This window comes from Triturus cristatus, chromosome 2_2, assembly GCF_964204655.1.
Source record: "Triturus cristatus chromosome 2_2, aTriCri1.1, whole genome shotgun sequence".
NCBI lineage: Eukaryota > Metazoa > Chordata > Amphibia > Caudata > Salamandridae > Triturus > Triturus cristatus.
The window spans coordinates 395,934,929-396,079,107 of NC_140582.1; positions in this window are offsets into that span (position 1 = coordinate 395,934,929).

A 144,179-nucleotide genomic window follows, 5' to 3' on the forward strand; every position below is an offset into this window, starting at 1 on the left:
ATCTGCATCAAGTCAATGGGACTGGCAGTAAAAGTGTCTGTACAGTCATGCACATATAGCTTACCCTTCAGACGGTTAACATGCTATGTTGTGTGTTATGGTATCTCACATCAAATTCCATGTGGCATGGCCCTGGGCTTCATGATGTTAGTGGGCTGGCTCAGTCAGTGTAGGTCATGACCAGGGTTAAGGAGAGTCAGCAGATGACCACAAAAGTGCATATTCATGCTTTATTAGGGCTTAGCATGTGACATTTATGCATGTAGTGTCAACAAAATGTGTATCAACCATACAGATATCCTAAAGCTTCCAGTCACAATCTGTTTCTACATCTATTGCATCCATACAGGTCAACGCCCATCAGAAGAAAGCCGTTTGGTGAGTCATCGCCCAGAAGTTGTGGGCCCTGGGGGTCTTCAACAAGTGTAGGATTTATTGCAGGAAGAGGTGGGGAACCTGGGGCAATGGGCCCTGAAGAACAAGGAGGTTCAGCTGGGGAAGTTCTCCCAACATGAAAGGGCACATGCCGGACCTGACCCTCCTAATGTTAATTTGAGAACTTTGTTTGTTACAGGCATGCCTTTCCCAAACAATATTGGTGGTGGCCCATGTCCCACACAATCAAGATGGGTCAATGTTTAAGTAAGTACTGGTAATACAGTGGAATGAGTGTGCAGACATCACTGGTGCCATCAGCATAAGTGCCTACATGTTGACCAATGTACATTTTCCAGTTGATGGGTCATCTGCAATAGTCTTTCAAAACACTCATTCACTGACTGGTGATATTCATAAGCGAGTAAAATGTCAAACTGTAGAGATCATATGTGAGTGTCTACACTCATCCTTAGAAGGCAATCTGAGTTTGCAATACCAAGGAGTGCTGTGATGTGCCATCCCATTGGGACTCGAGTGATCCCACATCTTCATGTCATAGATATTTAGGGATATCCAAAAACGTTCAAAGGTGTATAGCCTTGTAGGTATACAATTAATGAATGGCGTTATCACCTGTATCAAGCAGGATTAGGGATATTCATATGGCTATATGAAGTTTTGTGCTGTGTGAATCCTGAGTATCTATCTCCGAAATGTTTGGACCTCAATGTTTATTAATCAACTTTATATGCTACATCTGATACATAGCTAAACTACTTTTATACAGCATTCATTAGACTTTTCCGGTAGTGCAAAAATGATGTAATTTGGAGTCCAAAGTCTCATCAATGTACAATGAGCCTATACATGTGACATGATGTCTGACACAACACTAATTGATGGCGCATAGGTGTTCAACTTGACCTTCATGAAATCATGATGTATTATGAGTAATAGTTAGATTTATTTGACTCTGGGCCTTGTGTGAGCATTGAGTACATATCACAATTGGATCCATCCTATTTGGTTACATCATCTTACAATGGTATACTAAAAGTGCCAAAGTATGCAAGGTGATCAACTATCCTAGTATGGTCATAAGGATGCAGTGTGGACAATTCCATCAGTGCATTTGAGTCTGTCTGGGGTTATGACATAACTGCAACCATTCAGATTATGTGGCATGCATGCATGCATGTGCTCATGTTAAATTTGAAGCCTATAGAGTGAACCATGAAGCTGGTGTGATATGTGCACTTCTTCAATCTTTTCAGTTGATTTGTGATGGTCAGGTGTGAAAACGCAGTTGCAATAAACCCATGTTACATGTCATTTCAGATACATCCAGGGCAAGCGAAGGGGCCCACGTCGTTGGGGACACAGCTGGTCCCAGTAGTTACTGAAGTGATATCTCATATACAGAGGGATCCAGTGACCAGAAGAGTGTGGGGAGTGCCACGGAAGACAGCAGCTCAAGTTCATCATCAGAATCGTATTCTGGTGGACACTCTGGAGTAGTGGTGGACCCGCATGATTAGTACCAACTTTATCCTTGTTCACCACTCCCAGTTCCATCTCCACCTTCTCTGATGTCCCCCAACCAGTAGTCCGGTCCCACTCCCCTAAGAGGGGAGCAGTCTGCTTCGCACTAGGCACCTCAGTCACTGCCCCAGTTACCCCTGCTGCCCTGAGTGAGGAGACTATTGACCTCCAGAGGACCATCTCTGTGGGTCAGAATGAAGTCCTGAATACCACTCAGGGGTAAGTCAGCCAGCTGGCACAGATGGTGGCCTACCTGCAAGGCATTCACACTGCAATCTCTGGCCTGCAGAGGTCTTTTTGGGCCCGGGCCTCCTCCCTCACAGCAGTCTTCCACCCATCCCAACCTTCTATCCCACCTCCTACCCCTTCCCTATCCAAATTCCCTATTCACATTTCTGCCCCAAGCACACAAACACATAAGCAAGCACACACTTCATCAGACACAAGCACCACACACAAATACAAAACATACAAAAAACACAAATATGCAAGCTCTCAGCAGACACACACCCACCTCACCACCCATAAACCCGGTATATCCCGGACACCACAGAAACAGGTACAGATACCTCTACACCCACATGCAGATCCCTGGATACCATGCCAACAGGCACAGACCCTTCCACACACACATGCAGACCCCCGGATACCACACAAGCAAGCACAGACTCCTCCACACCCACATGCATACTCCCACACACCACACAAACAGACACACATTCCTCTACACCCACTTACATACCCCCTGATACCACACCAACAGATACAGACACCTCCACAACCACATGCATATCCCCATACACCACATCAATAGGCACAGACCCCTCCACAGCCACAACCATCCACCCAGACACCACACCAACAGGAGAACAGACCCCACAACACACAGCACGTCCATAGCACACACAGGGGAAATAACGCAAATGCTCACAGTCACCCACACAACAAACACCGACACAACACACAATTCCGACAGCACATACAGCTCACTCTTCCACTCCCTCTACCTCCCAAACCCTATTTAATCCATAATATTCTACTCATTTTCCCTGTGATGATGTATTGTTTGCCCTTAACCCTGTGAAATCCAAGCCACCCCTCACAAAGTCCCAAAACCTCACCCAAAACCCAACCGATCCCTTCCACATCCCACTCCATCCCTGAGAACCTGGATCCCTACCCAACTATACACAGCGCAAAAATCTACAAGGCAAAAAAAACATCCAAAGTCCAAACCTTCACTTCCACGTTCCAATCCACCCCTGAGAATTCGGATCCCAACCCAACTACACCCACCCAAAAAGCCATAGGAAAAACCCCCAAAGATCAACCCAACCCTTCCACATTCCACTCCACCCCTGAGATACTGGATCCCCACTAAACTGAATCCAGCCCTAAACCATTAAAGCAACAAGAGAACACCTCCCAACATGTAACCCCCCCCTTCCCTAAACCCCTTTCTGAGGAGGTTCCCTGGCAGTGTCAGTAAGGGCATGTTTGGTGTCACAGCATTGTGCTGTGGCACATGGATCCACAATGGACTGGCCACTGGCCTTTGTTTTACATCCTATTGTGACATACTGTCATTAAAATCTTTTCATAGTTTGGAAGACTTTGGTCTTGCCATTACCTTTCTAACAATTTGCTATTGTATTGTTAGTGATGTGTGTCTACAGTTGTTTTTGTTTCATCCTTGAATGCTGATCCAGTTGAAGTGGTTAGTATGATGTGACCTTGGACCCATTGCTGGAGTTACACAGGGCAAGGGGAAAAGTTGGATGGATGTCTATATGGGAAGATATTCAAATGGGACAGACATTGCATTTGGTGACATGATGTAATATGGTATTTTAGCTTGGCCTAGACACTGTCAACATCATATAGGTTACACTTCTCCCTATGATGCAGTTTGGATATGTGTTTCATGTGTTGAAGTTAGAAATGTGTTTATCCACATATTCTCATACCTTTGTAGAGGTTTGTATGGACATGTGTGCATTTCACTGTGTGTACCTTACACCTAATTTAGCTAGATGTGTGACTAATGCTGTTAGTGCTGTATTTACTTTCATGATTTTCACATTCCTATTACCTACACATGCATGGCACTTTGTTATACTATTGGTTGTCCCAGATATAGTTCAATTCACAGGTACTGTGCATATTGAGCTTTTCAGGTGTGTATAAAATGTACTATGCCCCAGGTCCCCAGACTTTCAGGGTTCCCCCCTGATAGAGGCATACCTATTCTGCAAAGGGTGTTTCCATTGTACCCTTAGAATACTTCTCACACTGCTTGTTTGTAATCCCATTTACTGACATTGCCTTTTCATGTGAGTGATGGGTGAAAGTTGAATAGAGAGTTGTAGCAGAGAAGGTGTGTTCCAGTTTAATGACACATCCATGCAGATATATCTTTGACATCAAAACAGAGCCTAGGATGTGTGCAATGAGAGTGTGTCACAGAGATTGTTAGGTGTGATATTGATGAGACGGTGCTGATGTGTGACACAATTTAATGCACACATCACTGTCCCTGATAATGAGTTATAAACATGTCTATTTGTGTACAGTATGCCTGTGCAGTATCATTGATTTGGCCAAGGTGGGCATCATCCAGATGTATTTGGGATATAAATGTAAAACAATTCCAAATGGGGTCCCAGAATATATGTTTGACCAAGGGACCCCAACACCCTTGACTGTTACATGGAAGTGCATTGTTTTGCTGAGGAGTCAATGTAAAACAGATAGGTGCCAATTCCGATCCGGTAAAAACCGGGTACGAACCGTCGGACGGAGCCCTATCTCCGTCCGACTCGTACCCGGTGCCAAATCCATCCGAAAATGCAAGTACGATTCGCACGGAAACACCATTTCCGTACGAATCGAACAAAACACCGACCGAACAGAAACTAAACACAATTCCGATCCTGAAAGGCGCCGACCTGACGTCGGTACGCATCCAGCCTACGTTTCACGAACCAGGAAGTACGATTCGAACCGACGTCATCCCGCACGGAAAATATTTACCGGCTGCCAAAAACTGCCGGGAAATCAGGACGACACACGCAAGGAGCAGCTGGACGCAACGAACAGACATGGACCCGAACCTACGTGCCATCCCTGCCCTCCTAGCAGTCCACCTGGCGTACAGGAACCGACGCAGACGCCGCAGAAGGTCAGCACAACAACCAGGGGCAAAGGGGGGGGGCAGGGGCAGGACACACAACACCAACACATGGTACCAAATCACACATGGCCTGGACATACCTGACCATCAGGGCCTGGTCACTTCCAGGGGTTGGGGGCGAGGCCAGCAACGCAAGCGTCCGCCACAACGGAAGTGGATGGTCACACGAACCGGTACGTACCCTACCCAGGCCGCAAGAGCGTGGGTACGGAACGTACCACGCGTCCCCCTACGTCACACCAACAATGGCGGTACGGCCCGTACCCACGTCAGAAAGGCCTTGGTACGGCTCGTACCAGCATTGCTGGGGTCATGTAGGGGTACGCGTGGTACGACCCGTAGCCACGCCCCCAAGGCCTGTGTACGGTGCGGACCCCACGGCACCGCAACAATGGGGGGACGCACCGTACCCACCCACCAAAGGCATGGGTACGGCCCGTACCCAGGCACGCAGAGCGTGGGTAGGGGTATGTACGGACCGTACCCCCACCCATGGAAGTACGGCCCGTACCCCCACCCGTGCATGTACGCCCCGAACCCCCACCCGTGTATGTACGCACCGAACCACCACCCGTGTATGTACGCACCCAACCCCCACCCGTGTATGTACGCCCCGAACCCCCACCCGTGTATGTACGCACCCAACCCCCACCCGTGTATGTACGCCCCGAACCCCCACCCGTGTATGTACGCACCCAACCCCCACCCGTGTATGTACGCCCCGAACCCCCACCCCAGCAGTGTATGTACGCCCCAAACCCCCACCCGTGTATGTACGCACCGAACCCCCACCCCAGCAGTGTATGTACGCCCCGAACCACCTCCCGTGTATGTACGCCCCGAACCCCCACCCATGTATGTACGCCCCGAACCCCCACCCGTGTATGTACGCATCAAACACCCACCCGTGTATGTACGCCCCGAACCCCCACCCGTGTATGTACGCACCCAACACCCACCCCAGCAGTGTATGTACGCCCCGAACGACCACCCGTGTTTGTACGCCCCGAACCCCCACCCGTGTATGTACGCCCCGAACCCCCACCTGTGTATGTACGCACCAAACACCCACCCGTGTATGTACGCCCCGAACCCCCACCCGTGTATGTACGCACCCAACCCCCACCCCAGCAGTGTATGTACGCCCCGAACCACCACCCGTGTATGTACGCCCCGAACCCCCACCCGTGTATGTACGCCCCGAACCCCCACCCGTGTATGTACGCACCAAACACCCACCCGTGTATGTACGCCCCGAACCCCCACCCGTGTATGTACGCACCCAACCCCCACCCCAGCAGTGTATGTACGCCCCGAACCCCCACCCGTGTATGTACGCCCCAAACCCCCACCCGTGTATGTACGCACCGAACCCCCACCCGTGTATGTACGCACCGAACCTGCAATAAGAATGGTGTGTGCCAAACACCCCCAGCAGTGCCCAGACATAGGAGGGGTGGGTGCAGAGTCCTCCCAGTAGTGCCCAGAGACAGGAGGGGTGGGTGCCTAACACTCCCAGCAGTGCCCAGACACAGGAGGGGTGGGTGCAGAGTCCTCCCAGCAGTGCCCAGAGACAGGAGGGGTGGGTGCAGAGTCCTCCCAGTAGTGCCCAGACACAGGAGGGGTGGGTGCAGAGTCCTCCCAGCAGTGCCCAGAGACAGGAGGGGTGGGTGCCGAGTCCTCCCAGCAGTGCCCAGACACAGGAGGGGTGTGTGCAGAGTCCTCCCAGCAGTGCCCAGACGCAGGAGGGGTGGGTGCAGAGTCCTCCCAGCAGTGCCCAGACATAGGAGGGGTGGGTGCAGAGTCCTCCCAGCAGTGCACAGAGACAGGAGGGGTGGGTGCCTAACACTCCCAGCAGTGCCCAGACACAGGAGGGGTGGGTGCAGAGTCCTCCCAGCAGTGCCCAGAGACAGGAGGGGTGGGTGCAGAGTCCTCCCAGCAGTGCCCAGACACAGGAGGGGTGGGTGCAGAGTCCTCCCAGCAGTGCCCAGAGACAGGAGGGGTGGGTGCAGAGTCCTCCCAGCAGTGCCCAGACACAGGAGGGGTGTGTGCAGAGTCCTCCCAGCAGTGCCCAGACGCAGGAGGGGTGGGTGCAGAGTCCTCCCAGCAGTGCCCAGACATAGGAGGGGTGGGTGCAGAGTCCTCCCAGCAGTGCCCAGAGACAGGAGGGGTGGGTGCCTAACACTCCCAGCAGTGCCCAGACACAGGAGGGGTGGGTGCAGAGTCCTCCCAGCAGTGCCCAGAGACAGGAGGGGTGGGTGCAGAGTCCTCCCAGCAGTGCCCAGTGATAGGAGGGGTGGGTGCAGAGTCCTCCCAGCAGTGCCCAGACATAGGAGGGGTGGGTGCCAATCACTCCCAGCAGTGCCCAGACATGGGAGGGGTGGGTGCAGAGTCCTCCCAGCAGTGCCCAGACACAGGAGGGGTGGGCGCAGAGTCCTCCCAGCAGTGCCCAGAGACAGGAGGGGTGGGTGCAGAGTCCTCCCAGCAGTGCCCAGACACAGGAGGGGCGTGTGCAGAGTCCTCCCAGCAGTGGCCAGACATAGGAGGGGTGGGTGCAGAGTCCTCCCAGCAGTGCCCAGACATAGGACAAGATACCCCATCAACAAGTTCAGTGACCAACAAGGGTGATACCCCAGATGCAGGCGGAGCCATCGCTGAGCCAGCATGGCTATATTGAACGGCAACCCTCACACATCCAGGAAATGTAGACACAGCACAGCACAGCATTTGGGAGACACCCTGCAGGGAAAATGGCCTGCTCCACAGAGGATGGAACACACCTTGGGACAATGTCACCATACAGTGAGAGCAAACATGACCAAATACCATTGGCAGAGACCTCTGTGATGGCACGCAGATGGCAGGGTACACCCCATGAGCAGCACACTCCAACATTTCACAGACCCCTAACACATTATCACCACCCCAACTCAGGGAGCACCAGCACCAACAGCAAGTCCAGGAAAGCATCAGTGTGCAAAACCAAAAGAAAATGCTTTATTCAGCAGGAAAATATCTCTGAGAAAATGTCCACTATGTACAAGGGCCATGGGCCAGGCCAGCAGCAAAGTCCGGGGGGGGTACACATTGGGACGTGTGTCCCCTAGCTTGCCTGCACAGTTCACAAGTCCATTTCATCCACAGAAGAGGGGGCATCAGGGGGGAGGGTGGAAACAGGCACCGCAGGGACAGGAGGGGAAAGGGTAGGTGTTGTGGGTGCAGGGAGGGATGATTCTGCCACAGGGGGGGTGCCAGCGCCAAAGGTGGAGGACAGAATGGCGCTGCACACATCGGCAAGTTCCCCCAGCGACTCCCCCGCACCCAATCCAACCACAGGCCCCAAGGAGGGGGGGGGGCAAAGGGATGGGTCGCAGCGCCACTGGGGAAGGGTGTGGACAGGGTGGGGGACACAACTCCCCTGGCCGGGTCCCGCCTCCACCGCTTGCGGGGTGGTGTCATCCTGGGGCTGGGGGGCACACTCGCAGTGGATGATGCTGTCACCGACTGTTGGCCAGGAGAGCTAAGGGGAGTGGATTTGGAGGGAGTGGGTTGTGTGGACTGCGGACTCCCACTGTGGCTGCGTGTTCTACGTTTCCCCCCCGACCCAGTGGGTGTGCCTTCCTCACCTTGTGTGTGCGTGACAGGAGGTGTGCGCTTCGACTTCCCTGGTGGTGTGGTGCCTGTGTCTGTTGGGGTGCGTGCACGCTGACGTCTGGATGTGCGTGGGACAGGCACGGGAGTGGGAATTGTGGATGGGGCAGGGGTAGGGGGGGTAGGCAGCGCTGCAGGAGATCCAGTCCTGCAGTCAGTGTGGAGTCTATGGACCTCAGCAACTGCCGTTGGTCAGACTGCGCAGCCGACATGCCCTCCATGTATGCCTCCATCTGGGTCAGCACCTGGGTGTGGGCATGGAGGACATTTAGCATCGCAGTCTGACCAACCTGCAACTGCCTCAGGATGTCCACAGACTCCGCACTCACCGCAGCACTGGTGACAGGGGCAGGGGGTGCGGTGCCTGGCAGGAAGGAGACATGTGGGGACCGAGCACGGAGGGAAGAACCACGAGCATGTGGGAGGCCGGTGATGGAACCTGAGGTGGCGGGGGGATGTGGAGGGCTGCCATCAGCTGGGGGGGCAGACTCCGCCACCTCTTGGAGCTCAGCCTCGGACCCGTCTGCGTCATAGTCTGTGTTGGCAGTCGACAGGTCCTCTGCCTCACTCCCTTCGGCAGGACAGCACTGCTGGCACTGGTGCTCAATCCCTCCTCCCGGTCCGTGCTAGTGTCTCCTTCCGTGTCCCCCGGCGATGCTGTGGGCAAGGTGAAGAGACAGGAGATAATCAGACACCTGTACACATATGTCACATGAGTCAAATATACATAGGTCACATTGCATAGCCTGAAAAGCAACAGGAGTAACACCTACAAAACAATGTACACATGTAGGCCATGGAACACACAGTTTTTCGACCCACCATGCCACTGAGACACAATGGAGAGCATGACACAACAGCAAATCACTGCACCTGAAATTTTACAGAGGAGCCAGCCTCTGGGGACAAATGTGCACAGCACCTGCACCACACTGCGTCGTCAAAAAGGGATGAGCATGAATCATATCCATTTACTCTTGCCGCATGCTGCAAAGGCAATACATGAAACCAGGCCAAACATGACTGGGTCACTGCACCTTGAGCGTATGTCCAGTCAAACATCACACACAGGCTAAACCCAGCAAGGAGGATGAAGCTTCTGACATGTAGGCCTTGTACGCACAAACCACCCACACCTGAGACAATCTCATTGAGACGGAGAAAGTATGTACACCTCTTACTCTGGGATGAAAACACATGGCCTCCACTAATTAATGACTGTACACACACAGCCCCTGGTGGGCATGTCCACACATCATTGACAGGCAAACATCATCAGATTGTCTCAACAACACACACAGGTAATGCCCACTGTGAGTATGCACAAGCAAAATGGGTCCCCCTGTACAGTGGACACATGTAGCAACCTGTAGGTCCTAACAGTTGAGCCCAGGGTACAATGCCACCCTACCCAACCCATGGCGAAGACACAGTGAATGGCCATATTGTTGGATGACGCACATGATACCTAGGAAGAGGTGCCCCAGGGCACAGTAGTGCCCACACTCCTCCATGGTCCAGGATGTACATGACTGCAAATTAAGCAACCGTCCCTGCACTTAGCAGGCCTCCCACTCAGGCACATCATGTCAGAGGGCACACAATTGGACATGCATGTTGGAAGGCTGTACATTTTGGAGACACACCCCTATGTCGTGATTCACAATCAGTGCCAAGTGACATGGACACCACATTGACTGAAATTGGCCATGGCACACGCAAGGTCCCCATACCTGTGGCACATCACCCCCACACATGATGCTGATAGCATAGGGCACCTGCATGAACTGCCTGCCCAAATAACCTTGTGCAAGAGTGGCTACAGACAGACCCGGGAACACATGGCAAGGAGGGGAAGGGAGGGAGTGAGAACAGCACTGTGCTACTTTGTGGAGAAGTTGACGCACTGCACAATCAAACCCTGGCAGTGTATCCATGCAACTGCACACTTACATTGGCTGGGGACACACAACTGACACACATGTACCTACCCCCTTCCTGCTGCTGCTTCTCCTGTAGGCGCCTGTCCATATCGGGGAAGACCACCGCCAGCACACGCTTCTGGATGTGGGTCAGACGACGGCGCCCACGGTTCTTACGGCTCACAGGTGAGTCCCCCAGCAGGACCCGTGCAATCCTCCTCGTCCAGCACCGGATGTCCTGCCAGTGTTTCCTCACCTGAGACAGGCTCCGCCTCCGACCCTCTGTACCCCTCACGGCACTGACGGCTTCACTCCAGATCTCCCCCTTGGCAATGGCGCCTACCTGTGAGGATGCAAAAGTGAGAATACATTAATCCACATGAGCAGAAACACAGAGACACACATATAGAACAATCCTCATTATGAACAGGCCATGGTATGCATGCAACTAATTGCACCTTTGTCATAGGGACATTATCCACTGTGGAAGGCCAAATGCACTACGTGCCATTGAAAGTACACGGGTGGCATAAGGGGTACCACACACTCACTGACCAGGGATCACACTGTGCCTCACAGGCTACACCAGGATTATGTACAGCACCTCACAGCAGTCACCTGCCCCAGCACACTGATGCTACCTCAGCAGAGTACACAGACACACACAGGTACAGGACAATCACATGGCATTGCCAACTGCGGGTACACACCTCACTCTGCCCATGTGCCAGTAGACGGGGGTGTCACAGGTGTGGGGCTGGCTCAGCACGGCATGCACATAGCACTGCTCCCTGCTCACATCGGATGGCCAGGCTATATCCATCACTCATGCTGCTTGTGTGCAACACTCCCCATATGCACTCACCCACATGACAGGGGACTTACACACACACCAATGTGCAGGGGACGAACACGGCCTTTGGACACTCACAGCACAGGTACACTGACCAAACACACATCCATGGGTACTGACACCTGTCACACTGGGGGGAACACAGGATCACATCAGGACTGTGGAAACAACATCCCCAGGAGGAGTATGCAGGCAGAATGTGGCATGCACCTTGCATTCATTGTCACAGTAGGCACTATGCAAGTGAGGAGTGCACACAGGAAACACAGCATGCTCTGCATGGGTGACATGAGGCCTTCCACACCCTGGGACCCACTCCAAACAACAGTGCATGTCTGTCACACATGGATACAATGGCAGAAGTCACTGGCACACAAAAGGGGCACAGTCTAAGCTAGTGGAGTCTGCACTCACCTGAACCCCTGGTCGACCATACAGGCTCTGGAACTGTGGGAGGATCACATCTATCAGGGCAAGGTTCTCCTCCTGGGTGAATGGCTGTGACCTCTCCACAGTCCTGGACATGGTGCCAGAGGAATCACTATCAGCAGCAGTGGTCATGGATGAATGGATGTGCAGGCAAGTGCTCTCTCATGGGACCTGGCTGCCTTATATATGCCTGGCTGGCCTGTTCATGTACAGGAGTACAGATTGATTGGTCAGTCACATTTGCATCCTAGGTTTCATCCAATCCCTTCAAACCTACCCCAGTGTGTGCCTTTGCATGGTTTCAGTTTTGATGATGATGTCAAGTCAACATCCACATTGCAACAATGTAGATTCTTTCAAACTGACTTCTGCTGGGCACCTGGTGCTCAAATTCAAAAATCTAACTCAGTCTCCATGGCAACCATCATGCATTTAGGCCCTTATACTTGTCCCTCATGTGTCCCCTAAGTGTTTTCATACATATACACACAGGTACGGTGCGTTCCACGCCCTAGGGCACCCCACAAGCAGTGATACGGACCGTACACGTGCTTGTACGGTCCGGATCACAATATGGGCGCTGGCGTATGCATACGCCACAGTAGTACGAACTGTACAAGCGCTTGTACGGTCCGGATCACAATATGGGCGCTGGCGTATGCGTACGCCACAGTAGTACGAACTGTACACGCGCTTGTACGGTCCGGATCACAATATGGGCGCTGGCGTATGCGTACGCCACAGTAGTACGAACTGTACACGCGCTTGTACGGTCCGGATCACAATATGGGCGCTGGCGTATGCGTACGCCACAGTAGTACGAACTGTACACGCGCTTGTACGGTCCGTACTACTGTGGCGTACGCATACGCCAGCGCCCATATTGTGATCCGGACCGTACAAGCGCGTGTACAGTTCGTACTACTGTGGCGTACGCATACGCCAGCGCCCATATTGTGATCCGGACCGTACAAGCGCGTGTACAGTTCGTACTACTGTGGCGTACGCATACGCCAGCGCCCATATTGTGATCCGGACCGTACAAGCGCGTGTACAGTTCGTACTACTGTGGCGTACGCATACGCCAGCGGCAATATTGGCCCAGGGACCCTATACACGCACTCAGAGCGTATGTACGGTGCGTTTCACACCTGTCAGTGGTGACAGGCGGCACACAGACAGGAATGGAGCGGTCAGATTTTGCCAAGGGTGGACACCAATGCATTGTCTGTGCAATACCACATGTGTGTGACACAGGTGTGTCAGGATGTGATGTGGCACTTAACCCCTGAGGTGTGGGCAAAGCACATGTACGATGAGCTGTGTACACATGTCGTGTGTGATGGTGCGCATTGTACCACACATCCCCTGCTCTCCTTTGACATGTGTGCATGTCGTACACACTAGTGGAGCCATGAGTCACTTGCATGTCCCAGTCACGGACACCCGCACCTGTCCCCTGATGCCAGGTACACGGAATATTACACATGACATGTGTATGGCTGCGTTGCACGCTGCAACCATGTCATGTGTGTGGCATGTGTTTCCATGATTTTGCTGTAGGTGTGTGGTCCAATGCATCAGCAGTTGTTGCTGCCAACATGTGTCTGTGTGTAGATGGCCATGGCACACTGTTCCGCACACCAGCCCACATATGTGATTTGCCATGAGGTGTGTATGTATGCAACTACACGGAGTATCAACACAAGTACATATCCACATGCTCTCTATGTATGTTCTGTCTCGACATGTACTCCTCCAAGGCAATGTGTGTGGCCTGTCCTATTCCTATGACATGTGACCAGTGCATATCGCATCCAACAACCTGTCTGTACCATACGCATACTACTTCTGCACATGTGTGGATGTCTGTGAATCCTGTGATGCGTGTGCATGTTCACTTACACTGGCCCACAGCTAGTCTCATGCCATGTCATCGTGATCTTGCCCCACTCCGTTAGTGGCTGTCCCTTGGTAGGAGTGTCACCTGACTGGCGTACGTGTCCAGGAAATGTGGCACAGACCTGACTCAGAATGTGGCATATGTGTATTGGCTGTGTAACATGTGCTCAGTGCATTGACAATGTCGTTGTACAGTGCTCACTCTTCGGTGTTCCTTCCATTTCACTGCAGGGCTCCGCCTCTCCCTCGACGTATGCCAGACATGGCTGCCCTGCATGAACGGGACTGTATACGCCGCTACAGATTCAGCCAACGGTTGATTGATGAGTTGACTGGCCGGCTGGAAGCACAACTCCTCCCGCGCCACAGGTATCCCAGTGCACTGACACCCAAGTTGAAGGTGATGGCAGCCCTACATTTCCTTGCCACGGGTACGTTCCAACATACCATTGCTGATGTCGGGGGCATGTCCCAGACGATGTTCAGCCGTGTTCTGCATGATTTCTTAGAGGCCATGTTGGTTCACCTGGATGAGTACATTAAATTCCCAATTCGTGAGCAGTTGACAGATGTCAAGCGTGAGTTCTATGCCCTGGGAGGGATGCCCCATGTCATTGGGTCCATAGATGGGACACATGTTGCGTTGGTACCACCACAGGCACAGGAGGTGGTGTATAGGAATCGCAAACATTATCACTCCATTAATACCCTTGTGGTGTGTCTGTCCAACATGGTGATTTCACATGTCTGTGTTCGCTTTCCAGGATCAGCACACGATGCCTTCATCATGAGGCGTAGCAGGCTGCCTGAAATGATGCTGCAGCTGCGGAACGAGCGAGCATGTATTGTTGGTGGGTAGACTCTGGCAGTTCAGTGTTTGGCGTCATCTTCCAATCTCACTGCCTGTGCTGACACACTTCTGTCCATGATGTTTCCTTGTAGGGGACGCTGGCTATCCCAACATGCCATGGCTGATGACGCCTGTCCGCAACCCCAGCACGGCTGCCGAGCACCGCTACAACAACGCACATGGGCGGACCAGGAGAGTCATTGAGAGGACGTTTGGACTTCTGAAGAGCCGATTCCGGTGCCTCCACAAGACCGGCGGAGCACTCCCATATGCCCCGGTGAAGGTGTGCAAGATCATCATCGTCTGCTGCATGCTGCACAACATGGCAGTGGAGGAAGCTGTTCCACTCATACTGGATCAAGATGACCAGGACCATCCACCCGTGGAGGATGAAGGCCTTGGTGACGGGGCAAGTGATGTGGAGGAGGAGGAGGCTGTGGAGGACATGTGGAGTCGGCTCATACGCAACTTCTTTGCTTAGTGGTGAGTTCCAGTGTCTGAGTGTGCACGCATTGGGCCGTGTGTGGCATGTGTTGCAATGTGTGTGTCCATCTGCATGTCTGCCAAGTGAGTCAGTGGTGTGTATTGAAGTGTCACTCGAGTGATGGCGCAATGGAAGGATGTTGTCTGAGGGTCATCATTGTCACCTGTCATGTTGACAACATGATACGTGTTGAGTACATGCTTGTGGATGTGCTCCTTTGGGCTGACTCCTTGTGTGTCTCTCTTCCACAGGTCCATGGGCATGCTGTCTGCTGGTGGCATTGTTGTGCTCCTGCTACTCCTCATGAACACAGCAACATGTGCTGATTCTGCGTCACATGCACGGGCAAGTTTTGAAATCTCCTTAGGGTAAGGGATGCCTCACGGCGTTTTGGGTGTGTGAATTGTTTGTAGTCTGTGTGCACTTCTCCGGTTCATGTGTGTTCCATTTGCATACATGTGGATCCTACATGGGGAACATGACATGGGGCAGGCTTCACCTGGAGCCATGGTCAGACTTGGTGACTGTCATGTGTCAGGGGATTGGGGATTGTGATGAGGCCATCAATGTGTGTAACACTGGCCTCGGAAACATACAGGTTGCACCGGGTTGACATGGTGTGTGATTGCCCCATCAGGGCCTCAATGGTGTATAGCAGCCTCTCCGTGGCAGCAGGGGGTGTTTAGCTGTTATCCGTCACTTGTGTGCCAGTTCAATGGAATACCAGCATCTGTGTTGCAATGGGGGGCGCCAGTGTTGCTCCCACATGTTCATCCACATGACCTGTGTATGTGTTGACAGAGTATCATTGTCATTCCAACACACATGACTAATAAATTTGTCCCTCTGTCTCCAAGGTGCCTCTTCCCTGTCAATGGTGGCCTGTTGCCACTGTGCGTGCGGCATGTCTGGCATAGTTTTCAGAGGTGGTGCATATGTGTCTATGTGTAGAGTGACAAGATGCTAGCGGTTTGTCAGGGAGTGGAAACTGTATTATGCACAAGATGCACAGTTCCATCCACCTCAAGGCAAGAGAGACCATCCCCCAGGGCAACTACAACATCCGTGTCGAATCCTACCCTGCAGTCTACGGACATGTGCCTTACGACTCCCATGATACTTGTCCATATCCGGAGTGCATCTGCACAGCTCTGCTACTGCATCGGGCAACCAGGCCACATCAACGTCCAAACGGGATGGGGGGAATGATTCACAGCCAGCTGCAGGATGACCTTCTCGATCCACGCCCACACTCATGATGCAGCCCACAACCCCAACACAACCATGTGGCACTGTGATCCAAAACTGCATTCTGGCATCTCCATGCATCCAACCTTGGCCTAGCCACCATTCTCAACATCCGCCTGACGCAAGCATGCAGGACATGGTAGGGACACATGTCTAGACATACCTGGGAGCGGCAAGCCAGGTCACTCCACATGATCCCTGACCTCTGCGCATGACTGTTGCTCCCCTGAATGTGTCTGTAGCCACAGTTGTGCGGGAACCACTCAGCTGGTTGGGCCCAGCACAGGTGAGTATGGTACTCCATGTCTGTATCAGATGATACATTGGGACCCATGTGTGTCCTGGGCAAGACTGCGACCCCACGGTTTGGATGGTTGGAGTTAATTCTGAGATCAGGCATGCTTTGACTTTACGACACACACATGTATTGTAATAATGCAGAATCACGGCATCATCTTGTAAGTGTGATTAATTTATTTGTGGTGGGGTACGGGTTTGTGGGGATGACAAGAGGTGCACAGCGGGAGTGTAGAATCCAAAGTTCACTGGGGGAGTTGGTATCCTTGCCGTAGCAAAATGTCAGAGTCCATGCCACAGTCTTCGTCAACATAGGTCAGACAGTGACCAGCAAGTCCATGTGGCAGAGAATGTCATGTGCTGCTATTGGGCCAGAGGGCCAGGTGCCAGGCCAGGTGACCTGGGAGATGGTGATGTTCTGCTGACTCTCACAGTCTTTTTCGTGGACGACCCACCTTCCTGTGGGGACCCTCGGAAGCAGGCCGTGACGATGTCTGTGACGCTCCGTTGGATGAATCCTCCTCCTCCTGATCCCTCCCTGTGTCTGGTAATGGCCTTCGCCTGGTGCCACAGGGAGGGTTGCCCATGTTGTCGGCAATCCGACGGAGTACACCGGTCATTTGGGTTTGCATTGCCACGAGCTCAGCCTGTCTATCCTCCATCCTTCCTTGGTGTTGCAGTTGACAGGCATGTTGCTGGGCCTGCAGGGTCTTCATCTCCTGGAGGGTCCCCTTGATGTCATTGAGGGTGGACGCAATCTGGTCCATGCCCCTGGTGTCACGCCGGTATGTATCCAGGATGTTGCTGACCTGGGACACTACCGGGTCCTGAGCTGCCTGGTCAGGTTCGCGCCTCCGCCGTCCTCCACTCCCGCCACCCCTGCCCACGTGCACCTGGCCTGCCGTTGTGGGCGCATCGGGTCTCCGGGACCCCTGAGGGATGGCATCTGAGTTGCCGCCTGCCTCCTCCTGGGTGCCCGGAGGACCGTGTCCCTCCTGGGCAGACTGGCTGGGTGGTCGTGTGCGGGCAGGGCTCCTGGACATCTCCTGGGATGTGGCAGGAATGGGGGTGGTGGTTGGCACAGTTGTACCTGACGCAGGTGCTGCAGGTGGTTGGACACCAGAGGGGCCAGGTTGGTCTTGGTCATCCACGGAGTGGTGAGAGTCATCGCTGGCGGTGGGGTCCTCATCCCGCGGAGCCTGGTCCTGTGAGACTTCCCCCCCAGTGTTGGGGGGTGATCGTCGACGTTGACCTGTGTGTGAGAGAGACAATGTTAACAGTGTTACATGTGGCATCCATGTTTCATGCATTTCTGATTTGGCACTCTTCCTCTGGGTTGTTGGATCTGTCTTGCATTCCTCTCACAGTGCACTTGTGCATGGGTATGTCCCTTGGCCACAGCTGTCAGGGCTTTACGCATGTGTGACACAATCTTAGTTGATGCATCTATTTGGGTACACAGTCAGCAGTGTGGTGTGCGGGCATAGCGAGCCATGCAGAGGCGCCTTACGTGTTGCACTGTACGTGGCCAAATGGTGTTTTGCCAAGGCAATTTGATGTTGCAGGTAGGTGACTGAAGCATTTGTGACAGGGTTCTTACCGACACAGTGGGTGGGTATACTGGGTGTGTGGTTAGGTCTGTGCCTGCAGCACGGATGGACTCATGCACAGATTGACACATGGACCGGTCTTCATCTACGGTAGGGGGGGTTTGAGGCACTGCCAGACCTTGTCTGCATGCACACAGTCCACCGGCTGACGAGTGGACATGGCCACACCACCCAAGGGTGATTTAGTCTCCCTGTGTCTCCCTTCCTCCCTCCCTCTGTCACCCTCCTCCCTCTGTCGGTCTCCCTCTGTCACCCTACTCCCTCCCTCTGTCTGTCTCCCTGTGTCCCCCTCTGTCTCCTTCCCTCTCATTCCCCCTCTCCCTCCCTCTATTTGTCACCCTCTGTCACCTCAGGCCAGCTTCCTGGGCACACACAGTTTGCCTGTCTTTGAATGGCCATTGGCTTGTTCATGTGAGTTAGTTCCTGTTCTCCGGGCACCCATTGGGCAGTGTGTCTGAGTGTAGGCTGCTGCTGTGGCGGTGTGTGCTGAGACTCTATCAGAGCGATGCATCTTCATTGTCTGCTGTTATGTGCAAATTGTGCCTTCAGACCCATGTCATCCTGCATGGCAGCCACCATTTGCAGGCAAGACAGTACTGTGTGGGTACACACAGTTTGTATGGCTGTGCCCTGGGCCATATGGGCTGAGGGCATTGTTGTGTGCTTGTGAGTTGCTCAATGTTAGTTTTGATGCCCCCACTCCCAGCATCGACCACATCCTGTGTTGTGTTGGTGTTTTGTGTGGCCTGTGACTTGGCATGGCCCTGATTGATGCATGGGGCATGGAGGCGCTAGTGGCATGTGTGTGTTTGTGGAGTGTTGTTGTGTCCGGTGGTGGCTTGGGGGGGTGGCATGCATGATTGATTGTGTATGGCATCCCCCCCATGTGAGGTGAGTTGTTTGTGTACTCACCAGGGTCTGGGAGTCCTGGCAGTCCGTGTAGTCCCTCCACCGCCAGCGTGGACATCACCTTCTCCTCCCAGGGATGGTATTGTACCGGTCTGGGGGGCGGCCCTCCTCCAGTTATGTTCCCCTGGTTGTGATTGTCAGTCATCTTCCTCTTGACCGTCCTCCGCAGATCGTACCACCTGGATTGGCACTCGTGCCTGGTCCTTCTGGTGGTCCTAACAGCATTCACAGAATCGACAATCCTCTGCCACATGGCCGTTTTTTCGGATATGCTGGTCTGTCTGACCAATGTCCCAAAGAGCTGTGGCTCGACTCTGAGGATTTCGTCGACAAGGATCTCCAGCTCCTCCTTTGTGAACTTTGGATTCTTGGTGGTGGACATGGTGTGGGGTGTGGGTGTGGATGGTTGTGGGGGTGTGGGTGTGGATGGTTGTGGGGGTGTGGGTGTGGATGGTTGTGGGTGTGTGGGTGTGGTAGTGGAGGTGTGTGTGTGAATGTGATGAGGGGGTGTTTGTGTAGGTGGTTGTGTGAAGGTATGCAAGTGTGAGGTTCAAGTATGGTGGTGTGGGTCGTCTGTGGGCTCTGGCAGCAGTGGGTCTGTTGCAAAGGCTCATGGTTTGTGTGTGTGGTCCATTTTTATTGGTCCATTTGTGGGTGTGGCTGTGTTTGAAATTTGTGTGGGTGTGTTATGAGGAGTGATTGAGTTTTGGGACTCTGTTTGGCAGTTTGGCAGTTGCAGGTCAGTGTATGTGATGTTTGTGGGGTTGTTGGGCATGTTTGGTGGTGTGGTGACACTCTAATTGACTCTCCTTGTGTAAATATGGTTTGTCCTGGTTCAGTACGTGTGTTTTTGGCGTCAGTACGGTCCGTACATGCACTGGTGGGGGTACGGTCCGTACATTCCCTGGTGGGGTGTGGGTACGGCCGTACATACACGGGTGGTGGTTTGGTGCGTACATACAGTGCTGGGGTGGGGGTTTGGTGCGTACATACACGGGTGGGGGTTCGGTGCGTACATACACGGGTGGGGGTTCGGTGCGTACATACAGTGCTGGGGTGGGGTTTCGGTGCGTACATACACGGGTGGGGGTTCGGTGCATACATACACGGCTGGGGGGGGTGTTCGGTGCGTACATACACTGCTGGGGTGGGGGTTCGGTGCGTAGATACACTGCTGGGGTGGGGGTTCGGTGCGTACATACACTGCTGGGGTGGGGGTTCGGTGCGTAGATACACTGCTGGGGTGGTGGTTCGGTGCGTACATACACGGGTGGGGGGGGTTCGGTGCGTACATACACTGCTGGGGTGGGGGTTCGGTGCGTAGATACACGGGTGGGGGTTCGGTCCGTTCATACACGGGTGGGGGTTCGGTGCGTACATACACGGGTGGGGGTTCGGGGGCGTACATACACGGGTGGGGGTTCGGGGCGTACATGCACTGCTGGGGTGGGGGTTCGGTGCGTAGATACACTGCTGGGGTGGGGGTTCGGTGCGTACATACACTGCTGGGGTGGGGGTTCGGTGCGTAGATACACGGGTGGGGGTTCGGTGCGTAGATACACTGCTGGGGTGGGGGTTCGGGGTGTACATGCACTGCTGGGGTGGGGATTCGGTGCGTACATACACGGGTGGGGGTTTGGTCCGTTCATACACGGGTGGGGGTTCGGTGCGTACATACACGGGTGGGGGTTCGGTCCGTTCATACACGGGTGGGGGTTCGGTGCGTACATACACGGGTGGGGGTTCGGGGGCGTACATACACGGGTGGGGGTTCGGGGCGTACATGCACTGCTGGGGTGGGGATTCGGTGCGTACATACACGGGTGGGGGTTCGGTCCGTTCATACACGGGTGGGGGTTCGGTGCGTACATACACGGGTGGGGGTTCGGTCCGTTCATACACGGGTGGGGGTTCGGTGCGTAAATACACGGGTGGGGGTTCGGGGGCGTACATACACGGGTGGGGGTTCGGGGCGTACATGCACTGCTGGGGTGGGGATTCGGTGCGTACATACACGGGTGGGGGTTCGGTCCGTTCATACACGGGTGGGGGTTCGGTGCGTACATACACGGGTAGGGGTTCGGTGCGTACATACACGGGTGGGGGTTCGGGGGCATACATACACGGGTGGGGGTTCGGGGCGTACATGCACTGCTGGGGTGGGGATTCGGTGCGTACATACACGGGTGGGGGTTCGGTCCGTTCATACACGGGTGGGGGTTCGGTGCGTACATACACGGGTGGGGGTTCGGTCCGTTCATACACGGGTGGGGGTTCGGTGCGTACATACACGGGTGGGGGTTCGGGGGCGTACATACACGGGTGGGGGTTCGGGGCGTACATGCACTGCTGGGGTGGGGATTCGGTGTGTACATACACGGGTGGGGGTTCGGTCCGTTCATACACGGGTGGGGGTTCGGTGCGTACATACACGGGTGGGGGTTCGGTCCGTTCATACACGGGTGGGGGTTCGGTGCGTACATACACGGGTGGGGGTTCGGGGGCGTACATACACGGGTGGGGGTTTGGTGCGTACATACACGGGTGAGGGTTCGGGGGCGTACATACACGGGTGGGGGTTCAGGGCGTACATGCACTGCTGGGGTGGGGATTCGGTGCGTACATACACGGGTGGGGGTTCGGTCCATTCATACACGGGTGGGGGTTCGGTGCGTACATACACGGGTGGGGGTTCGGTCCGTTCATACACGGGTGGGGGTTCGGTGCGTACATACACGGGTGGGGGTTCGGGGGCGTACATACACGGGTGGGGGTTTGGTGCGTACATACACGGGTGGGGGTTCGGGGCGTACATACGCGGGCGGGGGGGTGGTGGGGTGTTCGGCGCGTATGCGGGCACATGTCTCCATGGTTGCTATGGGAGTTCGGTTCGGACGGTGTTTTTTGCGTACGGTTGTGAAATGGGGAGGACGGGAGGGATCGTACTTGCGCTGTCGGACTTTATTTTTCCGCAGGGTGGGTTTTTCGACCGGGGACGTGTCGGTGACTTTTCCCGACCCGAGGACGTGTGGGGAAATCTTCCCAATGCGATTCGTATGGACTTTTTTCCGTTCGAATCGTACTTGACAGTTTGTACGCTACTTTGACGATTCGGACGGAAAAAAATCCGGATACGAGTCGGACGGGGAATTTTTTTACCGGATCGGAATTGGCACCATAGTAGTATGACTTACCGTCGGTTTTGTCCATGACAGTGTGGGTTTTGGACATCATCAAGCAGGCACAGCAGCAGCAGGATATATACGATTGACTACATGGCAGCACAGGATGTGTAGAGGTGAATAGGGGTGGATTTTGGCGTTTTATCACTCCTTTTCCATCTGCTTACTTGTGGTGGTTGGACTGCCACTGTCATGCCTCTGTAAGGCAACTCAGAATTAGGCCGGCAGATACACTGGCAGTCTTTGCCTCCAACAGTCTCACTGGCCTATTCCACTGCCACCCCAGTCGGATTTGCCTGGCAGTGGCAGCAGGACCATGGCGATCTTTCATCTAAATAACTGCATTTCTTGTAGTATGGCGGCCGAACCACTAGTGGCACAGCGGTCAATCTGAAGCTGACGACACAGCAGTTTTGGGATCACCAAACTCCTATTCAGGCCCATAGATCTGATTGTTTGAGATGTCTCCAAATGTTTTGATTAAAGTGACAGTAACTGCCTTGAATGGCTGTGTGTGGGTACAGTTTAAGTTTTGTTTGTATCATGGCTTGTTCAGGGTTGATTATTATTTTTTGTGGGGAGTAGTTTGCACACAGTCACATAGCCACTCACAAAATATATGTTAAAAATACTATTACTCATCATCAGTAGTACACAATGTATATTAATTTAACTTTTGTGGTACCTTGCTGAATATGTTTAACACTCATAAACTTTTAGAAAATACTGACAACCACTAAATTATGTCATCAGTGATGTCATATAAGATGTCATGAGTGATGTCACTGACCATGTCATGAGTGATGTAATATGTGAGGTCATAAACAGTACATTGCGGTGGGCATAAGTTATAGTTAGCTCAGTTAACTATACGCACTGATTTTCAATGGTTTTGTACAAGTAAAATCTGGGCCTAACTATACCAACCCTGTTTTTTCATTGAATTTCTAGGGTTTTTTCAAATTCTATTTCCTAACTATAATGACCCTGTAACCTTTGGCTTTTTCAGTGACTTTCTAAGGTTTTTAAAATGTTATTTCCTAACTGTAGCCTGTAACCTTTGAGAGTGTGTGTGTGAGTGGCTGTATAGGTCAGTGAGTGTGTGTGTGAGTGGCTGTATGGGTCTGTGAGTGGTTTTAAGGGTATGAGTGGCTATATGGGTCTGTGAGTGGGTGTGAGAGTGACTGTATGAGTCTGTCAGTGGCTGTATGGATCAGTGACTGGGTGTGTAAGTGCTGTAGTGATGTGTAAGTGGGTGTGTGAGTGGTTTTCTTGGTATGTGAGTGGCTGTAGGGGTCTGTGAGTTGTATCCTACTAAGGTGGATGGGGCAGGGCCAAACAGACTATGCCTTCAGTTGATTTTTCACTTTTGAATACTCATAGTCATTTAAAAGAACCATGGACTGTGCTCTCACCAAGAGCAGCTAAGAAAGAACCCACTAATCACAGTCACTACAGATTGTGCTCCGATAGATCAATGATGGATTCACCCATTGCTGCCAAGGCTTCAGATTGCTATGTGACATTTTTATAATTTCAGTTAATTATGAGTGACATTTCAACAACTATAAACAACACTTTCTCATGATCAAGATCAAGCAATGAAGATGAGGAAAACATACGAATATCAGAAATTACACTGAATTGAGCGACAAGAAATTCATTGCTGCCAAGTTTCAGATTGACATTTCCATAGTTTCAGTGTACAGAAGAGTGACATTCTACAACCAAATGTGTGACACTTCGAGTGACACTGTCTTAAGAATAACACCAAGCAATGAAGTCCATGTAACCAAACACATATTAAAAATCCCCCTTTTTTGAGTAACAGGAAGCTCTTAAAAAGCTATGACCTGTGCCACTGTCTGCTGACCAGCCCACAAACACCCTGCATGATGCTGCTCACTTGCTGCTCCGTGTACTGGCACCCACTTTCACCAAAGGAGAGAGAATTTGCTGCATGCAGTGTGTGTGAGGACTTATTAGATTCTAAGTTGCGATGCCACCTGAGTTATTACATAAATTGTTTTGCATATGCAATAAAATGGAATATTATTTCCTACACTGGTCAAGTTTCGAAACCATAAAAGGAAGGCTATTAGCTTACTGACACCAGTTTATGTCTGGATGAAAGGAGTAGACTCCAGTGGTAACATCCTGTACCACACCAGCACTGCACACTTGAGCACAGTGACAGACAGGCCTGCCATCATTAAAATGATAAATATCCCTGAACAAAACACTGTCCAATGTAGGGATTGCTACGTTAGGCATGCAGCACTGAAGGTTTGTGTTCCTCAATAGGTAAACAAGTAAATAATTCATAACAAATGTTTTAGGCACCTCCACGCTATTACACTTCTTTATTGCAGCCTAATATGGTTACATTAATGCACATGCTGCTTATATTAGACCATGAAATCAGTAAAGAGTTTGTTGATAGAAAGGGTGTGACTCACCTGACCCCTGCCAGTTTACAAGTGCCTGGGGAGTGTGTCTTGAAAGCTAGGTGCTTTGCCAACTTGATTTGTCGTAAGCTGCAACACATCTTGAGGCAGCAGGTGGAAGTTCAAGGCTGTCTTACTCTAGCCCTTTGCATTACTTTTTGCCTGCTTGGCAGCCTCGTACAGCAGACATAGACAAGACAAATCACACTCAATCACTTAGAGTTTAGCAGCCGAATCCGTGCCATACAATCCAGCAGCACACATGTGTCTCAGAGAGGCCGGGTGGGAGTGTGAGAGGCAGCACAATTGTTTTTGTGACACAGAACTGAAACAATGTATCTCACTGTGCCAGGTCACCATAACAGCGAGTGTCCCAGCACCGCCGCAGGCTAAATTGCTTCACAGCAGAGTGACAGTACCCAGATTAAGCGCTGCGAGTGAGGCTACTTATTAAAGTGCCCCATGATCCCCAAGCCATGTCATGTCCACATGCTCTCCTCCTTGGAGCTTCCAGCGCCCTGCCACTTTGCACCACCTGCGTGCAGGACTCGGGAGTCAGATGCTTATCTGTGTCACTCACTGTCCAGGAAACCCTGGCCATGGCTCTTCTGGGTGCCCCAGCCCTCCCTGTCTGCTCCTGATATGATTGACGCTCTCTCACAGTCACAGTCAGATTAGCGCCATGCAAGCAGTGACCGTATCAAGTAACCATCTGCTGCTTCAGACACCCAGAGTGACTGCGCATTTGAATACTCACAGTCTTTCAAAGGGAGGACCATGGGATCTTCTCTCACCAGGAAAGGCCAAGGAAGAACCCAAGCATCACAGCCACAATGATGCATTCACCTTCACCTAGGATTTCAGATTGCTTTTCAATGTGGACCTGCTGAGAAAACACACTTGTTTTTGCTTCGCAAAGCCCAGAAAATATGAATCCTTTCTCTTTTACAGCTTAAACTGAGGCTCCTGCCATGTTTATATTTGTCAGTGCCTCCCATTGAGGTTTAATTTCAGGGGCTTCTGCTATGTTTATACATTTGTCAGTGCCTCCTGCTGAGGTTTAATTTCTGTGAAATGAGCATCAGGGCCAGAATAGAAACTTAATAGGGGAAGGGTCTATGCAGCCCTCCTCTCCGTTTGATTTAAGCCCTAAGGACTAGATTGTCCACATGACCTCTTCATCCTGGGTGCCCTGGAGCCCACAGAGGGCTCCCTGTGTGCAAATTTGGGGACCATGGGGAAGCCTCAATGTCCCTGCTGTTTCTGCCGGAAATGCTCTCACAAATAGGGAGCAGCCAAAGATGCTGCTCCCTCGGAGTGGGAGCAATCTTTTTATAATGTTTTATGCCTGCATGACAGCGGGCAGGAAAACAGATAAAAAGTCGACTCCCAGCTGACAGGATCTGTTTTCATGCTCCCTCCAGCTGGAAGCAGACTTACTGTTTGCTCTCATCTGGCAGGAGCTGTCAAAGCTCCTGCCAAGTGAGAGGAAACAACTATGGCCCATGGTGGGCAACTCGGGACATAGGGAGCCGGTCCTGGGGGTAGCAGTTGCCCGGGCCATTAATGGCTCCAGGAGGGGGGCAGCAATGCCTCATCATTTTGTTTACAAACTCCTGCCACAGGGAGGTGGTGGTTCCCAGGGTTGAGAATGGCCTGGGAAAGGTTCCGCATGCCCCTCCTTCTAAAAAAATAAGAAAGCCCCCGGGAGATGGTGGTTCCTGGGGACATACATTGCCCAGGAGGGGGGCTGCATGGTCCCCCACCTCTATTATATATGTGGCATCAGGGAAGTGGTGGTTCCTGGGACACTTGTGGACAATGGAGGGTGGGGTCTGTGCTGCCCCCTCATTTCTTTTATAAAGCCTCAGGGAGGTGGTGGTCCCCAGGGGCTCTTAAAGCTTCAAGAGAAGGGCCGCGCGGCCCCCTTCCCCTTTGTTTTCAATCGGCCAGCCCCGGGGAGGTGGTGGTCCCCAGGCCTAAGATTGACCAGGGAGAGGGGGGTCTCATGTGCTCCCTCCCCTTATTTAAAATATATTTTTAAAAACAGGACAATACCCACCCAGGGACCCATGTTTAAAAAAGCATCGGAGATGGCAGTTGTTTTTTTAAACTTTTCCTGCAATTTGCTACTCATATCGATGTTGTAGCAAACATTTTTAAAAAAAAATCTTTTTTGCCCTGACGGTGTCCCCGAGGAACCCCAGCACCAGGGGTAAGGGGTCAGGGAATTCCTATCCTGCCCCCTATTCCTTATTTTTACTTTTTTTTTGTTTGACTCAGCTGAGGCCGAATCTCAAATTGGCTGCCATCACTTCCTGGTTGAAGTGTTGGCAGCCAATCAGATCTCTGAATGAGATCAGCATTATTTGCGAAGTCTTTGAGATTCTATATATGCAAATGTGATTTTCCTTTAATACCTCTAAAACCACTGAACAGATTTACAAAAAATCACAAAAAGCAGGCATCCTGGACCAAAAGCTACCTTTCTGCTAAATTTGGTGTAATTCCGTTCAGCAGTTCGGGTTGTAGTCATGTGTAAAATCCCTATGGGAATTAACATAGGAAAAACATGTTTTACCCCCCTTTTTCTCAGCCCCCACTTGACAGATCACCCCCAAACTTTCCATGCATAATAAGACCCAGTTTCTGGGAAAAGTTCATGAAGATTCATCAACTGGCGCCAAAGATATAGGCAAGTCAAAAAACTCTTTCCCTATGGAAGCTAGGTCCTAATTTTAATGAGCTCCAAAAGCTCTTTTGCCAGCAAGTACTAGGGAAACTGATAGAGTGGGTCCAATCAAATTACATCTACATTGATCTCCAGGCAGGCTTTAGTCAAAAATCAAGCAACCTTGGTAACTTCTTTGTAATTTTCATAGATTTAAAATCTGCATTTGATATGGTTCCTCGAGGGAAACTGTTAGAGGTCCTGGATGGAAGGGGAGTTCCTCCGAATATTCTAGATATTCTTATGAGGAAACATGAGAATAACACTTCAAGAGTTAGATGTGGGAAGAACGGGGAGATGTTTGAGGCATTTTGGATAGAGAGGGGAGTGTTCCAGGGGTGCATGTTAGCTCTGACACTCTTTGCATTGTAAGTATTTTTAAAATGATGACACCCCTAAAATTTGGCATACAAAATTCCCCAACTCTGACAATACTCTGCTTATTTTAAAAAAAACCCTGAGTGGACTACAAGCAATTTTAATTTGCCTTTTGCTGTTCTGTTATGACCAAGGTCTTGAGTTATATATATGAAAAACAAAATATATGATACTGAATCCTAGGAAGCCCCTATATACAAGAATTGAGGTTAATATTTGCCACCTTGAGCATTTACATGATTTTGTTTATCAAGGGTTGACACTGTCCCATAATTCAAGTTGGAAAATGGAGGACAGCAAGAGTGCACTCAGATTCTAGAAAGAGTCAGGGTCAATCCTTAAGATGGCTAAAAAGATGAAATCTGGAAACATAACCCCTGCACTTGAACTCTATAAAGTTAAAGCAAACAATACCACCCTATGTAGTGCAGCACTGTGGGGCCACTCTTATATTAATGAGTTATTAGTGGCAGAGAATCATTTTTTAGGACAACTTTTCATCCTCCCCCAAAGTCCACCAACACTCCATGTACTCATGGACATGGGCTTGAATCCAATACTTTTTACAATCCATCTAATACCCCCATTGTTCTGGCACAGGAATTGGTAAACACCTCAACTGGAGTCCTATAGATGTCCCCTTAGAGAACTCCTAAATATGCCTGGGCACTTGAGAATAGACCTGGGCGGTAAATTCTGTTCCGCTCGCAGAATTTGCGGAATTTGGGTAATTTTGCGTTCCGCAGAGAACGCGGAATTGCCCAAAATCCTGCGTTCTGCGGCTTCATGGAATTTTTTGCTTGTTCGCATTCTCAAAATGCATGTTCACCAGATATTTCCCCCCGAGCACACAAACAGCGTTCACAAAAAGGTAAAAAGCACCGCGAACAAGCAATTCCAAGCGTTTGCGGAATTTCTGCGTGCTCGTGGAGATTTTTTACAATTTTTGCGGCGCTTTCCGTAGTGCGACTACGCAAATTCCTCCCACCCCTACTTGAGAACACCTTAGCTCTCATACCTAAAAAGAAGCTTTAAAGCTCCTACCCTGGAAACCATGTGGGATAGACCAGTTGAAGCTGTCCAGATATCAAGGCATCTAATTAAAGATTGGTGCTGGGACTACCTCTGTGTTGAGCAGATCAGGAAGTGCTCTTCAGAAAGTCTAACTGATTTTCTTTAGACCATAAGACCACTCTTTGCTACGAGCCCTCTAGATGCTATACAAGGTTTCTTTCCTAGGTAGCTTGACTTGAAGTTTCACTATGGAACACTCCCCTTGGCAGAATTTACTTGGGGGATGTGGAAATTCTAGCAACCTTAGCTATCTCTGCTCAATATGTATTTCTGGACTTGACACTACACTCCACTCTGTTTACTTGCGCCCTGTTCTTAGACAACCCTATAAGATATTGATCCTACCTGTGTGTCGACTCGTTGGGCCAGCCCCAAGGATCCTGAAATTTGACACTAGAGAAGTGGTAGTGATCAGTATGGCTAAGTTACTACACGCAGATTGGATAATACTCAATCGTGTAGGAATGGCGGTTCAAAAAACCTCTGTAGGTGTCCAAATTATCTAGAGGCCCTTCCGATCATTTGAATTGGGTTGCTTATTGTTATTGGCCAGTAATTGTGTCTGCAACTCCAGCTTTGCTTTTAAAATAATTTTTTAGAAGCCTTTTATTGTCTTATAGACGTATAGATAACAATGTATTTATTGAATTACTGGATTTGATGTATGTATTATATGGATTTGTAATCTGAAATAAACACATTTTGATGAAATATATGTAGATATATTTTACCTACTGGTGGTCGCCAATACGTAGTTATAGTTAGGACCATGTGTCCACAGAAAAAGCTTCTTGTTACTTGCCTGTAACTTTGGCACCGGTAGACAAATCTTCATGAAAAATTGCAAAAGCGATGTCAAGTTAGGTTGTGTTGTGCATGGGAAGTATTTGGGAGATCTGCCAAGAGGGGGCCTTAAAAAAAGGGGTATAAATAAGTGTTTTTTTCCATGTTAATTTCCAAAGGACCTTTGAACACGACTACAGCCCATACCACTGGAGGGAATTACCCCAATTTTGGCAGAAAAGTAGATTTGGTAATGCAGATTGTGCTTTTTGTTGTTATTTGGTGTAAATCTGCTCAGTAGTTGTTGAGAAATTTAAGAGAATCAAGATAATGATATCTGTGGCAGCGAATATTTCATGATGATTTTGCGATTAATCATGCATGGGTGAGCCAGCAGGAATACTGTGATTGGTGCATCACAATATGCAGCGAAAGTTGTGGCTGCCATTTTATGGTTCGGGGAATGGTTCCCAGGGCTGAAAATGTGGAATAAAGCTGATATAAGGGGTCAGTATAGAGGTACTCTGACCCCATGTTTGTGAAATGGGGGTGTTAATGACTCAAGTTATGTGTCAAAAATCGATTTTCTTATACCACAAATGATATCCATGAATACACAGTGACTATCATCATGGCACCTTGTGTAACGTTGCAGGGATTTCATGAATATCACAACATTATTGCGAATATTGGTGAGAAAAATCATTTATATTCACACATCCACCCTCAGTTTTACTTAGACACTCACACACCCATTCACAGACACTCATACACCCAGTAACAGACTCATTCAGAGATTCATGCACCCAGTTGCAGTCCCACACTGACACTAACATACCCACTCACGGACTCACGCAGAGACTGATGCACCTACTGGCAGACTCACTTAAAAACTGATGCATCAATTGAAAGACCCACCACTCAGAGACTCGGACACCCACTCACATGCCTACTCAGCCACTAATACATCGAATCAAAGGCTCACTTAAATACTAAAACACCCACTGACAGACCCGCTCAGACATTGATGCACTCACTGACAGACCCACTCAGAGACTCAGAAACCCACTCACAGACCCCCTCACAAGCTGATGCATCCACTGACAGACTCCTTCAGAGAGTCAGACACCCACTTACAGACCCACTCAGAGACTCATGCACCCACTCACATGCCCACTCGGACTCTAATGCATCCAGTCACAAACCCACTCAGTGATGCATCCACTGGCAGACCAATTCAGAGACTCAGACAACCATCATATGTCCACTCAGACAATGATGCACCGACTGATAGATCTACTCAGAGACTCAGGCATACATTAACAGAACCACTCAGACAATGATGCACCCACTCATTGATCCATTTAGAGACTCGGACTCCCACTCACAGACCCACTGAGAGACTCATGCATCAACTCACATGCTCACTCAAACACTAATGCACCGAGTCACAGACCCACTGAGACTGAGACACACACTGACAGACTGACTCAGACACTGATGCACCACTGACAGACCCAATCAGAAACTCAGATACCTACTCACAGACCCAGTCAGACACTGATGCATCCACTGACAGACCTATTTAAAGACTCCAACACCCACTCACAGACCCACTCAGTCTCATGCCCCACTCATACACCCATTCAGACACTAATGCTCCTAGTCAGAGACTGAGACACCCATTGACAGACCCACTCAGACACTGAAGCACCCATTGACAGACCCAGTCAGAAACTCAGGCACCCCAGTCAAAGACCCAGTCAGACACTGACGCATCCACTGAAAGATCCACTCAGAAACTCAGGCACCCTGTCACAGACCCAGTCAGACACTGACGCCTCCACAGACAGACTCATTCAGAGAATCAGACACCCACTCACAGACCTACTCAGAGACTGTTGCACATACTCACAGATTCATTTAGAGGCTGAGGCACCCACTCAGAGATGCATGCAAAAACTGATACACTCACTCACAGAGCCACTGAGAGACTCAGACTCTCACTCAGAGACCCACTCAGGCAGGGATGCACGCACTCACAGTTACATTCAATGACTGAGACACCCATTCATAGTTGCACACAGACACTCATGTTCCCAGTCAGAGACCCACTGATACACACATGCACTCAGTCACAAGTCCACTCATTCATACACACTGTAAAAGATACATTGAGAGAGTTATACTTTTTTTAGATAGTAATGTATGTAGTTTGATGGTTATAATCAATTGTATTACTTATAAATTTAGACTGTGCTGTTGGATATTAAATGTCTGCTTTGTTTTGCTCAACATATTCTCAATCATTGCAACATCATCATGAATATTAAAAACATTAAAGAAAGATCTTTATGAAGAAAATTAACACAAATTTGAGCACTAGGGTGGCTCTGACAAGAGCCTTTGTGTTGATTGTGTGTATATGACAGCTACACATAAGACCGGAAGCAGAGTTTCAAGTTGCTTAGAAACACCCTTTGCCTTCAACCGGAATGTGAACTTTATCACTTCTATATATTCCATGTATTTAGAAATTTAAGCAGTTGTTGTTGTAGATAGAGCCAATGTTATGGTCTCTGAGGAATGCAGAAACAGTTTTATTCATATATTTGCTGGCTATGTCAATCTGTGGACAGAGTTGATTATACCACTTCCATTTCTGCCTATGGCATATTTTGGACTACACCAATACAGTGTGAGGGAAAAGAGTAATTAATTCTGCCAAGGTATCCTTCATTAGGATTTCCAGTCTTACCCCACTGAGTGTGCCTTGGTTATTGCCACCAGAGCGCACAATCATGAGGTTAGGGAGTTGAGAACCCACAATCCTTTGACTCAATTGCAGCAATTGATGAAACTTAAACCTCTCTGGCAATAGATGACATTTTAACCCTCTCTGGCCAACCAATTTAATGTGCACATTAAGCAAAACCAAGCTTCTGTCAATACTCCTCTTTCCCAAAACACATATCTATGGCCCACAATCCACACACTCACCATTTTGAGCTGAAACAGCAGTAGCAAACAGAAGGCTGGAGCTGAATATGGTAGTTTTCCCAATGAAAGGCAGTTAAAATGCAGGTGTTCTGGTGGTTTAAATAGACACATATTTGATTGGAGGTTGTGAACATGTAGGTGAATAAAATTAGGTGGTGTGTTGATAGGATTAGTAAATAGATCTGTGATTGGCTCTGGTAATTTTTTTTTACTACAGATACGGATATGCTCTTTAATGTGCAGAGGAAACCACATCTGCTGCACTTGATTTTGTAACACGCATGGTCGTTCTACAATGTGTTGCAAACTTGTGTCCTACTGGTTCTAGTAGGTTGGCAATGAGACTGCGCTAAGATTGTATTATGAGCAAGGCATTAAAGACACAGGTCACGGGGCGCTAGAGGGCGCACGGCAAAATGGCCGCACCCGAGTGAGGCTCTGCCTGGTTGAGCCACAAACTGCCTAATTTCTGCCTGTAATACCAGCCATCCCACTAATTGAAGAGGTGCTACTGGCAGCATGGACCTCCCTGCATCACTTGGTGGCCACTGATTATTCGGAGTCGAGGGCATGGCGATGTTCTGCCCCTGGTGAACTTCGCACCTCAGCTGCAGCATGGCGGCGTCCATGAGACCCTGAGTGCTGGGGGCCCGAGACTCCTCCTGTCTTGAGCGGCTGCTTGGTGAGTGCTGGTGACAGTGACATTGTGACGGGGTGATACGGAGCATCGGTCCAACACGCTGCCACTGGGACTGTCTTGGCTGTGGCTTCAGCATTAGGAGAGGTGCTGGCGGGGCCTGTCTGCCGGACGCCGTTGACGCGGCTTTGCAGCATGGAATCCTGGCTCTGATGACGGAAAGCTCGCTGTGCTGGGCAGCCGCAGAGACAACAGCAGCGACGGAAGACGGTGTCTGTACCCCCGAGATGGGCGGCAGTGAGTGGGGATGAGGTCTGCGTAAGGCCTGTGCTTGCGGAGGTGGGTGCGGGTCAGACACGGGCTGTGGCCTGCGAGCTGCTGCCTAGGACTGTGGTGCGGAGACTGCTGCAGAAGCGCTGCTGGGCCGTGTGGTGGGCCAGAGTTGGTATCCCCAGGCGGCCATAGATTCACTGAGCTGAGGCCGAATTTTGCGCACTGGCAGAAGAAAATTTTGGCCCCATTACTACGCGGACAGCGCAGCAGTGATTTGCTGACATATGCACACAGGGACTGGGGCCTCTTATCCTGATAGTGGAGGTCTTGGCTACACAGGGGACTGATTGCTGCATCGGAAGCTGCTTGGGCACACTCAGTTGTATTGGTCCGGATGCAGGGAAGCCTTCAGTGCTTTATACTGGCATATACGCGCTAAACTGCTGAGCATTGTGCCACTCCCCCTGTGCTTCTTCTTGCCAACGCCAGACCAGAAGGGCGTGTGGCCTGCATGTTGTTGCGGACTCTGGAGCAGGCGCGCTGGGGCGGTACAGTGCCTCCTGTTGCTGTGGTCCCTGGACCTTCTCCTACAATCATTTTCTTTGGGTAGGGGCAATCATCTCCGTCGTGTTCTCCACTGGGCAAGGTGGGGGGCCCTACTGCTGATTGACAAGGCAATTCATTGCACAGTAATTGGCAGGCATTCGCCTACAGATTGACTGGTTTCCTCTGGCGAGCTGCGGAGCCTATATTGACTATTGCAATGGGCCGGACTGACAAATCGCAACCACGCTTCACATTCGAATCGCGAAAAACCTCCAAGCCCTCTCAGGCGGCTTCAGATTCCGAAGTTGATGCTCACGAAGCAGGGCAATCCACTTTGGAAACCACTCTTATCGCTATGCAGCGTAATCTTCAGTCTATAGAAGGCACCATGGCAGCTGTGAACCACAGTTTAGACCACATGTCGTCTCAACTTGAGAAACAAAACGCATGCATGGGGGAAGTTGAGCAAAGAGTATCAGTCGCAGAAGATGGGATGAGTGATATTCAAGGGAAAACTTTAAATATTGAAAAAGTCCTTTCCCACATTCAAGCAAAGAATGAGGATTTGGAGTCACGCTCTCGGCGAAACAATATTCGAATCACGGGGCTGCCGGAGTCCACAAATGTGGGGAGAATGGAGGCATTTGTTGAACAGTTTGTCACGGATATTTTTGGCACTGAACAACTGTCATAGATGTTCTTTATTGAACGGGCTCACAGGTCTCTTGAGGATCAGGATTAAATGGGGGAATGATTATGTAATATTGGATGCCAGCATTGTCCGACTGAGAAGATGTATTCCCTTTTGTTATTATACTGTATTGGTTCTGACAATGTGAAACCTCCTGCTTTTCATTTTCTAGGTGGACGATTCTAGTAAGCACATGTACAATTACCTGCATATGTCTACACAGGGCTGGGTATAGGCTTGGGTTCAGGCATAGTGATTGACCCGCTCAGCCACCTTTCGTTGGGAGGCTAGAAGTTCTCAAGCGCGTCTGCTGGTTGTACCCCATTGGCTATGTTATCTTTCTACTCAGGGTTGGGGATGGGTTCTGGGGGAATGGGATGGCTTTGGCGAGTTGGGGTGCTGAAGTGGGTGGGGTGTTTGGGGATGGATGGGTTGGGGGACTTCATTGAAGTTGCGGCAGAACTGTATTGTGCGTTTTTTATATATGCTGAGGCCTGTCCATTGTCGGATTTCTGTATTGCGCAGAGAGTATACCGGGGTATGGATGATATTTTTACTATGGATGATGGAATGTCACCATGAATAGCAATGTCAAGTTCCTCACCTGGAACGTGCGGGGACTCAATATACCGAAAAAGATAAGATCAGTGTTTGCCTATTTGGATCGTATGGGAGTGCATGTGGCTCTTTTGCAAGAGACTCATCTCACTACTGAAATGGTAAAAAGGGTGGGTACGCACTGGGCTGCTACCAAAGTTAAGTCATCCTACTCCTCCTACTCTAGAGGGGTGCTCATTCTTATTAAAAAGGGTGTCCCATTTACTGCACTTACGATGGAGAGAAATGAGCAGGGACGAGTGGTGCTTCTGCATGAGAGACTGGGTGGTATGACTGTATTGTTGGTGAATGTGTATGGCCCAAACACAGATGAACCCTCTTTCTATTCGGATGTGTGGCGCAGGTTTTCCGCCTTTCCCCCTGCTGTGCTCATTTGGGGTGGCGACTTTAATATTTGCCTTGATCCGACTCTAGATAGACATGGAAGCAGTGAGGTGAGACAAAAACAGGCATCGGAGGTATTGTTGGGACTATGTGACGCTGTTAACTTGCGCGATATGTAGCGACTTTGTAACCCCGCAGGTCAGAAAAGTACGTTTGTCTCATCTGTACATAGCTCATGGTCCCGTATAGACTTCTGGCTTGTATCTGAGGATGCTTGTTCATGGGTTATAGAGGTGAAGCACGAGGCGCGTACGCTGTCAGACCGCTCTCCGGTGCTTCTTGATATGCAGATCCCCACCTGCGTGAGGCCACCCTTCACTTGGAGGTTACAACCTACTGAATTAATAGACCCAGTTTTCAAACAAACGGTAGCGGAGGCAATCAGGAATTTCTATCGGAAAAATGAGGGTTCAGTGGAAAGTGCGGGAGTGCTCTGGGAGACTTTTAAAGTCACTATCACGGGGGTTTGTATTGGAGCACAGGCGGGAGTGTTACGCGACATACGGCACCGCATTAAAAAACTAGCATCCGAGGTTGCGGCACTTGAACGTGAGTACGAGGTCAACCCCTACTCTGCGAAACTAGCAGACATACGAACACTTGTAACGGAGTATAATGAGACAGTGGATCAGTAGTTACTACACTGCTCTCGCCGGAAGACGGCCCGCTATTATGGCGAGGGAGGGAGGCCTAGTCATTCACTAGCACAGAAACTGGCGGCACCGCGCTCCCAGGCGCACGTAATGGGAATGCGAGACATAAATGGGGTCCCACATTATTCAACTCCGGAGATTAGCGCTACTGTTGTACAATTTTACACCCAACTGTATGCAGCAAAAGGGGCCATGTCACCTGAAGAAATTGGCGAGTATCTAGATGACGTTGCAGTAGGCTGGCTTTCAGACTCCCATCGGGAATATTTGTTACAGCCCTTTGATGAAGATGTTAAAATGGCCATAATGTCACTGACAACTTGCAAAGCAGCTGGTATGGATGGTCTCCCTAGCGAATTCTATAAGACGTACGCGTCGGAACTTGCCCCTCATTTATTAGAGGTATACGCGGAGGCATATGAGAAGGCGGAGTTGTCGCCGTCACTCAAGGAGGCGTTACTGGTGACGCTTTTGAAGCCGGATAAACCTCCGAATCAGTGCGACTCCTATAGGCCTCTCTCGATTATCAACATAGATGCGAAGATTGTTGCCAAAATAATTGCCACTAGGCTGCAACCACTCATTCCCCTCTTGGTGCTACCTAACCAGTCTGGGTTTGTCACTGCACGGTCTATGACGCACAATCTCCGTACTATATATTCCACCCTGCATTATTTTGATCCCGACTTTCAAGCAGTAGCGGTGCTGCTAGATGCAGCAAAAGCTTTTGACTCCCTGCAATGGCCATACATGTTTAAGATTTTGTTGTGGATGGGATTTCCTCCTTTTTTTAAAAAATGGGTTAGGGTTCTGTACGAACAACCGGTAGCCCGGGTACGAGTGAATGTTTGGGTGTCGTGCCTGATTCCCATTGAGAGCAGTACACGGCAGGGAGGCCCACTATCACCTATGCTGTTCTCGCTCGCACTTGAACCCCTAGCCTGTAAACGCCGACAATTGCATGGGGCGGCTGCCTTGAGATTCTGACAAAGACCGCTGATCGTCTCTCTATATGCGGATGATATATTGTTGTATGTGCGTGAACCAGCAGTATATCTACCGGAGTTGCTCCGGGAATATATTAAATTTGAACGCTTTTCGGGTCTTGGAATGAATTGGTCAAAGTCAGTGGTGTTTCCGTTGATGGCGCACACTAAAGAGATTGACCTGGAGTATCCACTTACCTGGTCGTCGGACCCTGTTAAATACCTGGGGTCTGGATACATAGGGATCCAGAGATCGTGATCTCAGAGAACTATGGCCATACAGTCACCCGTATTGTGGACCAGGCTGAGCGCTGGACATGTCTGCTCCTCTCATTAGCTAAGAGAATAGCGGTTGTTAAAATGGCCTTTCTCCCTAAATTGCTTTACTACTTTGTCAATATCCCTATCAAACTGAACAAAGCGTTATTCCGCACTCATCAATCCGCATTGACAACGTTTGTGTGGGGAGGAAAGAAGCCAAAGTGCAGTTGGGATCTCTTGGTTTAGCCCTTTGAACGGGGAGAGTTTGAGGCCCCAGACTTTAGATTATACTACCTACTACTCTTGGCACTTTCCGCAGAAATTTCAACCACACGTGGCAATAGAATCGGATGCGGTCCTTCCGATGCCGGTACAGGTGGCAACTTTATTGGGGGGCACGGGTGGCCCGCGGACGGAGATAAACCCTGTCCATTGTACGGCATGGGCTTGGCGTATGCTGGCTGAACGAACCCGGTTGCCATAGGAGTATGCTCCATCGCTGCCATTGTTATTGTATCCTGGTATCTCCGCGGTGCACAAGAAGCAGGCTCGGCATGAGCTGGCCAAAGTGGGCATCTTGAAGTTGAGTGACCTGTACTCAGGTGGTCGCTTTAAAACATTGCAGGAGGCACAGAAGGGCGCTGACCGCAGCTTTATGTTTAGCTTTACCTATATCCGAGTGTGGTAAACCGTTAAAACTGTGTATCCGGACTATCCTGCAGAACCCACTACTCTACGGGCATTGCAAGTGATGCTGACGGGAGAAAAACGTCATAAACTAATCACTAAACTCTATAACGCATCCTTATGAGAAAGGGAACAGAGCGATCACCCCTCCTGTGTTCGCTGACAGATGGCCTTGGGGACAGCCCTTACGCCCGAAGTGTGGACGGCGCGTTGCACTCTGACAGGCCGTCTCACGGCTAATTGTAACTAGGCCTGGGCTAAATTTCCGTTCCGCTCGCGGAAATTGCGATAATTTGACATTTTCGCGTTCCGCGGAGAGGGCGAAAATGTCAAAATTTCCGCATTCTGCAGCTTAGCGATAATTTTTTTCTTGCTCGCGCTGTAAAATAATACATTCTCACGCGCGCGCGATCGCCTTACCTGAATCCCCGCGTTCGCCGACAAGTTTTCCCGATCCGGTCGCGTTCTCCACGAGATGTTGGATTGTTGGTAGCCATTTGCGCTGTCTCGCGACAGTTCGCGCCCGCAGTAACGTCATGCGTCGCGCGATCACGTCTTTCTTCTCGCGATCATGCACCGCGAGAAGAGTGAAAACAAGAGGGCCGCGCCCACAAGCAACCGCATGGGTAAGTTGGCGAGCAGTGACCACGCAGAAAATACCGCAAACGGGCGGGAAAAAAACTTCCGCATCTTCGCGATATTTCCGCGTGTTTGCGGAGATTTGTAACATTTTTGCGATAATTTGCGAAAGTCGCTTTCGCAAATTCCGCCCACCCCTAATTGTAACCTCAGAATGATTCATTTCAAATTTTTACACCAATTATATTATACTCCTGCGCAAGTGCATAGATATGGCTTGCATGAAACCGCTAATTGTGTGAGGTGTGGAATGGCAGATGCAGATTTCTTGCATGTGGCATGCCAGTGTGCGGGCGTGTTTGCCTTCTGGTCTGAATTGACAAAACTACTTACTGATATTATATTGGAACCTGTGCAATGTGTCCCTGAGGTATGTCTCCTGGGCTATATGAAACGCCTCAAGCCCTGTAATAGACGCATAGTTGCTGTATCTACCTTATTTGCCAAGAGGGCTGTGGCGCAATGTTGCGGTGCAAAACACACTCCGACAAAAAAAAAATGGCTGCGTGAACTGTTGTATTGTAAAACTCAATTATTAGCTTATGAAGAAGAGTTACCTGAAACCTCTCGTCCAAGGGACTTTTCGGCTCCGCTCACAGCATACTTGTTGACAAGGCCGGACTTGCAGTGAATCTGTATATATGCACTGCACTCCCTCATGTACTCGCTGACTTGCTATAGATTTGATTTCACTTGTCATCCAAGGTGAATGGATCATAATGTGACCACTCAAGGGGTTTTCATCGGCTGTTTACAATTGTAACCCCATTGGAAGGACTCTGCCTATGTATAGTAGTGAATTACTTGTACTCTGTCAATGTACTGGACCTCGGCTTCTTCTGCCTAAAGGGGGGGTGGGGTGGGCTGGGAGGGGTTGGTTTGTTATCGGTCTATAGTAATGGAATGTGGATCTTGTTAACATTACCTTGTTTGAAACTAATAAACAATTTTTTTTTTTAAAAAGACACAGGTCACAATTTTTTATAAATTTCAGGTGTTTAATTTTCTAGTGAGGGCTTGCGAAAAAAGTGGGTGAACTCATAGCCATAAAAATATGAAGATAAATATGTTTTTAGACTCCTGTTTTTTTGCGAATTTATCGCAACGATTGCGATGAAGTCACGATTATCCACAAATAGGCATCCATTTTAGTGGTCTTTGTAAAAGTGAGTGAAAGGGTTAAAACATACTAACCATTAAGAAGTGTAGTTACAATACTCAAATATTAAAGGAATGTACACATTTACTACCTTCTTCAGTATCAGACAGTGCAAAGTTGAGAAGTTTGTCATTTATGGTTGCTTTGTATTAGAGTGGTGTGCCATTCTTATGCTTAGGCCCCAATTTACAAAGGTAAACTGAGAGGAAAGTCGAACGTTATGACTTTCAGCATTCACAAAGAGCAGTTACTACTCGTAAATGGCCTTTGTGGATACCAAAAGTTGTAAAGTTCGAATTTCGTTATTCATAAAGGACATTTACAAGTAGTAAATGCCTTTGTGACTACTGAAAGTCGTAAAGTTAAACTTTCCACCTTTGTGAATCTGGGCCATTGTTTTTACAAACCTTGAGACTTTTGCATCTATTTAATAAGAGCGAAAAAAGCTATTTGATCAATTAACTCAATCTTCTGGTATGTGATTTACAATTCATTTTAAGCAAACAAATTGTTTAAGAATGTATATGTGTCTGCGAGATTGTTAAGTGAAGTTAGTCACAATATGTTGCCATGGAGCTCCATATTCCCTTTGCTGCTTTACTCCATTCTCTAAATGGTAGGAAAAAAATACTGTACTTTAACAGTTAAACTTATATGTAATAGTGTATTTCAAGATGTAAAGGTTTATATGTGTATGTATGATCTTCTAGTCACAGACAATGCTTTTCTTTGATTTGTGGGACTTGCAGTCCTATTTATTACATTGTAAAAGAGGACAGTTCAGTTCAGTAAAATGTTATGTCGATCACTATAGACCAAAACAGACAACACAAGACACAACACTTACAAACACAAATAACAAAATAGAATGTTTAAAATACTCATTTGCCAGTCCATTTCAATAACAGGCACAATAAAGAGAAGAAAATGTCATTGTAAAAAGACCACAAAAATTAACCATAAAATTGCTTTCCTTTTTAAAAACAAAGAATAAAATGCAATGATTATCTTCTATAAATATTACAAGACATGAATCCGCAGGAGCTCATCCAAGTGGCACAATACAGTATAGAGGGAGCCTTCAATGAGTGACAGCCTGTAAACTACCAGGAGAACACTTGGCATGTCTAATCCACATTGCCATTAGGATCTTGGCCATACAGAATACAACAATATGAGATGTATCTGGCTGCAGTATTATGTACGCCTCCTGGTAATTTCTTACTCCCAAGTTTCTACAAAGTGGAACTATCCATTTAGCTCAAGACTGTCTATACTATCCATTTAGCTCAAGACTGTCTATACAGGACATGCTGAGGTGACTCTGGCCCACCTTGGCAACAAGTACAATTTTCATTCACCATGAACACTTCTTAAAAGTTTTTAAAGGAGGGCACTCATACCTGAACTGTAAGTATAGCCTCCTTGCTAGAGAAGGGACAATTTCATCTATAGTGCTCTCAAATAATGGGGTCAATTTAGTCAATTTTAGTGATCCGCAAAAAGACTAGTTTTGCAGATCTGACACAGGGTTTCTGGTTGATCCCATTATATGTCAAGGCTTAACCTCTGTAACAGGTTCTTAAGAGTGCGGAGCCACAAGATCTTACTTACACATGTTGCTGTCATTAAATCATCAAGGCGGACCCTATAAGACTCAAGTACTGTGGTAAACCATAGTCGATGTCAAAACATAAGCACTCTGAGCTCAGTTTTATGCTTAATGCTTTTCTGGGCCAAATCTAAATATAGTGGAGTCAGCGGAGTACTCACCGGAAGATTTTAACAGAGATCTAAAAAATGTGTGTTCGATTACTGACAAATTAATGAGTTTTGAGCAACCCCATAGCTCTGCACTGTATAAAGCTGCTCCTAGAGACTTGACATTGTAGATCTCTAATGGGGAGCCACCCTTCTGGATATGGTTTTTCTGTGGATTTATATTATGTTTACCATTTGTTGTACCAGGGGTAGATGTGCCCTTTCTACCTGTGGAGCCCAACATAAATTCTTTGCAAGTTTCATGCTAAGATAGTCGATCTCAGTTACTACATCTAAAGGTATATCACCCACATGGAATTGCTTCTTGCAGTGGGTTGTTAACCTGGAGAAGAAGATCATACATTTGGTTTTGGAGCTGTTAAGCTCCAAACCCCACTCCACACAAAATGTCTGAAAGTCCTTCAGCAGTTGTTGGAGCGCCTGAGGTGACTTAAAGATAAGCAGTGTTTCATACTCAAAGAGGAGTGCAGGGGCCCTCTAGCCTCCTATTTTCAGTGTGTCAAACCCATCCCTGCTCAAAAACTTTATAACATCATTTATATACAAAATGAACAGTGTGGATGTTAATATGCACCCCTATCTTACTCCTTTGTCAATATGGATTGCTTCTGTGAACGCCCTGTCCTCCCCCACCTCACTTGGGCCAGGGTGTCAGCATGTAGCCTTTTTAAGATGTTCTTAAGGGGAGCTGGAACTCCCATTCCCTTTAGGACTCCCATTGCTTGTTTCTGGGGACCATGTTGAAGGCTGCTCGAAGATCAACAAAGGCAACATATAAGTTGCCCCTGTTGATGGTCACTTCTCTCCAGTAAATACAAGTAAAGCAAAAAATCTTGTCTATGGTACTCACATTTAATTTAAAGGCCTCCCTTCTACTCTGAGATGATATTCCCCTCACAAATTCAGACCTGGAGATGGTCAAGCAGCTGCTTGCAGAAAATGTTCTGGAGGGAGTCCATAAGACTAATAGGCCTCTAGTTCACTGGGAGTGCACGATTGTCTTCTTAAAGATGTTAACTATTTCAGCTAGCTTCCAAGAATGGGGGATGTCCATGCCTGATAGTATACTATTAGAGAGTAGATTGATATGGACCCCAGATTTCTGGGTTTTCTCTATATAGGTCATTGGGTATCCTAGCAGGCCGCGGGCACCATCTTGAACACAGGAATTGATTGCCTTTACGGTCTCGCTTAGCGAAAATTGCAAGTTATTAGGCTCAATGAGACCCCACTGTCTAGTGAGACACCACTCTACATTCGCTATCCTGAGCTTGTTTGAATACAGTTAACTGAAGTGTGTTATCCACTCGTATGGTTGAATGCAGAAATCAAGTGTTGGCTTGTTTCTACTTGAGGCCGCAACTGCTGCTCTCCAAAATGCCTTGGTGTTCTTATTTACCAGAGTCTCATACAGGTTCAGCCATAGCGAATCATCGCACTCCCCCTTTGCATTTATAAGCACTTTCCTGTGGTGTGCCCTAGATTTGGCAATGTCTACATGGGATCTAGATTTAAGGGAGGCAAGGAGTTCACCTTTAGCCACCCTACAAGCACCATTATACCAGGGCTCATGCTTTGAGCAAGATTTCTCTTTTCTTCCAGCCTTTCCCATAACATCCCTTATTTCCCCCCTAGCTTGTTGTGGCTTTTTGCCATCGCATCATTTCTCAGTTCACTGGAGAGTTTGGACAGATGTACATAGTCTGCGATAACAATTCCCTTGATAATGTTGAGGGCTAAGGGATTTTTAACTACCCAATTCCATCTAATGGGTCTAAGGTTGTTGGTAGGCTGGAGTTCTCCTAGCTCGCGGTTACCCCTGCTCCCATGATGTGAAGTTGTTTTGATGCATAATGTCAAACTAAGGGCATTGTGGTCGCTATCTACTCGATCTATCTGTTCCATATTCTTGATAGCAGGCCAGAGCTCGAAGTGTACCAGGAAGTACTCCATTCTACTGCTATGGCCCAGACTATGAAAAGTGATTTTACCTTGACGATCCAAGGGCAATCTACCATTTGTTGCTCTAAGATCAAAATTAAGTGTAATTGCTAGCAACTGGCCTGCTTTTGGAGTCCATCTTACTTTTGGTAGTTTTAATCGCATTGGTAATCTGCCTCACTAGTTAGATCATGTTTGGCAGCAGCCATCGGTTCAAAGATTGCCACCAAGGTAAGGTCTTTCCCCCACGTTTCAATAGCAATTGCTCCAGTTGGTTAATGGTGGTTGTTTCTTCATTTCTGCCCTCTACTCTGTTGTATATATTCTATATTTTTAGAGATATGCCAGAAGGAAATAGCAGCCTAAGTGCTAGGATATCCTTTCAACCACAAGGCAGGATGCAAATTCTGCACCGAAGCGTGGTTTTGATCCAGATGCCCAGCCCCCCGAGGGCCTACCCTTTACAGTCTTGGTTGCTTCGACACAAAAGGTTGTATACCCATTTCTAGAAAAAGATGTAAGACACCATGTTTCCTGAAATAGGCATATAGCGAAGGTGTCGTCGAGCAGTAGTTTAGCTATTCCTGCTATATTCCATGAAGCAATCCTTACTAGGTTTTCTGGTATCTGTTCAGCATCCAATGGAGCATAGTTAGCTTTGATGTTTCTATCAATAGGCAGAACATGGTATTTAATTGTCAATAATACTTCCTGCATATTCGAGCAATTACTAATAAGCCCTGAGTGTACCTCCCTATCCACAGGATATTTTTCTTCTTGGGAGAGGTGTATCGACTGGCTCTCTTCCCCATCTCAGCGCCATTGTGCAAACAGTTCAGGGTCATGGGCTCCAGTCACGGAGAATCCCTGCTAACTCCACTGGTCTCTTCACCTGCCCCTCCATCCAACTTGGCACGCTGGGGTATAAAGGGTTCTGTCGGGTCAAAAAATTTAAGTTGAATGGTAGTATGTGCGTTAAATTGTATGGGCTTCAATTGCCATCAGTCCCTCCACTAAGTTGTTATTTGAAAAGGAGACCCGAATTAGGTCTTGCATACCGTCTGGAGTTGAAAGCATCTCTACATTTTGAATATCGATCCTGATGATCGAGTAGCAGTGACTTTATTTATCAGAGATTCCTTATCTTCCCATGAACCGAAAGACAACTTGTGCACATGAGAAAGATTTACAACTGCTGCACTAACATCGCCCCCCTCAAGGCATTGGTTCCCTTTTTAATCACCCCACCTCTTGGTCACCAAGGTCTAGCAGGGGGGATGGTGAATACCCCCACCACTGCTCTTTGCTTTCAGCCCAGGGCTTTTCGTACCCCCTCCCTCTACACGGCTGCTGTGATGGCACCCATTCCCCACTCTTTCTCAGATGATTTTGCATCACAGGTAAGACAGTATGGGACTGGACATCCATGTTTGGGGGGTGGCTCAAATCCAATGGGCTGGGTGGATTATTAGTATCGCCACAACTGGTCTTGGTCTCCCCCTGCCTCCCTCCCCCACTCATGCAACAGCACATATTGTTTTTAATATTACCCTCTCCAAGCTTCCCTACAGTGGCAAGGAGAATTTTAACCCTTCGATGACCCCCATCAACCTCTGGAGCATTATGACAGTTTCAATATTCACACAATTCTTCCTTGTGGTTACGCATCTCTCTGATTCAGTGTCATCTATGCTCAGCATAGAATTTATATTACTACATTCAGTCCCTGATGCCGCTTGAGTTGCTTTGCTGTATCACTAGAAGGAACCATTAAGCTCGGTTTGGATGGCCCGGGGTTGGAGGAAATGATGTTGGTGCAATCTAACAACAGCAAATCTATCCTATCTATTACACTGATGTCCTTTTTCCTGTTTGGCTGTTTCCTTAGGTGCACTAGGAGCCCCTTCCATGGTCTTGAACTTTCCCATCTCACCAGCCCCGTGGCTCAAACCAAAAAACGAAAAAAAGTAGGAGAAGGGTCCCAGATAGCCTTGAGGTCACTCTACCTGGTCTGGCAGAGTTTGGGTCCACTTATCGTTCAGTCACCACATGGCAGGGCCAATGGGGGTGGCCCTGTCCGACCTCATCCTGGTGATGACCGCCGTAGGACGGGCTCACCCTTGGCCCGGGCGCGGCCTGCACGCTTCCCATGCCGTGGGGGGAGAGGCAATGTTTTATGAGCATTGCTTATTCCTCCCCACAGCAGTGGCTAAATAGCAGTTTACACCCTGGAACTTGGAGTCCCAACAGGGTGTGCGGCAATTGCAGAGAGGGGCCCCCAACAGTGGCACAAAAGTAGGTTTACACCCTGGGGCAGGATGCCCACCAAGATATACAGAATACAATGTTTGTGCCCCCAGCAGGTGGCCCTAAATGTAATGGCATTAAAGAGGACAAGAACACTTCGAATTGCAAGAAGAAATAATCCAGTGTAGGTTTATAAGAATCATGAACTTCTGTACCGTGCCAGCTATATATTAGAAATTCTTTAGGGTAGCTCTTTCTAAATTTTAAGGCAGGTCTGTTTGTGCTTAGATGGTGAGATATATTCTTTAAGCTTGTACTAATTCACATGTGGAGTATTAGGCTACTAGGCATAGTTAAACATGCACTGCTTAAACATGGGTCATGTCTGCTAGTGCAGACTGACCCTGTGGAGAGTCACTGCCAGCTTGACTTTGCATGTAACATTTTGTATGCGAAGTACTTAAATCTTGTTTTTCAACAGATACCTGACCTGTGAGATATGCTGTAGATATGCCAAAAAGCATGGTCTTTTGTGCTCAAAAAGTTGTTGTTTTGAGTTTTAGTAACTTAGGGCCTCATGTAGGAAGCCAAATACCGGTCGGTAACGGCCGATTTTCGGTAATTATACCGTTACCGACCGGTATTTTGGCTTTTGAGATGTAGGGGGAGAATTTCATGATTCGGTATTTACCGAATCGGTAAAATTACCGAATCGGTAATATTACCGATTCGGAAAATACCGAATCATGAAATGAGATGTAGGGGGAGTGTGTGGTGGGTGTGGGGATTCGTTATTTACCACCAACTAAAGGTTGGTGGTAAATGATGAATCGGTGAAAAAAAGCATTTTTGTGCACGTTTAAGTGTGCAATGTGGCAGACATACATGCCCTTAGGGCATGTATGTGCGCCACATGTGCACACATGGCCGAATCAGGGGTGCAACAGGGTGTCAATGTGACACCCTGCCACCCTTGCATGTGCTCCCCCATTACCGAATCGGTATTTACCGATTCGGTAATGAGGCATACCTTCCCATCAATGGGAAGGTATGCCTCATTACCGAATCGGTAAATACCGATTCGGTAATTACCGAATTTTTCCGATTCGGTAATATTTACCGACTCATTACCTACATTGCATTTACCACTTCATAAATACTGATTCGGTATGATTCGGTATTTATGAAGTGGTAAATGCCAGCCCACCTACATAAGGCCCTTAGTCATGAATGCACACACTCTTACTGCAAACACTACGTATGCAAACTCACCACTAAGGTAGCCTGTAGGTAGGCCAAAGGATAGGGTGCTATGTGGTTAAAAGGTAACATATACTCTGAAGAATGGGTGAGCTATATGCATACCTAGAGACCCAAGTGACCAATTATATACCCACCCTGCCACCCAGACTTCAATCAGACATATCTAAGTAGAAAAGCAGACAGACACTTAGCACCCAGTGAAATAGCAAGAGAAGCACCTAAACAGTCACTCACACAGACAGACAGAACTGATATGTACCTGGCACTAATGGAAGCAGTTGCACCAGCACTTAAATAACCCAATAGTCACTAACACATCCAGGAGGCAATCCATTCAGCCCCTTACAGACAGTAAAGAAGTATGCATGTCACAAAGGGAGGCAGTCATTTACTAACAAACTTACATACACATGCAATCACAGCCCCAGATAGAAACTGTGACACTCGTTCAGATATCTGCTAAAGAACTCACACTTTCAACTCTTCTATACAGAGATGTAGAACTTGCATCATGTTTCGGGCCTAGTCTACTTAAGCCTGTGCATGCAGTTTTACTGCTACGGCTCTCATGTCTTTTAAAACTCCTACAAAAGGTGTAAACTGCTCTTGTACCACATATGACTGACCACTAAGGTAAGCTGTAACTAGGTCGTAGTACAGTGAGCTATGTGCTTAAAAGGTAAGACATGATCTCAGAAATTTCTGTGACCTACATGCATGCCTAGAGATCCATATACCCAATTATACATCCCTCTGCCACCCAGACTTCAATCTGACATACCTGATTAGAAAAGCAGACAGACACTAAAACACCCAGTGAGACAGTAAGAGGACCACCTAAACATTCTCTCACACAGACATGTAGAACTCACATTTATCTAGTGTTAATTGGACCAGTTGCACAAACACTTAAATAACCCATTACTCACTAATACTCCCAGAAGGCAATCTATGTAGCCCCTTACAGAGATATTTAGAGATGCATACATTTTCATAAAGACAGGTAGTGATTTACTAACATAGTTACGTACACATGCAATCACCGCTGCACAACTGAGATTTGATATGTCTTGGTACTTTTAAACATGAGGTTCAGGCAGTGTTAGAAGTATCTAAATATTCACTCACACACACACACAAACAGAACTATTATGTACCTAGTAGTAATGGAGGTGCTTACATACACACTTAAATTGCCCATGACACAGTAACACACCCAGGAGGCAATGAGTGCAGCCCCTTACATAAGCATTTAGAGAACTATACATACCACAAAGCCAGGTACTCATATACCAACAAAGCTAGATACACAAAAGCAGACACTTCAATAGAGACTGAGACACTTATTTACATACATGCTGAAGAAGTGACACTTTCAAGTTCACCATCCAGAGAAGTAGCCCTTGCATTATGTCTCAGGCCTGGTACTCTTAAGTGTGTGTATGCACTTTTACTGATATTCCTACTTGGCATTTAAATCCCTTGGAAGCCTTAACCTGTTGTTCTATCACATATCACTCACCTCTAAGGTAGGCTGCATCTAGGCTACATGTTCCTATATGGTTAAAATCTAACACATGTAGTTAGAAATTTCAGTAAGCTATATGAGCACTTACATACCCATATGCTCACTTATACATCATCCTAACAGGGACATAAACATCAAAGTTAATAAAGAAATGTTAACAATATTACAATAATAGAACTCTTTATGTACGTAGCTCATCATGGAAAACTACATGTTGAAAAACTAAATGTAATTTATTTTTCTTTTCAGAAATCGATTTCTTGTTAACTACATAGAGTTACAATACAAACAATAAGTCAAAGAAGGTAAAGAAACAGAGACAAGGATAATATGGCCTTACAACTGAGAAATAAAAGGGGCACCATATGGAAAAAGTGGTGAAAGACAAAAGAGCTGCTGGTAGAGGACAAAGACATTTCTTGAAATTGTAAGTTATCATCTTGAAACAATACAAAATCAAGTAAATAAAAAAACAATTCTATGACCAACTTAGACAGGAGAAAAAGCCTATGATATGAAGAGAAAGCAATCATGCAAAGAAGGAGAGTGTTTACCTAGAAGGCAGTGGCAGGTTAAGGAAATCAGAGTTAGAATGTTCTGTAGTAGAGTAATTCTAAATTTATTAAAAAGTATGAAGAAGTGTAAAAGAAGAAGAGAAGCTGTGGGACAAAAAGAACGTATTGAGGGTGTAGTTGATAAGGCCTTTGCGCTCAACCGGAAGCTATTTATTTTGATTCCTAACAGAATGAAGATTCTAGAAACAAATAGTGCTGTCTATTATGAAACGAAGCCAAAAGAGCTGTCAATAGGACTAAGTTTTCAACGGTGATTCGTTATATACTTCCAGTACTGAGCCTTTTTTTAGTGGAGAAATCTACTTGCAAGAGAACAAATTAGTGCATGCAGTTGACCAATTTGACGATGTTATGAGAGAAAAGATGATTGTCCTAGTCCAAAAGAGGTGACGTACCTAGAAATATAGAGGAAGTCATTGCTGAAGAGGTACAGGAAAGGTGTAAACAGGCCCTTGCATATAAATGGAACTGTAGCAGTGTTTGTTGTGTTCAGCAGGAATCTATTGATATGTTGAGAAATTTCCCTGCATGAGTCTAAAATAGAAAATAGCTACTTTGCAAGGATTAGATACATAGACATTCGCAAGCATGCCTATCAAAGAAATCATGCAGAAGCACCTTTCATCACTTCAGAGTGTTATCTGTTTACCACTCTGTAAAAACAAGTTAGGAGGCTTTACTATACTAAAACTTATATTATCTACTGGCGGTCGCCAGTAGATAGTTATAGTTAGGACCTATTTTCCATAGGAAATCTGCAACATTCTATTGGGAATATCTTTGGTGCCGATTGACGAATCTTCGTGAAATTCTCCAAACTTTTGGCCAGCTCCGCTCCGCTCCTACCCTGAAAGTTTTGCGGTGATCCGCGAAGCGGGAGCCAAGAAAAAAAGGGGGTCCCAAAACACGTTTTCCCCATGCAATTTCCCATAGGATTTGTTATCGCAGCTACAGCCCGAACCGCTGAACGGAATGACACCAAATTTGGCAAAGAGGTAGTCCTCAGTTCGGACTCGTGCCTTTTGCATATTTGGTGTGAATCTGTTCAGTAGTTCCTGAGAAAATGAGGGTAAAAAAGTTAGTGATATCTATGGCTTCGGAGGATCCGCGGACCGTACCCGCACCGTAAGCGCACCCTCCCCGAACGGAGAGCGCACCCTCCCAATCGCGCGCTGAATGCTAATTGGCTGTCGAGCGTCTCTCTACATTCAAAACCAGGAACTGTTGGCGGCCATTTTCTGCCTCGGTAGAAGCGAGGCTGAAGATGGAAGGGGAATAAGTGTGTAAAAGATATAAAGGGGGCAGAGTGGAAATACTCTGACCCTCTAGATCTGCTTAGGGGGTCCCAGAAGGACCCCCTGTGGCCCCCCTTTTAAATAAAAAAAAGCAGCGAAATGCGCGCACGGTGCGCGCATCCTATTGCGTTGGATGCACGGATTCTCTCGCGGTGGGTGCGTTGATCCACGGCAACGTTTTTTGAAAAACGACAAGAAATCATTGGTTGTATAACAACTTTCTACACTGAAAAGTAGGGTGTATATTTTTGTTTTTTAAAGGTATGATTGTTATTGGTTAACAAAAACAGATTGTAAGGAACATTATATATGATAAGCTGATATGTTGAAAAGTCAAACACACTTTCTGTCTTGTGTAGGAACATTGTGTGCTGAACTTGTGACCTGTGAGCTCAGTGCAGTGTTCCATGACCTGTTTCTATGGTAACAGGCAGAAGGCAGATTGGGGGAAGGGTTGAAATGTATTTCAGTTGGAAAGGGTTGAAATGTTTAACCAATAGAAATGTGTGTTTGCTTTTGAGTTTATGTGCGAAGGATTGTGATTTGATGTTTACATGTATATGTGTGGAAAATGAGAGGGAAACTTTTCCATACTTTGGGGCTCATTTATGAGCCCCTGCGTCACTCTTGCGCCGCCGGTGCGTCACTTTTTGTGACGCACCAGTGGCGTAAAACATGTGCCATGTTGCGCCATATTTACAAAGTGACGCATCTAGGTAGATGCGTCACTTTGTAAACCCCTGCGCCACATTATACCTGCGCCAGGTATAATGTATGCAAGGGGGGCGTTTTGACGCAACAAAGGGTCGTAGAAGTGACGCAGTGAAATCTACGAGATTTCACTGCGCCACTTCTAGGGTGCAAATGCATCAATTTCTTGCGCCTGCCTCAAGGCAGGCGTAAGACTGACGCAGGCCCTTTCACATGGGGCTTGCCCCATGTGAAAGGACACATTGCTGGAGTTGCGTCACTTTTGTGACACACTCCAGCGATGCGTCACTTTTGCGCCTACAGATACGTCAGAAATACTGACGTATCTGTGACTCCTTGCGACATGATGCGTCATACTGTAAATATGACGCATCACTGGAGTCGCAGGGAGGGCGCAGTGAAAAGTGACGCATCACTGTTTTCACGCAGTGATGCGTCACTTTTCATAAATGAGGCCCTTTGTTTTGCTGGGAGGTGCACAGTGCAGAGATTCTGTAAAAGAAAATATGGTGAGTGATTGGTATACTCCTTAATCTACAAAAGAACTTGAAAGATGAGTTATTTAATTGTGAGGGGATGTATGTAGACTATTTTGATTTTAATCAGACTAATGTATTTTTCCTGCTAAAGTGTAGGGAGTATTTATTTTCTCTACAATGTGTGTGCATGTAGAAACCATTCTGTGATAGGCATTTGTGTTTTTCATGTGTTTGTAGACAGATAACTGTGCAGTTTTTATATTTTGGTAGAATTAGAAACCAGTCATTGTTTATGAATTTGTGAAATGAGTTATGTTATGTTTCTATACAAAAATGTCGTACTACTTCTAGATGTGTTTTGTTATAGTGCAAGGGATAGTGTTGTTTGTCTAGAATCACACAGTGAGTCTGTGTGCCTTTGGGAACCACTGTGAGAGAAGCATTTGGTAATATTGTGTATTTGCTGACAGATAACTGTTTCAAAAACAGTCAGGTTGTCAAGTTTTAGTAGCATTAGAAGACAGTTATGGCTTATGCTTTCATTAAATGAGTGAGGCATTGACAGTAAATTGCAGTCGTGAAATATGTAGATTGTGTGCAGTTCCCTTACCACTTGCACTGTAGTGAATGAGTTTTGGTAAGCTACTAGGGATAGTGGTGCTTGTCTAGAATCACACTGTGAGTTAGTGTGTATTTGGGATCGCTGTGAGAGAAGCATTTGGTAACATCATGTATTTGCTGACAGATAACTGTTTTAAAATCTGTCATGTTGTGAAGTTTTAGTAGCATTAGAATCCAGTCTTTGCTTATATGTTGATTAAATGAGTCATGCTTTGACACTGATGTGCTGTACTTAAATATGTAGATTGTGTGCAGTACAATTAACTCTTCCAGACTAGTGCATGAGTTTTGGTAAACTCCTTGGATAGTGTTGCTTGTCTAGAATCACACTGTGAGTCTGTGTGTATTTGGGAACCACTGTGAGAGAAGCATTTGGTAACATTGTGTATTTGCTGACAGATAAGTGTTGTAAAACATGTCATGTTGTCAAGTTTTAGTAGCATTAGAAGACAGCTATGGCTTATGCTTTCATTATATGAGTCAGGCATTGACAGTAAATTGCAGTTGTGAAATATGTAGATTGTGTGCAGTTCCCTTACCACTTGCACTGTAGTGAATGAGTTTTGGTAACCTCATAGGGATAGTGGTGCTTGTCTAGAATCACACTGTGAGTTAGTGTGTATTTGGGATCGCTGTGAGAGAAGCATTTGGTAACATCATGTATTTGCTGACAGATAACTGTTTTAAAACCTGTCATGTTGTGAAGTTTTAGTAGGATTAGAATCCAGTCTTTGCTTATGCGTTGATTAAATGAGTCATGCTTTGACACTGATGTGGTGTACTTAAATATGTAGATTGTGTGCAGTACCATTAACTCTTCCAGAGTAGTGAATGAGTTTTGGTAAACTCCTAGGATAGTGTTGCTTGTCTAAAATCACACTGTGAGTCTGTGTGCATTTCGGTAAGGATTGTGAGAGATGCGTTTGGTAACATCGTGTATTTGCTGACATATACCTGTTTTAAAACCGGTCATGTTGTGAAGTTTTAGTAGCATTAGAAGCCAGTCTTTGCTTATGCTTTGATTAAATGAGTCAGGCTTTGACACAAAAGTGCAGTCCTGAAATATGAAGATTGTGTGCAATTCGCTTACCACTTCTACAGTAGTGAATGATTTTTGGTGAACTTCTAGGTATAGTGGTTGTTGTCTAGAATTACACTTTGAGTCTGTGTGCATTTGAGAACCACTGTGAGAGAAGCATTTGGTAACATCGTGTATTTGCTGACAGATAACTAATTTAAAACCTCTCATGTTGTCAAGTTTTAGTAGCATTAGAAGCTACTCTTTGCTTATGCATTGATAAAATGAGTCAGGGTTTGACACTAAGGTGCAGTACCATATACTATTCTGTTCACTGTGGCAGAACTGAAAATTTAAAAGTTTTACCTAAGCACTGTCCTAGAAGTAGTCTGATTATTTAGTCAGTTTCTAAGTACCAAATAGATTGCTTCAAATAAAAGTGTTCGGACATACTATACACTTGTCTTTTACACCTTCAATTCCCTAGTCAGTATCCATACACTTCCAGGAAACATCCTGTCACTTCCTTTGCAGTCCTCTAGAGACGAATTCAACAGCATGTACTAATCCATTGACTGTGCCAAAACTCAAAGGGCCCGATTCACAGAACTAACTTAAGACAAAATCCTAAACTTACTACCATTTGGTATTCACAGAAGGCACTTACTCATTTTGGTATTCACAGAAGGCACTTACTCATTTCGGTATTCACAGAAGTTAGGAGTCCTAACTTTAGGACTCCTAAATGCCTTCTGTGAATACCGAAAGTCTTAAAATTAGGATTTTTCTCAGTTTAGTAGTAGTATAGTTAGGACTCCTAACTTTAGGACTCCTAAATGCCTTCTGTGAATACCGAAAGTCTTAAAATTAGGATTTTTCTCAATTTAGTAGTCCTAAATTTAGGACTCCTAACTTTAGGACTCCTAAAGGCCTTCTGTGAATACCGAAAGGCTTAAAATTAGGATTTTTCTCAGTTTAGTAGTAGTATAGTTAGGACTCCTAACTTTAGGACTCCAAAATGCCTTCTGTGAATACCGAAAGTCTTAAAATTAGGATTTTTCTCAATTTAGTAGTCCTAAGTTTAGGACTCCTAACTTTAGGACGACTAAATGCCTTCTGTGAATACCGAAAGCCTTAAGATTTGGATTTTTCTCAGTTTAGTAGTTGTAAAGTTAGGAGTCCTAACCTTAGGACTCCTAAACTGAGAAAAATCCTAATTTTAAGGCTTTCGGTATTCACAGAAGGCATTTAGGAGTCCTAAAGTTAGGAGTCCTAAATTTAGGACTACTAAATTGAGAAAAATCCTAATTTTAAGACTTTCGGTATTCACAGAAGGCATTTAGGAGTCCTAAAGTTAGGAGTCCTAACTATACTACTACTAAACTGAGAAAAATCCTAATTTTAAGACTTTCGGTATTCACAGAAGGCATTTAGGAGTCCTAAAGTTAGGACTCCTAACTTCTGTGAATACCGAAATGAGTAAGTGCCTTCTGTGAATACCAAAATGAGTAGGTGCCTTCTGTGAATACCAAAATGGTAGTAAGTTTAGGATTTTGTCTTAAGTTAGTTCTGTGAATCGGGCCCAAACACTTATAAATTCCCTTAGACACTCTCTTTCCAGTACTCTAATGATTCAGTCACTGCCTAAGTATTCATGCACTGAGCCAGGTCTTAGCACATGGACTACGTCAAACCCATATCCACTATGCATGCAGTCCTCTAACCACCTACACACTTGTCTTTCACACCTTCAATTCCCCAGTCAGTATCCATTCACTTCCAGCAAACACCCTGTCACTGCCGTTGCACTCCTCTAGTGACCCATTCAGCATCATGTACTAATCCATTCACAGCGCCAAACCCTAATAAATTCACCCAGACACTCTCCTTGCAGTACTCTAATCATCCAGTCAGTACCCAAGTACTCATCCAGTGACCCAGGCATTAGTATATGGACTGCTTCAAACCCTTATCCTCTATGTATGCAGTCCTCTAACCACCTACACAATTGTCTTTCACACCTTCAATTCCCTAGTCAGTATCCATACACTTCCAGGAAATACCCTGTCACTCTCTTTGCAGTCCTCTAGTGACCCATTCAGCACCATATACTAATCCATTCACTGTGCTAAAACCCAAACACTTATAAATTCACCAATATACTATCTTTGCAGTACTCTAATCATTCAGTCAGTGCCTAAGTATTCATACACTGAGCCAGGCCTTAGCACATGGCCTGCTTCAAACCCCTGTACACTATGCATGCAGTCTTCTAACCACCTAGACACTTGTCTTTCACACTTTCAATTTCCTAGTCAGTATCCATACAGTCCAGCACTTGTCACTGCCTTTGCACTCCTCTAGTGACCCATTCAGTACCAAGTACTAATCTATTCCCTGTCCGAAAAGCCTAGCACTTATAAATTCACCTAGGCACTCTCCTTGCTGTACGATAATCATTCAGTCAGTACCCAAGTAGTCATACAGTGATCCAGGCCTTAGCACATGGACTGCTTTAAATGCATATGCAGTATGGATGCAGTCCTCTAATCACCTACACAGTTGTGTTTCACACCTTCTATTCCCTAGTTAGTATTCATACTCTTCTAGCGAACACCCTGTGAGTCACCCAGTGTGTCTCCTTATGGTACTGTAATCATTTAGTCAGTTAGCATGTAGTCTTTTAGTGAGGTAGGCTTTAGGGATGAACTGCTTCAAAGTAGTGTGCACTATGCATGTAGTGTTTTAATGATCGTCACACTTGTGGTTCAGGGCTATAGTTTCATAGTCAGTTTTTATATAAAATGGGTTTGTACAGTTATGGAATAGTATAAATTTGAAAGTTATTAATATACATTTATTTGTGATTCTTTTTTACAGATACAGAACAGGAGTGTTTCTCATCTGTTTGCACTCTTCTCGTGCAAGATTGTTTGGATGAAGGGTCCTTAGGTGTTCCATCATACTTGCTGTGCCGCACGAGTATTTTTGTTAGGATCTCCTCGTAACAGAACTCTTTGGCAAATCTTGCGAGTGACGAAGGTGGCATTGGTCTTTGTTTGCTCCTTGGAAAAAGTAAAACATTTCCTCACCACTGAAGAAAAACGTTGTTGGTGTGGTGCCTTCTGCAAAACATTTTCGTCAGATTCGGTAAATATTTTAAAGCGGCAACATTTACAGTTTTTGTAAGTTAAACTTATAAAATTTTGTTAGCTGTATGCATTTTATATATCTGTGATTTGTTTCTTGTGGTATTTTGCTGAGAATACCATGTTGTTGTTTTTTTTAACAATCTTTCTTATTTTCCAGGTCTGTCGTCGACATCCATTGTCCCGACAGTAGTGTTCCGCCTTGTTGTTTTTTATTATTGTTGTTACATTTTGTTTATTAGTTTATTGTTCATATATATGGTAATAAAAAAATAAAGTTTGAAAATAGTTTTTCGTTTATATATTTATTATTATAAAAAATAAAGTTTGATAAAAATTTAATAACGTTTTTGGTTGTTCTCTTAACTGCTATGTGACTCTTTCTTGTTCTTATTACTGTTATTTGATGGAGTCCACCATGGTGTTAAATTTTGGGGCACTTATCGCTGGAATACTGGTGATATCTGCAGTTTGCACCAACTTCTGAATAGTGTGTTAGATTCATCTCAACTTTACTTCCGTTAAAGTGCTGATAATGAAATGGAGAGTATTCTAAATACTAAAATCCTGTATTGAATTGCACTGAGGTATTGGCTGCACTTACAGTGTACACACAAAATCTATTAAGAAATCTTGTTGTATTTATATTGATTGGGAATAGTGCGTCAGGTGCTGGTTCTTGATGAGATACACTGCTCAGTTCGTATATTGTTCTGCACACGAAAAAAATCACATCACAATTTTCACACCTATTGCAATGCAAAACAAATTCCGGCAATAAGACATGTTAGCACCAGGGATTTTACACCTGCTTTCTGCTGGTGTTAAGCAGGACAACTACCTGCACCATGAAAGGGAACACAGCCAAGAGCCACACCAGAACACCCACAGGTGCCATAGAGTCAATGAGCATGATACAGGGATACCCATGAGGGCCAGAAGACTCATCTCAACAACTCCAGGACCGCCAATGCCCCCCAAACCCACATCTTAGTAAGTGTGTCCCTGTGGTCATTGTCTTAGCATGATAGACATGAGCCCTGCAACATCACAGTGTGCTGTCAACTCAGCGTTGGCAGTGAGCCTGGATGTGTAGCTACGCACACATCCTCCTGCATGCACAACTGGCGCGTGCTGGTCTGGGGTTCACAGGTCAGTGCAGGGGTGTGCCTATCCGGCAAGGGGAACGGGGTGTCTCGGACATGTCCGTGTACAGGAAGTGCGGTAAGTGTGTCTCTGTGTTCTGGTGTGGCCTGCTACAAGAGCCGCAGCAGTTGATGTTGTAAACTGGCATGCACCACTTCCAAACGGCACTGTGATGTTGTAGTTGGAATGTAGCAGGACATGCACAAATAGGCATTACAATGGTGTGCCGTACAAGTGCACGAGATACAACAGCGCACCGTACAAAAGTGTGGGGGCTCGTGGGAGGGAGGTGCAGCCGTTTGGCAACATAACACACAGTGAACTCGACTATGTGCCACGTGCTGGGCATCTCATCCATGATGACCACGGTCTCAGACATCCCACAACACCAACGACTGGCCTTTGTACACATCCTGTATGAATGCAGTGTGGTTTTCACTTCTATGCTCGTTCAGTGGTGTGATGTTGGCGGGTTGTGTGACTTGTGCTGCTTGTTGGTGTGTTTCATTTTGGCCATTGTTAGTCTATATGTGTGTTGTACTTAATTGTGCATGTGTGCGATTCTGCCCATCTCCCCCCCTCCCCCACTCCCTGCTTCTTCCTCTTCCTAGTGCTGTTGTGTCTATAATTTTGTTGCTGCACACATAAATACATGTAAAGAATAAATTAGAATAGTTCCTTGATTCTTTTAGGTTTCAAAACTTCTCTATCGGTTTCTTTTTAATTTTCCATATGAACCGTTTTTTTTATATTCAACAACACATAGAAGTCAGAAGTGCAACGTATTCTATCAACACACTTTCTAGAACATTCTACAACACGTGCAGGTTAAAAGTTCATACATTTTTTAAAACTTAATGATATTTTTTTGTAACATTTTCTTGAATATTTAACGACACGTGCAGGTTAAAAGTTGACGATTGTTTTAAGTTCGAACAGTGCCTTCCAAATGCAAGTAGCAGGTGTGGTTGATCTGAGCAAATTTTATCCTTTGATATGTACTTCACGTTGAAACTGCTTTGCTTTTCATGATATCTTCAGAGATAAGTTATATATATGAATTAGCATTTAAAAAACCTTTGAAATTCCCTGAAAAAACCATAGGTTTCATGCACGTTATAGTTAGGAATTGGCATTAAAATACCTTTGAAATTCACTGAAAAAACCAAAGGTTTCAGGGGCGTTATAGTTAGGAATTGGCATTTAAAAAACCTTAGAAATTCACTGAAAAAACCATAGGTTTCAGGGGCGTTATAGTTAGCTGGACATTTCCCTCATACAAAACCCTAGAAATTCCCCTGTTATAGTTGTGTCATCAGTGATGTCATTTGAGATGTCATCAGTGATGTCATCAGTGATGTCACTGACCATGTCATGAGTAGGCCTGGGCAGCAAATTCCGTTCCGCTCGTGGAATTTGCGGAATTTGCGGAATTTCACGTTCCGCGGAGGACGCGAAATTGCTCCAAAGTCTGCTTTCCGCGATTTCGCGAAATTTTTGCTTGTTCGCGTTCTCAAAATGCATGTTCGCGAGATATTTCTCCTCGAGCACGCAAACAGCAATTGCGAACAGGAAAAAAGCATCGCGAACAAGCAATTCCGCGTGTTCGCGGAATTTCTGCGTGTTCGCGGAGATTTTTTACCGTTTCGCAGAGATTTGCGTAACGCAATTACACAAATTACGCCCACCCCTAGTCATGAGTGATGTAATATGTGACGTCATCAGCAGTGCATTGCGGGGGCGCGAGTTATAGTTAGCTGAACTAACTATAACAGGGGAATTTCTAGGGTTTTATATGAGGGAAATGTCCAGCTAACTATAACGCCCCTGAAACCTATGGTTTTTTCAGTGAATATAAATATATATATATTCATTCACTGAAAAAACCATAGGTTTCAGGGACGTTATAGTTAGCTGGACATTTCACTGACATAAAACCATAGAAATTCCACCGTTATAGTTAATTGGGCTAACTATAACTCTCGCCCCCGCAATGCACTGCTGATGATGTCACATATTACATCATTCATGACATGGTCAGTGACATCACTGATGACATCTCAAATGACATCACTGATGACATCTCAAATGACATCACTGATGACATCTTCCAGTGAATGTGTGTTTCTGTAAAGTTTAAATATGTTTTATATATATGCCAAGGTGTATTGAAGAATAACTGGATGTATAAGTGTCTGGATGAAGGATTTAGTAGGTGCGTGACTGACTGTATAAGTGAGTGACTAAATGTGTCTTACTGAATGCATGGGCTAGTGACTCAACTGTCTGAATGTCCGTATCAGTATGTCTGTTTTTGTGTAAGCTGCTGCATGTGTTGGTCAGGAGCTACATGAGTTTCTATATGGGTTATTGATTGGTTGCCAAAGTTTTTGTATAGAAGACTGAGTGTGTGTGTGGGTGGGTGGGAGGTGTGTGACTCTGTGCATAGATATATGAGTGGTTGATTTACTGGCTGTATGAGTTTAAGAGTGCATGTGGAAACAACTGTATGGGCGGGTAAGTGTGTGTATGGATGTGTTAGTGAATGGTTGTATGTCTCAGTGGCACATGTCCAAATAACTACATATGAAAAAGGCAGTGAATGTGAGAGTTGGAGCATATAAATGACTATATGTGAGAGTCAGTGATTGTGAGAGTGGCTGTATGGCTCAGTGTATACTTGTATTAGTGATTATATAAGAGAGTAAGTATGCGTTAGTATCTGTATGAATAAATGAGGTGGTGTGTGTATAACTGTGTAGGTGAGTGAATGGAAATACGATTCATTCTTTCCATGACTGACTATGATGAATGCATGAGTGAGTAGGATGAATGATGGTGTGTCAGTGTCTGTATAGCTGTATGAGTGCATATGATAGTGTTGTATTACTCAGTGACTACATGTATGAATGGTTATATGGGTGAATGAGTGCATGTGTCAGTAGACCTAGGAATTAGTGAGTGCATTTGTAGTAACGGTATTGGTGTCTGGATGGTTTTGAAAATGGAACTCTGTATTTTACAGGGGGTGTATCAAAGGTTATATTAGGGTGTGAGTAGGTGCATCAGATTGTCACGTGGATGATGTCATCAGTGATATCATCAGTGATGTCGTTTGAGATGTCATCAGTTATACCATCAGTGATGTCACTGACCATGTCATGAATGATGTAATATGTGAGGTCATCAGCAGTACATTGCGGGGGCACGAGTTATAGTTAGATCAACTAGCTATAATGGTGGAATTTCGATGGTTTTGTATGAGTGAAATGTCCAGCTAACTATGACGTCCTTAAAAGCTATTGTTTTTTCAGTGAATTTCAAAGGTATTTTAAATGCTAATTTGTAACTATAACGTCCCTGAAACCTATGGCTTTTTCAGTGAATTTCAAAGGTTTTTAAAATGCTAATTTGTAACTATAACGCCCCTGAAACCTATGTTTTTTTCAGTGAATTTCAAAGGTTTATTAAATGTTAATTTCTAATTATTTTCTTCTTTAAACCTATAGTCTTTTCACTGATTTTAAATTATCACTTTATTGTTAACCTAGTGAAAACAGCCAATATCTCCAGTTTTACAGCAATAGCTTCCACAAAAAAGAATTTGTCACAAATCAGAACAACTAACGGTAATAATATACAGAGTAGGCGTCCCCATACAAAAATTGACACAAAAGCATCAGTTCCCGATATTTTCAATGAGCGGCCAAATCTGGGGTGCGATCCAAAAACAGGGAATAAGCCACGTTTGCAGAAGGAATCTAACATCTGCATTTTACTGGTGTAAACTGGGACGACTACCTACAATGTGAAAGGGATCGTAGCCCACAATCACATCTGAGGCGCAACATATGTCATAGTGTGGTAAATAATTTTCCTTTTACCGGGACTTAATTTGATACGGAAACATAATAAAACAGCTCAGTAAAATGAGAGGCAGAATCCGTGGTATTAGAGGTTCGGAATGGGCTTTATTCCAATGAACGATTATAATCGGTTGCTCCAAGTTCCATCACCACGGAGGTTCAGGAAGTGAAGTACATAAATTATTGACAAGAAATGACTTTTATAGATCATACATTACAATGAAGCGAATACAGTAGGCGTAACAATTGATAAGGAAAATGACGATTTATCTGCGTAACCGAAAATGGGTGTAATAAGGAGTAAAAAGGAACATAATTGGTTATGATGTCATATATAGGTGGATCTATAAGATAATACTTGGCATAGATGCGCGCGCAGCAGCATGACGTGTGATTGACGTGCAACTAGGGGGTGAAGGGGACTTGACGTTTAGCTCTACATGTGGAGACGAAAAGTCTGGGGGGTCAAGTCAACCTAATCCCAAATCATATCTAACATCCTATGTTTAAAGAACTATGTTATCCACAAAAGAAGGACTCTCGGACAGAATCTATTCTATACTGACTGTGCGTGCGTGTACAAGCGTCTAAGTGTCTACACTAAATGCGAGGGCAGGAATCTTCCATAGTAACAGGACTATGAATTACTTGCATAAAGACAGAGAAGCCGGGCCTTTTGCTCGGTAGCTGGAAGAATGTTTACTTAAACTACTAGGCAGGAATGCATCGGCTGAGGGGGAAGCAGATAATTCGAAGGTGAAATACAGTTCTTGGCAGAGAATAGGCTGATGTCAGGCTTCGTGAGCCGCGCAGAGAATGAGACAAAGTTCATGGTCACAGATGCAGGCTCAGACTCGAGGTTTCAGAGACAGAAGGCAAGAAGAGTTTGATGACAGAATCAGGGCCTACTTGCCTGGACTGTAAAATGGCATAAGTGAACCATATAAAGCAGGTGGCCTTTCGTACTTAGGAATGGAATATCCGGCCTATTCATGGCGGATCTGACAGAGGACATGTTAACGGTGGACGCACATATGTTTGCGTCTTCATAACTGGAACTGGAGGGAACATACATGTACTTGTAACATGCACATAGAACCGTTGGGGTCCAAGATAGGGGACATAACTGACCAGAAAAATCCATATTTCCACATTCCCTCCTTGTCCCCTACTTGCCCGTCAAGAGATATCAATCTTCATCAATCCATTGATCTGTTCATATAACATCATTTGTTCTTCTTTCTTCTTCCGTGACGAATGAGATCTTGGTGGTGGAATACACGATGTGGCACACAGACCACAGATCGCTGGTCCACATTGTAGACATAGACAGCAACTGAATAGTATGAAAAGGCCAATACCTAGGAAGGATAGAACTCTCCATCCCCAGGCTGATATCACACTCCAAAACCAACTGGACCAAGTCCAGGTGCCTGGATTCTGGTGTATCTGGCTTACAATCTTATGAAGGCGAGTTATAGCTTTATATACAGATGGCGAATTTTCTGGTATGAAAATGCAACAGCTTGATCCGATGACCCTACAAGCTCCGCCCCTATCAGCCAGGATGACGTCAAGGACAAGACGATTTTGAAGCACAACAATCCGCATAGCAGACTGCTCTTCTGTTAAATTGCCTAAGGCGGAAATAGTTTCATTCACTACTGCTTCAAGGGTTCTAGTTAATCTACGTATCAGCTTACTATTAGTAACAGTACCTATATAGGGAAAAATGCCTTTATTGAAATCTGTGTATTTTTCCCATGCTGTTTCAGTGTAATCGACAATTGGGAGATCTCTCCGCTCTCTATTGTGTACTAAATGAATATTTCTATAATAATCAGGAGGAGCTAGGAAAACAGGTGGCAAAAGGAATGCAATGTAGCAGGTACCATCCCAATCTAGAGGTAGACGCATATATGCAGTCTGACCACATATAAAGTAGGAGTGGCGATAAGCTCTAAATGAAGATTTGCCTTGATCACTGAATTCTACTGTAGTAGTGCATTTACTATGGCCCATATGTATGGAACCAACTTTTCTTACACACAATTCACCTTTCGCTGGGAATACTGACATGGTGGGTAAGACTAGTTCAACTTCGGATACGACATTTAGAATCATGAGATTAGGTGTAAAATTACCTAATCCATATACTTCATTTTCTAGATCAGTTCCTGTTCTTTTGGGGCGACCCTCCTTGTCAGGGTAGCAGACCTTTAGTAAAACTACGTTCAGGTTTCCCCATACCCACTGATCTTGGTAAACTGCTGTGTCTGAGTCTATGGAATTGATTAAACTAAACCATGCTCCACAGGAGCCATTATGTGTAAACGGATGTGGAAAGAAAGGCAGGACTCCTTCATAATTCTGATAGGGAGGGAGTCGGCCACACACCCAACAATTAGTTGCATTACTAGTCTGATGGGAATGATGTAACATACTAATGAAAGTGTTATTGCGCAGCGCAAGTCTATAAGACAATTCATGCGGCGGTAAGTCACTAAAAGAATGTTCTGCGGTAACATTGTAAACGTTTCTGGCAATAGGGTAATATATGTGCAACAATATACTTGCAGTAATTATTAAAAGACTTAAGGAAAACAAGATTATTAATGTCACTATGCAATGGCTACGCAGTGATTTACAATACGCCTGTCGTTTCATCATTTTTCGCGACTGTCCATGATTCAGGTCTAGAGGATACATGTCAGAGACAAATTCAACCGCTTCACCTTGGAGAGGACTTAAACAATCAAATTGTCTGACGTTCTAGGCCTCAATTTTACTTTATAGAGTTCGGTTTTAGTCTTTTCAACCAAAGGAAGTTTTGAATCAGTCTGTGAGGGAGTGCAGGGCACAATGTCTATATCCGAGGATAGTCCATGAAATTTCTTGATATGACTTGAATGAATCCAGCCCTTGCGGCCCTCGATCTTCACGGCTGTCCTTGTAGTGAGCAGAACCAACTTGGGTGTCTTCCACCTGGGCTCCAGCTGAGTCTTTCGGTCGAAATGTCTCACAAATACGAGATCACCCGGAACTACGTCATGGGGTTTCACCTCAGTGTTGTCGGGAAAGGCTGCAGCTACCTGTGAACGACAAGATTGTAGTGCAGACATCAAGGAAGCCAAATAATCTGTCAGCATATTACAGTCAACATCAGTTATTTTGCGTGGTATAGGCGTCCCCCACATATTTGGTGGTCTGCCGAAGATCACCTCATACGGGGATAGCCCTGTTCGAGAGTGTGCTACCATTCTCATGTAAAAGAGTGCAACTGGTAACGCTACTATCCAGTCGACACCTTTCTCTCTGCATATTTTGGACAATCTGATTTTCAGTATCTGATTATGTCTTTCTACGAGACCTGCTGCCTCGGGGTGTCGGACACAGTGGAATTTCCACTGATAACCTAACAGAAGTGAAACATGTTTCATTAATTCGGATGAGAACGGCTGGCCGTTATCTGAGTAGACAACACGTGGTAAACCGTATCGTGGGAAGAATTCTCGAACCAACTGTTTGGCAGTAGTCGGGGCAGTGTAATCTGAAACCGGGTATGCCTCCGTCCAACGGGACAGAGCGCAGACAACTACGAGAACATATTTGAATCCTCGACATCGTTCCATCTGGATATAGTCCATCTGGAGGGCTTCAAAAGGGTGATTAGGAGGATGAAATCCACCTTGTTCTACGGGAACACTTTTTCCTGGGTTGAACTGGCAACAGATCATACAGGTACGGACCTTTTGTTTGGCTGCTGCTCGTAAATGTTTATTGAACCAAATGTGTTGAATGCTATCTAGCATGGCTTTTTCTCCTAGATGTGCTGGACTATGGATAGTGTTAATAATGACTTGGACCATTGAATCAGGGAGGAACCATACAGACTTTTCCTTCATCATCCATCCTTGGTCCGTTTGGATCCCTCCTAATTCAGTCCATTTCTTTATTTCGTCTGGTGTAGCATGTGTCTGTATGTCAATTACGTCAAGGGTAGGATCTTTAACTGTCATACAATGTGTCGGCATCGGGACTATTGTCTTTGTCATGTCGGATGTTTGGGTTTGAGCAGTCTGTTTAGCTGTTCTGTCGGCTAGATCATTGCCTTGAGAAATGATATCAGTAACCTTCGTATGAGCCTTACATTTCATAATTGATATTGCAGTAGGTAGATGTATTGCATCTAATAAGGCATGAATGAGGGGTCCGTGCTGAATGTGGGCACCGTGGGAAGTTAAATAACCTATCTCTCGCCACAGCACGCCGAAGTCATGTACAACTCCGAATGCATAACGTGAATCAGTGTATATGTTGACTTTTTTATTTGTGGCTTGAATACAGGCTTGTGTCAGAGCGATGAGCTCTGCGGCTTGAGCTGACAAAGTATTTATACGATTAGTTTCGATGACTTCAGTATCTGTTGTGACTGCGTAAGCGGCCACTAACTCTCCTGTACTTGTTCTCATACATGAACCATCTACATACAATGTCAGGTCTGGATCTGACAATGGGACATCGGTTAAGTCTTGTCTGGGTTTCGTCGTTATAGTAATAACTTCAATACAGTCATGGCCTAGTGGGTCTGTTCCGATTACTGGCAAAAGTGTGGCAGGATTCAATGTGTTACAGCGTCTGATTTCTATATGTGGCTGAAACAATGTAAGTTCGTACCCTGTAAGTCGCGCTATAGTCAAGTGTTGTGTTTGCGTTCTATTTACAAGAACCTCTACTGCGTGTGGTACTTGAACTGTCAATGGATGTCCTAACACTATGGCATCGCTTTGTCTGATTGCTAAAGCTGTCGCTGCCACTGATTTTAGGCATGCAGGCAAAGCCTGAGCTACGGGATCTAATGTGCTAGAAAAATAAGCACATGGTTTGTGTGCTCCTGCTTGTTCCTGTGTGAGTACTGACAAGGCAGTACCTTCGCGTTCTGTAACAAAGAGTGTAAAATGTTTTCTGTAACATGGCGTTGCTAAAACAGGTGCTTGACATAAAGCTTTCTTTAGGCTTTCAAAAGCTTGTGTATGTTCCTGGGTCCAAGGGAGAACAGTCGATGTGGCTGCCTCCTGTGTTGTCAACTGAATGAGTGGTTTTGCTAGAAATGCGTATTGCGGGATCCACTGTCTACAGTATGAAGTGAGGCCTATGAAAGCCCGCACCTCCTTTTGTGTCTTGGGTATTTGCATGTTGGCTATTAACTGAATGCGGTCGGGTGTAAGCTGCCTTCCCTCCTTGGACAGCGAGTGTCCAAGATAAATGACTCGCTGGACACAGAATTGCAGCTTAGAAGGGGACACCTTGTGCCCCTTTTCGGCTAGAAATTGTAAAACTGTCAGTGATGCTTTTTCACATTCCGGTTCACTTCTCGCAGTGATCAACAGATCATCCACGTATTGAAGCAAAGCAGTGTTAACTGGCATGTGGATACTGTCAAGTTCTCGTTTCAGTGCTTGGCTATAGATGCTGGGGCTTTCTGTAAATCCTTGAGGTGCGCGTGAGAATTTAAAGCTACGTCCATTTAAACTAAATCCGAATAAATATTGACTTTCCGGATCTATTGGGACGCTGAAAAAGGCATTCTTGAGATCGATTACAGTAAAGAATGTCGCTTCGGAATCAATAGCTGTCAGTAATGACGAGATATCTGGGACCACAGGAAATTGTGGCACAATGCATTTGTTTAATTCGCGCAGATCAATAACCAATCGATATACTGGCGGGGCCTTTGGATCTGTTCGTTTAAGAATCGGAATTATTGGTGAATTACATATATTGGAGTCGGTTTCTACAACCACTCCTTGGGCAATGAGCTCGTCAATGATTTGTAGTAAAGCCACTACAGCATCTGGTGGTAACTTGTATTGTCGCATTCGTGGTAGCACCACTCCTGCCTTTAATGTGACTCGATATGGTGTAATATTCATGCAACCAACATCAGTAGGGCCTTGTGCCCATAGATGTGTAGGTAAAGTCTGTAGTCGGGGATCCATGTCTCTAGATACATAGTGACCTTTAAAATCACGTAAAAACAATCTTACTCCTTCCGGAGAACAACATATTATGGCTCCTAGAGCTTTCAGTGTTTTTATTCCTAGCAAGTTTTCTGGACATGATTTAGTAAGTAATAAATCTGTAGTTCGGGTCAAAGGTCCTATCGTAAGTGGAAGACGTTGTGACACTTCATTAACAATAGGTTTTCCTGAAAAACCAAGGGAAATATTCTGTGAGCCTGAGAGGGGTGCCCCTGGAACTTCACTACGTTTTATAGTTGTTCGAATTGCCCCTGTATCCAGTAAAAATTTTCTATCTTGGCCTAATAATTCACTATGTACATAAGGTCCTTCTTGATCTACAGGTATTTCAATAAGGGGTAAGTCAACTTCCCTCTCTAGGCTAGTTCATGCGTAACGCTGATACTCAGGATATTCATACTGGGCGGTCTGATACATTTGTCGTGTTGTTGTCTGTGTGGCAGCAACAGGCAACGGTGGTGCAGCTGGCACAAACTGCATAGACTGTTGTGAAGCTGGCATGGACTGTGCATGCTGCGGAGCTCCTTGTTCATTCTGATCTTGTCTAAGTGGCCGTGGTCTTTCTTGTGTTTTACCTATGGCGATATTATGTTTCAAAACTGGACAATCGTGTACGTAATGACCTGGCTTTTTACAATAATTGCATGTCCCTTTTACAGGTCCTGCTGAATCACCGGAATGTGTCATACCCTTCTTATGTCCTTCAGCTGGAACTGTCTGAGAAACTAGCATTTTCATTTTCGTGTCTTTCATGCGTCTGTGTTCATGTTCTTGTTCCTCTCTAATTCTATTGTGATGGTATTGTAACATTTGTAACATTTGTGATGGAGTGTTACCTTGCCAGGTACTCTCGAATTTTAATACTCTATTCTTTACTTGGGGCAGGGCATTTTCCACTAATTTTGTTACAAACAGATGTGGGTATGATTCGCTACTTGCTTTTAGGCCACTATTTATTTTATTCAAATCGGGCATAGTAATCACTAGTGTCTTCATCTTGCTTCTGTTTACAGGCTGAAATTGTACCCCAATCTTCCTTTTTCGTAGTTAATAAACGTGGCAGTACCTGTACTAATAAACCTGGTAGTGCTTTAGTTTTATCCCCAAGTCCTGCTCCTGCAGTTCGGGCCTTTTCTTCTGCTTCTAATACTGACCATTCTATCTTTTGGTCTCCTACCTCCCACTCTTTTTCCTTGAGTTTCTCATAAATGCCAGCAGGCATCAATACCTTTAATATTGTCATAATGTCGGGATAGGTATACTCTCCCATGAGTAACATGTCTTTAATTTCTCGGTGAAAACCCGTTGGATCTTTGTCATGACTGGGTACCACTTTCTTCATTTGTAACAATTCTATTTTTGATATGGGCGTATATACAAATACGCGCTTAAACTCGTTGTCCTCGCCCTTTATTGGGTGCACTTCTCGTAAGGGATTCTGTCTATCCATGTAATACGTGGTTCTTTCCTTGACGGGCAATGAGACATGGTCTGAACATACAAAAAGAATATACTGCTTTCTTGATTCTAGAATTTCTTTAATTAATTTAGTACCTGAACCTCTCCATCTATTCGTGAGTAATTCAGTCAATATATCAGGTAAGGGACCAGGGTCCGAACGCTGACTCCGATATAGTATAATGAGTTGTTGAATCATATAAATCCCAGCTAACCGCTGTTCATCTGGGGTGAGATTCAAAAATGCGCGTGCTACTGTATCATCACTATATTTTCCGGGACTGTCCACCCAATGGACAGCTGCCCTAGCTAAATCTTGTTCATCCATAGAATCGAGGAAATGATAACCCCTTCGTTCTCGGAGTAGTTTGTCGGCGGTTTGGAACGAATGCTCGTTAGACCTGATGTTAATTATAGGTATTTGGAAATTCCTGTTATCATCTGGACATATCGGACGTATCGGGTCAATAGGACGTCTAGTACTATTACAAGATCTTCTTCTACCTACATAGGCTATAGTTTCTGACTGTCCTGTGGGCAGTCCTGATGCTTCTTCCTCGCTTTGTTCGAACTGATCTACCGCTAATCTTTCTTCGTGTAGGCGTTCTATTTCTTTACGGATCTTTCGGCACATGGCTATTATACAATTTTGTTTATCATGTCTACCTTCTGATATATTCTGGCTCCATCGGGTAAGAATTTGCATTGCTTCCGGGTCTACCCCCGGTCGGTCTTCATTTCTGATCACACAATTTATGAGGAAACGTAACAGTTCCCCCTGTATCTCCACTTTCTGGTATTCCATAGCTCTGTTAATACATTCTGGATCTCGCCCTGTTTGGACAAAATGATATATTTTATCTAGATGCGCAGTCATTCCTGGTAACTTCCCTAAATACACTGCGGCTCGTCTGATACGCAATGATGCCAGGGTCATTTCGTCCTCTTTTCCGGGCACAGGGTCATATCTACAATCTATAAGAAGTTCCTTAAGCGTACGGGCATTAATGAGTTTGGGTGTACGTGAATGTCCTGACTCTTGAAAAGTAAGTTTATTCATTCTGGGTGGCGTAGAAAAAATGTTGCTAGCACCTCCCGTAGCCCCATCTGGGGTGTCGGACGTGAAAGGATTCGTCGAACGTGACACAGCAACTATAGGTGTGGACACAGCTATAGAAGTAGCTGTAGGAACAGATGTAGAAACAGATGTGCTTGCCGGAACTTGTGACTCGATTTGTTGCTGTAGGGATACGGGTACTGGATCTTGGCGTTGAACCTCCCTGACAGGCGGTCTATGTGGGGCGGAATTAGCATACTCGGGAGCTGCGTCATCTAAATATGAGGAAAGAAAAACATCTTCTGCGGTTCTAGGATGCCCCTTAGGATGTACCTTTATTGGAAATAATGGGGTTGGCAAGTCTTTCGGTATCTCTGGAGTAGCCTTAGGTAATCCTTCGGCCAGAAGGGGATACATACCATTCATAAGGGCATTTCTCTGTCTGTCTACTTGTTCTGATTTCACTCGGATACCTTCCTCAATTAATAGATTTTCTCGAACTTCATTAGAATTCTCTTTACTCTTCTCTTCCTGTCTACGTGCTTTTTCTGTTCGTCTATGTGATTCTTTACGCCATAATTCAATGGCGTCTTTCTGTGACTGTCTGACTTTCCTTTTCCATAACTCTTCTTCTACTTTCATGATGCACTCTGCATCCCAGGTTCCCACTGCGGGCCACCTCTGACTTTCTGGTAATCCCTTGGTGTAGTCTACCCATAAATCAAGAAATAATATAGCGTCTAGGCCATGTTTATGATACATGAAGTACCCTGGAGTGTCCCTAGGAGGAATAGGAACGGCTTCTTCGAGTACCCCTTTTCTTGTAGTGATCTGTCTTAGTTTCGAAAAGAGCGGCATATTGAGAACTGATTTGATACTTAATCTTGAACACACTTAGTACAAAAGCACAATAATGAACAACCATTCATACCACAATATGCAGGACGTTTAACACATTAAACATTAAACATTAAACATTAAATATTTTTAACCTTTAAAATAACCAACAATGATGATCGTCTGCATAACTAATCACCAAGCATAATTCTTTGACAATAACTAGATACTTCGGAATACTTGATATACTGCTAAACAGTACAGATACACTGCTAAAACAGTGCAGACCGGATTTGTGTACCCAAACCCGTCTTGACCGGCACAACCTATGTGCACGTCGGAAATGCCTCCCCAGTAATGGTACTCACCGGGTAGCTTCGGAAACGGAAGGCCTCGGTAACTTGAACTTGAACCGGACTGGACTCGACTTCGAACTGGTGGGTCTCTGTATACCTCGGATCTTGCTCTCTCAGCTAGGCTCTGGTCGGGATACTTCGCACTTCTCACCGCCTCGTCTGGGTGTTGATCGCAGCCTCAGTCGCCCCCGCTTGACCGGAGGGAGATACAGGAAATCCTGCTGGTACGCGTTATTGTCCGTCCAGCTGTGGCAGGAGACCGGGCCTGCAACTCACCGCCGGCGCGTGAGATGAGAAAGTGTCCCTGTTCGGGCGCCATTCATGTGGTAAATAATTTTCCTTTTACCGGGACTTAATTTGATACGGAAACATAATAAAACAGCTCAGTAAAATGAGAGGCAGAATCCGTGGTATTAGAGGTTCGGAATGGGCTTTATTCCAATGAACGATTATAATCGGTTGCTCCAAGTTCCATCACCACGGAGGTTCAGGAAGTGAAGTACATACATTATTGACAAGAAATGACTTTTATAGATCATACATTACAATGAAGCGAATACAGTAGGCGTAACAATTGATAAGGAAAATGACGATTTATCTGCGTAACCGAAAATGGGTGTAATAAGGAGTAAAAAGGAACATAATTGGTTATGATGTCATATATAGGTGGATCTATAAGATAATACTTGGCATAGATGCGCGCGCAGCAGCATGACGTGTGATTGACGTGCAACTAGGGGGTGAAGGGGACTTGACGTTTAGCTCTACATGTGGAGACGAAAAGTCTGGGGGGTCAAGTCAACCTAATCCCAAATCATATCTAACATCCTATGTTTAAAGAACTATGTTATCCACAAAAGAAGGACTCTCGGACAGAATCTATTCTATACTGACTGTGCGTGCGTGTACAAGCGTCTAAGTGTCTACACTAAATGCGAGGGCAGGAATCTTCCATAGTAACAGGACTATGAATTACTTGCATAAAGACAGAGAAGCCGGGCCTTTTGCTCGGTAGCTGGAAGAATGTTTACTTAAACTACTAGGCAGGAATGCATCGGCTGAGGGGGAAGCAGATAATTCGAAGGTGAAATACAGTTCTTGGCAGAGAATAGGCTGATGTCAGGCTTCGTGAGCCGCGCAGAGAATGAGACAAAGTTCATGGTCACAGATGCAGGCTCAGACTCGAGGTTTCAGAGACAGAAGGCAAGAAGAGTTTGATGACAGAATCAGGGACTACTTGCCTGGACTGTAAAATGGCATAAGTGAACCATATAAAGCCGGTGGCCTTTCGTACTTAGGAATGGAATATCCGGCCTATTCATGGCGGATCTGACAGAGGACATGTTAACGGTGGACGCACATATGTTTGCGTCTTCATAACTGGAACTGGAGGGAACATACATGTACTTGTAACATGCACATAGAACCGTTGGGGTCCAAGATAGGGGACATAACTGACCAGAAAAATCCATATTTCCACAATAGAGTTACTGATCTTGCAGCTCAAACACCCATGAAGGCCACAACACGCACTGCCACCAGCCTAAGGACGTTCCCCCCGAACCACGCCCCTCCCTACTACCACCGAGGCAGCGCAGAACAGGACAGCAGACCTTCCAAAAATGGCATGGTTCCTCAGCCACACAATACTTGAATGTTGCCAGATATGGCTACCAGGTATGTGTGAAGGACGCAACTCATCCATCAATAATAATAATGCACACAATACCAAGTGTAGCGTGCTGGACAGACCTCACTATACAGATCATAAACCTCTCCATCTGTATATATACTGTTGGTGCTTGTAGTGTTGTGCACAATAGACGCAACCATGTTATCTCAGGCAGTGGGGAAGTTCTCGGACATATAGCTGTGTTGTCCTCCCCTAGAAGCAGAAGCGCAGTGGGCTCGTCCAACTTACGCCACTCCAGCGTAGGAGTATAAAAAAATAAGCCGGGGCTCTGGGCATGGTTCACTTGTTAACTGTGAAGGCCAACGCATCTGCCAGAGCGGCGGGCCTCACCATGCCACGTGGATGCCGCCATGACCGCGGGCCTCCTCAACACAGGCCCCCTGTGAGCCCAGCGGCACAGCACCACAGACTTATGTCTGTATAGACTACTGCCTTCGATCTACACTGCGGACAGCAGGCCTCACAATTCAGATGTAGTAGCGAATGCAGATGACGCAGTGCAGTGTAAGATATATTGCTCCCAGTGCGGCCCTCTCGGACCACGCATCATCTCAGGGTGCACACTCACTGAGTACTTCAGGTGCCACTAACTCAATGCCTCACAAGTCATCGCCACGTGGCCTTATTAAGGCAGAATTCAAAAGACATTGGTCCGAGTGTGGCCCCCCGGACCACGCATCATTGCAGGATACGTACACGCTGAGCGCCAAAGGTACTATTAACTCAGTGCACCATAACTCATCGCCACGTGGCCTTATTAAGGCAGAATTCAATAGACAAAAGTAATTGCTCCGAATGCGGCCCCCCGGACCATGCATCATCGCAGGTTACGTACACGCTCAGTACCAAAGGTACTACTAACTCAGTGCACGATGAGTCATTGCCACGTGGCCGTATTGAGGCAGTATTCAATAGGCAAAAGACATTGGTCTGAGTGCGGCCCCCCCTGGACCATGCATCATCGCAGGGTACGTACACACTGAGCGCCAAAGATACCACTAACTCAGTGCACCATAAGTCATCGCAAGGAAGTGTGAACAGTTTTATGTCAGCAGTAAGGCATACTATCACTCTATAAAAATCACCCAAAAATACTTATAATATAAAAAGAACAGAAGAATCGAAGTACATTAATGATTACAATCCGGTTATTTTGAAGATGTGGAATGCAAATATGGACATACAATATGTTGCAGATAACTGAATTGCTGTTTCTCGCTATGTCACGTCATATATTACCAAGTCTGAGAAGACAGAATTGAAAGAAATGTGGGAAGAAAATTCACAGGAGAAGACACTTAGCAAACAATTGTACAGCTTCAGCTTGAAGATGCTTTCACATCGAGAAATTAGATCCTATGAATGTTCGGTTTGATAGACATCTGCAAGTTTATATTCAAAGTGAAGAAGAATCATCTGGATAAGTCTAGGTCTTGCTGCGGCACGAAATCGAGTTTTAATATAAATGATATAAAAAAGTTTGTGATGATATAGAGTTAAGTTTCTTTGGTAGTCAAGAGAAGTGTACAGAAAATACCAGTTTGAATAGTGTACGTGTTGAAGAAGAGATGGAAGATAATAGTGATGTGAAGTTTCAAAAAGAACTAAAAAGTTTAAAGTAGTTTCTGGTGAATATCCCAACTATGTATAACATCCCTTAAATCTATACAATATCCTTTTAGTATCCTTGCTTCGAAAACTTGTTTTATGTCAATTATAGCTCTACTATAATGACCAAATTCATCTTGCAAGTCCAAACGAACACTGAATGGCAGTCTACACTGCGGGCAGCAGAGCTCACAATTTGAACTATAGCGTCCCTGAAACCTACATATTTCAACAGTGTATTTCATAAATGTGTCATCTTTTGTTCCATCCACCTACACTAAGAACAGCAGGGCTCAACAATTCACATCGAGTCGCAATAGCAGATGACGCAGTCCAATAGGCAAGAGAAATAGCTTCCAGTGCGGCCCCCTCAGACCACGCATCATAGCTGACTGCGCACATGCTGAATGCTTCTGATGCCCCTACCTCAGTGCAGCACAATTCATGCACCCTTTCTGATACAATATTTTGTGTATAATTTCTTATCTGCTGTCCTACCTCAGTGTATCACAAGTCATGAACCCTTTATGATAGAATATTTTCTATATGATTTCATATCTGGTATCAGTACCTTAGTGCTGCACAAATCATTGACCCTTTATGATTGAATCTCTGTGTCTGATCCAATGATTACTGTTGTACTTGTTGCCACCACCAACCATTCATGGAGGGTTGGCGTACAATCACCCCACATGCATCCACCACAGATGTCACTGGACATGTGACCCTGTTAATAAAAAGGACTCAAGCGCACGTGCCCATACCCAGTTCCACTATCTATCTGTGTCCGTGTGTTCATTATGTATGCATCATGCTGACCCTAGGCCCTACCACATTACATAGTGCTCTGGACAGCGTATGTAACCATCTTACCTTTGACAGTGGGGGAAAACTTTAGTTATGTAACTTTGTCTCGGTCATTGTACAAGTACGTACGTAGAGACTGCATCATTAGAGTACTGCAAGGAGAGTGTATACTGAATTTATAAGTGCTTGAGGATCGTCGGAGTGATTACATAAGTAAACATCTTGGCGCAGCCTAATTCCAACAACGACCTTGTCTCTAATTGGCTGCCCTCCATGTGCCAAAAACTGAAACTTCAACTTTCCATGGTCCTGTATTGCTACAGCTGCAACACTCCACTGAATGTGCAATAAACATTCATATCTACATAGATATCTCATGTCCACCATCTTTCTTGTGTGGAACTATGGATGAATATAGGGCCAGTAATTCCCCGTACCTTCCATGTTGGCAATATTGTGGGATTTCGCTCACAGAGTGACCCTTTCGCTTTTACAACCCGGGTAACAGTAGCACTCCAACACAGATACCCGCATTGCCACAGCCACTCCCTCACGGCTGGTGTACACCCACACCACACCCATCCAGCACAGGCATCACAGGACATGTGACCCTGCTAATATAAAAGACTGGATGCACGTGCATTATGCCATTTTAGAGTTTAGAGTACCATTGCACCCCACCTCCGCAAAATCATCAACAGCTCCTTCGAGACCACCACCTTCCCGGTGAGATCAACGCCCTACTCAAGAAACCCAAAGCTGACCCCAAGGACCTCAAGAACTTCCAGCCCATCTCCCTCCTCCCATTCCAGGTGAAAGTCATCGAGAAGATCGCCAACAGGCAACTGACCTACTTCCTCGAAAAGAACAACATCCTGGACCCGTCACAATCTTGCTTCCGCAGCAACCACAGCACCGAAACAGCCCTCATCACAGCAACCGACGACATCAATTCAGAACCATGATGGACAACGGAGAAACCGCGGCCCTCATCCTCCTGGACCTCTCGGTCGCCTTCGACACCGTCTGCCACCACACCCTCTGTACACGCCTCCACAATGCAGGGTTCCACAACAAAGCCCTGGACTGGACCACCGCCTCCCTCAGAGGCAGAACCCAGAGTGTTGGCCTCCCCCCATTCCGCTCTAAAGACACCAAGATCATCTGCGGTGTACCCCAAGGATCGTCCCTCAACCCGACACTCTTCAACATCTACATGGCACCGCTCACCAACATCGCCAGATCACACGACCTCAACATCATCACAACACTCTACCCATGCTCCGCAAGGTCTACAGATGGATCCCCACCGGTACCAGAAGGTCACCCAGGCCCTTGTCAACAGCAGACTGGACTACGGTAACGCTCGCTACACAGGAACATCAGCCAAACATCAGAAACAACTGCAATGCATACAGAACGCCTCCGCACGCCTCATCCTCGACAGCCCCCGCCACAGCCACATCACAGCCTACCTGAAAGACCTACACTGTCTCTCTGTCAACAAGAGGATAACCTTCAAGCTCCTCACCCAAGCTCACAAAACTCTCCACAACACCGGACCAGCGTACTTCAACAAACAACTCACCTTCTACACACCAAACTGCCAGCTTCGCTCTGCTGACCTCGCCCTCAACACCGTCCCACGCATCCGTCGAGTGACCACCGGCGGCAGATCGTTCTCCCACCTCGCCACTATAACCTGGAACACCCTCCCCATCCGCCTATGACAGACCCAGGACATGCTGCCCTTCAGGAGACTCCTCAAGACCTGGTTGTTCGAGCAGTAGCAGCACCCCCGCTCCCCCATCACCTTGAGACCCTCACGGGTGGGTTGTGCGCTCTACAAATGTATTGATTGATTGATTGATTGATTGATTTATTGATTGATTGATTGATTGATTGATTGAGTGGGTGCACATCCTGCAATGATGATAGGTGCACTAGTATGTTCTCTGCCATGGCCATATAAAGACTCAGTACCCAACGTGAGACCAATTACCTTGCAGAACGAAGCTGCATGATGTGGAGGGTGCCGTGACTCCGAAAAGGTGAGCAGTGAGGCCTGGGTGCGCAGCGGTGGGCACATACCTCTGGGCGGTGGGAGTGGATGGGGTGCAGCAGCCTGGATGCAGAAAGGGTGATTTAGGCGTACGCAGTCGTATATACCCTGCCATTACCATTTCTTTTTGCATTTTGAACATGTTTTCCAATAGCAGGACAGCTTTTACAGTTGGCCAAATGTCCGTCGCTCCCACTTCTGTAGTAAAGTAGTTGAGTATTTCTTTTTTCATACTTTGTACCCTTAAATTTACCATGACATTTTTACGAACTTTCCTTTCTCTGCTTTTTTTTGGTGTGTTGGGAGCATCGAAGCATGCAGACACGAGCGTCGCTTTGTGAATGTTATGTTTTGAATGTGAGAAGGTCGGGATGTAGAAGTTAATGGGGGTTCAGTCATTCTTGCTTTATACTTGCTGCTTACAAAACATGTTCTGAGGATTAAACCACATCAAGAGAATAACCGTCTCTATCTTTTCATTCCTGCATACTGGTCTTTCCAACAATTACTAATTCTGTACTATCTTTCAGATGTGGGAGCTTGAGGGTGAACTATGTCCCGGCATGTGGTTGGAGACACACTGGTGACTCAAAGGTGCGCTGTGAAGATTTTCTCCAGTGTCAGTCTCTTACTCTTTCTCTCTCTCTCTTCCTCTCTGCTTTGATGGACGCATTACTCACAATCTTATCTTGCTTTTTATCTAACAGGCTCTGATTAATAAATTGAAGTCCCCCCCAACACCACCAGAGCTGAACACGTGTAGAACCTGCGATGATGCGTGGCCATCCTGGCAATCAACACCCAGTTTGAATTGTGAGCTCCGTTGACTGTGTGTACTGAGGCTGAGGAGGCTCCTTCGGTGCGTGGTCGACTCTCTTCGACACACGCCGGCGGCGGAAGGTGAGCAGAGAGGCTTGTTTGCGCAAGCCTCCGGCCAGTGGGAGTGGATGGGGTGCAGCAGCCTGGATGAGCAGCGGTAGGCAGTCAGCTCCGGATAGTGGGAGTGCATGGAGTGCAGCAACCTGGGTGCACAGCGACTGTTATACACCTCTGGGCAGTTCAAGTGTATGGGCTACAGCAGACTGGGGACCAAAATATCAAGAACGGTGATAAGATTATCACCGCTTTAGTGACAGGAAACTTCCGCTAAAGTGGCAATAAGTGGCTTGATAATATGCCCTTGAGAATTCCCGTAGAAGCCCAGGTTCTGGTGTGAAGGACACCAAACCTGGGCTTCTATGGGAATTCACAAGGGCATATTATCAAGCCCCTTATCGCTGCTTTAGCAGCAGTTTCCTGCCGCAAAAAGGACGATAATGTTATCGCCATTCGTGATAATATGGCCCTGGGTGCGCAGCGGCTGTTAGATACCTCTGGGCAGTGGAAGTGGATGGGATGCAGCAGCCTTGGTGCGCAGGCCCGAAACAGAGAATTACGCGTGTGCAGTTGTATATAGTCTGCAATTACTAATTCTATACTATCTTTCAGATAACTAAACTTGAGGGTGCAGTATGTCATGGCACGTGGTTGGAGACACACCGGTGACACAAAGGTGAGCTGCGGAGATTTTCTCCAGTGTCAACACTCCCTCTCCATCTCTTTCTTTCTCTCTCTCTCACACTTTTTCTCTTTCTCTTTCTCTTTCTCTGTCTCTGTCTCTTCCTCTCTCTCTAATTCTTTCTTTCTCTCACTTCCTCTCTCTCTCTCTCTCTTCCTCTCTCTCACACTGTTTGTCTCTCTTTTCCTCTCTCTCACACTGTTTCTTTCTCTCATCCTTGTATCTCACGCTTTCTTTCTTTCTTAATATTTCTCTCTTCCTCTCTCTCACTCATTGTCTCTCTCTCTTCCTCTCTCTCACTCTTTCTCTCTCTCCTTTCTTACTCTCTCTGGCTTCCTTTCTCTCTCTCTTTCTCTCTCTCTTCTCTCTCACACTGTTTCTCTTTCTCTTTTCCTTGTATCGCTCTCTTTCTCTCTCTCACTCTTTCTCTCTTTCTCTGTCTTTCTCTTTCTTTCTGCCTTCCTTTCTCTCTTTCTCTTTCAGTCTCTCTCTTCCTGTCTCTCTCACTCTTTCTCTCTTCCTCTCTCTCACACTGTTTCTCTCTTTCTATCTTCCTTGTATCTCACTCTTCCTCTCTTTCTCTCTCCTTTGCTGGACGCATAACGCACCATCTTATTTTTCTTTTTGTCATGCAGGCTGTGATTCACAAATTGTCGAGGGATGACACGCCATGGCTGTATCTAGTTTTATTTGTTGTTGTTTTCTTTTAATAAAATATATAACACACATAGTTTTATTTCTTGTTGTTTTGTTTTAATAAAATGTTTTATATGTAAAGCCATACATGACTAAGATTCTTATTTGTCCAACCTCACAAGCATCTTTTTTATTAAAACTGCAACATCAGCTGATTTGTTAGGCTCCACATTTAAAAACGTTCCTGTCACATTTGTTTGTGGGGGGGGTGAGCGGAGATGGCGGACAAGCAGCTGCTGCTGGGGGATGTCGGAGTACTGTTGGGTGTCTGACCTGAATCATCATTGCCTCCATTGCATCTCTTCTCAGAGACCTGCAAACCAGCGGCCTGACTCGTAAAAGAGCGGGCCCGATAAGTTGCACCGGAAGAACCGCGAGCCCACCAGTGGTTCGCAGAGGGAGACTTGCGGGCCCAATAAGGTTGTTGACGGTATGCTAGTGATGTGGGAAAAGGGTGCGTTACCTGCTGGTGTGGGGAGAGGCAGCGTGAAAGGGGTATCTCTCACAAACAGAGCTCTTGTATGGTTTCAGAAATGCCTCGTACAGATGCCAGCTGACGGACTGAATCACAAAATGGCTTTTCAATGCTCATATAGTAAGACTTATGAACAGTTCGTACCCAGGCTCGCAGAGGGAAAACTGCGGCCCGTCCGCTCGACTCACAGAGGCAGAACTACGAGCTGTCCACTACCAAAGGAACAGCAGCATAGTAGCTTGCAGAGGTACAGGCACAGCAGCGTACAAGCTGGCAAAGGTAAACAGCTGCGAGCCGACAGACTGACTTCTAAAGGCATACCTCCGAAGTGGTGATGTTGGGCACACGGAGCGTGAAAGGGTTATCTTCCTACTAATGTCCTGGATTGGAAGTCGTGCTGCCTGGTGCTCACCTGTTTCTCCTTTCTTGTTAATAAATCTTAAACCTTCACTGCGTCCAAATCATCATTACACAGAGCTCTGCTATATTAAATTGCCTCCGGAACATATCTTTTATATATTCACTCGATGCGAGGCACAAGATGGCTGCTAACACTTGCTGGTTTCAAGTATTAGCAGCCAATCAGAGGACACTTCCTGCTCTGAAGAGTTAGCAGCCAATCAGAGGCAAGGTCGTGCTCGGGAGAAAGGCACCAACCACATATATATATATTTTTTCCCTTTAATATCTCAAATACTACTGAATGGATCTACACCATTTCAACAAAACCGCGCTTTGTGGACCAAGACCTTTCTCCCTGCCAAATTTGGCATAATACTGTTCAGCTGTTTGACCTGTAGCCTTGTCTAAAGTTTCCTATGGAAAATCCATGGAGAAAACACGTTTTCACCCCCCCCCCTTTTTTCTCAGCCCCCCCCTTTACCAATCACCCCCAGTCATGCAGGATAGGAGCTGATCAAAAAAGAGAAACTTTTTGGAAAATTTCGTAAAGAATCGTCAAACGACGCCAAAGTTATAAGCAGATGGAGAGCTCCAGGGGGGGAGCCGTGCAACCCCCCCTCCCAACATGAGTGAAGCTCCGAGACTACGGGGACCCCAGCGGGCACCCACAGCCCCAGAGAGCCCCTGCTATTATTTTTTAAGAAATGCCACTGGGACCTACCCACCCCGGGGTCTCATTAAAATAAAACACAGGAACCCGCGAACCCAGCGCGAATTACGCCGATTTTTAAAAACCCGAGGTGGTCAGGGTGTTTCTACTCTGCCCCCTTCTCTTGTTTTCTACCTTTGTTTCTCTGTTTTCTAGCGACTTGCTTCTACCGAGCCACAAGATGGCTGCCAACACTTCCTGGTTTGGAGTGTTGGCAGCAAATCACAGTGAAGCTTGTGCACAGGACTTAGGCGCCGCCCAGATATCAAAACTTTTATTTTCCTAATTTCTCAGCAACTACTTAACGAATTTACACCATTTAAACTAAAGGTCGCTTTCTGACCGACGCACTACCTTTGTGCCAAATTTGGGGTAATTCCATTCAGTAGGTTCGGCTGTAGCCTTGCACAAAGTTTCCTATGGGAAATTGATTTTTTGATAATCCAAAGGCGAGTGTGCACTTGTTGAGATTAAACACGGAAACAGGTAGTCCAAAAAAAGCAATAATACTTTCTTTATTCTGATATATTTAACACGAACAGCACACAGCCAACGCATTTCGTTCCAAGCAGGAACTTCGTCAGGACTGCAATAATCACAAAAAAATGAACAAACATTTACAAAAATACATATATGACAACCATTGATACAAACAAATAATATATAACTAATCAATCTTAGAAAAGGATGGCCCATAAAAACATACACAAATATAAAAACATTCTAACATGTAAATATATACATACATATGTGGAACTCACAAGGACATTCGATGAGAGAACACAACAATTTAAAATGTAAACATAGTCCTAACATTTAGACAAAACTCCATTTTACACACAATTTTTACAAAATTGAAACAAGATTTTCCCACACGAATCAATACAGGAAAAATAGTAAGGGAGAAAAGGGACGAAGGAAGAAGGAAAGAAAGCAAAAGAGTAATACATCCTTCCTGAGGAAAAACCAAGTGAAATAATAAGACACTTAATTCACATAAAATCCGAACAAATATCATAATATATTTTTATTTTAGTCCTCTTCTAATTAGTAGGAAAAAGGCGGGAGAGAACACCACGCTTGCCCATTATCAATGGCAAAAAAGATTACTATAACTCGCCTCTACACACAATAAACCGATATTCAGTGGAAACAGTCAAAGAAGGTGCAAGCAGTAGTTTCACAAGAAACACAGTATGCCGCATAAAGGAGAGAATAACAAAAAAAGAAGTGGTAACTAGTTATATCTCACCTATTTGACTGGCGGATGGATTACCCCAAAGAAGGTTTATATGATCCTCAAAAGAGCCACGTCTCATCTCAGGAAAAGGAGGGTCATAAAAAGAAAATTATATTCCTATAACTGAAACAAGTAATAAATCAAAGAAACCTAAGTAAATAACTATACTCATAATAACTGTCATTTAATCAAAAATGCCGTTCTTATAACTGAGAAGTCTCACCTAATAATACAGCCTCGCAATATCAATAAAAGACGACCAATATACTCGAACTTATTGCAACAGAATCAATGCAATATGTTACTAAATATCTGAAAAAAAGGCCAATAGGAATATGAGAAGAACGCCCATATATAGTACTAAGTGTCTTAGCACATATCCAACATTTCATTAAAAAACTTGATTAAGTGATTTAATACTGGAAAAACATATTTATAATATGTAAAGATAAAAGTAGATCAGAAAAGCACTTTACCAAATGTGTACCCAAATCTTATGTTAAAAGTATATGTATAAAAACTATAAAAGAGCATATTTTCTAAGTATAACTCCTTATAATCAGATATAGAGAAAATATATTGTTTGTTCAATGTTCTCAAAAGAATAAAAGAGTTTGAATGACACATAATATACTAGCCACAGAAAAGCAAGGACGACTAAGAATCCAATGTGCTCACCTTGCGTATTTTTATTTGTATATAGGTGTATATACAAAAAAGTCCCTCTTGTGGTCCCAGTGGTGAAACACATAAAGGGTAGCGAGGCGGGCAAAGGATGGTAAGTATTATTCTGTATAGACATAGTATAAAGAATAGAAGAAAAAAAGAAGAAAGAAAAAAATATGTGAAAAATATAAAGAAAAAAATATTTTTTAGAAGTACCATATTGGTGTCGGTGCATCAAAAAAGGGACAATATATATCCAAAGATAAATTTAAAGCACCCTCCCTGAATGACACAATATGTAAAGCGAGCCAGAATAGTGGCCCCATTATCTATTGTAAAGCAATTCGAAGATAAGGGCGTTAGGCGGGCTGGGTCTATAGTATCGTACAATGTAACACCATCCCTATACGAAAAACAATAATATATCAGCATTGTCAATGATAAGGACTGATGACGAAAAAGAATAACCCACATATAATCACACTCATCTATCCCTATCTGTTGACATGACACTGAGGGAACCTAAATACTGATGGCTCCAAATAGAAAGTCGCTATCAGCTCATACACAAAGCGTGGAGCATATAGCTCCCTCCTACCTTCACGGTGAGCGTCTATTCCCAGCATGGTAACTGTAAAGTATCAACCGCTCCCAGCAACGGGGATCTCCATTTAAAGCCAAAAGCAAAAACCCAGCGTCCAGATGTAACGTCGATCACGTGATATGACGCAGCTGTCACCTTCCTTAAAAAGTAAGGAAGGACAAATGCCCCAGACACAGCGGCCATATTATAGTAGAATACGATTCATTGAAATAAAAGGGGCAAAAGTATAATACCTGAAGATAGACCATCACCTTTTCTTTGACGTCTTAATAGGAACATTTACACACATTCCTTAGGTAAACAAGAATATAATAAAATAAAAATAAAACGGAGACAGAAACGGATTCAAATCACTACCAAACCAGAAAGCGGAGACAAGAAAATGAAATCCTTCAATAAAGACACATATTTATAAGAAGGCATTAGAAATAAACAAGAATAACCTCTCACATCCAAACACCAACATAAATCACAATGAATAAAAAGGGAAAGACACACAGCTGCCGCCTGACTCAACGAAAGTAAAAAAGAACACATGCCCCAAACACAATGACCATATTGTAGGAGCATGATTCAATAAAATAAAAGGGCAACAGCATAACAATTTAAAAAGTGGAGACAAGAAAGAGGGATCCTTTAATAAAGACACATATTTTTAAGGAAGCACCAAAAATACCAAAAATAAATAAAAATGAAAATGAACTCCCATGTCCAAACTCCGACATAAATCAATTAAAGAATAAGAAAGAGAGTACACAGCCGCCGCCTGCCTCAAAGAAAGTGAAGAAGGACACATGCCCCAAACTCAGAGGCTATATTGTAGAAGCATCGTTCAATAGAATGACAGGGCAACAGCATAACAATTTAAAACAAATATTTCCATTACACCTATGTCTTTATGATCACATTATCAAACATAACTTTGAACGTACAAGGATATCATAATGAATTGAAACAGGAACAATCAGGATGGTATCGAGAAAAGGAGGTACTAAGACAATGATACATATTATCAGAAAGCATCATTAAGATGTTAATACTACTCATTGACCTCAGGGAGATACACATAGCAAGACAGTGTGGTTCCATACAAATAATACTGGAAGAGGAAAAAGAGCAATATGGAGACTAATTGTCTCACTCTGATAGAAAGGAGAATAACAATCTCATATGGAAACCCCCATATAAACATCCTTCCTCATTCTTTGAAGGACAGACGGTGGGGGATCCTTTTATACCAAAATTAAAGGGCAATTATAAATTATATGACAAAGCAAGAAAAACCCTTTCAACAGTATCTACAGGAAATAATGTAATTCCCTGTCCGTATTATGTCCCCTCAAGGTCGCCTGGAGCCGACAAATCCATTTCGCCTCCTGTTGCCTTACCAAAAGCTCCCGATTTCCACCCCTGTTGCCACAGGGAACATGGTCAATCCCATGAAACCAAAACCCATTATCATTGGGATGAATATCCCTATAATGATCAGTAAGGGGATAACGACTATCCTTATTGATAATGGCTCTCCGATGTTCCTGCAGTTGTACCTTTAGAGGGTGTACAGTACTGCCCACATAGATAATGCCACAGTCACACCCAAGGACATATATCACATGGGTGGTATTGCAATTTATAAAGTGATTGTTCTTGTAGGATTTAGGATTGTTATATGAAAAGGTACTCGTTTTATTATGGCCAAAAGGGCACATATTGCATGACCCACAGATATAGAAGCCTAAAGGTCTTGATGGCAACCAGGTAGACAGTCCCTGCTTGTTAATCACATAGCTAGGACATAAAGTTTCCCGTAATGTTCTACCTTTACGGTATGTCAATACTGGGGTATCTGAAATGCTTTTTCTTAGGCCGGGTACCTCTAATAGTAAGTCCCAATTTTTTTTCAAGATGTTCCTAACCTTACCACTATTCACATTATATTGCGTAACCAGACTGACTGGTCTATCTGGGACAATCTCCTTCCTTTGTGGTGGTTTATCTTTCAGGGTCTCCTCTCTCGTTAGGCAATTTGCCTTGCTAAGGGTTTTAGATAGAATCTTCTCTGTATAGCCCCTTTTTATTAATGACCGAACGCGAATGAGCACTGGTTGCATGAAGAACCCCATTGCAAGCCGTCTCCTTCCTGTATAAGGTACTCTGTACCACTTGGTCATGGACGTAGAATTGAATATCAAGGAAATTTATCCTCTCTGTGTTACAGTCCATGGTAAACCTGACATTGAAATCATTGGAATTCAAGTATTGAGAATATTTGTGTAATTGTTCTCTGGTTCCAGACCAAACCAAAGACAAATAATGTCGTCTATGTACCTCCCCCAATACATGATGTAATTCGTCCAGGGGTAGGCACAGTTGCCCCAGGCAAACTCCCTCTCAAACCAGCCCATAAAAAGGCAGGCATAAGAGGGAGCAAAAATTGATTTTATTACTCTTATTTTTTGAATTTCTCAAAAACTACTGAACGTATGTACATCATTTAGAAAAAAGGTCTGAACCAAGCTCTACCTTTGTGCCAAATTTGGGGTAGTTCCGTTCAGCAATTCGCACTGTAGCTCGTCGCAAAATTTCCTATAGAAATTAACATGGGGAAAATGTGTTTTGGGACCCCCCTTTTTTCTCATCCCCCACTGAAAGAAGTGTGGGGGCAAGAGCCCCCCACACACCCCAGAGACCACCACCTCCCTGGGGCAATCTTTATTTAAATGCGGGGGTCCGACCACCACCTCCCCGGGTCTTTAAACGTTGGAAGGGCGCCTGGAGCTCTTGATGGCCCTGGGAATCGCCACCCCCCGGGGCCGACTCCTGTAGCGTCCCGGGGTGCCCACCCCTATGACACTGCTGTTTGCTATTTCAAGGCGGGAGCCCGGCTTCCGCCCTGCCATACCAAACGCTGCTTTGCTTCCTTGAAGCGAGAACAGGGAAACCGGCTCTCGCTTCAAGGAAGCAAAGCAGTATTGCTTTTGAGCAAAGGGAGCTGCATGTCAGCAGCTCCCCTTGCTCAAAAGCAATGCCGGCACCCGCAGGAGGCGGGAAGCCGGCGGGACCGTGGGGGCACTGGGACTCCCCCCACGGTCCCTACACAAAGGGCCAGCCCTGGGGATAGGGTCCCGGGGGCCAGAAGTGGCCCAGGAGGGGGGCCATGACACAGTAACACACCCAGGAGGCAATCAGTGCAGCCCCTTACATTTGCATTTAGAGAACTATACATACCACAAAGACAGGTACTCATATACCAACAAAGCTAGATACAAAAAAAGCAGACACTTCCATAGAGACTGAGACACTTATTTACATATCTGCTGAAGAAGTGACACTTTCAAGTTCACCATCCAAAGAAATAGCCTTTGCATTATGTGCCTGGTACTCTTGAGTGTGTGTATGCACTTTTACTAATATTCCTACTTGGCATATAAATTCCTTGGAAGCCTTAACCTGTTGTTTTATCACATATAACTCACCTCTAAGGTAGGCTGCATCTAGGCTACATGTTCCTATATAGTTAAAATCTAACACATGTAGTTTGAAATTTCATTAAGCTATATGAGCACTTAAATACCCATATGCTCACTAATACATCATCCTAACAGGGACATAAACATCAAAGTTAATAAAGTAATTTTACGATATTACAATATTAGAACTATTAATGTACGTAGCTCATCATGGAAAACTACATGTTGAAAAACTAAATGTATTTTTTTTTTCTTTTCAGACATCGATTTCTTGTTAACTACATAGAGTTACAATACAAACAATAAGCCAAAGAAGAAAGAAACAGAGACAAGGATACTATGTCCTTACAACTGAGAAATAAAAGGGGCAATATATGGAAAAAGTACTGAAAGAGAAAAGAGCTGCTGGTAGAGGACAAAGACATTTCTTGAAATTGTATGATATCATCTTGAAACAATACAAAATCAAGTAAATAAAAAAGCAATTCTATGACCAACTAAGATAGGAGAAAAAGTCTATGATATGAAGAGAAAAAAATCATGCAAAGAAGGAGGGTGTTTACCTAGAAGGCAGTGGCAGTTTAAAGAAATCAGAGTTAGAATGTTCTGTAGTAGAGTCATTCTAAATTTATTAAAAAGTATGAAGAAGTATAAAAGAAGAAGAGAAGCTGTGGGACAAAAAGAACGTATTGAGGGTGTAGTTGATAAGGCCTTTGCGCTGAAGAGGAAGCTATTTACTTAACAGAATTAAGATTCTAGAAACAAATAGTGCTGTCTATGATGAACTGAAGCCAAAAGAGCTGCCAATAGAACTAACTTTTGCAAAGTTTTCAACGGTGATTTGTTATATACTTCTAGTACTGAGCCTTTTTTTAGTGGATAAATCTACTTGCAAGAGAACAAATTAGTGCATGCAGTTGACCAATTTGACGATGTTATGAGAGGAAAGATGATTGTCCTAGTCCAAAAGAGGTGATGCACCTAGAAATGTAGAGGAAGTCATTGCTGAAGAGGTACAGGGAAGGTGTACACAGGCCCTTGCATATAAATGGAACTGTAGAAGTGTTCGTTGTGTTCAGCAGGAGTCTATTGATATGTTGAGAAATTTCCCTGCATGAGTCTGAAACAGAAAATAGCTACTTTGCAAGGATTAGATCCATGCCAAGTGAGAAAGTATACTATTTTTCAGGGACATTCGCAAGCATGTCTATCAAAGAAATCATGCAGAATCACCTTTTATCACTTTAGAGTGTTATCTGTTTACCACTCTGAAATGTGGTTGCCAGTAGCTAGTGATAGCTAGGACCTCGTTTCTATTAAAAAAACATTTTTTGTTTTCCCAATCACTTTGGCGTTGTTTGACGAATCTTCGTGAAATTTTCAAAACGAGTGGCCCGCTCCGGTCAGCTCATGTCTTAAAAGTTTCAGGGTGATTCGTCATACGGGGCCAAGAAAAAAGGGGGTCCCAAAACGCGTTTTCCCTATGTTAATTTCCATAGGAAACTTTAGACAAAGCCCAAACTGATGAACGCAATGACACCAAATTTGGCAAAAAGGTAGCCCTTGGTTCAAAAAGAGTCCTTTTTGTTAAATGGTGTAAATCCGTTCATTAGTTGCTGAGAAATTAAAGAAAGAAAAAAAAAATATGTATCTGAGCACCAAGGAGTGTTTGCGAACTCTCCGGGGCTCGAGCTTCACTCTGATTGGCTGCTAACACTCCAAATCAGGAAGTTTTGGCAGCCATCTTGTGATCGGTAGAACCGAGTCACAAGAAAACAGTGAAAAAGAGGTGAAAAAAGGAGGCAGGATAGAAACACCCTGACCCCCTAGGCCTGCTCAGGGGTTCCACAAGGACCACCAGGACCAAAAAAAGCATTTTTTTTATAATTTCGGCGCAATTCGCATTTGTAAAAGAATTCGCATTTGGGTCGTGAATCCAGCAGACATTTTTTTAAAAATGAAGCCCGGGCTCCTGCGCTTCATTTTAATGAGGCCCCCGGGTGGGCCTTGTCAAAAAAATTATAGCGGGGGACTGCGTGGGGCCCCCGCAGCCCCGGGGACTGCCACCTCCCCGGGGCTATGCTAATTATGTGCACGGGGCACACGGCCCCCCGCAACTCTGGGGACCGCCACCTCCCTGGGGCTTTTTTAAAAGAGGGTTCCCACCCCGGGACACTGCTGTTTGCTATGGGAAATAGGAATAGGAATCGGACGCTATAGGAAACCTGCTCTCGCTTCAAGGAAACAAAGCAGAATTGCTTTTGAGCAAGGGGAGCTGCATGCCAGCAGCTCCCCTTGCTCAAAAGCAATGCCAGCACCTGCAGGAGGCGGGGAGCCGGCGGGACCATGGGGGCATTGGGACTCCCCCCACGGTCCCCAACACAAAGGGCTGGCCCAGGAGGGGGGCCACGCAGTCCCCCTCCATCAATAAATAAATAATAAAAAACATAAGAGGCACATCCCCTGGGGATGGGGGCCAATAGAGGTCTCAGGAGGGGGGCCACGCAGCCCCCTTCCTTAAAAATGTTTAATAAAAAAATTGTGGCCATGCCCTGGGGCATGGGGTCCCCGCGGCCGAAATTGGCCTCGGGAGGGGGACTGCGCAGCCTCCCTCAAGTGTTTTTTTTTAAAGTAAAAAACGGGTCAGGCCCTGTGGGATGGGGTCCCCACGGCCCAAAATATTGTAAAAGAAGCGGGGGCCACACAGCCCTCCTTCTGCAACATTTTTGTTTTGAAGCTGGCATTGCGCTGAAGGTTTCTGTAAGGTTTAAATATGTTTTATATATATGTCAAGGTATATTGAAGAATGGGTGGGTGTATAAGTGTCTGGATGGAGGATTTAGTAGGTGTGTGACTGACAGTTGAAGTGAGTGATTAAATGTGTCTTACTGAATGCATAAGTTAGTGACTAAACTGTGTGAATGACTGTATCAGTCTGTCTCTTGTTGTATAAACTGCTGCATGTGTTGATCAGTAGCTACATGAGTGTCTAAATGGGTTATCAATTGATTGCCAGAGTATTTGTATTGGTGCCTGAGTGTGTGTGTGTGGGTGGATGAGAGGTGTGTGACTCTGTGCATAGATGTTTGATTGGTTGATTCACTGGGTGTATGGGTTCAAGAGTGATTGTGGAAAAAGCAGTATGGATGGGTGAGTGTGTGTATGGGTATTTTGGTGAGTGAATGGATGTCTCAGTGGTACATGTTCAAGTAACTACATATGTAAAAGGCAGTGTATGTGAGAGTTGGAGTATATAAATGATTATACGTGAGAGTCAGTGATTGTGAGAGTGGCTGTATGGATAAGTGTGTACTTATATCAGTGATTGTATAAGAGAGTAAGTATGTGTTTGTTTCTGTATGAATCAGTGATGTGGTGTGTGTATAACTGTATAGGTTAGTAAATGGAAGTGTTATTGATTCTTAGCATGATTGACTAGGTGTGTGAGTAACTCTATAGATTTGTGGCGATTTGTGTGATTGTCAGTATAGGTGTATGACTGCATGTGAGAGTGGCTGTATTGATGAGTGAGTGACTGTATGTGTGAGTGATTGCATGGGTGAATGAGTGGATTTGTGTGTAGACTTAGGAATCAGTGAGTGCGTATGTACTAACTAGTATTGGTGTGTCGATCGTTTCGAAAATGGTAGTCTGTATTTTGCAGTGGGTGTATCAAAGGTTATATTAGAGTGTGAGGAGGTGCATCAGATTTTTACGTGGATGATGTCATCAGTGATGTCATCAGTGATGTCATTTGAGATGTCATCAGTGATGTCATCAGTGATGTCACTGACCATGTCATTAATGATGTAATATGTGATGTCATCAGCAGTGCATTGCAGGGGCGTGAGTTATAAATAGCTGAACTAACTATAACAGCGGAATTTCTCTAGTTTTGTACGAGTGAAATGTACAACTAACTATAACGTCCCTGAAACCTATGGTTTTTTCAGTGAATTTCTAAGGTTTTTTAATGCTAATTTCTAACTATAACGTCCCTGAAACCTGTGGTTTTTTCAGTGAATTTCAAAGGTTTTTTTAACTATGCCTACAAAGGTAGAACATGGGAAGAATGAGGAAGAAAAGCGCAAAAAGAAGCAAGACAAATACAGAAAGAGGCAACAGAAGTCCAGAAAGACAAAAAAACGTGCAGGAAGAAGCAAGAGATTTGCAGAAGGAACCAACAGAGGAGCAGAAAGTCCTCCTGTGCCCCCAACTTTTTACTGACGGGTACTGGTGGTAACTGACTGACTAACCAGGACCGGAGCCAGTGCTATGCTAAAAGACACTTAGAATACAGTGAAAACACCTACATATACTAGGGAACACTATGCGCTGGGGTACCCCTGTGATTAGCATGACCTCCTCTGTATTTGCCATGAGTTAGTGCCCGAGTCATTGCATGAGTACATGGGTACTGAGTGGATGATTAGAGTACTGCAAGGACAGTGCAAGGTAAATTTATAAGTGTTTGGGTTTTGGCAGAGTGATTGGATAAGTACATGATGATGGTGGGGTGATTTGAGGAGTGCATGGGTAGTGACAGAGGGATTTCTGGAGTACATGGGTACAAAATGGGTAATTGGAGGAGTGAATCAGTACTGTGTAGGTGGTTAGAGATCTGCATGGGTAGTGCACAGGGGATTGTAGCAGTGCATGGGTTAGTGCCTGGGTGATTCCATGAGTACATGGGTACTGACTGGAAGATTAGAGTACTGCAAGGAGAGTGCATGGTGAATTAATAAGTGCTTTGGTTTTGGTGGAGTGATTGGATAAGTACATGGTGCTGGCTGGGTGATTGGAGGAGTGCAAGGGTAGTGACAGGGCGATGGCTGGACTGCATGGATACTGCACAGGGTATTGTAGCAGTGCACAAGTTAGTGCATGGGTCATTGCATGAGTGCATGGGTAGTGACTGGATGATTAGAGTGCTGCAAGGAGAGTGCATAGTGAATTTATAGGTGCTTGGGTTTTGGCGGAGTGATTGCATAAGTACACACATGTCACCTCATGCCCGGCTCCCTCCCTTCACCATTGTGCAAACGTGCCCCCTGGTGGGTTTTAAGTTGGGGGATTAATTCACCTTGAATCCTGCGTGTCCCTGGGGGCCAACTAGCCCACCAGGTACCTCCAGTAAGCACCACAGAGCTGCATTGCAGAGAGGTGGCCTGAGGCCACGCCCCTTTTACACCTCTCTGCAACTCAACTCTGTGGTGCTTACTGGACGTACCTGGTGGGCTAGTTGGCCCCCAGGGACCTTCAGAATTCAAGGGGACTTAATTCCCCAACATAAAACGCACCACAGGGTGCGTTTGCACACTAGACACATCAGGCCACTCCCCCTCCCTGCACCACTGTGCAAATGCACCTCCTGGTGCGCTGTAAATTGGGGGAGTAAGTCCCCTTGAGTCCTGAGGGTCCCTTAGGGCCAACTAGCCCACCAGCTCCCTCCAGTAAGTGACACAGAGCTGCGTTGCAGAGTGGTGTAAAAAGGGGGCATGGCCGTGGACCACCTCTCTGCAATGCAGCTCCCTGGCGCTTACTAGAGGTACCTGGTGGGCTGGTTGGACCCTAGGGACCCTCAGGATTCAAGGGAACTTAATCCCCCAACTTAAAACACGCCACAGGGCTCGTTTGCACACTTGTCTTATCAGGCCACGCCCCCTCCCTTCACCACTGTGCAAACACACCCCCTGGACTGTTGTAAATTGGGGGATTAAATCCCCTTGAGTCCTGAGGGTCCCTGGGGTCAAACTAGCCCACCAGCTACCTCAAGTAAGTGCCACAGAGCTGCTTTGCAGAGAGGTGTAAAAAGAGAGTGGCATCTGAACACCTCTCTGCAACGCTGCTTCCTGGTGCATACTGGAGGTACCTGGTGGGCTAGTTGGCCCCCAGGGACCCTCCAACTTACAATGCGCCACGGGGCGTGTTTGCTGAGTGCTGCAGGGAGGGGCGGGGCATAACCGTGATGCAGACTTTTTTTTTTTATTTCACAAGGGGGCTGTGTGGCCCCCTTCTTTTACATTAATTGTGGTCCTGGGGACCACATCCCTAAGAGCCTGCTGTTTTATTTTTCTTTATTAAAAAAACGGGAAGGGGGCCACACGGCCTCCCTCCCAAGGCCAATTTCGGCCCTGGGGACCCCATCTTCAGGGGCATGGCCATCCTTTTTTTACAAATTACTTTTTGGGGGGGCCACGTGGCCCCCCTCCTGAGGCCATTTTCGGCCCCGGGTTCCCCATCCCCCGGGGCATGGCCAGTATTTATTTATTTTTTATAGATTTGGAGTGGGGCTTGAGCCCCCCCACACGACTCGGGGACTGCCACCTCCCCGGGGCACTAATATTTAAATGCAGGGTTCCATAATGGACCCCCGGCCCCGGTGACCACCACATCCTGGGCTGTGCAATTGTTGGGAAGGGGCACTCTTCCTTCACCACTGTGCAAATGCGCCCCCTGGAATGTTGTAAGTTGGGGAATTAATTCCCTTGAATACTGAAGGTCCCTAGGGGCCAACTAGTCCACCAGGTTCCTCCAGTATGCCCCAGGGAGCTGTGTTGCAGAGAGGTGTTCAGAGTCTACGCCCCTTTTGACACCTCTCTGCAACGCAGCTCTGTGGCGCTTAGCGGAGCTACCTGGTGGGCTACTTGGACCCCAGGGACCCTCAGGATTCTAGGGGACATAATTCCCAACTTAAAACATGCCACGGTGCGCGTTTGCACAGTGCTGAAGGGAGGGGGCAGGGTCTGAGGTGACATGTGTGCAAACACGCCCTGTGGTACGTTTTAAGTTGGGGAATTAATTCCTCTTCAATCCTGAGGGTCCCTGTCGGCCAACAACCCCACCAGGTACCTCCAGTAAGCGCCATTGCACTGCGTTGCAGAGAGGTGGCCCCCTTTTTACACCTATCTGCAACGCAGCTATGTGGCTGGAGGTACCTGGTTGGCTAGTTGGACCCTAGGAACCTTAAGGATTCAATGGTATGTAATCTCCCAACTTAAAACGGCCACAGGGCGTGTTTGCACATATGTCACCTCAGGCCCCCACTTCACCACTGTGCAAACGCTCCCCGTAGCGCATTTTAAGAGGTAGTTTTAATCCCCCTGCCCTATTATGTACTAGGGCCTTACAGAAGAGGTCATGCTAATCACAGGGGTACCCCAACGCTTAGTGTTCCCTAGTGTATATAGGTGTTTTCACTGTATTCTAAGTGTCTTTTAGCACATCACTGGTTCTAGACCTGGTTAGTCAGAGTCAGTTACCACCATTACCCGTCTGAAAACGTTTTGGGCACAGGATGATTTTGCAACAAGGCCTCTTTCTGCTCCTCTGTTGGTTCTTTCTGCACATGTCTTGCTTCTTCCTGCACTTTTCTTCGTCTTTGTGGACTTCTGTTGCTTCGTTCTGCATATCTTTTGCTTCGTTCTGTGCGTTTTTTCTTCTTTCTTCACATGTCCTACCTCAGTAGGCATAGTTAAAAACTAGCATTTAAAAAACCTTTGAAATTCACTGAAAAAACCATAGGTTTCAGACATGTTACAGTTAGAAATTAGCATTTAAAAAACGTTAGAAATTCACTGAAAAAAACATAGGTTTTAGGGAAAGTTATAGTTAGTTGGACATTTCACTCGTACAAAACCATAGAAATTCCCCCGTTATAGTTAGTACTGCTAACTATAACTCGCACCCCCGCAATGCACTACTGATGACGTCTCATATTACATCACTCATGACATGGTCAGTGACATCACTGATGACATCACTGATGACATCTCAAATGACATCACTGATGACATCACTGATGACATTATCCTGTGACTGTGTGTTTCTGTAAAGTTTAAATATGTTTAATATATATAGGGAAAGGCGTATTGAAGAATGAGTGGGTGTATAAGTGTCTGAACGGATGATTTAGTATGTGTGTGAATGACTCTATAAGTGAGTGGTTAAACGTATCTTACTGGATGCATGGGTTAGTGACTAAACTGTGTGAATGTCTGTATCCGTCTGTCTGTTGGTGTGTAAGCGGCTGCATGGGTTTGCGAATAGCTACATGAATGTCTATATGGGTTATTGATTGGTTGTATGAGTATCTGCATGGGTGCCTGAGTGTTTGTGTGGGTGGGGTGTGTGTGACTGCGCATAGATGAGTGAGTGGGTGATTCATTGGTTGCATGGTTTTAAGACTGCATCTGTGATGGACTGTATGGGTGGGTGAGCGTGTGTAGAGGTGTGTTGGTGAGTGAATGTATATCTCAGTGGTACATGTGTGAGTAACTACATATGTGAAAGGCAGTATATATTTCTGCTGGAGTATATAAATGGCTATAAGTGAGAGTGTGTGATTGTGAGAGTGGCTGTATGGATGAGTGTGTGTTTGTATCAGTGATTGTATAAGAGCATAAGAATGTGCTAGTATTTGTATGAGTAATTGAGCTGGTGTGTGTATAACTGTATAAGTGAGTAAATGGCAGTGTGATTAATTATTTGCATGACTGACTAGGTGTGTGAGTACCTCTATGGATGAGTGGCGGTGTGTGAGTGTCTATATAGGTGTATGAGTGCATATGATAGTCCTGTACTGAGTGACCATAAGTATGAGTGACTGTACGGGTGATTGAGTGGATGTGTGTGTAAACCTAAGAATCAGTGAGTGGGTATGTAGTTATTGGTGAAGGAGTGTCTATGGTTTTGATAATGGCAGTCTATAATTTAGAGTGGGTGCATCAAAGATTATATCAGGGTTTGAGAAGATGCATCTAATTATCACATCGATGATGTCATGAGTGATGTCATTTGAGATGTCATGAGTGATGTCATGAGTGATGTCACTGACCATGTCATGAGTGATGTAATATGTGACATCATCAGCAGTGCATTGCGGGGGCACGAGTTATAGTTAGCTTTACTAACTATGACAGGGGAATTTCTATGGTTTTGTGAGAGTGAAATGTCCAACTAATTATAACTTTCCCTAAAACCTATGTTTTTCAGTGAATATATATATATATATATATATATATATATATATATATATATATATATATATATATATATGTATATATATATATATGTATATATATACATATCCAACAGAACTCCTTCTTTCGAGAGAGCATATTACCTACTGGCGGTCGCCAGTAGGTAGTTATAGTTAGGACCACGTTTCCATAGGAAAACCGCAACATTCTATTTTGAATAACTTTGGCGCCGGACGATGAATCCTCGCGAAATTTTCAAAATAGGTGGGGCGCTACGCTCCGCTCCTACCCTGAAAGTCTCGGGGGGATTCGTCAAGCGGGGGCTGAGATAAAAGGGGGGTCCCAAAACGCGTTTTTCCCATGCATTTTTCCATAGGACCTTTAGACACAGCTACAGCCCGAACGGCTGAACAGAGTTCCTTGAAATTTGGCAGAGAGGTAGTCTACAGGTCAAGGAAGTGCCTTTTGTAGGTTTGGTATAAATCTGTTCAGTAGATTCTGAGAAAATAGCCTTTAAATCAATATATATATCTGAGCCAGCTTACGGTGCGCTTACGGTGCGCTTACCATACGCGTACGGTGACGTGCGCGAGCGCGATTCTGATTGGCTGTTAGATCTTAGTAAACATTCGAATCGGTCGAAACCAGGAAGCGGCGGCCGCCATTTTCTCTCTCGCACTCTTAAGGGGTGATGAAAAACAAAGGCCAAAAACATGTAATGGGACTGTTTAGACAGCTCCTTACCACCTAGCCTTGATTAATGGGTCCTGACAGTTCCCCCATGGGCAAAAACCCATTTTTTTTTTTTACAAAAAATCGCCGATTACGCTTATGGTAAAAAAAATAAAAATAAAAAAAAAAACAATCCACACTCGCCCCACCCCGTGTGCAAATGGTGCCCGAAGGTCACCATTTGTGCATGGCATATTAGTATAGTTGAAAATGAAAAAGCTTATCTTTTACAGCGAAGCGCATAATATGTCCTCCATGTGCGCACGGTGCGCGAAGCGCATCGTGTGTACATGGCCCATCCAGCGTAACGTGGGCACGCGGTGCGCGTAGCGCACCGTGTGCCCACCCTGCGTGCACGGCACTAACTGCGTAAAGTGGGCGCGCGGTGCGCGAAGCGCACCGTGCGCGCACGGAACGAACTGCGTTAAGTGGGCGCGCACGCCATGAATGGCGTAAAGTAACTTAGCATTTAAAAAAACTTACAAATTCACTGAAAAAACCATAGGTTTCACACACGTTATAGTTAGGAATTAGCATTTAAAAAACCTTGCAAATTCACTGAAAAAACCATAGGTTTCACACATGTTATAGTTAGCTGGACATTTTACTGATAAAAAAACAATGAAATTCCCCCGTTATAGTTAATGCAGGCAACTATAACTCACGCAACCGCAATCCGCTGCTGATGACATATGTGTCTTTATGAAAAAAAAATATTTGCAATATATGTATAGCTAAAATTTTATGGAAGAAGACATGGGCAAATAAGTGTCTAAATACAGTATTAGCATCAGCAGAGGATTGCGGTTGCGTGAGTTATAGTTGCCTGCATTAACTATAACGGGGGAATTTCATTGGTTTTTTATCAGTAAAATGCCCAGCTAACTATAACATGTGTGAAACCTATGGTTTTTTCAGTGAATATATATATATATATAAATTCCGACTTCGCGGGATGTTGCCGCCTACTTAGACGGTACATACAGGCTTTATCTCAGGAATATAGTGGCAAGGTGAGGGATCAGGGGAGCTGCCCACTACCCCCCGCAGACAGCAAATGGCAAAGCATGGGGAAGGTGCAGGCACCGGCCACTGGGGCCATTACTGACGTTGGTTGTCTGCTCCGCACGGACTTGCAGTGACAAGTTTGAGCAATTAACTGTGCGGATATGCCCGCGATGCCTTAGCCAATCGGAGAAGGGCATTGACGTTTTAAAAGGAGGGCGGGAGAACCTATTGTGACTAGAGGCATCTGAGGAAGTTTTTATAAACGAAACGCGTCATGCCGGAGGTTGAATAAAAAGCAGCTCTCCCTGAAATCCCGTGTGTGCTCGACTTCTTGGTGAAAGCAAGGGAGTTTGGTTGTGATGTTTAGAGTGCGGCCATCAGCACTCGAGGAGCACCCACCTTTCAAGAGGTCCGGCGGAGTTGGTGGCAATCTGTGGTGTAACTAAAAACTCTGTGGTAACGCCGGAACCCCGCTTACCTGTAATGTGTGCCTGATCATCTTCGATGAAACTGCGACTTCGCGGGGTGTTGCCGCCTACTTAGACGGTACCTACAGGCTTTATCTCAGGAATACAGCGGCAAGGTGAGGGACCAGGGGAGCTGCCCACTACCCCCCCAAACAGCAAATGGCAAAGCATGGGGAAGGAGCAGGCACCGCCCACTGGGGCCAGTACTGACGTTGGTTGTCTGCTCCGCACGGACTTGCAGTGACAAGTTTGAGCAATTAACTGTGCTGATATGCCCGCGATGCCGTAGCCAATCAGAGAAGGGCATTGACGTTTTAAAAGGAGGGCGGGAGAACCTATTGTGACTAGCGGCATCTGAGGAAGTTTTTATAAACGAAACGCGTCATGCCGGAGGTTGAATAAAAAGCAGCTCTCCCTGAAATCCCGTGTGTGCTCGACTTGTTGGTGAAAGTAAGGGAGTTTGGTTGTGATATATATCTATCTATATATATATATATATTCACTTAAAAAACCATAGGTTTCACACATGTTATAGTTAGCTGGACATTTCACTCGTAAAAAACCAATGAAATTCCCCCGTTATAGTTAGTGCAGGCAAATATAACTCACGCGACCGCAATCCTCTGCTGATGACGTCAGATATTACATCACTGTATTTAGACACTTATTTACCCATGTCTTCTTCCATTATTCTTTAGCTATACATAGCAGAAGATTGCGGTCGCGTGAGTTATAGTTGCCTGCACTAACTATAACGGGGGAATTTCATTGGTTTTTTACGAGTGAAATGTCCAGCTAACTATAACATGTGTGAAACCTATGGTTTTTTAAGTGAATTTGCAAGGTTTTTTAAATGCTAATTCCTAACTATAACGTGTCTGAAACCTATGGTTTTTTAAGTGAATTTGTACGGTTTTTTAAATGCTAAGTTATGTATTTATAAAAAAAAATTTGTTAGGGTTTACACCGTGCGCGCACCGTGCGCTTCGTGCGCCGTGCGCGCTCTGTGGGCACTCGGTGTGCTTCGCGCACCGAGCACCCACTGTCCGGCGTGCGCGCACCGTGCGCGCACCCCGCGAAATTTTTAAAAAAAATTAAAATGTTTTTTCACCCTAGGGGGTCCTTCTGTGACCCCCTGACAAAGGCTAGGGGGTCAGGAACTGTCCACCCTGCCCCCTTTTCACGTTCTCCACCTTTGTTTTTCACCCCCACAGACTGCGAGAGACAAAATGGCGGCCGACACTTCCTGGTTTCGACCGATTCGAATGTTTACCGACATCTAACAACCAATCAGAATTGCGCTCGCGCACGGCAGGGTGTGCGCACACAGTGCGCGCACGGTGCGCGCGTATAGATATTGATATGGTTTTAATTGCTATTTTCTAAGGAAATACTGAACAGATTTACACCAGACCTGCAAAAGGCACTTCCTTGACCTTATGGCTATCTCTCTGCCAAATTTCACGTAATTCTGTTCAGCCGTTCGGGCTGTAGCTGCGACTAAAGGTCCTATGGAAAAATGCATGGGGAAAACGCGTTTTGGGACCCCCCCTGTTTCTCGGCCCCCGCTTGACGAATCACCCCGAGACTTTCAGGGTAGGAGCTGAGCGGAGCGCCCCATTAGTTTTGAAAAATTCGCGAGGATTCGTCAACCGGCGCCAAAGTTATTCAAAATAGAATTTTCAGATTTCCTATGGAAACTCGGTCCTAACTATAACTATCTACTGGCGACCGCCAGTAGATAATATATATATATATATATATATATATATATATATATATGTGTATGTCACAAACTATAGAATAAGGAAGATATGAATTCATTAGAAGTGATGGCTGTTTAGTGAGACACAACAAAGGAAATCTAATTAACCACACAAAACTTAGTAGCAAACTTCAGGGAAAAGAGAGTTTTCCTGCTTGGCATTTTTGCAGTTGTTCATGCCATGACATGCAGAATCACAATTACTTGGAGACTATGACTGTTACAAAGACTCTTTCAATGCTGTGAAAGACACCATTGGATGCTCAGTGTTTTCCACCTACCTGCAAATGTTCAGAGATGAGATTGAACAGTAAGAAATCATCACTGCTGAGATAGCCTAGAATAGTTCTCAAAGCAGCCAAAGTTATGCACCAGCAAGTCAAGATCCTTTTGGAGAGGTAATAATTCAAAATCAATCAGCAATAGCTATTCCAATTTCTTCGATTTGAGTGCAGCTCGATCCTCTGAATAAATGCTTTTCTGAGATTTAAACAGTAGTCCAAACCATGGAGATAGCACCGAAGCAAGAAGTGATAAATGGGTCCATTTGCCTCTGATTGAGACAGTTTCATAGTGTCGAGGGGGACTTTTATAAGCTTTTTTTTTTACAAAAACTGAAATGTCTATGAGTAAAGGAAGAATATGTTTTAATTTTCTGTGTACTCAACACCCACTGAGGGAGAAATGTATGACTTTGAACCACCCTTTCCATGATGCATTGTGTTATGAAATCACTTGTGGTCTTGAAGGGGCCAATAAAAAGACTGCTACTTATTATCTGGTGGTTCACAGCTATTTTGTTGAGTAACGTAGTTGACAGCCTGTGATTAAGAAAAAAGATGTTTGAAACACATTAGGCTGATGCCGATTCCTAAGACTATTAATTTTGCTGTGTAAATTTCCCCAATGTGATTGCAGTTTTGTCCCATGAACAAATGCTTTTCTGATATATATTCTTTCAATTAATTGATTGCTGGAGGGAGCTACATCCCTCATAGCAAGAATATAACTTTATAAGTGTTCAGTACCACGGAGAAGCATGATCGAATTAGTTATTAATTCTAATTTCACCCAATAAAAATCAAGAAGAAATTATACTACCATTTCTATCTGATCATGTTCCAATAGCAATCTGAGTTGAAAAGGGAACACAAAACTTGATCAAATGTAACCAATAAAACTTCACATGAACATATGTTAAAGCAGATGAAAGTATTTTTCAAAATTAACGGTGGGGACAATTAGAGCAGAATGATAGGGGAATGTTTTAAATATACATTAGAGAGACTAGTATTTTTAAAAACAGAATATACAAGAAAAGAAACTCAAGTATAGGTGCACGCTGTAAAGAAGCTTCAAGCTGCCTACTTTGCATAATTCAGGATCCATCTTTATCAAATGCAGAAAATTTGATCCAAGCAAAAGCAATCATTAAAGAAATAATTTGCAAGAAGTAAACTTTTAATCAACAGACTATCTATCAAAAAATGTTTGAAAAATATAATAAGATCAGTAAACTACCTGCTTAGAAAAATTAAAATCCGTCAAATAGCTGACCAGATTTTGAAGATTGAGGATCCGGAGACATGCAGAATATTAACCAAACCACGCAAGATAGCTCTGGCCTTCTTTTAATTTTATAAAAACCTATATCACAAGATCTTAAACACAGCTGAAACCAGTGTAGGAGAATCGAAAATACCAAGAACTGATATGAAATCATTAATTAGAGGCAAATGAATGACTTAACTTAAATCACTGTCATCAGGCAAAGTTCCTGGGAAAGATGGTTTACCTACTAAATTTTACATTTGTTTGCTACATACCTTGCTTCCATATTAACTAACTCTTTTAATTAAATGCCTCAGGAGCTTGCTTCCCGAACTCCATTTAGAATAGACAAACCAGACAAATACTCATTCAAATGTAGTTCTTCCAGACCAACTATCCTACTAAATTCTGACTATGAGATATACCTGAACTCTTAAAACTTACGACCCCCTGCTCTTTAGAGTAATATATTGTCCCCAAACTCATCCTCCCACCACGCAGACACACTTCACCTCAAGGAGCTTCACTGGCTCTCCATCACAACATACGCCCATCATATCTCAAAGCAATTGCAGATTTAAAAATCCTTCCAGACATTTTTGCAAACATTCCATGCATACATAGCACCAGTGAAGGCAGTAAAGACTTCTCTTACCTTACTCTGAAAGGCTGGATAATCTGCCACTTTGCATCTGTGCCTCTTCTAAAATTGTTGCATTCCTCGTAAAGCTGAAGACCTGGCTCTTCAACTTGGTGAGTCCATGGATGAGCCCTGGCTGCTCCTGCATCAGTGGCATGATACCCTCCTGGGTGATAGTGTTTTATACAAATACACATAATATTACAGAGAACTCTGCTCCCAACATTACATGGATGTGTTATATTTGTATGCTGCTTGCAATGTTCATCCTCAATAAGAACACAGTGGATGTTCAGTTCGTTGTATGACAAGTGTATTACAGTCACAGCAATGAACATAATGGTGGACAGGTTATATGCCTTGTTCTCACTGACTACCATGTGTGCCAATAGCTAACGTCCTTCATATTTTATAATGTTTTAGAGATATTAGGACAGACTTCTCCAGCATCATTTCTTTAGTTCGAAAGGTAAATGTGCTCACTCAGTTTCAGGAATACACGCGTCAATGCATCCTTATACTCCTCCCAACTCACACCCACAAAACAAAAGGAGTTCGATTAAGCACATTGGGCCATATTTATCAACAATTCACACAATTGAGCTAGCTACCTGGGCTGTGGTGTGCTATGTGAAAGGGCAGGAATGCCCCATATTTACCATTATATGGCGCATTCCCGCCCATTCCTAGTGCTGGCACGCTTTTGGCTGCCTATAGCCAATGCTTGCATCCTTGCATTAAGTTGTAAGGGTGTCTGCATTGCAGGCAGGATTGTTTTTGTGGAGGAAGCGACACATTCCTGGGACACCTTCCTGCACAAAAACAAACCTCATCAGATATTTCTCCTCGTTGTGAATTGTGGAAAGGCATGCAATTCTGATCCATTACCAGGTCTACCAATGTTGGGAAATCTGGGAACCTAACAGAATCCATGAGTGGATGCATGAAAACATCCACACTCCACCCATGCCTCCCCACCACAATGTAACAGATGGCAGAGATTTGTTCTGCCTTGCGTTGCTCTAGATTTATCAGGCCATCCAGGGCCAAGCAATGTGGCCTTGCGTGGCTTGATAAATCTCATTTAGATTTTACGTCACCCTTGTGTCCTCTTGCATGGTCCAAGAGTGATGTAAAACCTCATAAATATGCACCATTGAGTGCACTAAAGGTGCATGATAGACACATCTTCCTGAGCCTCATGTTGCTCTCATGGGACTCCTAATTAAAAGTACACTAGGAACGAGTTTGGTAATGCTTAGAATATTGACAGAGGCAGACACTGTTGTTTGATAACTGGCTGAGAGGTAGTTTGTGCAGCATATGAACATAATCAGCCCTGGAATGGCCATGGTATTTTAATGTGAGTGCAGTGATGTGGTGGATTGGGCCTGTGGCTGGTTGTATGAAATCTTGCTTGTTGTGTGTGAATGGTGTGTTAATGAACCTTATAGCAGTTGGTGCCTTGACTCACCTTCTGTAGTATTCAGTGGTGGCTTGCAGGAAACCGAGGTGGCAGGAAGAGGTGAGGACAAAAAAAAAAGAACACACCTTTTACTGGCTGGTGTATCACCTCAGCTCCGGTCTCTTCCAACACCGCTGTCTCACCTCGGCATCTGTTGCAAACAGGAAGCACCCAGGCTCCCTCCCGTAAGCCAATCACAATGCTGTAATGCAGCGTTGTGATTGATCTGAGCGCTGACAGGCAGTGGGTGCCTGGGCATGTTCCACTCCAGGCTGTGCATTGGAGCCTGGTGGGGACCATGCAAGGTGCTTATAACTGTTTGGCCGGCCCAAGAAGTAAGCAGTCATGCCCACTTGGAGTGTGCAAACCACTCCTCCTAATGTTACCAGCCCCTCCTTAACTCAGCCTCTTAGTGAAAAATAAAATGATAATTACCAGGTTATTCTCATTTTATATTTATTTTCTCCTACTTTGAGGCACCCCTCGTAGTCTTAGCTCTAATAACCAGATACGGTGATTAGTATTTGTTTTCTAAGCTAGCACTTATGGAGGTGCTAAAATCAACCAGTGTAAATGGTGAGTTACCTTCAAAACTTCAAGCCAGATTTATGTCTTGGCATTAGGCTACAAACACTGTTTAAATTGCAACGCAGTATCTTTACCGTCCAATAAAGATCTGCCCACCTGATTAAAGTGCGGGCAGACCATTAGTGTAACAATGGCAGAGACTACTTAGTCTTTGTTATAGTTACACCCCCCGAAAGCCAGAATAAATTAAGGGCCATCGGAAGCTGCCCTCATGTTCATCCACCTAATTTTGATGGGCGGACATGCAGGTCAGGTTTCACTGCCTGTCACTGCTGGTCACCCGTTGGAAAACCCTGCTGGTAGCAGCAGTGAAAACTGTCAAATTCCTCCCTCTACATGGGTGATAACTAACGCCTATAATTGGAAAAGGGCAAAAAATGCAACTTGGACGCATCAATTTGTTCCACTGAAAACCACCCTGTTTTTGCAATCTGGGTTGCTAGATTTTGGGGCTTGTCTATGGTATGACATTTCTGGAAACTAGGCAGCTCATTGTTCTTGGTATGGTTTTGAATGGGCTTTTGGCTCAGCCTCACAAGTGGGGCAGATTTTTTGTCAGGACTAGTGGGGTTACACTGGGTGGTAGGAATTTTGTGGAGTCCTGCTGATTTCGGAACTTTTCTTCATAGAAATGTCATACAAATGCATGATTTTCGGCAAAATCTGAGGTTTGCAGGGCATTGTGAGTAAGAAAATGTTGTGGGAGCCACACAAAGGCACACCGCCCTGGAATCCCCTAGGTGTCTACTTTCAAAAAAACGTATATGTAGGTTTCCATGGGTGGTGGTTGAGCATGGCCCCAAATACCGCAGCTAACCCAATCACTGATCTCTCCACCGAGCGTCTTAGGTTCTTCTGCATGGTGATCTCTCTGCCCACCAACACAAGAGGGATACCATTCTTGACATGTGTGAAAACTCAGGGCAGTAGGAAATGTGTGGTTCCACCCAGATTCCCGAAATTTGTGGCACAGAAATATGAGGAAAATGTGTGTTTTTAGCCAATGTTTGAGGTTTTGCAAGGGATTCTGGGTAAAATTACATAGTGAAAGCCATGAAAGTCTTGCACTAACAGACACCCCTGGTTGTTTAGTTTTTTAAAATGTGCAGGTTTGCTAGGATTCCGTAGGCTTTGGCTGAGTATGGGCCCAAAATCCACGGCTACCCACAATACAAAAAAGGGTAATTTTTCAGTGGGAAAATGTAATGCGTCTATGTTGAGGTTCAATCAATCAGGGGTTTATAAAGGGCGCTACTCACCTGTGAGGGTCTCAAGGGGCTGGGGGGGAGCAGCTCCAGATCAGTCGAAGAGCCAGGTCTTGAGGTCCTTCCTAAACGTGTGCAGCATCTGATGTTCACAGGGAGATTGTTCCAGGTCTTGGTCGCGATGTAGGAGAAGGCTCTCCTGCCAGTTCTGATTCTGTGGATGTGGGGGACGTCAGCAATGGCGAGATCGGCAGAGCGGAGGTTCCTCTTGGGTACGTGGAAGGATACTCTCTTGTTGAGGTATTTGGGCCCGATATTGTTGAGGGATTTGCAGGCGTGGGTGAGGTTTTTGAAGGTGATCCGCTTCTCCATGGGGAGCCAGTGGAGGTCTTGTAGGTGTTGGGTCATGTGTTCGTGATGCGGAGTCCTGAGGATGAGCTTGGCTGCGGAGTTCTGGATGGTTTGGAGTCTGTGTAGAAGGGTTCTGTTGATTCCGGCATATAGGGCGTTGCCATAGACGAGCCTGCTGGTTACGAGTGCGTGGGTGACGGTCCTTCTGCAGTCGGGGGACCCATTTGAAGGTCTTGTGGAGGATGTGTAGGCATTGAAACTGGTGGAGGCGACGGCATTGATTAGGCGGTTCATGGAGAGGGAGGAGTCGAGGATGATGCCAAGGTTTCTTGCGTGGTCTGTAGGGGTGGGTGGGTTGCCGAGGGCGGAGGGCCACCAGGTGTTGTCCCAGGCAGAGGTGCAGGGTCCAAGGATGAGGACCTCGGTCTTCTCTGAGTTGAGCTTCAAACAGCTGACTTTCATCTAGGCTGCCACGTTCTTCATTCCTTCCTGTAAACAGAGTCTGGTGTCTTCGGGCTTCTTCGTGAGTGAGAGGATGCGCTGGGTGTTGTCAACCTAGGTTTGGCCCTTGATCCACTAGGCCTACCTGTACAAGTAAAGTATAATTTTTATCAGAAGACTTGGAAGAATGCTGGGTGGTAGGTAATGTGTGGCACCCCATGGATTATATTAATTTTACTCACAGAAATTCATGGAAAATGTGTATTTTCAGTCAACGTTTGAGGTTTTGCAAGGGCTTCTGGGTATGGAAACCTAGTGAGAGCCAAGCAATTCACCCCACTCTGAATTTCCCTGGATGTCTAGTTTCTAAACATGTATAGGTTTTCCTAGGTGCTGTCTGAACTAGGGCTCAAAATTCATAGCTACTCAGTTTGCAATAGAGGTGGTACATTTTCAGTGGAAAAATGTATTGTGTCCATGTCGTGTTTTGGGCCCTTTCCAGCTGTGGGCATTAGGCCTACTAACACAACTGAGGTACCAGACCTGGGAAAATGATTGATGGTAAGACATTTGTAGCGTCCTGCAGATTCCAGATGTTTTCCTCAGCGAAATGTGAAGAAAATGTGTGTCTTTAGTCAATGTTTGAGGTTTGCAAAGGCTTCTGGGTCAAAACCCTGGTTAGAGCCATACAAATCACACCACTCTGGATTCTCCTAGGTGGTTAGTTTTAAAAAACGTGCAGGTTTACTAGATTTCCCCAGGAGCTGGCTGAGCTAAGGCTCAAAATCCACACCTGCAAACTTTGACAAAAAGTGTAGGTTTTCATTGGAAAAATGTGATGTTTCTATGTTGCGTTTTGGGCCTTTCCTATTGCAGCCACTAAGCCTACCCACACAAGTGACGTTCGATTTTAACTGGAGACTTGGGGGGATGCTCGGTGGTAGTAAATTTGTATCTCCCTACAGATTCTAGAAGTTTTCCTCACAGAAATGTAAGGAAAATGTGTGTTTTTTTAGACAAAGTTTGAGGTTTGCAATCGCATCTTGGTAATAAAATTTGGGGAGATACATGAAAGTCATTCCACCCTGGAGTGCCCTAGGTGGCTCTGTTTTTCAAAAATATGCAGGGTTGATAAGTTTCCCTAGGTGCTGGCTGAGCTACACAGCTACCCCTATTGCAAAGAAAGGGTTCGTTATTAATTGAAAAATGTGAGGTATCCATGTTGCAATTCAGGCCCTTTCCTGTTGTTGGCACTATCCCTACTCACACAAGTGAGTTCCCATTTTTATTTGGTAGACATATGGGAGCACAGAATAGTAGAATATTTGTTATTGCCAATTTACGCATTACAACTGTAATCCAGTATGTAAGAAAGAAGACATTTTGAAAAAGTGCCCTCTGAATCACATGCTAGTAAACGTATCCACAAATTCAGAGATGTACAAATAACCACTGCTCCTAAACTCCATATTTAATATCTATTGAATAAATGCATAGGTTTCCTTGAGACTACTTTTTCACTCTTTATATTTTACCAAAGTAATTGCTCTATAGTCGGTACACAATGAAAAACCATTGTAAGGTGCAGCTCAGTTGTTGGCTCTGGGTACCTCGGTTCTTACACAACCTGCAAACCCTATATATTCTTGCAACCAGAAGGGTCTAGCAGACCTAGGGGCAGATTTACAACTTCTGGCGCATCTCTGCAAATCAGCAGGGATCCGCGAGAACAGATGCGTCACGTAATCCCCCGCTTTCGCCACCACGGATGCGTTGCATATACAATGCGGTGCACTATGGTGCAAGGAGGGGAAGATGAGTGACACATCTTGTGGCGTACAGGCGGCGCATTGCTGGAGTCGTGTCGCAAGCACGACGCAACTCCTGCAATGCACAGGGGCCCCCCATACTTCACATGGAGCATCACTCCTTACAGCTGCTTCAAGCAGGCGTAAGGATTTGACGCAGCAGCGTCGTAAAACTGACTCAGTGAAATCTTGTAGATTTCACTGCGTCAGTTTTATGGGGCTTTCCTGCGAGGGAACGCCCACCCTGCAACAGAACGCCCACATGAAACCTGACGCATGTATATTGCTTTTGCAAATTGGATATCGTGACAAGAAGTTGCAGACAAAAATATTGTCACAAATGGCTGTTTTTTCCTTCTCCTTATCACTATTTATTTGTTTCCAAACTTAGTTTATTTGGGAAATCTTGAGGGATCTACACAAATGACCCTTCAGAAATCTGTTTACTTTTCAGAAATCTATAGCTTTCAGGGATCACTTGTGGGTTTCAATCATCAAATTAGAAGTAGGTTGGAAGAAGTAAAATTAAATTCTGAAAAATTGGCTACATCTCTGAAAAATGCCAAAACTGTGTTAAAAAGTAGGTTTTGTAATTCAGTTCTGTATGTGCCTGAGAGCTGGGAAGATGGTAACTTTAACACAGCAAACCTTTTGTTGATACTGTTTTTAGGAAGAGACTAGGCACCTTTTTGCAGAGCACTTTTTTCCTATTTGTCCCCAAAACTCTAAATGTAGCTATATTTTTTTTGCTGTTTTCCAAGTTCCCTTCTAGGGACTCCACAAACCCTGGGTACCTTTACAATCACCAAGATATTGGAAAAAAGGACGCAAATTTGTTGTGGATACTTTATGTAGAAAAAAGCTATAAAGGCCTAACTGCGAACTACCCCACATAGACAAAAAAAAGGCTCAGCACTGGAATGAAAAAGCCTCAGCAGTTAAGGGGTTAAGCAAACCATATTTAAGTTCTCCAATGAAATGAATATAGCATTTGATTCAAATTCAAGTTTGCATGTACATGTTGAACTTGGGCAAAAACAACTAATCATGCTATTCCTGCCTCCTTCAATCCCTTCCTTCTGTTATATTTTGCACATTCTTAGAAGTGGAAGAACATTCATCTGCTAAACGCCAATTCAATTAATTAGCTTGCATTAAATATGCCCAATTAATCCTCGGAATGCATTAAGTAAGCTACATTTACATGAAATTGTATTTACCCTTAGATATAAAATAAACCTTCTTTACTTTTGTTTAGCAAAGAGCGTGACTTTCAACCATATATTTAGATTGTGATTTTTTAGTTCACTGAGTCTGCGTTTGACTTTGATTTGTGCAAAGGGAAAACAAAGATAATGATGTGGAATTTACGAATTATTGGGATAGTTTACGTAATCTAGAATTATATTTGAGTTGCACGTTACTGAAGCCTTAGTATTTCAAAGATGAAAATGCAACTAGAATGTAAAAAGATAACGATAGAAGTGATGGCGTTGATGACCCCAAGACCACCGTCACAGAGGTCATCCAATATATCAGAAGAAGGGGTCCCAGACCTGAGCAGAACAGAGTTAGTGGCCCCAGATGCACTGCGGCTGGCACAGGCACCCTGCCAAAGGACATTGATTTGCGGTGCACTGAGGTAGGTCCACAGGCAGTGGGCGGATCCTCATCGATGTCCAAGGTGAATGTGGCGTAGGCTTGCGGGGAACAGAGGAAGGTGTCCTCCAGGCCAGGATGCGGAAGATCTGATGTCTTCAGGCAGCAGCAAATGGAGGAGTGGAAAGCGACAACCTCGTTTTCACCACCAATTTGGTATCAGCTACAGGAGGATGAAAACTAGCCCCTAGTCCATAGACTCAGATGCCACCAATGTACGATCAGAGAGTGTCCATGAATGTTGGGGAACAGACTTAGTGGCACAGATGCTGAGAGGGGATGCAGTCTGCGATGATGCCGGTAAACTGACATGAACTCCACCATTGCCAAATCAAGACTGTGACCTACTGACCCTCAGTTTAGGCTGGAGGCAGCAGTCAGCAGTGGCCCACAGCCATGTGTCGTTGGCTGACAAGGCACAGAGTTAGTGACACAAGGGCAGTTGTTGGTAGTGTTCGATCACCTCCGTAACGATGATCCTGTTCCCTCCAGACTGCAAGGTCTCATCCTCTTACGCTTCTCCGTGCGTGCGTTGACATGTATTCTGCCTTTTGAATAACCAATGTTCAGTTCCAAATCTTTGACCCACTCATGCACAGTGTAGGCCGATGGCAGTAGTCCGCGTAGGCCCACAGACATGTGTTGTTGTGATGCCATGCACAGACTTGTTGGCACCACATCGAAGGGGGTATAGTGACTTGTCCTATGCCTTAAATGGTGTTTACTGCCATGGTGTAATCAAGACTCAGTTCCAAATGTGTGACCTACCTGACCATGGTGTAGGCCTGAGGCAGCGGTCAGCACGGCCCTGTCACTGAGTGTCGCCAGCATAGCTTGGATGGCCCCACCGGCCTGTGTAGTTCAGGTTCAGTGGCACCATGTGTTCGGACACCTCTGTGTATGTGACCTTAGTTTTGTCTGGACTGAGCAGCATCTTCCTCTTACTCCTCTCCGTGCGACCACTGGTGTAAACTCTGCCAGTCCTGACACCTGAGCACCACCGGGAAGTTTAGAAAGTTTGTCCACCCGCCCACCCTACAGGTTTTCAACGACGGGCTAAGGGTGGTTTTTGGGTCTGAGAGTGCCAGATTAGGGCAGGTTGCAGAGCAGAGGCGTTACGGTACTTTGGAGGGGTGGGAGTCACAAATGGGCGGATCCACCCCTCGGGGGTGGGAGAATGGTACACAGGTGACTGATAGTGGGGCGTGGGAGGCAATGAGCAATGAAGGCAAAGTCAACAGAGGATGATTGGAGGGCAAGTGAAGGTGAGAATGGGAAATGGAAGGAGGTTATCGAGTGAATGGGGAAGAGTAAAACAGGTGAGATGTTTTGAGAAGGCAGAATGGAGAATGCGTGTGTATGGGATGGGAACGTATATTTCTTGCATTGATGTACTGTTAATAAAACTTAGATGATTGCAACCTTGTCCTAATAAAATGGCCTTTTACGCTTCAAGAAACAGCGTGGAGTGTAGTCATTGTGCGATGCCTATATCGTTCTTTACTCTGATCGAGCTGTGCGGTAGGGGCTGTGTCTTTTATCGTGCACGACTTTTGTGCTCAGCAGCAACCGGGTGATCCGCCATCCGCCGCCGTGCCATGCACTCCTTAGGGGGCATACACTTGCACATCACTTCACCGAGAACCCCGCAGGGTCCAGTCCTAAATTCTTACTGAATGTGTCTCCGCCATCTTCTATCGGCCTCACGTTCAGTATGCAGACGCGCGTTTAGTGCACTTTCTAATTATGGCAGCAATTCTTTTTACTTCGGTGTGGCTAATGCAGGTTACATCATCAGGGCTGCTTTTACTTCTCGTTGCAGAGGGCACCTCTGTCAGGATATGATGAATTGGCTCCCCTGGCTGCAGGAGCCACACTAAGGTGTGGCCATCTTGGTTGAAGGGTCTCTAGCGCCGCCCCTATTCCATACTTGATAGGTGGTGGGAGTGCTATGTGTTAAAATGGATTGAACCTACTTATAAAGTGTAAGTGAAAAAATGATGACAGAGTGGACAGACCAAACTAGGGGCAGACAATGTTTCATAACAACATTAGGATTATTTTTAAACATCCCATCTAAGATGTGGTCAGCTGATTGAGTAGCTTTGTTAAGTACCTAATGGAGTCCTAAGGCATTCATTATATCTAGAAGGGCAATAGTATCTTTGTCCTCTGGAAGATCTAGGTGAAAATTAAAATCACCAAGGGTTATATCATTTCTGCTAAAGACACCGTCCTCGAGAAGTGCACCAAAGAAATTTAGAAAGCAACACCTCAGGCCTGGAGGGCGATACACCAGTGCTCCTCTAAATGTTTGGTAACTCAAAATAAAAAAATTATGCTTCACAGTCTAATGCTAAATTATGTTCAAACCTGACTTTTAGCCAGTCTCTGTAAATAATGGTCAGCCCTCCACCTCTTTAGTTGGGACGGCCTAGTCGGAATGTGGTAAATATTCTTTTCACCTAAACTGAATTTCATACGGAATCTTAAAATAAAGTAAAATAGCTCAGAATAACAAGAGGCAGAATCCGTGGTATAAGAGGTTTTCTAAATGGGCTTTATTCCAAAATGGCCGACTCGAGTCGCGGCCTTCAGGTTCCGTCACCACGAGGGTTCAGGAAGTGAAGTACAATACTTTATTGACAAGAAGTAACTTTTATAGGTCATACATTACAATGAAACGAATGCAAAAGGCGTAACAATTGATAAGATAAATGACATGGTAATACGTAATCGAAACTAGGCGTAATAAGGAGCAAAAAGAAACATGATTGGCTCTGATTATCTTACATAGGTGGATCTATAAGATAATCCTTAACATAGATGCGCGCGCAGCAGCATGACGTGTGATTGACGTGCAACTAGGGGGTGAAGGGGACTTGACATTTAGCTCTACATGTGGAGACGAGAAGTCTGGGGGGTCAAGTCAACCTAATCCCAAATCATATCTAACATCCTATGTTTAGAGAACGATGTTATCCACAAGGAAGGACTCTCGGACAGAATCTATTCTATACTGACTGTGTGTGCGTGTACAAGCGTCTAAGTGCCTATATGAGATGCGAGGGGCAGAAAACTTTCCATGGCAACAGGGCTATGAATCACTTGCAGGAGGACGGAAAGGCTGAGTCCTTTGCTTGTGAGCAAAAGGAAATATTTACCTAAATCACTAGACAGGAATGCATCGGCTGAAGAGCAAAATAGATAATTCGAAGGTGAAATACAGCTTCTTGGCAGGCAGGCGAAAACTGGCCGAGGCGGGCACCGTTAGCTGCACAGGGAGTAGGACAAAGTTCATGGATACAGATGCGAGCTCAAGCTGAAACTGTCAGAGACAGAGAGCAGGGAAAGGCTTTGAGGAAAGAATCGGGCCTACTTGCCTGAACGGTAAAAATGGAATAACTTAGCCATATAAAGTCGGTGGTCTTTCATACTTAGGAATCGAATATCCAGCCCATTGATGGCGGATCTGACAGAGAACATGTCGACGGTAGACACACATATGTTTGCGTCTTAGAAACTGGAACTGGAGGGAACATACATGTACTTGTAACATGCATATAGAACCGTTGGGGTCCAAGATAGGGGACATAACTGATCAGGAAAATCCACATTTCCACATTCCCTCCTTGTCCCCTACTTGCCCTTCAAGAGATATCAATCTTCATTATTCCATCGATTTGCTCATGGAGCATCATTTCTTCTTCCTTCTTTTTCCGGCATTTTGAACGAGAACTTTGATATGGAATGCATGATGTGGCACACAGACCACAAATCGCTGGTCCACATTGTAGGCATAAACAACAACTGAAGAGCATAAGAAGGCCAATACCTAGGAAGGATAGAACTCTCCATCCCCAGGCTGATATCACACTCCAAAACCACCCGGACCACGTCCAAGTGCCTGGATTCTCGTGTATCTGGCTTACAATCTTATGAAGGCGTGTTATAGCTTTATATACAGATGGCGAATTTTCTGGTATGAATATGCAGCAGCTGGATCCGATGACCCTGCAAGCTCCGCCCCTATCGGCCAGGATGACGTCAAGGACGAGACGATTCTGGAGAACAACAATTCTCATCACTGATTGTTCCTCTGTCAGATTGCCTAGGGCGGCTATAGTCTCGTTTACTACAGCTTCAAGAGTCTTGGTTAGTCTGCGTATCAGCTTACTATTTGATATTGTACCTATATAGGGAAAGATACTTTTATTGAAATCTACATACTTGTCCCATGCCGTCTCAGTATAATCGACAACTGGGAGATCTCTTCGCTCTCTTTTGTGTACTAAATGAACATTTCGATAATAATCAGGGGGGGCTAGGAAAACAGGTGGTAAAAGGAATGCTATGTAACAGGTACCATCCCAATCTAGAGGCAGACGCATATATGCCGTCTGACCACATATAAAGTAAGAATGGCGAGAAGCTCTAAATGAAGATTTACCTTGATCCCTATATTCTATTGTAGTAACGCATTGGCTATGGCCCATATGTATGGAACCAACTTTTCTTACACATAATTCACCCTTAACTGGAAATACTGACATAGTGGGCAGAATTAGTTCAACTTCGGATTTGACATTCAGAATCATAAGATTAGGCGTAAAATTACCTAATTTATACACTTCGTTTTCTAAATCAGTTCCTGTTCTACTGGGGTGACCCTCCTTATTAGGGTGACAGACTTTGAATAAAACTAGATTCAAATTTCCCCATATCCAATGTTGTTGATAAACTGCTGTGTCTGGGTCTATGGAATTTAGTAAACTAAACCATGCTCCACAGGAGCCATTGTGTGTGAACGGATGTGGAAAGAAAGGCAGAACTCCTTGGTTATTCTGATAGGGAGGGAGTCGGCCACACACCCAACAATTGGTGGCATTACTAGTCTGATGGGAATGATGTAACATACTAATGAAAGTGTTATTGCGCAGCGCAAGTCTATAAGATAATTCATGTGGCGGTAGGTCACTAAAAGAATGTTCAGCAGCAACATTATAAACATGTCTAGAAATAGGATGATATATATGCAAAATCACACTCGTAATAATTATTAAAACACTCAATAAAAACAGAATTAATAATGTCCTCACACAGTAGCTACGCAGTGATTTACAATACGCCTGTCGTTTCAACATTTCTCTGGTATTTTCTCTACTCAGGTCCAAGGGATACATGTCAGAGACAATTCAACCGCTTCACCTTGGAGAGGACTTAAACAATCAAATTGCTCAACTGTTTGGGCCTAAGTTTTAATTTATAGTTCTGAGAGTCATTCTTTTCAACAAAGGGAAGTTTTGAATCAGTCTGTGAGGGAGTGCAGGGCACAGTGTCTATATCCGAGGATAGTCCATGAAATTTCTTAACGTGGCTGGAATGTATCCATCCTTTGCGGCCCTCCACTTTCACGGCTGTTCTTGTGGTCAGCAGGACTAGCTTCGGTGTTTTCCACCTGGGCTCCAATTGGGTTTTCCGATCGAAATTCCTCACAAACACTAGATCCCCCGGAGCGACGTCATGGGGTTTCACCTCAGTGTTGTCAGGAAAAGCTGCAGCTACCTGTGAACGACAAGATTGTAGTGCAGACATCAAGGAAGCCAAGTAATCTGTCAGCATATTACAATTAACATCAGTTATTTTACGTGGTATAGGCGTCCCCCACATATTTGGTGGCCTTCCGAAGATCACCTCATACGGGGATAGCCCTGTTCGAGAGTGTGCTACCATTCTTATGTAAAATAGTGCAACTGGTAAGGCTACTATCCAGTCAACACCTTTCTCCTTACATATTTTAGACAATCTGATTTTCAAAATTTGATTATGTCGTTCCACGAGACCTGCTGCCTCGGGGTGTCGGACACAGTGGAATTTCCACTGATATCCCAACAAAAGTGAGACATGTTTCATTAATTCGGATGAGAAAGGCTGGCCGTTATCTGAATATACAACACGTGGTAGCCCGTACCGTGGGAAGAATTCTCGAACTAACTGTTTGGCAGTAGTCGGGGCCGTGTAATCTGATACTGGGTACGCCTCAGTCCATCGGGAGAGAGCGCAGACAACTACAAGAACATATTTGAATCCTCGACATCGTTCCATCTGGATATAATCCATTTGGAGCACTTCAAAAGGATGATCAGGAGTCTGGAATCCACCCTGTTCTACGGGAACACTTTTTCCTGGGTTGAACTGACAACATATCATACAGGTACGGACCTTTTGTTTAGCTGCTGCTCGTAAATGTTTATTGAACCAAATGTGTTGAATGCTATCTAACATAGCTTTTTCTCCTAAATGCGCCGGGCTGTGAATTGTAGCTATAATGGCTTGGACCATAGAGTCAGGAAGAAACCATACAGATTTCTCCTTCGTCATCCATCCCTGATCTGTCTGGATCCCTCCTAGTTCAGTCCATTTCTTTAATTCTTCTGCAGTAGCATGTGTCTGTATGTCAATTACGTCAAGTGCGGGATCCTTAATTGTCATACACTGTGTTGGTGTCTGAACTATTGGCTTTGTCATGTCTAATGTGCGGTTCTGAGCAGTCTGTTTAGCTGTTCTGTCAGCTAAATCATTGCCTTGAGAAATGATATCAGTAACCTTCGTGTGTGCTTTACATTTCATAATCGATATAGCAGTGGGCAGATGTATTGCGTCTAACAAGGCATGAATGAGGGGTCCGTGCTGAATGTGGGCACCGTGGGAGGTTAAATAACCTCTCTCTCGCCACAGCACGCCGAAGTCGTGTACAACTCCGAATGCATAACGTGAGTCAGTATATACATTAACTTTCTTATTTGTGGCTTGAATACAGGCTTGTGTTAGAGCAATAAGTTCTGCTGCTTGGGCTGACAAAGTGTCTATACAATTTGTCTCAATAACTTCAGTGTCTGTTGTGACTGCATACGCGGCCACTAAATCTCCTGTACTTGTTCTCATGCACGATCCGTCTACATACAGCGTCAGGTCTGGATCTAACAATGGAACGTCTGTCAAGTCTTGTCTAGGTTTCGTCTTTATTTCAATGATTTCAACACAATCATGAGCTAGTGGGTCTGTTCCAATTACAGGTAATAGTGTAGCAGGATTCAATGTATTACACCGTCGGATCTCTATGTGTGGCTGAAACAATGTTAGTTCATAACCGGTAAGTCTTGCTATGGTCAAGTGTTGTGTTTGTGTTCGGTTCACAAGAACCTCTACTGCATGCGGTACTTGTACTGTCAATGGATGTCCTAACACTATGGCATCGCTTTGTCTGATTGCTAAAGCTGTCGCTGCCACTGATTTCAGGCATGCAGGCAAAGCCTGAGCTACGGGATCTAATGTACTGGAAAAATAAGCACATGGCTTGCGTGATCCTGCTTGATCCTGAGTGAGTACTGACAAGGCCGTACCTTCACGTTCTGTAACAAAGAGTGTAAAATGTTTGCTATAACATGGTGTTGCTAAAACAGGTGCTTGACATAAGGCTTCCTTTAGGCTTTCAAAAGCTTGTGTATGTTCCTGAGTCCAAGGGAGAACAGTCGATGTGGCTGCCTCCTGTGTGGTTAACTGAATGAGTGGTTTTGCTAGAAATGCGTACTGAGGGATCCACTGCCTACAATATGAAGTGAGGCCTATGAAAGCCCGCACCTCCTTTTGTGTCTGGGGTATTGACATGTTAGCAATTAACTGGATGCGATCTGGTGTAAGCTGCCTTCCCTCCTTGGACAGCGAGTGACCAAGATAAATAACTCGCTGGACACAGAATTGCAGCTTAGAAGGAGACACCTTGTGCCCCTTGTCGGCTAGAAAATGTAAAACTGTCAGAGAAGCCTTTTCACATTCAGGTTCGCTTCTCGCGGTGATCAGCAGATCATCGACATATTGAAGCAGTGCAGTATTGACTGGCATGTGGATACTGTCAAGTTCTCGTTTCAGTGCTTGGCTGTAGATGCTGGGGCTTTCTGTGAATCCTTGGGGAGCGCGTGAGAATTTAAAGCTGCGCCCATTTAAACTGAATCCGAACAAGTATTGGCTTTCCGGATCTATTGGGACGCTGAAAAAGGCATTCTTGAGATCAATTACAGTAAAGAATGTTGCTTCGGAATCAATTGCTGTCAATAATGATGATATATCAGGGACCACAGGAAATTGTGGTACAATGCACTTGTTTAGTTCTTGCAAATCAATAACCAATCGGTATACTGGTGGGGCAGTAGGATCAGTTCTTTTAAGAATCGGAATTATCGGTGAATTACATACATTGGAGTCTGTTTCTACAACTACTCCCTGGGCAATTAGCTCATCAATGATTTTCAACAAAGCCACTACAGCATCATGCGGTAACTTGTATTGTCGCATTCGTGGCAGTACCACTCCTACTTTCAATGTGACTCGGTATGGTGTAATGTTCATGCAGCCGACATCCGTAGGGCCTTGTGCCCATAGATGTACTGGTAAAGTCTGTAGTCGGGGATCCATGTCTCTAGACACATAGTGACCTTTAAAATCACGTAAAAACAACCTTACTCCTTCCGGAGAACAACATATTATGGCTCCTAGTGCTTTCAGAGTTTTAATTCCTAACAGATTTTCTGGGCATGATTTAGTAAGCAATAAATCTGTAGTTCGTGTCAAAGGTCCTATCGTAAGTGGGAGAGGCTGTGATACTTCATTAACAATAGGTTTTCCTGAAAAACCAAGGGAAACATTTTGTGAGCCTGAGAGGGGTGCCCCTGGAACTTCACTACGTTTTATAGTGGTTCGACTTGCCCCTGTATCAAGTAAGAATTTTCTATCTTGACCTAATAATTCACTATGTACATAAGGTCCTTCTTGATCTACAGGAATCTCGATAAGCGGTAAGTCAACTTCCCTCTCTAGGCTTGTTCATGCGTAACGCTGATACTCAGGATATTCATACTGTGCAGTCTGATACATTTGTCGTGTTGTGGTTTGTGTGGCAGTAGCAGGCAACGGTGGTGCAGCTGGCACAAACTGTATTGGCTGTTGTGCGGCTGGCATGGCCTGGGGATGCGGCATAGCTCCTTGTTCATTCTGATCTTGTCTGAGTGGCCGCGATCTTTCTTGTGTTTTACCTATGGCGATATTATGTTTTAAAACTGGACAATCATGTACGTAATGACCTGGCTTTTTGCAATAATTGCATGTTCCTTTTACCGGTCCTGCTGAATCGGACTGTGTCATACCCTTTTTATGTCCTTCAGCCGGTACTGTCTGAGACACTAGCATTTTCATTTTTGTATCTTTCATACGTCTTTGTTCGTGTTCTTGTTCATCTCTAATTCTATTGTGATGATACTGTAACATTTGTAGCATTTGTGACGGAGTGTTACTTTGCCAGGTACTCTCGAATTTCAATATTCTATTCTTTACTGGAGGTAATGCATTTTCTACTAATTTTGTCACAAATAAGTGTGGATACGATTCACTACTTGTTTTTATCCCACTATTTATTCCAAAACATTTTTCAAATCGGGCATAATAATCACTTGTGTCTTCATCATGCTTTTGTTTACAGGCCGTGATTGCACCCCAATCTTCCTTTTTCGTAGTTAATAAACGTGGCAGTACTTGTACTAGTAAACCTGGTAATGCTTTGACTTTATCCCCGAGTCCTGAACCTGCAGTTCGGGCCTTTTCCTCCGTTTCTAATGCTGTCCAATCTATCTTTTGGTCGCCCACTTCCCACTCTTTTTCTTTCAGTTTTTCATAAATGCCAGCAGGTAAGAGCACCTTTAATATCGTCATAATATCAGGATAGGTATACTCTCCCATCAGTAACATGTCCTTAATTTCTCGGTGGAAACCCGCTGGGTCTTTGTCATGACTTGGTACTACTTTCTTCATTTCTAACAATTCAATTTTTTATATGGGTGTGTATACAAATACACGGTGAAACTGATTGTCTTCGCCTTTTATTGGGTGCACTTCTCGTAAGGGATTTTGTCTATCCATATAGTACGGCGTTCTTTCTCTGCGGGGCAGCGAGAGAGAATCCGGACTTACAAAAAGGACATACTGTTTACGTGACACTAATATCTCTTTAATTAACTTGTTACTAGAACCTCTCCATCTGTTCGTGAGTAGTTCCGTTAATATATCAGGTAAAGGACCAGGGTCAGCATGTTGGCTCTTATATAATATAAGGAGTTGCTGAATCATATAGATTCCAGCTAAACGTTGTTCATCTGCACTGAGATTAAAAAACGTGTGTGCTACGGTCTCATCACCGTATTTTTCAGGACTGTCAATCCAGTGAACGGCTGATCTGGCTAATTCTTGCTCATCCATGGAATCGAGGAGGTGGTAACCCCTTCGTTCTCGTAGTATTTTATCTGCGGCTTGAAACAAATGTTCAGGAGACTTCAGATTTATTACAGGCGTCGGGTACGTTCTGCTGTTATTTGGGCATACAGAGTGTATGGGATCAGAAAAACATCTAGTATTATCACAGGATCTTCCTCTGCCTACATAGGCTATGGTCTCTGACTGTCTTGCGGAATTCCCTGATTCGGACACTTCATCTTGCTCGAACTCGTCTGTTTCCAATCTTTCTTCATGAATACGCTCTATCTCTCTACGGATTTTTCGGCACATGGCTATTATACAGTTTTTCTTATCGTGTCTCCCTTCTGATATATTCTGGCTCCATCTTGTAAGAATAAGCATTGCATTCGGGTCTACCCCCGGACGGTCTTGATTTCTGATCACACAGTTTATGAGGAAACGTAACAGTTCCCCCTGTATCTCTACTTTCTGGAATTCCATAGCTCTGTTAATACATTCTGGATCTCGCCCTGTTTGAACAAAATGATATATTTCGTCTAGATGCGTAGTCATTCCTGGTAACCTCGCTAAATACTCTGCGGCTCGTCTGATACGTAATGATGCCAGGACCATTTCGTCCTCTTTACCAACCACCGGGTCATATCTACAATTTACAAGGAGTTCCTTAAGCGTACGTTCACTTACGAATTTGGGTGTACGTGAATGCGCTGACTCTTGAAAGACAAGTTTATTTATTCTAGGTGGTGTAAAGGTATTGCTAGCACCTCCCGTGGCCCCATCTGGGGCGTCGGGTGTGAATGGGTTCGTTGAACGTGACACAGCAACTATGGGTGTCGATACCACTGTAGAATCGACTGCGGGGACAGATGCGGAAACAGATGTGCTTGCCGAAGCTTGTATCGGGACTTGCTGTTGCATGGGGACGGATACCTGATCCTGACGTTGAACTCCTCCGCCAGACGGTCTATGTGGTGTGGCGTTAGCATACTCGGGAGCTGCGTCGTCTAGATATGAGGAAAGAAAAACATCTTCTGCGGTTCTGGGATGCCCTTCTGGATGTACCTTAATTGGAAATAATGGGGGTGGCAAGTCTTTTGGCATCTCTGGAACAGCCTTAGGTAGTCCTTCGGCTAGAAGGGGGTACATACCATTCGTAAGAGCATTTCTTTGTCTATTTACTTGTTCTGATTTCACTCGGATACCTTCCTCAATTAATAGATTTTCTTGAACTTCCTTTGAACTTTCTTTGCTCCTCTCTTCTTGTCTACGTGCTTTTTCTGTGCGTCTATGAGATTCTTTACGCCATAACTCAACAGCGTCTTTCTGTGACTGTCTGACCTTTCTTTTCCATAACTCTTCCTCCACTTTCATGATGCACTCTGCATCCCAGGTTCCCGCTGCGGGCCACCTTTGACTTTCCGGCAATCCCTTGGTATAATCTACCCATAGATCAAGAAACAATATGGCATCTAAGCCATGCTTGTGATACATAAAATGCCCTGGAGTGTCCCTAGGAGGAATAGGAACTGCTTCTTCAAGCACCCCTTTTCTGGTAGTAATCTGTCTTAACTTCGAGAAGAGCGGCATCTTGACAACTGATCTGATATTTACTCTTGAATTCACTTAATACGAAAAACACAATAATGAACAGTGAACAATGAACAATCATTCATACCACAATATTTGAACACTTTAAACATTAAACATTAAACATTTTAACAATGACCGACAATGATGACAGTCTGCCTAACTAATCACCACGCTGAATTCTTGACAATAACTGAATACTTCGGAATACTTGATATACTGCTAAACAGTACATATACACTGCTAAACAGTGCAGACCGGATTTGTGTACCCAAATCCGTCTTGACCGGCACAACCTATGTGCGCGTCAACACGCCTCCCCGGCGATGGTACTCACCGAGTAGCTCCTTGAAACGGAAGGCCTCAGAGAATGGACGGGACTCGATGACTGCGGACAGCGGACCCTCTGGACATCGGGATTTCGAAAAACCTGGTGGGCCTCTGTATACCTCGGATCTTGCTCTCTCAGCTAGGCTCTGGTCGGGATACTTCGCACTTCTCACCGCCTCGTCTGGGTTGATCGCAGCCTCAGTCGCCCCCGCTTGACCGGAGGGAGCTTACAGGAAATCCTGCTGGTACGCGTTTATGGTCCGTCCAGCTGTGGCAGGAGACCGGGCCTGCAACGCACCGCCGGCGCGTGAGATGAGAAAGTGTCCCTGTTCGGGCGCCATTATGTGGTAAATATTCTTTTCACCTAAACTGAATTTCATACGGAATCTTAAAATAAAGTAAAATAGCTCAGAATAACAAGAGGCAGAATCCGTGGTATAAGAGGTTTTCTAAATGGGCTTTATTCCAAAATGGCCGACTCGAGTCGCGGCCTTCAGGTTCCGTCACCACGAGGGTTCAGGAAGTGAAGTACAATACTTTATTGACAAGAAGTAACTTTTATAGGTCATACATTACAATGAAACGAATGCAAAAGGCGTAACAATTGATAAGATAAATGACATGGTAATACGTAATCGAAACTAGGCGTAATAAGGAGCAAAAAGAAACATGATTGGCTCTGATTATCTTACATAGGTGGATCTATAAGATAATCCTTAACATAGATGCGCGCGCAGCAGCATGACGTGTGATTGACGTGCAACTAGGGGGTGAAGGGGACTTGACATTTAGCTCTACATGTGGAGACGAGAAGTCTGGGGGGTCAAGTCAACCTAATCCCAAATCATATCTAACATCCTATGTTTAGAGAACGATGTTATCCACAAGGAAGGACTCTCGGACAGAATCTATTCTATACTGACTGTGTGTGCGTGTACAAGCGTCTAAGTGCCTATATGAGATGCGAGGGGCAGAAAACTTTCCATGGCAACAGGGCTATGAATCACTTGCAGGAGGACGGAAAGGCTGAGTCCTTTGCTTGTGAGCAAAAGGAAATGTTTACCTAAATCACTAGACAGGAATGCATCGGCTGAAGAGCAAAATAGATAATTCGAAGGTGAAATACAGCTTCTTGGCAGGCAGGCGAAAACTGGCCGAGGCGGGCACCGTTAGCTGCACAGGGAGTAGGACAAAGTTCATGGATACAGATGCGAGCTCAAGCTGAAACTGTCAGAGACAGAGAGCAGGGAAAGGCTTTGAGGAAAGAATCGGGCCTACTTGCCTGAACGGTAAAAATGGAATAACTTAGCCATATAAAGTCGGTGGTCTTTCATACTTAGGAATCGAATATCCAGCCCATTGATGGCGGATCTGACAGAGAACATGTCGACGGTAGACACACATATGTTTGCGTCTTAGAAACTGGAACTGGAGGGAACATACATGTACTTGTAACATGCATATAGAACCGTTGGGGTCCAAGATAGGGGACATAACTGATCAGGAAAATCCACATTTCCACAGGAAGATGGAATAGCCCACTGGGGTGGGGAATATGAGATCTGGATTAGAGGATTAGTTAGCCCAGATTTTTGTCACAAAGGTCTCCAGCGTGACCTGTGCATTGTGTTGGACGTATGGGGACTGGGGTACCAGGGTGATGGTGATGTCCAGGGCAGGTGTGAGTGACTTGGATGTGGCTGGCTGTGAGACCCCTCAGAATCCGGCGGGTGTTGGTTGGGGGGTGCCAGGGGCCAACAGGTGCAGCCAAGCCAGCAGCTTGGTGTGGGGTGAGATGTTGGTTGTCCGCTGTGTTGGTGCCGTAAGCCTGTTAGGCGATGATGGTGGGGATGCGTGAGATGGTTGTCCCTCTCAGCCTGTGGTGGATGGTGACATTGTCAGAGGTTGTGTCTGTGCGGCTGGTACGCATCCTGGGGCTCCGCTGTCTTTTTCTGTGCTGTGTCTGTGGTGGTCCGGGGGGTTGTTTCGGGTGTGGGTTGTAGTCCTGGGGTGGTGTTGGTGGGTGTTGTGGCCCTCTTGGGTGTCTGGGCCGCATGATGGGTGGCTCCATGGCATCTGTTGCCCTTCCAATGTGGCCCTGGGCTGTGCTCCCTTTTGTGGTGCAGGCTGCCGTCTGACTTTACACCAGGTCAGAGCAGGTGTAGATTTTGCCTGTTTTGTGTTTTTATCGCAGATCTGTCTGGTTGTTGAGAATGCTGAGGTGTGATGTTGTAGCGGCTTTTGGCACGGGAACGCCCACTCTGCTTCTCATTAGCGATAGTTGCAGGGGGCCTCTGCGGCGATGTTTTTTGCGGCTGCTATCTCGGGTAAACTGGTGTTGTGGGCTGTTAGCACCAGCTTGTGAATGGGGAGGTAAATTTATCACGACTTTCCTGCGATAAAGTGCCGTTAATTCGGCGATAGCTCCATGTGAACATGCCCCTAAATATGCTGTTTGTGAATCAGGTAGTCCTGATTGCCTCTGCCAGAGCTTTTCCAGGCCTCTCACCCTCCTCGTATACAAGGGCCCGGACATACTTAGACCAAAATAGGATTTCTCGCTCTGATGTGTCCGTATACTCTATCAACTGTTCATTCAGTTGAGCGTGCAATAGTGCAGTGGGAGCTTCTGCTATAGAATTCTCATTTGCTTTAAGGTTCTGTTCCAGTTTGCTTAATGTGTTTCTGATGTTGCACAATATTCCCCCGCTTTTAGATATGCATAATCCCCTGACAGTTACCCTAAAACTCTCACATGCGCTGGCCAGCGCCTGCACACTGCCAACATTATGTGTGAAGATGTCCTGGATTTCCTGCCGTAGCTCTTCCCGGAATACAGTATCCAATAGCACTGTGGATTGGAGTCTTCATGGGCGATTTGGAGTTTCTTTAGCAGGGGGGCAAAGCATTAACAGTACAGGGGAATGGTCTGAGTAGGTTCTAGCAAGGATGACTTGTCTCTTTGAGCGACGGAAATAGACCCGCCGAGAGCAACCAAAAGTAAATTCTTGACCAGCTTGCATGTACTGAGGAGTAAAAAGTGCCCTTCCAACTTGTAGGGTGTAGGACTCTCCAGGCGTCCAGCATATGTTGTTCTGCTATTATGCTATTTAGGTGTTTCCCTTCCTTGGCATGGGGCTCAATGTTGCTGCAGGAGTGATCCATTCTAGGGTTTAGGGCAAGGTGAAAATCTCCCCCCCCACACCAGATGCGTTGAGCCAACCTCTAGTATGCGGCACCATAATGCGTAAAAAAATTGTGCATAATCGACATTCGGTGCGTAGCAATTAATTAGTGTCTCAGACTGCCCAGCCAATCGACCCCACATCATGCAGTACCTTGCTTGGGGTTCTGAGAGCGCGCCTATGGGACAATAGCTAACCCCAGTTTTGATTAGTATGGCAGTACCCCTTTGATAGGTCGAATATGAGATCAAACATCTATGCGGAGCCCATTTGCCTGGAAATCCAGGCGATGAGCCCTTGGTCCAAGTGAGTCTCCTGTATCATTGTTATTTGAACATGGTTGTTGTCTAGGTAATTGAGTACGTGTCTTCTTTTGTGGGATCACACAAACCGTGCACTTTCCAAGTCAGTAACTAAATGGCAGTATTTATAGGGGCCTTAGAGATGCTCATTTGTTGGTTTGCATATTGTAACCTGCATGACGATCAATGTATCACCGGGGCGATCACAACCCTAGGTGTTGTTGGCCAATTTGTCTTTTTCTACATGTAAAATCACTGCTGCAGCTATCTACAAATAATATTCCCATCCCCCCTCCCCCTCCCACACCTGCAGCCCAATCCCACAGGTAAATATGGTCCCCAACTGTAACTCCAAAACTCAGTCCATCAATTGTAGACATAAAAGGCCAGCATTGAGCCCCAAGTCTTTGATGCATTAATAAACAGGATTTGAGACATATTGTTAATAAATTCCTGGGGCCTGCTTGTACAAGGAAGTTTTGCAGAGGTAAATGTAGGCCGTACAGATAGAAGTGCATAGAAGACAAACATAAACAACATAGGCTAATGGCAACTAGCCTTTGGGGAATACCCATTTGGGGTTGTACACAAGAGAACCTGGCGGTCTTCCCTGTTTAGATGAGGGTGCCTGGGGTAGTCAGGGCATCAGTGCCATCTAGAACCTGAGTCTGAACATACAGTCAGTGAAAGAAAGTCCTTATTCATATATTTATGCACTTATAGAGGTGGCTAACCTGCGATCATGATCCATCCCCCCAGAATAATTATAAAGTATGTAGTACATAATGCTCACGGTGCAGTTCGTACAGGTAGCAGATGTAGCCAGGCTAGGGTTTTTCCTTCAGTCACCGCCGAGGATGGGGGAGTTCAACCTATATTCATCTTCCTCCCTCTCCAATCGGGGGCTGCAGGAGGATGTCTTTCTGAGAAAGTCCTGCGTCTGCTGGGAGTGGTAAATACGTGCTGCTTGCCATGATGTGTTACGTGCAATCTTGCTGGGTACAGAATCACGTAAGGGATGTTAGCCTGCGGTAGAAGGGACGATTTTTTTTACGAGCTTCTTGGACCGTAAGCGTGAAGTCCGGAAATATGGAGATGGAATATCCGTCATGATGGAGATTTCTCTTTTTGCGCACCATGTGGAGTACAGTGTCCCTGTCTTTGTAATTAAGGAGGCATGCAATGATGGGCCTGGGGGTTTCCTGTGGCGGCCTCGCAGTGAGGGATCGGTGGCTGCACTCGAGTATCAAGACCTTGGAGATGGAAGATGTATCGAACAGGTGTACCAGCATGCACTCAACATAGTCCTCCATCCTCCCAGTGTTTGCTGTATCTGGCACACCCAGGATGCGGATATTATTGCGGCAAGAGCGCTACTCCAGATATTCATTCTTCGCCGCTATAACATTCAGTAGGCGCTCCATGTTTTGCATCTGCTCTCTGCCATAATTCTGTGTTACGTTTCACTAACTTGTCCATCATGCTTTTCCAGCTGCTGAGGGATATAGTTCATGCGCACATACAATGCATCCATTTTGGACTCAGTAGTGTTGAGGCTTTGTTTCATTTTCAACAGCAGAGAGCGTACATCTGTCTCCTCTAATTGAGAGCCCTCCGCTGCAGAAGAGGCTGCGCCATCCTCCAGGCATCTAGTGGTCTTGCACGGTTCAAAGGGCAGTTTCTCCTGTGTGCCCTCTATTCTCACCATGTTTGTGTTGCCAATATGGTAAGTTCTCACATGTCACAATTGTTAATCAGGTAGTACTCTTCTGAAAATGCTCGATATCTGCTGCGCTGCTTAGTCAGAGCTCTAGACGATGAAGGTACAGTACCTTCAGCCCTGTCCAAGGGCACTCTCTGGCTATTTTTGCTGATTTCCCCACTCTTCTGACTGCTAGGCCAGTGGAACCATCCTCTTTTTTTACTTGCACTGAAAATATGGGGGCCGCTTAGGCCCGTCTGCTGAGCACTAATTTAAATTTGTCCAGAGTTCTGGGTCAGCCTCCCGATATCTTATGGCCTTACTGGCTGCGTTAGCGGGGACCACAAGTAACAGCACACCCCACGATCGGCCGTGGCCCAGCCAGATGCCCGCGCTGTCTTCCCCAGCTGCCGAGACACATCCCCCAGCCTGCAAGACAGCCTCAACACTCCTCACCTCTTCTCTGTGGAAGGACTGTCGAGGGGGGGCCCCAGCATCGCCGAATCCAGCAAGGGGTGCCAAGCGAGCCCAGGCTACCGCGGCACCCACTGACTGCAGGCACTCAGTCGCCGCAGCCGCTCCAGCCCAGCCAATGCCTATATCGTTCTTACTCTGATCAAGCTGTGCGGTGGGGGCTGTGTCTTTTATCGTGCAGGACTTTTGTGCAGAGCAGCAACCGGGTGCTCCGCTGTCCCCTGCCGTGCCACGCACTCCTTAGGGGGCAAACACTCGCACATCACTTCACCGAGAGCCCCGCGGGGTCCGGTTGTGAATTCTTACTGAATGTGTCTCCTTCATCTTGTATCGGCCTCACGTTCAGTATGCAGACACGCGTTTAGTGCACTTTCTAATTATGGCAGCGATTCTTTTTACTTTGGTGTGGCTAATGCAGGTTACCACATCCTCAGGGCTGCTTTTACTTCTCGTTTCAGAGGGCACTTTTGTCAGGATATGATGAATTGGCTCCCCTGGCTGCAGGAGCCACACTGAGGTGCGGTCATCTTGCTTGCCGGCTCTCTAGCACCGCCCCTATTCCATACTTGATAGGTGGTGCGAGTGCTATGTGTTAAAATGGATTGGGCCTAATTATAAAGTGTAAGTTAAAAAATGATGGGAGAGTGGTCAGACCAAGCTATGGGCAGACAATGTTTCATAACAACATTAGGATTATTTGTAAACATCCCATCTAAGATGTGGCCAGCTGATTGGGTGGCTTTGTTAAGTACCTAAGGGAGTCCTAAGGCATTCATTATATCTAGAAAGGCAATAGTATCTTTGTCCTCTGGAAGATCTAGGTGAAAATTAAAATCACCTAGGGCCCGATTCACAGAACTAATTTAAGACAAAATCCTAAAATTACTACCATTTTCGTATTCACAGAAGGCACTTACTCATTTTGGTATTCACAGAAGACACTTACTCACTTCGGTATTCACAGAAGTTAGGAGTCCTAACTTTAGGACTCCTAAATGCCTTCTGTGAATACCGAAAGTCTTAAAATTAGGATTTTTCTCAGTTTAGGAGTCCTAAAGTTAGGACTCTTAACTTTACTACTACTAAACTGAGAAAAATCCAAATTTTTAGGCTTTCGGTATTCACAGAAGGCATTTAAGAGTCCTAAAGTTAGGACTCCTAACTTTTGTGAATACCGAAATGAGTAAGTGCCTTCTGTAAATACCACAATGAGTAAGTGCCTTCTGTGAATACCAAAATGGTAGTAAGTTTACGATTTTGTCTTAAGTTAGTTCTGTGAATCGGGCCCCTAGGGTTATATAATTTCTGTTAAAAAACACCTCGAGAAGTGCACCAAAGAAATTTAGAAAGCAGCCCGTAAGGCCTGGGGGGCGATACACCAGTGCTCCTCTAAATGTTTGTTAACTCAAAATAAAACAATAGAGCTTCACAGTCTAATGGTAAAATGTGTTCAAACCTGACTTTTTTCCATCGAGGGTGCTTCCTAAAGGGATCCTCTATTCTAAAACGCGTTTGTCTACCCCCCCTTCTGCATCCAGTAAATGAGGTCGGAAAGCCCAGGGTAGTTTCATTGAGTTTTGGGCGGCGATAAGGCATATGAGGATAAAAAAAAAAAAAACGTACTTTTACCCAGTCTCTGTAAATAATGGCCAGCCCTCCACCTCTTTAATTGGGACGGCTTGTGATTTTCTATCAGATCAGCTAGTTCCCTTGAGTGCTTAACCAGGGAGCAAACATTGAGAAGTACGCATCTTAGTTTAGTCGATGAATTACTAGGAGCATTAGCTAGATGATTAGTTTGAAGTTTTAGTCATATAGCCGGTGCCAACAGCTGAAAATTACAATTAGTGCACTAGTTCACCGCTCCCAGAGGGAGATTTAACAAATGTATACAGTTGCAGGCTTGCTTACCGGAGTTAACTGTGCATAGTTCCATACTGGAATAAGTGGTGTCAAGGATTCTATCTACAATAAAACTGGCAAGGGTTCCGAAGCTCTGCACGATCTGGGCACGGATGGGTGCAGACGGGCTTGCCTCTGGGGTGCCATTGGCGTGCCAGCGGAGTGCACGCTGCGCAGACACACTATGAGGAGATTTATATATCCCTTCATCTGAGGGAGGGTGTCTACCACACCAGCACTGGAGAACAAGAAACCTTAAAAATATGTGGCCAAATTATATAGGGACAAATCCGGTGCCCAGCCTCCCTACAATTCTTAATTCCTTTATTGAGGTCCTTGTATATTAAAAGATGTAGGCCAGGCCTGTTTTATCTACCGCTTTTACAGATATGACATATTTGTATAATGATATTTTACTTTATCTCTGCAGCCATAAGAATAAGGACTTTAGTGGGAAATAAGTACTCTCAAGGCAACATGATGCAGTGATCTGAGCAAATTAGTTACATTAAATGTTTTTATTTGCACAAGCCACTTTATGATTTTAACTGAAGAGATGGGGTGGTCTGGTCTAGTTTATGATAATTATGAGCATTCTGATCATGCTGAATTACTTGAGTTTGGTTACATCTGAGAGGATGTTTTTATGTTTGAATTATTTCAGAGATTTTTCATTTTATTAGGAAACAAATTTTTGTTTTGCAATGCAATGTTGACTTTATGTGTAAGATCTTTTATGGTTTTAACCGAATAAAGATTTGTTGATGATAGTCACTTCTAGAAAGTCTGCAATTTCTTGCCTTAGTCATTTGGTGCGTTCAGCCTGTTTCCGATTGTATGACAGGGTATAGTTGGCAGCTGGTCTTGAATATTCCTACTAGGCAGCCACACATAATAGGAGCTTAGGCGTGACTGGATAGACCATCACTGGAGGAATCGGAGGGAGGAGCGGGGCCTGGCCTCACTTACACCTCAATTGGCTGTGTCCTGTCTCCATACAAAGGGCTGCATACCCCTGTAATAGTCTTGAGACAGTGCCAGGAAGGGAGGGCATCTGTACACTTCAAAGGCAAGCCTCTAGAAGCTTCTACCATTTCAAAGGCACGATTGTGTATAATAAAAGGTCCTCGGACACCACCACTTCACTTCAATTCTGAACCAGTGGATATTCTGCCAGAAAAAAAGGCTGATGTGCTGCTGCACAGACTGCCACCCTGCTGAACTGCTGCTCTAAAGGAACTGCTGCCCTTTGGTGCTGACCTGCTGCCTTCTGCCCTCTTGCCTGGCTAAGAAGAACTGGACCTGCAACTTCATGTTGAACCCAGGACCCCAGTTTGACTCAAATGGCTAGCATGCTGGCATCCTGATCTGAGACTAAGGGACATAAAAGGCTCTCCAACTAGTTATTGGACCCAGCTGCATTGAGTTCTGGACCCCCAAGTTATGCCTTTCATGTCAGGGACCCTTTGTGTGACTCATGGGCTCCTTGAATCAAGCTTTAGGGCACTTCACAACTGCGAACAGGCATCTTCACACTGGAACCGCTCAACTTACACCGAAGTTCAGTGCTAGCCACCACCAGTCCATCTTTTTTATACAGCAAGAATAGATCACCCCGGAGGACAGCACCCGCGAAGCTCCAGCCCATCCGTCCTCAATGTTCATCCTGCTCTTTGCACCACGCCGACCACCGCCCGCAATGCCCGCCTTGCAGCCTTAAACCCTCTCCAATGTGAACGGGACTCTTGATACACAGGTTGAAAAGCCAAAACTTCAGCTGGACTAACCTGGGGCTGTATCTGACCTGCACTTCATCACGGCTGACCTGAACTAATGACTTTGACCCTGTTCAGCACAACCAGATAGCCGGGGGTGGTCCTTTATGATTGTTGGTGCTATTTTGGAGTTTAATCTTAAAAAATCAAAACTCTGGTTCTACTTATTAGAAATTTTCTGTTTTTCTCTTGTTTTATTTATTCAATTATGCTCTATTTTTCTAACCTGGTGTGGGTCCTTTTTGCCAGCTGTTTTCACTGTTTGAATTGTTACACAAATACTTTACAGATTGCCTCTTTGTTAAGCCTGACTGCTCTGTGCCAAGATACCAGAGGGTTGAGCATAGATTAATTTGGAGTTTGCTTGTGCCTTAATCTGACTAGGATTGTGGTTGCTACTTGACCAGGGCTCACACCTCGGTCAACCAGTAACCCAATTCCTCTCAAGTACAAAAACAGTAATAAGCCAAAGCACCAAACAATACAAATCCCACACTGAAATAGAAAAATAAAATCCAATAGGAACCAGTGATAAGGCTTTTTAATGTTTTAAGTGAAAACAGTGCCAAAAAACATAGAGCACCAATGGTAGACGCTTGTCACAGTAAAGCCAGAAACAGTAGCCAGGATTAGCTCAGTTGAAGCCTTTTTTCTGGAAGTTAAAGCCCTTTAGCAAGACAAGGCAGCAGTATGCATTGGTGGAAATCTTCATGAAGTCGGATAGGCATTGGATGAGTTACCTCATGAAGCCATAAATATTTGCAGTAAATGCTCAGAGTTGGAGGAATTCAGATTTTTGGCTAGTGCAGGCTACTCAAAGGTAGGATATGTTTGAAGCCTCATGATTTTTGCCTTCGGTCCATTTTTGGAGCTCAGAATCCTTCAATGGGAAAGGCTGCAAATGTATCTTACTTTGAGTTCCACGCAGCCAGATCCCTTCTTGCAGAGGGTCCACTGATCGGGATATGTTTTTGAGGAGAAGCATTGGTGTAGGGAGTGTCGCAAATCATGTTGTTGTGCTGCCCTATGTCAATTCAAAAGGACAAGAATGCACCGTATGTACAAGATACGGTGCTTTCCTGTCCTCTCAGCCAGCGCCAAGCACATTTTGCAGCCGTGAACCAACGCAGGCAGCCTTGAACCATGGTGCAAGAGTGTCTGTGTTGTTGGCATGATTGTTTTTGTGCAGGGAGGGGCACCTTCCTGCACAAAAACTATCCCAAGAGACATTTTCCTCTTTCAATGTGTGCTTCAAAATGCAGCACATGTGGAAAGAGGAAAAAACGCCTGTTCTAGGGAGGTGCAAGATTTTGGTGCTGCCCTACGTTTACCTGATGTTGTAAATCTGGGCCAGCATAAAATTCCATGGGTGTTGAGTGGGAGCACCCACAGCAACACCTATGGCATGCCTCCTTTGTGCTGGGTAAGGCAAAGCAGCAACTTGCGCTGCCCCATCTTACTCCATATCGATAAGGCCATGAAAAGCAACACAGGGTGGTTTTACGTGGCCTTGTAGATGTGGCTAAGCCCTGTGAGTGAATATTACACCATGTGGTGTTCCAGCTGTGCACAGGGCTTGCACATATGCCCCATGATTTCTTATCCCAGCGAGGTTGCACCTTAGTTGTATAGGCTTCAGTGATTTCTCCTGGTCCTTCATAGGTGGGGAAATCCAAAAACTTTCTAATTCTCAGGTTTCAGGGATGGGAAGAGAAATAAAGTTAGACAAGAACAAGGTTTCCAGGACCTTAGGAACAGCACTTAGGGTCAACACACACTCTTGCAGAGGTCACTAGTATGGTCTAAGTTAGCCCAATTGGTCCTGGCCAGCTAGAAAGTTCAGTAACAGGCCTCTTGCAGCTTTTTGTAGATCTGTAGCCCCTAAGAAGGTGAGCCAACTGACCCTTAGATTCCACTTCTTTGTCTTGGCTGCACGGGTACACGAGGGAGCAGGCCCAGTCCTTTAGGGCTCATCTCAGTCCACACACCCCAAATCCAGCCCTCTTCTGTTAACAAACTGGTCCAGAAAATATTCTGTACAGGGTGCTTCGGGATGCCATATTTATAACTGACACGAGCTAGTGGGTGGTCATGACTTTTGGTTCCTCCCTAATCTAGGGGTTAAAGTGCAAAGTGATTACCCTGCTCACATTTGCACCAATTCCTGTTTCCCCTACTGCAAACAATCTCACAGTGCCCCCCACTCCTAAAATTCAAGTTGGGCACCACATCTCCCCTAGTGCAAAGTCTATGAGCCCACCCAGAAATATAGCCTGGGTAATGAGCAGCTCCCTCCTCTGTGGTCACTCCAATCTAGTTCTGGTGGTAGCGCTCCTTCCCACTGGACTTAGGGCCAGATGTATCAAAGGGTTTTGCCCATTCTGTGTCTATGGGGAAATGTGTTGGTACATATGGCCCTTAATACCTGCCTGACTGGGAGGACAGAACCTGGAGCCTTTCAAAGCATCAACTAACATTTGCTTTTGACAGAGTGGGCCCTGAGTACACCCCAACTGGTCTTCCTGCAAGGGGAATAAAAAACATATCCCTAAACTCAAGCAATTGTTTCTGCTCTGGGAACACTTTTTTACGCCCTCACAAGGGCTAATCACTGACCAGGTATTGCTAACTAAATATTGAAAAGAGCAGTTTAAATATATTTCTAGCAAGTCCTAATCCAATGGTAGCAGAATTATTATTTAACCCCTCTTCCCACTGTTTGTAAGGGGACAGCCATAGCATACTTACACCGCAGCAGGCATTCTACACAAGGTATGTTTGACGTTATTGTACGGCTACTGTAGTAAATGGCACCTAAGGGGCTGTAGTCTACAAGTGGCATTTAAGGGGGAACACACACTCATTACCACTGATTTGAGAGGGTAAAGTGCACAGAGTTCTACAACAAGCATGTTTTGTATTTACTCCAGACATCTTCTCAACAACCCCTCAGCAAATTCACATAAAGGGGATAGATTGGGATGGCTACCTAGTGCATAACTCGGCTGCGGAGAGGTAGAGCCATGTGCGCCGCCACCCCTGAAAATAAAGCCAGGCCCTGGACAATGGGCCCTCAGGGCTGAAACCAACCCGGGGAGGGGTGCTGTGTGCCCCACACCTGAAAGAAGCATCAGTCCCAGGGGGATTTCCCCGGAGCCAGACATCAGCCTGGGAACACAAATGTGCTCCTAATGCATCATAGGTGTGTATATGTATTGAAGAGTAATCATGTGTGCAGGTGACAGTTGACAACTTGTGTCAATTATGTTCCATACAAGTTTTCGGGTTCTGCAGAAATCATTTGCAACAGGGCAAATATTCTACATTGAATATACAAAGGGGCATATTTGCAAGCCCCTATCGCCACAAGAACTTCACTTTTAGTGACGTTCCTGTGGCAAAATAGGCTTCAACTTATTTACAAGGCAGTGTTAAGCCACTTAATAAGGCACCCTTATTTACAAGGCACAGAGTAAATAAGGCACAGAGAAAACCTGGTCTCACCCTGCCGAAAAGAGGAGAAATGTTTTTTTCTCCTCATTTTTGCTATGTGTGCTGTGTTGTGCAGCACAAAAAGAAAAAGCAAAACTCCATTGATGATTTATGTGCAGGAAGGTCTTCCTTCCTGCACATAAACAATCATTAAATATAATGAGGAGTTGCAATTTCTATGTGTGCTGCACAAAGCAGCACACATAGAAGTTACAAAAAGCCATTTTACATTGTTTATGTGCAGGAAAGGACACCTTCCTGCACATAAATAATCAATGGTGTTTTGCTGTTTATGGTACAAGGGTGCCTGTAGTGGCACTAGGCTGCTAAATTTACAGCCAGTGCAGGAACTAACTCAGGGCTGCACTGTATTCTTGTAAATATGGTGCAGCCCTGTATTTCAGAAGTGGCGGAGCGCAGCGTTAAGTCAACAAGGCTTACGCCACACTCTGTCAATTCTTTTTTAAATATGCCCCTTAGTATTGTAAGCAGCCTTGAGTTACTAGACAGAATAGTCTAAGGATGACAATTTCTATGTAACAAAGAAGGCTGTATGTACTAGTATTAAACAATGTTCATGTGCTTGTTTTGCTTCAGAAGATGGACTCTCTGTAAAGTTTCACCACAGTGTTACCACTGCAGTTAGTATAATCTTTTGCACCATCAGACGTTCCTTATTTTAAGCGAATGGTGTCTTTTTTGCCAAGTGCTGCATAGAGTGTACACTGTTCTTTGCAGATACTTTTTTATATTCTGTGGTGTATATCTCAAGAAAGTTTCACTGTCTGAAAACAGTGTGGAACAGAGTAACCTCTCTCCATAGAGTGAATACTGTTTACAGCAGGTGTCTAAAACCAGTCAATCATGAGCTACCAGTAGCTCACAGACACCTTCAGAGTAGCTCACAGCCTTGAGTTCATTTTTCAATCAGTACAGGGTCACATTTTCCTTTTAAATTTCAGGGAAGTCTGTGTTTATTTTACATTATTATCTGATAATGAGCAGTTTTGGAGTCAAATTTATGACCCATGGCACTGAGCTAGTCAAATCTTAAATAAATGTCCTTGTCAACTCAATATTGGAGCATGAGAACAAAATAATGTTTCTGAATGCTTTTAAATGGGGGAAAATTCAAAGGAAGAGTTAACTTCATGATTAACTTAACTCTTCATTTTAATTTTATCACATTTCAAAGTGTTGAATAACAATTAGCAAGCCTTTTTCTCCCAGTGACCAATAGACATACCATATTTCTAAGTGAAAAATAGTCATTTTTATCAAATGGCAGACATTTAAAGTGGGTGCAGATATTTCTATGAAACATTGAATCTATGTTTTTTTCTACTTTCAATTAAGCCAATTACATCTTAATATTCTATGAAGCTTGTTTCTTAATATGGCACCATGTCTACAGGGAATTTAGACACAGCAGGGATCTTGCTCCCAGTGGCTTGTAGGCACAGTGATACATTTATAACTGAAAAAAATAGTCATTTTTTGAAGTGGGAGAAATTTAAACAAGTGCAGGAAAATGTTCCATATTATGAACAATTTTTGAAGAGCATTTTTCTGCACTTTAAATGTCTCCCATTAAAATAAAATGGTTTATGGTTGTGTTATACCAATAATAGGGCCACATATGGGGAAAGGTATGCCCTGTCCCACAAGACCATATGACAGACTCATTCACCCATACATTTATTTTCCATTCATATGCACACATGTTCATACATCCCCAAAGACCACGCTGTGACTGACACACATAGCAGCACTGTCAGAGTGCCCTTAGTCAAAGTATTTTGTTTAAACCATAGTCTTTGGCTCTATGGACATTATACTTAATCAATAAAACTGGGCGCGGGGTGTCTGGTAACATTGCATGAGTGGCTTGGCTTTCAGTAGCTCACAAAGATGTTCACTGATCAGACATACCTCTCGCTACAGAAAAGGTTGGAGACCCGTGGTTTACAGTACCCACTTCTCAACTCAATGTTGGTTCATTTACTGTTAGGGGCTTGATACAGATAAAAGCTGTCCATTGTAGGGCATTTGTTCTGAAACAGACTTTCAGTATTTTTAGGAACTTGGCTTTCTCTAATCAGTTGTATACAGATTTAACAACATATGCAATGAGGTTTTGCCATATATCTGTGGCTGATTGTTAATGTGAACTGCGCTACCCGTGAAGTGTATGGTACAGGGTTAATGTGGCACCTAACCCATGATTTCTACCTCTAAAGGAGTTGTTTCTGTGATGGCATAATTGAGGTCTCATATTCTTCTGATTCATTTTGTACTTACTTTCAGAACTCTACTGCTATACCCATTTATAGAGCAACGTATACAAAAGAAGTTTGGATGATGTCATCAGCGATGTCATTTGAGATGTCATCAGAGATGTCATAGAATATGTAATGAGTGATATAATATATGAAGAAGTGCATTGCAGGGTGCAAGTTGCAAGTTACAGTTAGCTCTGCTAACTAACTGGTGAATTTATGTGTGTTTTTGATTAACAATGTGTTTTATATTTATATATATTCACTGAAAAAACCATAGGTTTCAGGGGCGTTGTAGTTAGTTGGACATTTAACTCGTTCAAAACCATAGAAATACCCCTGTTATAGTTAGTTCAGCTAACTATAGCTCACGCACCCGCAATACACTGCTGATGACGTCACATATTACATCACTCATGACATGGTCAGTGACATCACTCATGACATCACTGATGACATCTCAAATGACATCACTCATGACGTCACTGATGACATCATCCTTGTGATAGAGTGGCAGACCTCCTCTCACCCTAATATAACCTTTGATACACACACTCAAAAATACAAACTAACATTTTCAAAACAATGGACATACCAATACCAGTTACAACACACCTATTCAGTAATTCCAAGATCTACACACACATCCACTCATTCACCAACAGTCCCTATACAGTCACTCATACATGTACTCACTCATAATATGTACTCATACACCCATACATCCTGTTACACACCGCCACTCTTCCATAGAGTTACTCGCACACATAGTCGCAAACAAAGTATCAAACATCCATTTACTTGCATATATAGTTATACACACACTACCATACTTACTTCTACAGAAACTTACACATACTTTTTTTCTTTAAAAATCACTTATAGAAACACCTACTTATTTGTACAGGAACTCTATAACTCACGCGACCGCAATCCTCTGCTGATGACGTCAGATATTACATCACTGTATTTAGACACTTATTTACCCATGTCTTCTTCCATTAATCTTTAGCTATACATATATTACAAATATTTATTTTTCATAAAGACACATATGTCATCAGTGATGTAATATCTGACGTCATCAGCAGAGGATTTTGGTCGCGTGAGTTATAGTTGCCTGCACTAACTATAACGGGGGAATTTCATTGGTTTTTTACGAGTGAAATGTCCAGCTAACTATAACATGTGTGAAACCTATGGTTTTTTAAGTGAATTTGCAAGGTTTTTTAAATGCTAATTCGTAACTATAACGTGTGTGAAACCTATGGTTTTTTCAGTGAATTTGTACGGTTTTTTAAATGCTAAGTTATGTATTTATGAATTATTTTTTTTTCAGGTTTTTCACCGTGCGCGCACCGTGCGGGCGCTGTGGGCGCTTGGTGCGCTTCGTGCACCAAGCGCCCACGGTTCACAGTGCGTGCCGTGCGCGCGTGGTGCGCGCACCTCGCGATTTAAAAAAAAAATAATAATTGTTTTTTTCTCCCTTGGGGGTCCTTCTGTGACCCCCTGACCAAGGCTAGGGGGTCAAGAACTGTCCACTCTGCCCCCTTTTCACGTTCTCCACCTTTGTTTTTCACCCCCTCAGACTGCGAGAGACAAAATGGCGGCCGACACTTCCTGGTTTCGACCGATTCGAATGTTTACCGACATCTAACAACCAATCAGAATTGCGCTCGCGCACGGCAGGGTGCGCGCACAATGCGCGCACGGTGTGCACGTATAGATATTGATATGCTTTTAAATGCTATTTTCTCAGGAAATACTGAACAGATTTACACCAGACCTGCAAAAGGTACTTCCTTGACCTTATGGCTACCTCTCTGCCAAATTTCACGTAATTCTGTTCAGCCGTTCGGGCTGTAGCTGCGACTAAAGGTCCTATTGAAAAATACATAGGGAAAACGCGTTTTGGGACCCCCCTTTTTCTCTGCCCTCGCTTGACGAATCACCCCGAGACTTTCAGGGTAGGAGCTGAACGGAGCGCCCCATTTGTTTTGAAAATTTCACGAGGATTCGTCAACCGGCGCCAAAGTTATTCAAAATAGAATTTTGAGCTTTCCTATGGAAACTAGGTTGTAACTATAACTATCTACTGGCGACCGCCAGTAGATAATTTATTATACTATGTATACATGTGAAAATGTCTCGGTCCGCCTGTTTGCCTCGGTGGCACAGAAAAAATGGGTTGAACTGATGTCAGCATGCCAACAAGGTCCTCTTATGGCTCCAATGACGTCATACGGTGTCGCGAGCGGAGCCGTGCTATTATGACGTCCTCGTCAATGTGGAAGAGCTAGGAAAGAATGTCTGTGGAATGCTGGTGCAGGGGATATTCACCTAAGTGTTCAGGCTAGTCCTTTGGGAGCAACTGTTTATGTTGTCACTCCAGAACCCGAAACCAGTGATCCGAGGGTAGAGGCCCTGCAGATGGCACACGAGGTGGGGTGCCCAGTGGTGTGCACCGGCGGGGCAGCAAAGTGACAAGCACCACAACCCACACAAAAGGTAACGAGGGCACTGAATAGCACTTCTCTTTGTATCTGGCAGGAACAACAAAGTTAAAATGCCCTAGTACCAAAATGTAGAATTAGTGCTACAACGGTCTTCAAGAGGACCTGCAATGCCGCTTCTGCCTCCCGTACCCTGGAGGCGGCACATGGGTCACGCGGTACAGTCATAATGCGGTGGGACGCACACTCTTTGACCTCTCATGGCACTGCTCCACACTTCAGAGAGGACGCTTTCCATTAGCTATATTTTCTGATGATGTGTCGCGCCGGCCCTGTCCAACAACAGAACTCCTTTAGATCCAAACAGACTCTTCCACTTTCTCACCGGAAGTGAAACCAGGCCACACGGACACTTTCACAATACAACAGCTGTGAATGCACTTTTCGGTAAAAAAAAACACATTCCTTGCTCCTAATTAATCAAATAAACATCTCACTGAAGAACAGGGGCCAGCTTCGATCGGTAAACAGCAGTTACAACAACTTTTTTAATTTGCGATACCATTACAACGCATGCATTACCACGCATGCGTTGTACATCGCGTAGTCATTAGTACACATTTTTTTACAACGCATGGTCATTTACCACGCATGCCTTTACAACAAATTTTGTTGTAAAGGTATGTATGGTAAATGACCATGCATTCCAAAAAACATGTAGACGATCCACGTTGTTGTAAGGAAACAGAGGCTGTTCTGTTTCCTCACAACGACATGCACCACCCCACAGTAATGACGTGAAGCAGGAACCACGAGGAGAGAAGAAACACAAGGAGTGAGAGGTAAGGGGGATTGGGTATGGGGTGTTTTTTTCTCTCTAGGGTTTAGGGTAGTGCATGGTGTTTGGGTAGTGTAGGGGGTCATGCTGGGGGTAGTGTTTTTGGGTTTAGGGTAGTGCAGTAGCGTTTGGGTAGTGTAGGGGGTCGTGTTGGGATAGTGTTTTAGGGTTTAGGGTAGTGCAGTAGTGTAGTGGGTCGTGCTGGTGGTTGTGCTGGGGTAGTGTTTTAGGGTTTAGGGTAGTGCAGTGGTGTTTGAGTAGTGTAGGGTTTCATGCTGGTGGTAGTGTTTTAGGGTTTAGGGTAGTGCAGTGGGGTTTGTGTAGTGTAGGTGGTCATGCTGGGGGTAGATTTAGGGTTTAGGGTAGTGCAGTGGTGTTTGGGTAGTGTAGGGGGTCATGCTGGCGGTAGTGTTTTATGGTTTAGGGTAGTGCAGTGGTGTTTGGGTAGTGAAGGGGGTCATGCTGGGGGTAGATTTAGGGTTTAGGGTAGTGCAGTGGTGTTTGTGTAGTGTAGGGGATGTGCTGGGGTAGTGTTTTAGGGTTTATAGTAGTGCAGTTGTGTTTGGATAGTGTAAGGGGTAGTGCTGGGGTAGTGTTTTAAGGTTTAGGGTAGTGCAGTGGTGTTTGTGTAGTGTAGGGGTAGTGCTGGGGGTAGTGTTTTAGGCTTTAGGGTAGTGCAGTGGTGTTTGTGTACTGTAGGGGGTCGTGCTGGGTTCTAGTGTTTTAGGGTTTAGGGTAGTGCAGTGGTGTTTGTGTAGTGTAGGGGTCGTGTTTTAGGGTTTAGAGTCATGCAGTGGTGTTTGGGTAGTGAAGGGGGTCTGACCGGGGGTAGTGTTTTAGGGTTTAGGGTAGTGCAGTTGTGTTTAGGTAGTGAAGGGGGTCGTGCTGGGGGTTGTGTTTTAGGGTTTAGGGTAGTGCAGTGGTGTTTGTGTAGTGTAGGGGGTCATGATGGGGGTAGATGTAGTGTTTAGGGTAGTGCAGTGGTGTTTGTGTAGCTTAGGGGGTCATGCTGGGGTAGTGTTTTAGGGTTTAGGGTAGTGCAGTGGTGTTTGTGTAGTGTAGGGGGTTGTGCTGGGGGTAGATTTAGGGTTTAGGTTAGTTCAGTGGTGTTTGGGTAGTGTAGGGAGTCATGCTGGTTGTAGTGTTTTAGGGTTTAGGGTAGTGCAGTTATGTTTGGGTAGTGTAGGGTGTCATGCTGGGGGTAATGCTTTAGGGTATAGGGTAGTGCAGTGCTGTTTGGGTAGTGGAGGGGGTAGTGTTTTAGGGTTTAGAGTAGTGCGCCCAACCAGCCACAATATCCGTGGACAAAGGGGATCCTGACTCTTTTTAATGCTCCACCAATTGAATGATTTGGGTCAAGGGCCTTACAACGTCCAAGACCTATCAATCCCTTTCTTGGGATCCCTCATATACTTGGAGAAAGAGGTACATAGTTTCTCATCAATTTCAGGCGTGTGTGCCACCTTCCCCTTCAGTGAGGGCCTGGGGCATTCTCCCCTCATCCTATTCCTGACCCCCCTTTCAAGGGGTTGATGGATTTCCCCAACCACATACTCTGCCACTTTGGTGTCAGGGGTCGACTCCGCCAACCTAGGATGGTAAAATTGGGTAACATGTTCGAGTGGACCCCCTCCCCAACCCGGGACTGAGAGGAGTGGGACTCTGGATGGCAGGGACGCCCTGAGTCCTTATCCTCATCGGAGGAGAAATCGTCCTCCGATACACCCCCTCCCATTAAGGGAAACCCGCCATCAGGGTCTACAATAGTGGTGACAGCATCGCAATTTTCTCGAGACTTCTCCTCCTCCCGGCAGGGTGCATGTTTTAGCGTTTGGTCATTCTTGAGGAAGGTCTCTGTAAGTTTATCAAATCCTTCCAAGTGCCCCGCGTTATGCTTAACGGCCCTTTTATTGCCCATCTGGGAGCTACTAGGACCCGCCACCACTAGATCTGGGTCACTGAACACCCCAGGGATGCTTTTCGCCAGCTTATTAACCTGATCCTTAAGAACCTGATCCGAGCCAGCGCCCTAGAAATAGCCAGAGAGAGGGCTTGGTCCACTGCTGGAGGGAGAATTTGGGGTGCCATTCCCCCTCCACTTTCTGGTAGGAGGAGTAAAAATGGTCTTCTGGAGAAGACATGATAGCAGAGGGTGTGAGCACAGAAAAATTGCCCTTAAAATCCTTAAGGCAGCCCCCTCGCCGGTGCTCCAACAGCTGGGCTTTCCCCGAAGCTGTTCTAAGAATAGACTGAGACGCAATAACAATTACCACCACCAGGTGGCCCTGTTCACTAACGTGGCCGTGTAGGGAAATCACCGCGTAGAGGTGTCAAAATTAGGAGAGGGTTGGTCGGGAATCAAGCGGACACTAAAGGAGTGACTGGATTCCCAAACGTGCGTAAAGACCAGCGGGAGCTCTAGACGGAGCTGCCTCGCTCAGACCAGATGCACCTGACAGGATCTCACTGCACGCAGAGCGCACAGCGCACAGCGGGAGAAACTGCGAGGGGGAGAACGCTCCCAGGCAAGCAGGGAATATGAAACAATACCAAGGCAATAATGCTACTAGCGTGCACAAGAAACCGCTATACAAACAGCAACAACGTCAGATTAAGCCAAGAATGTAAGGAATGCGCTTAACTGATGAGCTGTGAAGAAAGAGGAAGCGGAAGGGACGTCACGATATTATATACGATGCACTGTGATATGATTGGACTATAGTTGCCTTGGAGACTACCCCCCTAACGGTTCATGGGTTGTGTAGTCTTTTGCTTAATGATTTTTGTGTTACGCTTTCTTTCAACTGCTATGCAAATAAAGTGAGGAAAGATATGCATAATCCTTGCCTCCATCCTGCCATAGAATTCATTAAACTTTATTCGATCTGATTTTGAAACATAGATCATAAAACTGTTCAGAGCAACTTCAGGTTAACAGAATGGTAAAGTTCAATGTTTCGCAAGATCAATCTCATGTACTTCATGCAAAATACGCAATAAGGGGTCCAAGTAAGATGTAACGCTCCAATACCTGACCAGTCTGCACTATATAAAACTGCAGAAAAAATAAAAATAAGAAGTATTTTGCACACTTCTGTTATTGGGCTATATGTGGGCTACATCTGGGGGATATTTGTGCT